The sequence below is a fragment of the Clupea harengus genome, chromosome 1 (assembly GCF_900700415.2).
Source record: "Clupea harengus chromosome 1, Ch_v2.0.2, whole genome shotgun sequence".
NCBI classification, from domain to species: domain Eukaryota; kingdom Metazoa; phylum Chordata; class Actinopteri; order Clupeiformes; family Clupeidae; genus Clupea; species Clupea harengus.
The window spans coordinates 28139449-28283627 of NC_045152.1; the positions used below are offsets into that span (position 1 = coordinate 28139449).

The following is a 144179-nucleotide window of genomic DNA, read 5'->3' on the forward strand; positions in this document are numbered from 1 at the left end:
TCCCTTTTCAGTTAGCCCCCCCAGCGATATTTTCAGATTGAGATTATGAGGGATTCTGAGGATCTCTAATACTGATCAGGGATATTCAGGAACACCCTTTTTCCATATACAAGTCTGGTTAATTAACATTTCATAGCCTACTTAGTTGTATTGTGGTCATACCTGAATATCCATCTAAGGAAACTGCATTTTTTTTTATTACACATCAGATTGGATATGTTGTTGAAGCTATAATTATTCATTACAAATTTGTCTCTATAATCTGTTATCATGCCTGCTAATCGAACTGAAAAAGTGGACACAGGCATATTTATTTTCATTTTACAAATACTAAATCAAATGAATGTGATTCAAATAATACTATACCTTTAGCAAGCCTGCCTTGTTTATTTGGTTGTGAAAGGTCAGGCTGAGCCAGTGGCAAGGCATGCTGGACCAGGAACAAGACAAACAGGCACAACTACTGCTTGTGGCATTAGTCTCGTAAATCCTGTATGATGGGCTGTACAGGTGTCTTTTTGTTTTGTCCATTAATGTGCTATTTATTGGCAATTCAAATACAATAATAAAGCTTATTGCAACATGTGTTGATGTGGTGCGACTCCTGTAGGCAATCTACAGGTATTAAATATATCACTTCGCAGGCACAGGGTAGGAAGACTGTGAGTTGCTGTGGCCCGGGAGTTGGAGGGCCTTGGAGGCATTCGTGCCCAGGGGCCCTTGGTTTCATAAGCCATCCATGCTCATTCCGTCACTTTGTGCTGCAGTCATTTTACACACTGCTATGTGGTATGTCTAGTTCTTAGTCAGCTGTCCAGCAGTCTGAATAACTGTCATTAACAGTCTTTTTAGCCAATCTGGGTTCTCCACCAATATCTCCGCTTACCCAGAAATACTGGTTGCTTTCTTTTATAATGGTTGCAAGTTATAAATATATATTGTTTTTAGAGAGGTCTACTCCGGTCTTTTACGGCAGGCAGCACATTTGCACACTAGGCAACCATTTTGTCCAACCTACTTGTTTTCAGATGTCCATGCTCCAGCATCAGTAGTTTAAAATACAACAATTGAACATGATACCTGTTACTTATTGTGATTAAATGGGGACAATTCCTATGAGATCTATAACAAACCATTAACCAACTTCCTCTGGGACATGCAGGCTCCAATCTATGAATATGTAACTTCATGTGTAAATTATTTTCAGCAGAATTTCTCCAAAAATGCAGATTTCTATAGCTATTTTCATAAAGCAGCCTGGTTGCTTGTTATTGTGCTGTAGCAACCCTCACATACACATACACATACACATACACCCACACATGCCTAATACATTTCACCTCGGTCATTGGGGGGAGACATGCCTAACTGCCAAGGGAGGGAATTAATTATTCGAAATCTACATTTTTGGAGAAGCTCACTGTAGTGCTTTTCCAACATAGAGCAGTTTAGTGTGTGAAGCAGGAGCGGTCACACCCAGACTGACTTATGTTAGACCAAAACACAAAAGTGAAACTAATTCTGATGGGCCAGGGCAGCCACTGCCACACACACCCAAAATGAAATGAGGAATTGGGGCCTTTAAAACAGCTTACTCAGAACACATACACAGAGATGCTTCATGAACCACCTCCATTGCTGGACGGGACGACAGCAATAAGCTTCGGATCTACACATCCATCCTCCTGACTCTTGTTTATAAGTTTGACACTTAGGGCCAGATTTACTAACAGAATTGCGCCCACTTCAGACGTAATTTCTGCGCAAAATGCAGGTAAAAACATGGAACCGTATTTACAAAGGCGGCGCACTTGAGTAAAAACGCAGATTGCTCGCTGCTGGGAGGGTATAAGGGAAAGTGGGTGTTAGCCGCAAAGAGATGGGAGGAGATGCGTAAAGTGCGCCTATCTATGTATTCCGTTGTATTTACTAAAACTGCCTGACGAGAGCGCGTCTCTAATTTGCGTGAGAAATCTCCGCCTCATAAAAGCAGATCTTAACCAGGTCTGTTCCATTTGTAACGAAACAAGAGGTGTTTTAGCATGGCATATCAGCTGCTGAATGAATACTATGTGCGTGCGAGAAAATTAAGGCAATTCATAAAAAAAAATAAAAAAATACGAACATCAGAAATGTTATTTGTTTAAATGTTTATATTCAATGTATCATTTAATATAGGCATATAAAAAAATTGTCTCGCCAGCTGTTCAGCCAGGTCTTACCCAGAATCCGTCCGCTCCATGTAGGGTTTAAACCGTATTCTTTGCCTTTTCCACCCATCATTCAAGCACACCGAGTAAAGTGCTCGCCTTCTGCGTAGGAGTATTGCGTATCTATTCAGGAAAAGTACTTGTACCTGAAGTACACTAACTAAACTAAATTGTAGAGACAGAGCAGCATATTCATTTCACCTTCCATGTTTATTTTGACGTTATAGCCTCTCGAGCGCAAGCTACCCCCAGTGCCATGGCAAGGTCAGCGTATCTGAAAACCTCCGTTACCCCTGACAACGTAGTGTGGACCTCGTGAACCAAAAGCTCTAATTCTTATTCTAATTCTAATTCTAATTTTAACTCATCATCCATGGTGGCAGGAACACGCAGGCCCTTTCTTTCTTTCAGGCCCACTAATAACACTAAAGGGCAGAGTAAGGCGCTGATTACGCGACGAGGTTCTTGTTTGATAAATACTACGCAAAATGCGGAAACACATCATGCGCTGTATGCGGTTTGGCAAAGGCGCTGATTACGCTGCGCTGGCAAAAGTTAGTAAATGAGGCCCTTAGAGTGGTATTACGGAAACCACACTCAGAAAAGCTGAAATTCTACATAATTTACAATTGATGTTGCCTTGTCATAGATCAGATCCTGCATGTCCCAGAGGAAGTTGGGGCTATCAGAAGGTTAATGTTTTGGCATACACCTGATCAGATCCTCCTCAAGTAACTGAATTGAATGATGTTTTAATGAAAATCCAATGGCTAATCCAGGGGTTCTCAGGATACAGCTGTTTCTCCGTCAGGTCCAGCAGGACTCCTTGCCATCCGGTCGAGGCTCTCAGAGGTCGTCCCAGCAGGCACTCTTCTCCTGCCCCTGTTCAAGGCTCTCAGAGGTCGTCCCAGCAGGCACTCTTCTCCTGCCCCTGTCCGAGGCTCTCAGAGGTCGTCCCAGCAGGCACTCTTCTCCAGCCCCTGTTCAAGGCTCTCCCCTCTCTGCTGGGTCTTCACACGCCAGTGCCCACTCCGCTGGGTCTTCACACGCCAGTGCTCGGAGTCGACGCCTAGCCAAGGAAAGTCCATTATACCGTTGGACATTTCTGCAGCTTTACGTTACTTCTCGCCTGTTTCATCCCATTTGTATGTTTTTTGATGCTCAAGTTTGCTTTGGTAATACTGTTTCTTATGGTCATGTCAACAAAGCAAGTTTATTTGAACTTAATTGAACTGAGAGAGAGAGAGAGAGAGAGAGAGAGAGGGAAACCTTCAATTGACAAACTTGGCTGACAGTTTATGGTAGGCTAACCATTGTTGTAAGGGCTATCTAGCTTGGGTTGTCAGTTAAGGTTTTCTTTTGGCATCAACATAATTTGATGCATTGTATACATACACAATGTACATACCCACCCATTAATGATTAACCTTGAGTTTTTTTTTTACCTTGAGCGCTGTGACGGTCCCAATGCGACCGCACATCTACCTGGATCCACAACCGCTAACACACATTGCACTTGCATACAATCGCGCACACACACACACACACACGCACACGGATATACAGACGCAACTATTTCTCCCATTCTCTCTCTTCCTCTCACACACACACATACATGGAAGATACATACGGAAAGGAGGCTAGGACAACAATCGTGGTTTCCTACATTTATTGAGTAGACCGAGAGACTTGTGGAGTGGATTGCCAGCTGTTTGGGTGCTCGTGTTTGATTGTCGGTGCAACGGCTAAGAAGCGCCACCGGAACCAGTGGGAACTTATATACGGTTCCTACCTTAATCAGGGTGGTGATTCCCTGTTGTGGCGGTTGGGACAAGAGAAATGGTTTGGCCAAATCACTTCAGTACAATGTCTTTTTTACAGGCCAGCGATTAGGATGTATTAGATAGATATTATTCTAATTATATATTTAGCACATTGTGAACACTGTGTGGGTGTTTCAGGGTTTATATTGTGCACTGAAACACTAATTGATTATTTTGTATACCCCTCCTTTTTATATGGTGCTGACCACCTTTCTATATATGTGGATTTGTTCTGTCTTGAGGGAGGGTTGGTAAGGTATGTGCATCTCTGGGAACTGCTGATGGCTGTCCTCTAGTCATTTAGAGGCTTAGCAGAATTCTGTTCTTTTTAGGAATTTTGTGAATGTCTTATGGATTTGAAGTGATGAAGTTTGTGAATGACTTATGGATTCCTGAACTTTGAAAAATAATAAACCAAAAAAAAACTGAAAAACTTTACTCTGACTCTGAGCTTTTGGCCATACCCATGGATAGACGGTTACCCAAGGCTTGGTCCGTCACAAGCGCATGTCTTCCAACTGTGCATGCACCGTGTACCTCCTTTGGACGCTGTCAAGTTCCACTCTGTCAGTTGTTTTGCTACAGACATCTCCGTATTGCTAGGGGCCTTTTAGGGTCTCTCAATGGTCAACCCTGCGGATTTGGTGCAGATTTTTAGGGCCCCATGCGGTTATCAAGGCCAGAGAATGAGTAAGAATGAAGGGAAATAAGATATAGTTTTTTCTAAGAAAAAATGTGTTGTCTTCAATGATAACAATTCTGGCAAATTGTTTCTCTCATTCTGAGTGAAAATTAAAGGAACTATAGTTTGTGGATATGGCGGCTGTACACTGATAGGGTGTGAAGCAGTAAGTTACGTTCTGTGGTTTTGCAACCTGTCTAGTGAATATGAGGCATGAGTGTAGATTATAGACATTTATAATAGGACAGGGGTATACACCAGGGGTTTTCAACTGGTTTTGTCCCAGGGACCACCATTCTGACTAGAAAGTAATTTGCGGCCCACTGATGTGCCTGCACGCATGTGCGTGTTTGTAACCGCCGCTGCCACGCCCCCTCCCCCTGCACAGATATTCTGCCTATAACACTTAAATATGCTAAATTATCAGGGTACATCAGGCCACGGACCCCCTGTTGAAAACCCCTGGTATACACTATCATAATAATACGTTTAAATATAGCATGCAGCGACCATCAGGGTCCCAGCAGAATTTCTGTAACCTTTACATCACAAGATGTTAGGGAGTGTAGTGGTAAGTTTTTGCTTTCAACATCATTCACTTGATGGCGCCACTCCACAAATAAGTCGTAATGGGCTAGGATAATGCACCTCCTAGAGACCAACTTGCCATAAAAATGTCAATTTTTGTTTAAATGTTTTTTAAGCTATTGAAATGTTTCAGTTGCTCCTCCTACTGACAAAATGTCACTACATTTGCAGTGTCCAAAGACTGTGGTAGTGGAGCAGCAGGTCAAATTCCGTGAAGTGCTTTGAGCCAAGCCCACTTCATGTAGGAACACAAACCTTGTTTTCATCAGCCATTTGGGGATACAATCATGCCAAGTTTGATGTGAAATCAGTGAAGTCTATGGATGTGATATCATTGACCACAAATAAAAATAAAAATGACTGCAGCAGCATTCATAATTAGTAATATCATCCGAAAAAAAACAGCATGTGCTACACAATAGTTCCTATAATTATTTTATTACAGGCCCAAATTAAGTTATGTTCATGTTACAGGAATTACACATATATTCAGATAGGATACCTGATAACCCACATTTTAAGCAAATCAATCATCAACTACCCAAATATTGCACACCCTTACATGTCACACATTTAAGATGCCCACACCCAATTCCCACAAAATTAGCTACAAATATGTCTATAACACTGCAATATCATATGGCCTTTACTTTGGCAGCGGAAACCTGGTGGAAAATATCTACATTGTCCAGGAAGGTGTTTGACTTGGGCTATACCCATAATATCCATCGAGAGCATATATTTCTGTTGGTCTACAACCAAAGAATATAATCGTCAATTTCCTATAAAAGTTATGGATGTGATGATCTTGACAACATTCCAGAAATTTGAAATGGAGCAGAGGGGCAGTTCATTTTGTCAACTACTTTATACCACAAACTTCTAAAAAAAAAAAAAACATTTTAAACTAACTTTTCAGAAAGAAGAAATAATACATACATTAGGGTTGAAAGAAACCTGCTGATAAGGCTATCCATAGTTTTTGAGAATGAATATGATGATTAATTTGAAAAGGAAAATGTGTCACCGTCATTGAGCTGCAGTACGGATACAGATGGTGCTGGTTTGCTTCACCTTTTCAATGAGTTCCATACCTTTTGTAGTCAATGTTGAGCCTAGTTTTTGACGTGAAACTATACTTGATACTGTAAACCATGAGAAACTACATGAAAGGTTCCAGGAAGTACTTCACAGGGTACTCCTCAGAATCAATGCTCAATATCTGGGAAGCCAAGATGATCTTGCTGATGGCGTCTTCTTTCCTTGTACTGAAGCTTGCAATGCTAAGTGTGGCGACAGGTGCCGTGTCATCCACAACATCAGTGATCATGCTGGATTTCACAAGACCTTTGTCTGTCAAACCCTTCAGAATGACCTCAAATCCTGGTGTCTTCTCCTTGGCACGGTAGTGCTGTTTTATTGGACAAGATATGCAAACAAAGTATCCTCTTGGCTTAGGGGTCCAAACCTGAGGCTGTATGTTGCAGGCAATCATGAAGGCCACTATGTGAATATCAACACCGTACACCTCATTTATCCAAGTAGGGAGGAAGTTCCCCCCAGTGCGTGGATTGATTTCTATGAGTTTGGGCCCGCACTCTGTAAGCTTGAGGTCAACATTGTAGACTCCATTCTCTAGACCACAGTGTAGGCAGCTTTGATAGGCAGCAGCCACCATCTGCGCCTCCTTCTCCTGGCTGATGCCAGAGGGCATGAGGTGGGAGGAGCTGATAAAGTACGGTAAGATAGAGGGACCGCACTGAGACAGGAAGGCCAAGAGCAGCTTTCCCTGGAAGATCGCCAGGTCCACCACATACCTGTCACCGCCAAGATACTCCATTACCATTGGACTGGATGCAAAGCCACCATTAGGATCCAAGGTTTTAAGGGCCATCATTTCTTGGACATATTCTTCACATTGTTGTTCATTCTCCACCAGTTTCACAGAAACAGAACCAGCTCCATACTCTTGCTTCACCACAGCAGGAAATCCAAAGGTTTCAGCAGTGCTCTTCAGACCAGCCAGGTCATCAAAGTGCTCAGAACGGACGGCATACTGCCGAGGGGCAGGTAGGTGACACCAGCCCTGATCAATGGTTGCCAGATGCCTCTGGGTGTGGCTCTTCCTCTTGGCAATGGAAATGGCCTCCACTGTATCCCCTGGCAGGCCCAGTTTGGCCCTCACCAAAGCACAGAGAATTGTGTTTTTGCAGATGAATGTTAAACAACCATCTGCTTGCAGACCCTTCTTTTCCAGCATGGCCACAATTTTCTCAGCATGGACTTCATCTTGTGTGTGATCCTTGTAGTTGTACACAAGGTATTCTGATAAATACTTGGATGCAGGGTGGGCGTCTTTATAACAGACAAGAATACTCTAACAAAGAAATTAAGTTTTAAGTTAAAACATGTTGTTTTGCACATCTTTTACATATCTATTTACAATTAGGTCCATTGCTTGCTGTCCATAGCCAAAACAGTACACACTCTCCTTACAGAACAATACCCTGTCCAGGGGCGTCGTTAGGCCTATTTTAGGGGGGCTGAAGCCCCCCTAAAATGTTCTTCAGCCCCCCCAAATAATTTGGCATTATTGGCTTAAAAAAAAAAAATTAAATAAAAAAATGAAACTATTGTTTCTGACACGGACAAGTTATTTATAACTCTAGCATGCTACTTATGTGCGTGCGTTCTGGTTTGTATGTTTACTCCCCCTTCAACTCATAATCCAATAGCCTTTCATCATACTTTACGATATAAACCCCGGGCACTAGTACCGTCTCTCGTCAACGACAGCCAGTATTATAGACAAGGAGTTCAAAGTAAATGATGCACGGAGTGAAATTGTAAGTACAAGAAGTTACAGAATGTGGCTATCTGTAGTTGTTAACGAGTGTTACCTGCTTTAGGTTTACTTGATATGAGGCCAATGAAAGCGAATATTGTAGTGGGCTATGTTAAAACTAAGCTAGCTTGCTACTTTGTTAGAAACTGTCACCAGTTAGCAAGAGTGTGAACGAGCGAATTCGAAATACAAGAAATAACTATCGACATCTCTCTATTCTTTACATTGATATATCTCTCTAGTATTTCAAAACAATATTATCTGTCCCTATAGAATGTTGTTATTTATAATCAGTTAATGCTAGTGAAAACTAAATGTCATAGTGTCCCTCATAACGCTATTGTACCGGTATATCATCCAATTCATTGACCAGATGGATATAAGAACATTCTTTAGGAGAGGTGGCAGCTCCGCCCAGTCAGATGAGAGAGAGAAGCAGGAGATTGACAGGGCTGAAGGAGCCGGTGTGATGGAGGTTAGTGGTCTACAGGTCTAGAAGGAAATGAGTGGATTTTTTTTTATTTTCTTCTACTGTGGTAGAAATGTATAGGCATTTGTTGTCAGGCCTAGGCTACTCCAAGGGTTAGCCTAAACTAGATTATTACATGATATTTTTATGCCAAGTCATAAAATTGGCTTCTGGATTTCGATCAGTTAATGCAGGGGTTTTCAACCAGGGGTCCGCGGCCCCCTGGTGGTCCGCGACGGCATTGCAGGGGGTCCGCGACATAAGCCTATGTTGATCAGTTCACAATTGAATTTTTTTATTTTTATAAATTCGCTTTGATATTTCAAAACATTTCCAGATTACTCTTGAATATCGTGAAAAATATCTAAAATAACAAAAATATGTCAATCTAAATAGTCTGAATAGCCAAGTCGCATTGCCTGAAATATATCGATTTGAACCCATATTCAGCGAAGAAATTACACTAAAAAGTGCTACAGGCGGAATATGTGTGGGGGGGAGGGGGCGTGGTGGCGGCGGTTAGTGATCTACCCTGATCATTTCACATACTTAAGTGTTATAGGCAGAATATCTGTGCATGGCGTGGTGGCGGCGGTTACAAACACGCACGCGCAGGCACATCAGTGGGCCGCGAATTACTTTCTAGTCAGAATGGTGGTCCCTGGGACAAAACCAGTTGAAAACCCCTGAGTTAATGTTTCAATGTTTGAACTTATCTTAAAGGGTCATGCAGAAGGAGAGGCTGAGGCAGAGAGTCAGAGAGAGGAAGAGACAGACCAAGCAGCTGCAGCAACTAATTATTTAGGTGAAAAAGACACAGGGCCCAGACAGGTTAAGCTGAAGAGCTACCCACAGGACAGGTTTGGTGCTCGGAACAGGTCATTTCACCACAGCTGGTATATTTGTGTTGTCAAATTTCACCATGACCCTGTCATTCTGTCTCTTGTGTTATCATATACTGAATGCAAGCAAAACTACAGAGCAAAATCACACTCTTTCTGATTAAACCAATCTATGAACTGTCTGAAACAATGGATATCCGCGGCCTTAAAAAAAAGAAATTGCTGCGCGCAAACATGCCACTCCCCTTGGGGCTAAGCCCCCCCTTTCTTTGAATCCTAGAAACGCCCCTGACCCTGTCCCTCCCGCTGCACACATAATGCAGGGTGCAGGGTGATTTTCAATGTGGCAGGCAAGAATACTCTAATAAGAATAATGCATCAGTAAAGTTTACACTTGTTGTTTTGCACTCCATTGCTTGCCATCAACATTCGAAAAGTGCACTCTACTTACAAAACAGTACAATACATATTAGTTTCATCTACCTTAATGCCATACTGCTTGGCGTTAACGAAGACTCCAAGCTTTTTTGATCCACCAGCTCCAATAAACAGCAGAGTTTTTCCAGCCATGATGGAGCAGTGTGAGCGCTGGCATATGGTCTGTAGCAGGGGTTCGAGGGATGAGTTTGACTGCTGAGGGTGGAGAAGACCCTTTGGAGTGCTGAACACTCCCTTTGAAACATTCTTTATCCCCAGAAGGAAGGGCTGCAGTTCACCATCAACTTCTCCCAAGGAAAACTCAACTCCTAAGAAGAAATAAGAACATAAATGTATGAGAAATGTGATGTAACATAAGATACAATATAATTGTTACAGAACAGAAAATGAAAGGCTTATCATGTTCTTTTGTGTAAATATGTAATTACTTCATATGTCTCTCTGTATAGAATACAGTACGTTTGACTGTATCTTATAAAGCATGCACCTATCAAATCTGTTCTTGCATGTAGTCCTCCTTTTTCTGTGTCCACCAACTCTGACTCGTGGTCCATAATGGCCTGTAGGGCTGTCTTTGCCCACTTCTCAAGGAGGGAAATGATGTCATCAGGCTGAGACAAGCCCCAATCTCTTAAGGTTTCCTCCAGGTTCTGCAGTTTGCTGGGGTCAGCTCTCCGGTGGGTGTCTCCTCTGTCAACCCAACACAGCATCTTGGAGAGAGGAAGACAGTACAACGAAGAAAGGAGAGGTAGAATCATTTTCCATTTTCAGAGTTACTTCCCACCAGACTCTACAGCTCCAACCACCGTATGCTCCAAATCCATTTCTAGCCCTGGAGTATGTCTGTATGACCAAAAATGATATCCCAGCACTCTCTGTTATTGGGTGCTAAACTCTACGCGCAGGAATGTGCACGTATGTACAGCATATGTCTATTGTAGCTCCACTGTCTCAATCATCTGCTGCCAGACTGTCTTGAACTGCACAGCACTGCTTTATATGCAGTGAAGGACAGTGATTGAAGAATGCAACTACAATAAATGTACCCACTCAATAGTGGTATCTACAGTACTGATTTACTCAACAGTGAGATCTACAGTACTGATTAACTCAATAGTGAGATCTACAGTACTGATTTACTCAACAGTGAGATCTACAGTACTGATTAACTCAATAGTGAGATCTACAGTACTGATTTACTCAACAGTGAGATCTACAGTACTGATTAACTCAATAGTGAGATCTACAGTACTGATTAACTCAATAGTGAGATCTACAGTACTGATTTACTCAACAGTGAGATCTACAGTACTGATTAACTCAACAGTGAGATCTACAGTACTGATTTACTCAACAGTGAGATCTACAGTACTGATTAACTCAACAGTGAGATCTACAGTACTGATTTACTCAACAGTGAGATCTAAAGTACTGATCAACTCAACAGTGAGATCTACAGTACTGATTAACTCAACAGTGAGATCTACAGTACTGATTTACTCAACAGTGAGATCTACAGTACTGATTAACTCAATAGTGAGATCTACAGTACTGATTTACTCAACAGTGAGATCTACAGTACTGATTAACTCAACAGTGAGATCTACAGTACTGATTAACTCAACAGTGAGATCTACAGTACTGATTTACTCAACAGTGAGATCTACAGTACTGATTTACTCAACAGTGAGATCTACAGTACTGATTAACTCAACATTGAGATCTACAGTACTGATTTACTCAACAGTGAGATCTACAGTACTGATTAACTCAATAGTGAGATCTACAGTACTGATTTACTCAACAGTGAGATCTACAGTACTGATTAACTCAACAGTGAGATCTACAGTACTGATTTACTCAACAGTGAGATCTACAGTACTGATTAACTCAACAGTGAGATCTACAGTACTGTTACTGGCAAAATACAGAGGACATCATGGATCACCATTACGTAGGACTACAGCTAAAGACCTACCCAGGGGTTTTTTTGGTTTGTGCTTCGTTACCACATATACAAAAGGGGCCATCTTTGGAATTTGCTTTCTTTGGACTTCTTTACATAGTCAGTAAAATGGATGCAGCAAGAGGCAGAGGCAGAGGCAGAGGAAGAGGAAGAGGAAGAGCAAGATCAGTTGTGTCTGATGAAATCAGAGCAACAGTTATTGATCATGTCATAAATCATGGTGTGTCCATGAGAGCAGCAGGTCTGAGGGTTCAACCTAACTTGCCTAGATCTACAGTGGCATCAATAGTGAGGATTTTCAGGCAAACCAACAGGTACTATCAGGGATGGATTACCGAACCAGGCCAAGGGGCCCATGAGCTCAGGGGGGCCCTAAGCCAGAGCCTCTGCGTGAAGTCGCTGTTATGTATCTCTTATTTGTGGTTGAAAGAGGTATTTTTTGTTAATTTGCTGTTGGCTTTAATTGAGTGTACATGCGTTGTCTTAAAAAATGTGTATGTGCGCTGTAAATTCTGTTGAGGTACAGGTGAATTTAGCTATTGTGCTGTTGAAAAAATGTATTACATTTAAGTATCGTTTTGCGAGCGCACAAGCTTGCGCGCGAAGGGGGGGGGGGGGTCTTTTACATGTGCAGGCCCAGGGGCCCATGGTTTCATAATCTGTCCATGGATACTATACAGTGCTGCAGAAACATCAAAAAGGGATGAAACAGCTGTACACTGTCCCCTTTGAGAGGAACTCTGAGCGTGTCGAAGAAATCAGGTACCAATACGTCCAGGTAAGACTGAACACATTACACACAAGCATTTTGTTTGAGATTTTGCACAAAACTGTAAGCTATGCAATTTGTGTCTTACGGTATCTTGTGTATTCTCTAATTTACTAAAGAGAGCCATGGAACTTGAAGCAAGCGAAAAACGAACATTTGGTCACCTTTGTGGATGAGGTCGGCTTCAACTTGGTAAAAACACGCTGCCGTGGGAGAAATCTGATCGGGAAAAGGGCAACTGTAGATGTCCCAGACCAGAGGGGGGCTAACATCACTATGTGTACAGCAATATCAGTGGATGGACTGCAACTGCATAAGGCTGCATTGGCCCATACAATACAGCCCGCATTATTGCCTTTTTTTAATGGACTTTATAAAAGGCTTGCAGCAGCAAGAGAGCAAGACAGGCAGAATTCCTTTCACCACTCCCGTCAGGTTACAGGGTGGGTTACAGCCAGGGGCGTAGCAAGCTTTTCAAAAGTGAGGGGGATGGATGTGATTTGTTTATTAACAATAGAAACGATGGATACAATGACAGAGGTGTACAACATGTATAAAATACAAGATATGAAAAGCATCCCATTTAAATGAGTGATACTAGAAAAGTATAAAAACACACTCGGAACACACGAAAAATAAGTAAAAACTCTGGTGAAAATACACAACAGTAGACTTGCTAAAGAATCAGAAATACCTTAATAATCCCACACTAAGCCCCAATAAGTTGAGTTTACTTAAAAAATTTGAGGAAAGTGGTTGCCTTAAAATCATCGAGTAATGTCTAATGAAAACTTGAGTACATTTAACTTAAAATCTATTGCAATATCAACTGCTTTGCATAGTGACTACACTTAAAGCATTAAGTTCAATGAACATTAAAATTCCAAGTTGATTCAACTTAAAATCTGTTGCAATACACTAAACCCAGATAAGTTGAGTTTACTTAAAAAAATTGAGGAAAGTGGTTGCCTTAAAAACATCAAGTAATGTGTAATGAAAACTTGAGTACATTTAACTTAAAATCTTTTGCAATATCAACTGCTTTGCATAGTGATTAAACTTAAAGCATTAAGTTCAATGCACTTAATTCCGAAGTTCATTTCACTTAAAATAAAATCGCTAAAAAAATCGCTTTGCATAATTACTACACTTAAGTGTGTAAGTTCAATGCACTTAATTACAAGTTCAAAATGACAAGTTTTTCTTTTCACTTTTATTTCAACACTTTTTAGAAAACCAAAAATACAAAAACGTAAAAAATAAATAGAAAAATAAACATTTTTTTTTATTATTGCAACCAGTTAGCACCTACTCGCAAGCTTGCATCTTGTGGTAGCTTGCATTTCCCCAAATTAAGCATAACCTGAACGCACACAGACATTCCTGATATAAACATGGAAAAGGCTCTGTTCTTGCTTAACTTCCATGTTTTAGTCTATAATGTTTAAATAGCTGTGCTCTCTTTTCACAGCTATGAGGACAGTACTTGCACTTCCAAAACATTGTAAAAAAACAAGAGGAGCGATTCAATTAAACATGCTCCGCATTCAAGTTGTGACCACAGTAGGTTAACCACGGCTGATTTGTAGTTTGTTTTTTTGCCAAATTAATTAAAGACTTAATTTACTTAATGCTTTTCAGCTGTCAAGAGCATTCACATTCCCACAATGCACTCTGGTCATGACTAAAACTCAGTAATTGAAAGCCGCTTAACTTAAGTTAACATTTAGGTTATTCACTCATTCGACTTTATCTACAAAGTAGTAGAATATACTTAGAATTTTTTAGTAATGTCATCACACTTAGTATAATATACTTAACATTTGGTAGTAATGTCATAAACTTAAATTCTTTAAGTGAATAAAACTCAGTAATTGAAAGCCACTTAAGTTAATCCCTTATGTTTACTCATTCGACTATATCAACAAAGTACTTAGAATTTTGTAGTAATGTCATCACACTTAGTAGAATATACTTGACATTTAGTAGTAATGTCATAAACTTAAATTCTTTAAGTGAAAAAAACTCAGTAATTTAAAGCCATTTCACTTAAAGTCATTCACACATTCGACTATATCTACAAATTGGTAGAATATACTTAGAAACTTGTAGTAATGTCATCACACTTAGTAGAATATACTTAACATTTAGTAGTAATGTCATAAAACTTAATTTTTCTAAGTGCACTGTAATTAAATTGTTTACGTACAGTAGATTTGATAAGAAATTGGGGCTAACAGTGCAGGGGGAAATTATTTTTGTTACAAACTACAAATATGCAAACAAAATATATTAAGAACTAGGGATGCACGATACCACTTTTTTACAAACCGATACGAGTACGAGTATTTTTATTTGTGTACTTGCCGATACCGAGTACCGATACTTCTTAGATTTGGTCTCCATGAAAGTGCAATTAATTTGGAGGCAGATTTTATTTTATCCTCTGCAGATTATGTCAAGCCTATAGTACAAAATTAACAGAAGGCTATCCCAAGCCAAAAATAAACAGAGCTTTCTGGTTTTAACACACAAAAAAAGCCTTCAAACAGACAATATCATCACATTAGACAAAATGCCAATATAACCAGATAAAGGCAATTCAATTTGCTGCATAGTTAACAACACAGTCTGCTTAACAAAAAGTGAACAGAACTATTACTGGATTAGCACAAGAGCACATTTCAGTTACAAAAGGATCAGAAGAATCTCCTGCTCAAGTACACAAACAATCACTTAACCTATGTGGCACAGTCTTTCTCTCTACCTCTCTCTTTCTGTGTGTGCGTGCGCGTTTTTTTCTTTTGCAAGACGTCAGTTAAGATTGGTTGCTTCGGTCTTGCGCCACTAGCATCAGTGAACTCTGTGTACTTAGCACCATGGTGTCTTCAGATGTTTAATCAAATTGCTTGTGTTAAACAGAGTACTTTACTGTCCGCCCCTCGACACCGTAGCAGTGCAGATCTTACACTGTGCCTTACTCCTGTCGTCGTCATTTATCTTAAAATGAGCCCAAATCGCCGTTAAGGCAGCACAACGGAATTGCTAATCGCTAACGAGATGCTAGCAGCTAAATTTAGCGAAACCTGTATACTGAAATACTTTGACACTATGACAAACTTTCCTAACACAGTCAAACATCAAGCAAATGCAACACAAGACGGCAAATAAGCTACTTACTAGTCTGGCAGAGAATGGTAGGACAGGTAGGACAATAAATCACATTTTGTGTCAGCATAGCCCGGCCAGTTTGATGCAGTGAAATACTGATGAGTGGTATCGGTGCTTGGTATCGGCAATTCAACAACGAGTACGAGTACGAGTATTTTAACGAAGTATCGGCACCGATACCGATACTGGTATCGGTATCGGTGCATCCCTATTAAGAACCTTCCTGTGCTCTCTCTGAAACTGATGCCTCCAGCAACTTCCTCTCCTAAAGTGGTAATAATGGGCAGTGGTAAAGGAATAGGGCCAAATAGTTACAGCTGTGGCACTAGCAAACCTCACTGAATATTGAAAAGTAATATCATGAAGTAAATGCAAACAATATCTAATGGAAATAGGCTACTGTTGTTTAATGTCAAAAAATGTCAACGTTCAGCTTTCAACAGGATTTCTCTTGAAAAAAGTGTCAATATTCTCCTGCCTCTTTCGTTTCTGCATCTTGATACTGCGTGACAAAAAGACGTTGCTTGTGAAGTTAAAAAGGTGCAGTTACAGTACCTTCCATCCTGTAGTTACAACTGATAAACACACCATTTTCTAAATATCTGCTAACGTTACGCATATAGCTACAGTAACGGCATATAAAAAGATGAAAATGCCACCGGACATTAAACTTTACGAACACAAATGGCAAAAGACAACCTAGCTACTGTAGCTAGCTAACAGCCTAATGTTAAATGATAGGTTCAGTTAGGGTGACCAGATTTGAGTTTGTGAAAAAGGGGACACTTCGTCGCGGGGGGGGGGGGGGGCGCACCATGACCATGTGAATGCATACAAATGTCACAATACAAAAATTACACAAATTACTATATGAACATCTATTTATTGAACTTTAACAAAACTGCAAAGTGCAAATGTAAAACAAATCTTTTTTGTGGCATTTAGTCCAGCGCTTCTTTAATGTGTCTTGTCCATATATTGAAGCAATAATGATAACAAATAAAAAAATCGAAATAATAAATACTTTATATAGCCACATATTAAAATAAGAAAATAAAGACACTTTTCAGTCCTCCTCATATATTAAAGCAATAATAATAACAAATACAAAATTCTAAATAATAAATTCTTTATATGGCCACATATTAAAATAAGAAAATTAAGACACTTTCCAGTCCTCCTCATGTGGTTGGGCATATTTCTCTGAAGACTGAATCTTTCCCATGAGTCGGCGATTACCTATCAAATAGGTATGAAAGTCCTTGCAGGTCATGTGTTTGAAATTGTACTGGGTGCACAGAATCCCCTTCAGCACTTGAGATTGTTTGAGCTGTCACCGAATCTGGGAAAATCTTTCTTAGCAAACCAGATGTGCAGTCCATTGATCTGTAGCTGTTGTGATGCTTTATTGTATGAACAGCAAGGGTACCCTCTGCAGCCGTGACAGAAGTGTCTGTTTTACTCACAAAAAAGTCTGTCACTTTACTCGATGAGCTCTCTCCTCTTGCTGCAGTTTTGTGTTTTGCAGAGTGCACGTGAGCTTCCAAATCGCTGCCACCTTTATTTGCCACCGACACATAAGTGCCTGCTCTGAATGTCATGCACTCAACTTCCGAAGCATCACGGCCGAGGCGAAAACAAGTTTGTCCGTGAACTTACATTTACGTTTCAGCATGGCTGCAGATGTCATGTGCTGTAAACAATGCAACTAGTGGAGGCGGCAAGGTGCTCAGTGTTGCCAGGTTGGAAATGGTGAAGTATCGTACCAAAGGCTCAAAATGGTCGTATTTGAAGGATAATTATCGTGTATCTGGCAACACTGAGATCGGTCGACCAATGACTGTTCTCTCTACAGTCAGAGCTCGCGCAAGAAGGTGGAACGTAAGGGAAGGGAGACACCATTTCCAAAACTTGTAAGGGCGTAATAACTAGTTTGTGAAAGACCCAGAGAAACACAAATATCCCAATAGCAAAATCCCGGACGTTTTTGGAATCCCTGCCGGACGCATTTTTTAGGTCTCGAAAAGAGGACATGTCCGGGGAAAAGAGGACGTCTGGTCACCCTAGTTCAGTTAGCTAACGTTAGCTCAGGTTGTATCTACCTAATTACGATAGCAATATGTACCAGTATTAAAGAGTTAAGCTTTACATTGATGTAACACATTAACGGTGATAACACGTGTACGGCAAACACTAAAGATACTTGCATTACATTTCTTAAAAGTACTGGACTATTGGTTGAATTCTAGTGTAGAATGCGGTCTGTTAAGACCGTTGCGAAGTATAACACACTGTTGCCATGAAAAACAGAGCGTTGCTATGGACGCAGTTCTGTTCACTCAGGCAATATAATCGCTACACACAGCCTACGACGTAGCTACGGCGGCAGTTCGACCGACGCAAGGCGTTTGTGCAAAACTGTGGAAAAACTGCAGAAAAAGTGTGGGTGTTAAAACACCCACATCCCCCACGGGTGCGACGCACCTGGTTACAGCGCATCCCAGGATGATGTCCTTATTCCTGCCACTATACTCTCCTTTCCTCAACCCCATTGAGGTTTATGACCACCGCCCGCCCACATGACCAGATGTCTCTTTTAGATGCAATGGCTGCTGGGTGTATGGACATAGCAGTCGAAGACATCCAGGGCTGGATAAGGCACTCAAAGAGATTTTATCCTCAGTGTATGGCAGGAGACAACATCCGGTGCGATGTTTACCTAAATCTATGGCCGAATGCAGAGGATAGGAGGGATTAGGTGAAGCTAACTTCTGCCCCACTGATAGGCGGACAGTATACAGTATGTGCACATTTTGTGCATGTGCATTTTTTGTTACTGTAAAGTAATTGATTGTAATAAAATGTATTTTTCTGTTCTGTATTACAGTATATTGCAACAAATTGAACAAATATCAACACAGTAAAGCACACTACACAAATACTGTTGTGTTTGTGATTTGTTTCTTTATCATATATTACATTACAAAAAGTGAAAATTGTTATTCTTGGTTTCTAAGAAAACATTTTTTTTTACTGTATTTACAATTGCAGTAAATTTACCACACTCAATTGTGACATCTATTGTGAGAGGCAAACCAACATATGAACACTGTCTTCAGATACTTGGCTTTGATTGACGTATTTCCAAGATGCAATGCAGAGGAGAATGTTACCGTAAATGCGAAGTTCAAACATTGTGAAAGAAATATGCTATATAATTATTATCATGATGTGTTTGTAGTTTGATATTAGTCTCAGAGGTTCCTTTGTTCTGATGAGAGGAATTCTATCTGTGAGAACAGAGATGTTAAACTCAGACCTGTCATTTGATGTTTAGGGTAGGACTGAATTAGGAGACCATGTGTTTATGTGAACTCATTCTGGACTGTTGTGTTAAAGTCTGGGTTTGGGGGTCTTAGGTAAACATTCTTATCTCTTGGAACCAGAGGACAGGATGGTACAAGATGGGAGTGTTTTCCTGTATGAACTGTGAACATCTTCTGTGAATATAAAGTGTGTTACATTTTACCAGAGGAGTCAGTGATGGGTTGAACAGCGTTCTGAAATAACTGCATTCCTTTTGAAGGAGTGTAGGTTGAAGAAGCGGTCTGACGCCATTCACTCCTCTTTGCCAGAGTAAAAGTCAATTATTTATTATATTCTTGGTTGTGTGAGTCTTAATTCTGAGGTTAATACAGTCCTGAAAAGGGTGAAATAAATCCCTAACAGTTTGGTCCTTCGAGCCGGATCTCAAGAAGGACCAGATGGACGGGAGCAGAAATACGAAAGCCGAGAAAGAAGGACAGAGAATGACCCTGCGTGTTGAATTGTTCGTTGGGCCGGTTGACGGATTTCTGCCCCCGCCACACTGCCTTTGACGAGATCCGAATCCAGATGAGACGCACAACAAGAATATTACGTAAGTAGCCTGGGGTTACTTATTAGAAAAAGATCGGGGATCTTTTTAAAGAGATCCGGGATCTCTTGTTAGCGCTAATAAACCTAGTCCGGGACTATGGTTATGTTGTAGGCCTACGTAAATGATGTACATCTGTGTGAATGGAGTAAGTAATTAGGCAAAATTAAAACTTTGGAAAATATCCGGATATTTTTCATAGACTCAAGAGAAGTATTTTGCTTAATTCAAAAAAACTCACCATAATTAATGAATATGAGATGGTTTGAGGAAAGTAAGAAGGCAAGATGGTTTTAAGAAAGAGGGGAATAAGGAAGTCAATGGAAAGTTAAGAAGATTAAAAGAAAGTGAGGTTAAGTGTTATTCTTGTGGAGAAAGAGGGGTAAACTGCAGGCTTGATAAACTATAGCGCTGTTACGGTGGCCACGTATCAGCTCTATACATTTTATCTGCTTTGTTCATTTGCACGCACTTTTTAGTCTTAAGTGCGTGAAGGGGGAGTTACTAGAAATTATGTAAGACATAAATAGAGTTGAGCATTTGTGAATGAGAAATTGGGATACTGGCATAGACAGACACTGCGCACGCGCGCAATCCATGTGTCTCATTGAAATAGCCACCAGTGACTATGGCTGAAAATAAACACAACTGTAAGAGCTGAATGCGAATACTTCCGGAAGGATTATGACCCTTTGTTTCAACGGATAAGTGGCTCATTCAGAACTTACTCATTGTGTTTCATTAACCTTGTTTGCGAGTCAGAACGTGCTTGTTTCAATTGATTGAATCCTACGGGCCTTCAAGACGGTAGGGGTGTGGTTTTTACAACAACCCAAGACAACCGGTGGTTTGAATTAATTAATTAAGCACGTGACAGGCGAAACAAGGCAATAATCAAAACAGAGGGAATAGGTCTTATTGGATATAAAAGACCTTGAATTGTACTAATTTGATTTAACAGCACAGGTGGGGAAGGGACGCATTGGAATTGTGATCATCATTGTGTATCATTTAATTATCATTGTATCATTATATGATAATGATGGCGATACAGCTTAAATAAAATAATACAAGTGCAGATCGATTTGAGGATGAGGAATTTTGGTCTGATCAACTAAGAAAAATCTCTATCCAAATAATCGAATTGCATGAATAGCCGCAGGGGTAGAGGCCCGGAGTTAAGATTATATTAGATTCAACTGTATTGTCATTGCACAGAATACAAGTACTGAGACAACGAAATGCAGTGTAGCATCTATAATGAAGAATAAAGGAGTGGGATTCAGAAGGATCTCAGAGTGCTATAAATATATAGATATTATAGTAATGAATGGAAATAATTCCAGTGTTGCAGGAATTGTATTTGCAAAAACGAGTTCATTTGTTTCATTAAGAGATTGTTTGGTGCTCCGAGGCGAGACTAAACGTAGATTTGAGGGTTTGATGATAGGTTTGCCGTGCTTGACTGTCCTGTAGTGTAATCGCAAATGTCCGTATATTTTTGTTCAGGGTGTGGGCTTGATGGATGAGATGACGAACACGGTTGCGTTGATGTGGGCATTCAGTCATTGGAGCAAGATTATTGATCGGAACTTAAAGGAGCCATCGTATGCCCATTTTTCCACAAGTTGATATGGTTCCTTGGGGTCTCAATGAAATGTTTGTAACATATTTTGGTCAAAATACCACAAGAATCATTTCAAACAGCACCCTTTTTACCCTGTCAAAAACACCTCCCCACAGATTGACCTGTTTTGAGTGCCTGTTCCTTTAAATGCTAATGAGCCAGCTCCCCCCTCCCCCCTCTCCCCTCCCCCCTCCTCCACGAGATGCGCTCGCCTAGCTGCTGCCTGCCCAGCTAGCCATTACCTTTGTAGAAATATGGCTACTGCAGATGAAGATAGCGTCGTGCAACCATATCGTTTTGAACCAGAGTCAGACCCTGAACAAGAGGCTCCCGAACAAGTTCGAGAAGTTAGGGCTCAACAGGACGTTTCTGAATGGTAAGTTAACTTTGTCACTTCTACATTTTTTTTTGTTTGTACATTGGCTAAGGTCTCATATATATAGATATAAATGCTACATGAGTAAAGTTCCATCTGTAAACTAAAGTGTTATCTTACAACAGTAATTGACCAAGCAGGGGTAGGGGTAACGTTTTTACCTCCATTAATTAGCGTTTAAACCTTGTTTACTTATTAAATCGTTGTATTTGATGACTTATGACTTATTTGATGACTTATGTCTGTAATATGAACACAACTTTCAAATAAACTTTACCTGCAAAGTTGTCACTTTTTAAAACTCTGTTTATACAGGTGTATTTGTGGCAAGTGTGATCAAATGCCTACGGAGCCTGAGCATGTATGCTGCAGGGAGATACCACAGGTAGTGTGAATTCATTTTGAATGGCACTGTAAATATGAAGTCATCATCTGTTTTATATTCCATGTCACTTACACTTTCGATATTCAAGGTTACAAGAAGACTACTGCAGCTTCAGAACCCAACTACATGTATGGTCGATCACCCAGGCCTTGAACCTGTGTGTTTGAACGTGTACTCACTACAGAATGCATCAAATGTTTATAGGGCAGATTATGGGCCTTTACGTCTAAGAGGAATAGAGCAGTAAGTTTTTTTTTTTATGCATGAGTTAGTCATTTCTGCAATACAAATATGACTGAGGAAAAAAATACAATAAATGACCCTTCCCTCTGTATTACTTTGCTAACTGCTCATTTTACACGCGTCAAATGTTGACATGTTACTTATCAAACACTAAAGGCACACAAAACTGTTTCTATACACTTTTATTGTCAGAAAGATTGCTAGAAAGAATGCCACAGTGCTTTTTAAACATAGTTATTAAATGTAATAGCTGGTACATATGTAATAAATACAAAAAAAAGTATAATAAAAACATTGATTACAAAATTACACTTTGTGCCATCTGTAGCCATACTGTAAACAAAGGAATACTTTATATATGTGTATCACCTTTTATTCTCTTATACAATGTAAACTTTGCTTAGACGTTACAGGTATTTGGCGTACAGAAGCTTTGTTAGCTGGTGTTGGGGCTATCTGGGCCGGAGAATCAGGGTGGTCCTGCCGTCCTGCGTTGTGCTCCAGATAAGAAGAGTGTTCCCTGATGCTCAAGGAAGGTATACGGGGTTCAGACCTGCCCTCGATTGAACCTTGACACATAGCTGGCTACAACTTCGCGCTTGTCAGGTTTCTCAAACTGGGCAGAGAGATCCGCGGGTATTGGGATCTTCAGCACCTCATTCACATATGGTGCCGGGTCCTGAAAAACCTCGTGAAAGATGAGGTCCAACAGGTTATCCACGTACTCTGTAATACAAAAAAAAAATACAAAACTTTTACATTGTTTTTATTTATTGTTTATATTGTATTTATTATTTTATTTTTATAATTATTTTGCAATTATATTATTCTATTTATTATGAAGACCATTTAAAGACAGCAGTTAATGTATATGTTATTTAAGTTTCACATACTGTTTGTACATTGTTTGACTTGGTGGAATTTCAAATAAAGCCTGTGACTCACGGAAGGTTGGCTCTGCTTTCACCGGCTTTGCAGTGCACTCGCCCTTCTTGTATTTTGGGAAGTTCACTTTAAATAGCGGCTCACCAGCTGAACTTGTTGCTTGGGGACGCCCAGCATTTTCATTGAAATGCAGGACTGCCAGGTAGAGTCTTTGGGGAGAAAATAATACTTATAAGAGCATGTGTGTATGCGTGTATAATAGTTTGTATAATACATAATAGGTATACATTTCTTTGAAAAAATGATCGTACTGTTACCTGCATAACATTCCAAGAAAAGGAAAGACTACGTTTTTGGGCGCAAAACGCAGAATGACGCTGTGGAAAGACTCCAACGACGAGGTCTGGTAGTGAGGGCTCAGCTTCCCCACATCTTTCAGAACCCTCTTGTTGGTCAACACCTTCTCTAATCTGCTGAAGGCTGGTGTCCCTGTAAAAAAAAGGGGGAAAACATAACTATAGATTCAAAATGATTATGGCATTGGTTATTAGGTTTGTTTATATATATGTATTTATACATATATATTGTACATGTATATAAACACAAGCCTTACATTTACAATGCAAATTGGGTGAACATTAGCCTGACGATGTCATACTCATAATTCTAGTCAGAATATGAGTCTGATACCGCTCCGTTGGACTGTGATTATGGGGCGTGTTTCAACCGAACCAGGAAAAAAAATGCCTCTTCGCTCAATTGGATATATCTAGAACCAATCAGAGCGACGTAGTATGACCATAACGTAGACCATGGGGCCAGCTGATACATTAAACTTTTACCGGATCCCGTAGGAAGGACGGCAAAAACATCTTTTCGATCGACAAATGCCTTGATCGCGTTTCTCTGTTCCTCTTTCAAAATGAATGTGCTGTCAATGTCTTCTAAAACAGACTCGAATTTCCACATTTCAGCTCTCCAACGGCAGCCATGTTTGTTGAAAACGAATTCACCCCAAAAGCTCTTTGGTGACGTAGTTGATTACGTTAGGGTTGATCATCTGTCCATCATCGTATAAAGCCCGCCCTGACAATTTGATTGGTCTATCTATCTCCTCACAGATTTTTGTGAGGAGATAATTTCTTCCCAACGGAGCGACACCAGACCGAACTTCCCGACCAAAAAATGTGTGGGCGTGGCTAAGTTCGTCTGGCATCCAGGCTAGGTGAACATACCTGCCGTCAACCATTTGCTCTTGTCCCTTGAAATGCGTAGCGGATGCAAACACTGGGGGAAAACAGGGTCATCATGGGAGTGGATGTCTTGGACATGGTTAAGTAGGGAGGTCCACTTTGCCACTCTCTCTGGCCCTGATGTTGATGTAGCGGCTGTCCAGTAGATGTGTTTTTTTATGCTGGGGAGCCACTTCTTCAGTTTCTCACAATCTTTGTTCTGGGCAATCTTGACAAGTTTCTTCGACAGTCCTAATGATAAAAATAAAATTTTAGTCATGCACGGACACCTTATCATCATCATCATCATTATTATTTATTCAGGGTGAATTGACTGAGCACAGGGCTCTTTTGCAGCAATGCCCTGATCGAGGGTACATAATACAGATGAACAATAAATAAACAAACCATAACAGACAAAATAAATAAACAAAACACATAGAACTCAGAAATTAAGTATAAAAATACATGTTATATATTGAAATATATAATGAATGATCCCCACATAAAGTCTAAATAATGTTCTAAACAGGGCATGTCTTCAATATATTGTATGAGTGAGTGAATTAATTAATTACAAAATTGTCAATTATGAAAACTTTCTGCTCTGATTATAGAATAAGGAAATCACCAGTTTGTGATCATTATTGATGTGCTCCATAACTTTGATAATGAACAAAAGTGGTGTGGGGAGAAAGCATACATAGATTAACCAACATAGAGTTTTCACATGTGAACAGGGACTTTCTTAGCCTGATGAGCCACCTGGTACACAGACACAGGAAATAATACCTTTTTCCATGTGCCAAACATCGTAGTAGTGTGTGATGTTGGCCTCCCTCAGGAATTTCTGGATTTGAGGGTGGCGGTCTGTGACAATGCTATCCAATGTCACACCTCGTGCCTCCAAGAGAGCGAGGCTCCTTTTCAGACCCTCTTTCTCCATGTGGTAACTCCCTCCGACTTCATTGCTCTGATTATGAAGCAATGGTTGACCAGCTTTATTTCTGGACTTTGTTCACATATCGAACAATCTCAGTGAATTTATTTCATTTTCATTATTTCAGTAGTCATGACTATCTTCCTCCTACTGTTTTTAACCATGCCAAGGTTTTTGTGAGCAGCCCAGACTTTCTGTCTGTGGTGTTATTCACACACACCTACCCACCCCCCCCCCCCCCCCCCCCCCCCCCCCTTCCCTTAGTTTAGTTTACGCATTGGAGTTTATGTTACTCACCTGAACCAGCTGAAGATCAATAATTGTGTTGTTCGTCAGGTCCATCACCGTGTAACTGCCAAACTTGGCACAATGTCCTTCAAAAATAGATGTAATTATTTTACTTTATATGTCATTTCACATGTCATTGTATGATATGTTGTTTTCTTAGTAGCCCTTAGTCTAAACAAAGACATTTTCATGGAAAAGTAACTGTCAGTATTACATACCTGGTGAGTCAGCCCTCAAGTCACCACCTAGAATGACTTTCTGTCGCTGGCATAACTGGTCCAACATGCCATCCTGCGCTGTTTTCCAGCTGTGCACAATTGCAGGCTCTATGTACATCCGGGCGTGCCTTCGGAATGTGTCATACTGAAACATCCTCAACTGCATTGCCCGGAATATCTGAGGTCAAAAAAGACACAGGACTCTTTAGTACTGCTTTTGGGATTGTGTGTAGATACAAATGAACACATATATATGTATAATCTCACTCCAGAAAATTCAGATGATAATATTCCATGTTCAATTAATTACTACAAGTGAATTATGTTGTGAATTAAGGTAAAGTCAATTAACAATTACCTTCTCCAGTTTGAAGAAAGATGCACCAGTGGCATACACTGCAGCTGACAGTTGGATGTTCCCAACAGGAGTGCTACCAAGAAGAGGCTGACTATTCCATTTTCTGTAGAACTGACAGTGTGGGCACTTCTGTTCTACAGAGAGGAATGTCCCAACCCTTCTTGTTTGCACATCTGTCACCCGCCGACACACAGGGCACACCTCAAACAGCTCCAGGAGGCAGTTTTCATAGACAATATATGTAGGTGTCTTATGAACAGGGTTGGAAGATTCCATTCTATTAAAAAGACAAAGATTTCACCCAAAAAAATTAACTTCCATGCTGCTACAGCTAAAAATAAGTGTAGGAATGTAATTCATCTGATTATTAAAATGTTTAGATTCAATATTGAGTCACTCACGTCTCATCTGCTGATTCAGTCAAGACTGTGACCGAGTCATCGGGATCATAGCTAGAATCCTGTGGTTCTCCGAAATCCATACTTGAACTTCCCTCAAAAGGGTTGTCCTCTTCCTCCTCCAAGCGAGGTCTCTTACTTGGCCTCTTTACTGGTGTCGACGTTAGGAATGGCTGTGATGCTTTGAAGGCCACAGCTGAGGTTCCAACACCGACATCAGTGCAGGGCACAGTTTTCTGTGTGCCTATGATAAAACAGACATTCAGTATCCTTGGAGTCACAACTAATAAAAAAATGGGATGCAGTTACAACTTTAACACTCTCAACACCAAGGCCTTTTTTGACTCTGTTAGGTAGTCTGCCATGCCTGATATTTTTGTATATTTCACCTAACTAAAAACCATGAGGCAAAAGTGGTATTTATGATTATATTCTAGAACACCTCAGCAATAATAAAATGAGAGTAAAAGGAATGTAGTTAAAAAAGTGTTTTATTCAAATGAAATCTAAAGACACTAAAATTAAATCTAGTTTTAGAGGTGCTCAGACTTTGTACACAAACACATTGTAAATATTTGAACCTTGTAAACATAGGTGTTTGCTCCACATAGGTGAGTTTAGCATTCAGAAAGTGTGTGTGGTTTCTATACTAATTATAAGTAATTTAGAAACTGCCACTCTCCTTCACCTAGACCACTATGCATATTGATGAGAAAGGTGTAAACATTCTGGGACACCTCGGTCAAAGTCAATGGCCATGACGTAATGGCCATGGAATGTCTTTGTGGCTACCCCCTACAGGTTTTCTTGACACATCATGACCCAATAGTGATCACTGAATTACCATCCCCTTATCATATGAATAGTTGTCATTTGCTAATGGGAGGGTCACCTCACTCAGAGGCTGAAATGTGCAAGGGATTCGCTTTATTCTCCTTACAAAGTGATTATTTATATATTAGTTTCAAACTGTACATATTGTAAAAGTAAAGGGACCAAGGTTGCTGTGGGTGTTAGTTGTATGTTTGTAGGACAAAAACATGGGGCAGCTTGGGGCTGGAAGAGTTAACACGGAGACACAATCAATGACATGAAGTAACTGAGGGTAAACAAACCTGTACTTTTGTAGTGAGGTCGCAGTGTTTTCACAGAAAGCTGCGTGCCAACTGTGCACATCTTTGGTCGATCCGTTTGGCAGGCTACATGATGTACCCTAGCACACTGTCCAGATGTGCTTGCCTAAACAATAAGAGCAGCAATGTTATTAGATTAGATTCAACTTTATTGTCATTGCATAGAGTACTGAGGCAACGAAATGCAGTTAGCATCTAACCAGAAGTGCAAAATCAGAAGAGTGCAGAGTATGTGCAAAGTGGTAATATAAAAATGTATAAATAGATTATATACAGTATGGTATAAGATACAAGTGATATGAACAGTAAGCAGCATGTTTTGGTAAATGCAGGTGAGTCTCTTAGCTGCTAATCACGTCGTTCATGAACAAAAAAAGTGCCCATTTAACATGTATGACCCCATCATTGTTGTGTCGAAGGTGTCAACAGGAGGGCTAATTGCCTTGAATCATATTTGCAGGCAGACTATTAACACCTCCACCCCAACACAAGCATTTTCACAAAGGAATGTTTTTTGGATGAGAGAACTATTTTTCATAAAGACATTATATACTTCGACACAAATTCCTCTCCATAGACATCCAAACGAACTATCTACTGTATAAGTAAGCCTAGATTAAAATAGGCTAGCCTAACTGTTCACACACAAATTCGTTGGCCATATCTTTAGCGATTGATATACATCAGCTGGCTCCTACACACTACAAGATGCTAATGTCGCTAAGTTTTACACAAAGCCTATAATTTCACTGCCAGGTTATTTTAGTGTTAACATCTCGAAGTCCTAACAAATAGTTCACAGAAATGTTCTTGCTGTTTGCGGTAGGCACTATATACCCATGCAAACGTAAATTATCACACCAATATTACATCCAAACGAATTGCTGTACAAGGCAGACATGACTAGCCTAATGCATCACATTGCCAACAGAAAAATTCAACACATTGGCCACATTTCTAGCGAACTTCTAACTGCTACAGCTATATACACCAGCTGGCTCCGAGGCAAGGTCTTACACCCTAATGTTAAAAAAGTTATAGTTATTTTTTAACTAAAGGTTATTGTTCGCGAAAATTACACATACTAGTTCCCCAAAACGCAACAATGCTAACATCCCCCATCAAAATTCCTAACGTCCCTAACCACCCACACTAAATGGTCAATGCAAGTACCATAATAATTAAAAAAAAATACTTACATTTCCCTCGTCTGAAATGCGACGGATAGATGGTACTGAACCCGCTTGCAAGGTCAATCTTGTTGCGAGTCCAGCGTTATATTGACCCAGGTTGACAAAACAGTCCAATTCAAAATGGTTTGCGCACACAAACAGAATTTTGCCAATTCTTTCCGGGACATTGCCTTCAAAAATGAAATCAATCCATTTCGCTCTTGTCTCTTCTGAGGCTGGAACATGATGTATAGATCTGTGAGGATCTGTGCAGCCGACCACAGCGCATCTTGAGGACTTTGTTTGCTGCTTCGTTTGCTGCATGCTGCTAGCTAGCTATTCAGAGTATATCTGAGCTTTGCAATAACGGCTTTGATGCCCTCTGGCAAATGTTTTATATGTAACGAGTGTGCGTGTGTGTGTGTGTGGGGGGGGGGGGGGGGGGGGGGGGGCTGGGGATGAGGTGGGGGGTGGGCCAAGGCCATGTAGGGAACCTCCCAATGTCTTGTGACAGGCCAAGACATGGGAATCTCATTCGTAGACTAAATCATGACGTTTCTGACCAAGAGGAACCATAACAAAGATCGCCAATGGTTTTTTTCCAGCGGTTTTGGGTTGGTAGACATGCCAGATATCCAAATTAACGTGGAGAAGCACTAAAAAAGTGGAATTTTCATAATATGGCCCCTTTAACGTTTTAAATTGATATTTAAAACTAAAATAAGCAAGTGACCAGTTGTTGGCATAGTTTACTTGAAGGTATTTTGTGTAACATCTGTGAAGAGAGAGAGCATTTAAATTGCTGAGAGCGCGACGCGCATAAAACGGAAAAGATCAGATTAAACTTTCTCTCGTTACCTTAGATCAGATAATGCGCCGTCAGAGGGCACAAGAGAAAAATGGAAATACGAGATTGTGATGTGTTGTGAGCTATTGTATGTGCCAAAGTACTGAGTGACTAAAATAGCCCGGAATTATTGTAGATTGTTTTTTAAGACGTAACATCGCTAACAGCAACTTCGACTTTTTAAACAAACCTGTGTGATTGGCTGTTCAGACGGACAGAGAAGCACACGGGTGGGGGCTGTTAGGGGGAACAGAGAACTCTGGCCTCTGTGCATTCTCACACACACACACGCTGTATTTTAAAAGGAGAGGAGATGAGAAGAATTGTCAAATTGCACATATTAGTGTGATTTTATATAAATGGGCAGTGATTAAGAGTCATGGTGATACTTATGTATCAACTGGGGGAATGGTTAGCATAGTACATGAGCACTATACAACATATGGATTAAAAACCTATTAAAAAATGTTTTGTCTGAAATGTGAGATATGTATTCGGCATAACTCAATTAAATTTCACAGTAGCAAAAGCACTGTGCAAAACAATAAGACCAACTTTTGGTGTGTCACAAATTATACTACAAACTAGGAAATGTAAAGAACCAAATACTGTTTGAGTTTTTTGTGTCTCCACAGATACAAGGCCAGGTGAAGGTGAAGGTGACTGGGTGTTCATCAAAATCATCAAATGAAAGAGCTGGTCTGACGACAGGTGAGAGGGACGATATCAAGTGTTACTTGCCACCCCAACCGCCGTCAAGATCGCTGAACGCTCCACCTGGATTCACCTGTCACACTGTCACACTGTAAACTTCGTTCATTTTTTTAGGATGCACCACTAGCGTTGAGTAGGGTTTCGTGCCTCCCTGAGGGGGTTGAGAAATATAGCTCTTTTCCATCTTAACGTCACCTAACCTCCCGGGAGCGCCCTGGGGGTTAGAGATTCTGCTCAACATAGTAGAGGTGTATCTGTGTTTTTTGTTTTTCGTGTTTATTTGTGTTTATTGTTTTTCTGTATACATTATATAACTCTGTTATAACAATGTTTAAACTGTAACTATTAATGATTACTTCAGGGGTAATGTTGGGTCTATGGTCCTCTACAAGTGTAATCGAGAGAATCCATAAGAGGTGGATTTCATATGGGGAACATGAGACCATGGGGAACGTTACTCATCTGTATTTTATTAATTCATGGTATAGATATGCATCTTTGCAAGCGAACAGACTTGATAGGACCAATTGCTATGTATGTACCTTAATGCCAACATCCTACTTTCACCCTAGACTTAAATCAAGGCTACTCTCATTCCAAGCAACGATGTGTGTTGGAGAGAAGTGTGCCCCAGACAACTGGGGCTACAGTAAGCCATCTTATGATGCAAACGATACCCAGGTGCAGGATCTGAGTAACAATACCCACCCACTAGCAGAACTAAAAAACATGCCACAACCTAGCTGTCACCTTAAGTGGCAGTCCATTCCATATTCCTAATGTGTTTTTCTATTAGTGGAACAACGAGAGTAGGCTCTCTGAGACGGAAACAGTGTAATGAAATTGTCATCGATACTGCTATACTGTCATCAAACACTGCTTCCTCAGCCAACGTCGTACCCTGTCCATGGGAACATTTCCTTATGTTGAGGTTGGAATGCAGGGCATTGCCACTCTGACAAGGGTACCCCTAAGGTGAGAGAGGTATTGTGGGTGTGTGGTAGTATATGGTACAGTCATCTTCTTCCACACTGGGGTGGCGTATGCGCCCCCGCCCAGGTCATGGACCATTTTTGTGTTGTTAGTGCTATCTCGAGGCAGAGTTATCTCGTAAGAAGAGATTTGCTGTTGAGAAGCATGACAGCGTGTGGGGGACTGACGTGCTGGTGACTAAAAGATTTGGACCACCAGCTCCAAGGTTATTTTGTTTCTGTTTTAGGCCCTATGAGTAAGAAAAGTCATGTTAAGAATGGAAACCCTTAACTGCAGGTTAGGATTTTGTTAATGACAACTTAGTCAGCCTGGACGGCCTTAATGATGAGGTCTCGCAGATTCGGCTGATGGTGCTGCAAAATAGATTAGTGTTAGATTTACTCACTGCTGCTAGTGGGGGAGTTTTGTGTTAAGGTGACTGATATCTGCTGTGTATTTGGATATTGGATTATATTCATAGTGTTTCTGTGACTGAAGCCTTACAGCAAATGAAGGTTGTTATGTGATGCTTTATTACAAGACAAAGTGGTTAATGTTCCGTGGTGAAATCTGGTTGCTTGGTTTACATCTGGTACATGGTGGTAGATGGTGTTGAAAAGTCTGCTCTCTATTGTAGCAATTTGTATACTTTTTGTATTTTATGATGTGTATTTCTACATGTGTCAAAGTTCTCAAGTCTAGTCTTGTATGTACTTCTGTCTCACTGTGAACTGTTGTTTGGAACCATCAAGATGATGATGCTTTAGTTTAATGATGTTTAGACTAGTATTGTTTTCATGATAAACAGGAGGGAAATGTGAAAGAAATATGCTATATAATTATTATCATGATGTGTTTGTAGTTTGATATTAGTCTCAGAGGTTCCTTTGTTCTGATGAGAGGAATTCTATCTGTGAGAACAGAGATGTTAAACTCAGACCTGTCATTTGATGTTTAGGGTAGGACTGAATTAGGAGACCATGTGTTTATGTGAACTCATTCTGGACTGTTGTGTTAAAGTCTGGGTTTGGGGGTCTTAGGTAAACATTCTTATCTCTTGGAACCAGAGGACGGGATGGTACAAGATGGGAGTGTTTTCCTGTATGAACTGTGAACATCTTCTGTGAATATAAAGTGTGTTACATTTTACCAGAGGAGTCAGTGATGGGTTGAACAGCGTTCTGAAAGCACTGCATTCCTTTTGAAGGAGTGTAGGTTGAAGAAGCGGTCTGACGCCATTCACTCCTCTTTGCCAGAGTAAAAGTCAATTATTTATTATATTCTTGGTTGTGTGAGTCTTAATTCTGAGGTAAATACAGTCCTGAAAAGGGTGAAATAAATCCCTAACAAACATGTAAAGGTTTGACACCAAATATAGAGGACCGAATGAATCAGCATTAGGGCTACAGCAGACTTCTAGTGGTATAACAGTACTCTGGTAGACTGTATCTTCTGTTAATGTATGTATTTTACTGCATTGGAAATACTGCAGTAAATACGTAGCATATTCATGCCTTTGTATTGAGCTGTAGTAAACCTATATAGTGCAGTAACACGTGCAATTTTAGCATATGGCTGTAATGAAACATATTGCAGCATTTTAGAATTATTTGTTAAATATTACAATATTTGATCCAAAGAAGTGGTTGTCTGGGTGTGTTCTTTTCTCTTTTTTGCAATGCAACACTACAGTAATCTATGCCAAACTGGAGGATACAGCAACATGTTATATATGCAATTGGCAATGCTTCAAGTTGTTAGAGTTTTTTAGGTCATTGTTCTTTGAGTGACAAAGTAGTCTTCCTGAGAGAGAACATTTGCTAAAGTTACGGCAGCATGAGTCACTTTTGGGTGAAGTATGAAGTGTTTTGGTGGTTGTAGTGCCTGTTGCACCAAAGGTTAACTGATATGCTGAAGTGTGTGTCTGTAAAGTCCACTGTGTGAAGTGTTTTGGAAAAAGTGTTCATGGTATTGTTACAAGAGTGAAAAAGATTGGAAAAAACTGTAAGAAGAAATTTTGTTACTAAATTTCAAAACAAATGTTTCACTTCAACGTCATCACACTTAGCCACCCCCACTGGTCACTGACTGGTCCATCCTTCAGAGTAGCATCTTGCGAATAGGTTTTCCTGACTATAATCTCAGTGAAAATTGAGCTCAGAGCAATAGTGGTTGAAGCCAGGCTAAAACAGGGCAGCTCAAAAGCTCCAAACATTGGCGTCACCCAATGCAACTATATCTGTATGCAGCACTATTACATTACATTACATTACACACTATTACAGGACAAGGTGTTAAAATTAAACACAGTTTATAGGTACTATTTTGATCTTGGGGGTTACGCTACAATTCAGCCAGCTAGGACCTGCATGTAACTTACCCTAAGGTGTATGAAGGTAACGTGAACATGAGAAATGAGAAATGTTGAAAAACGATGAGTCTCGGATAAAACCAAAAAAGTGATGGTTCTAAACCATACATAACGTAAACAAACTAGCCATGATCCTATTGCTTAAAGGAGCAATATGTAGTGCTGACACCAAGTGTTTAAAATCAGTACTGCATTCCAAATTCAAAATATTGGAGAGTGTTGTCTGCCCATGCCCCCTCTTCCCCAGGCTCGAAGCTAACACAGGTTGCCAGGTTGAGGACACTAACCTTCACAAACCAGCTCAAGATAAGCTCAACAAAAAACAACGGCGAGTCCTACACTATAAGTGTATCTCAATCATCTGCAGCCAGACTGTCTTGAACAGCACAGGCATAGAACATGTATGGTAGGAGTTCAGCACACTATGGACACCAGAGTTACTAATACATACCTGAATCACTTGAGGCTGATCATCTGCTGTTCGACACACTGTAGTACTGATATGAAGGAAGAGCTTTTTCTTCAACACGGTGGGTTCTGAATAACAGAAATAAATATTTCAAAACAGTGGAAAACACACCTTATTTTCCCTGATGACCTTAAGGAGGACAAAACATTGCTAGCACCCTAACATGTTCCAGAGACGTGGAAAACAAAAAATCGACCTCATTCTGGAATGCAGTTAAGAAAAAGTTAAGAAGAAATGTCTTCTTAACTCCACTTACGAAGTTCCAGGGACAATTCTGGCATTCATGAAAGTTCTCTCATCTGGGATTCGTTCTTTATTTAGAACAGAATTTAGGAAAGCTAAATAGCAGTCGTAAATTGGCCAGATTGGAGTGCGCCCATGTTCTTAAGGGCAGAATTTGTGAGAATTCGTTGGTGAGTGCGCTCACATCAATTCTACAGACATCCTCGGATTTAAATAATTATAACAATAATAAGAATGATAAGAATAATAATAAATAAGAGAATATTTGTATCATTAACAATTACGTTTCACATTTATAGTCATGATTCTACTAGGCATCGTGATGTCCTAAAATAAATAAAAGCACTACACGAACATTGCAAATGGCAGTTAATAAATAAATAAGCACTAAATCCAATCGTGTGGGTATAGCCATAGTGGAATAGAATGGACACATCTACATTCTGCAACAGTACCTCCACCTCTGCACCGGTGCAGTTAGGTCTGTGTTTACTGGACCGTGTGCTGTTATGTGCAGATTAAGTGAACTGCATTACCCAGAATGCACTAGGAATACGGGCTGCAGACGTGATGGTTACATGTTGAAAGTCGCTCCAGTAAAGTTCGAGCAAAACCCACGCTGACCGTGTGAGAGTAGTATTTTAAAATGCACTACACTGCAAAACAGACCGGTGTTCGCATTCCGCTTTGACATGACTTTGATCAGTCTCAAGTTGCTTTCGAGTTGCCTGTATATTCTGTGTATTCTACACACGTCCCTATAGTTGCATGCCCTTATAAGGAGCTAGCGGGGCGTTTATGTATGCAAATTCAGGTGTACGAGAACGTGCATTCAATTTATTTAAGAAGACATTTAAGAAAATGTTCGAGAATGAGATCCATTGAACCTATATGTATCAATAAATCTGTTCGCGTGCACCAGTCAATAGGTGCAGTGATGTTTGGGCATAAACTGATTTCAAGTGTTTGAGTCTGTGACTGATTGAGAAGTATTCATTTTAGATTTAGACTAGACTGTTAGCCTTACCTCTGAATAGTGTCTTCCTCACCCTACACTTCTGGAGAGGCTGTATGGAGGGGTAGCAGGCTGTCAGCAGAATCGACTCCCCTGATCTGATCTGTGGAACCAAGGCAGCTGCAGCACTCAGCAACCCCTCCCTGTCCTCTCGATTCAAAACAGCACTGCTCTCTTGGGAGCCCCAACCGGAGGTGGAGAGCTGCACCAACACCTGAGATAGATGACAAGGATAAGGAGAAATGCTGGAATACAAATTAAATGCACAATATCTCTGTGAAACAATGTGTGGGCTTTGGTATCTGGCATCATGACAGTGTGGGTTTATATGTTTCTGAAAGTAAACATATGGCCCTGTTTTAAGGAACTTACTTTGTCAGAACATTGTACCTCTGGCTGTTTCAGAAAGGCATTTATGACCTTCTCCATAGTTTCCTGCAGATCCTCTTTTTCCTGTATAGAATGGAACATGAGGGAAGGGTGTGGGGAGACTAACCCCACCGAAGGGCGATAGGCAAGGGCCAGCATGGGAGGGAGAGGAACCCCCTTCCCCCCCAGGAGCTGGTAGTTCAGTAGAACATCCTCAGTGAGGGTGTTGAGTTGGGGAGAACCACAGGTCGGGCAGTCCAGCCCTTCCCCCATAGAGGAGCCCACTGAGCCATCCTCTAGGAGGTAGGTGACACGACAAGGAGAACTGAAGGTGTCCAGGTAAGTGTAGCCACCAGCCTCAAAGGTGACAGCCTTCAGGATAAACAGGGAGAACAGGCCTGGTAGGGTTTTGGAGGGGAGCCTGCTCACCCAGGAGGGGCACAGGCAGAGCATCATTCGACCTGAGAACAAAACCCACTGAAGGTTACAGAATAGAGACGATAAAAATGTACCTCAGCCCATCTAATAGAATCTGCTAGGAAGTTCATGAAATAGGAAATGAGCCATTCACCCTTATGTGGTTAATGTTTCTATACAGGTGTGCAAAGGTAGATTGTCAGTTACCTGGACATCGCTTGCCACCAGCCAGTAGAAGGGGGAGGTATTTATCAGGAGACGCCATGACTACTATCACTACATCACTCCTGCCAATATCTGCAAAAAATGACAGTGGCTAATCCTCTAACTGTGACATGCAAGTAGTCATACCCAACAGGCTAGTGCACAGACATTTTGGGGGGCAGGTAATCAAACCAAAAAAAGGACACCCATCGCCAAAATTATTAATGAAATTAAAAATAATAATAAATAAATAAACACAGTAGGATATTCTCAACTTAAATATTTATTTTTGTTAACAAACTAACTCAAATTATCTCCTGAACATAACTCAGTCCTACACTTTGTCTGTCCTTCCTCATCCATGATGGGCTCCTCTGAACCAGGTAGGGTTACTGATTCTCCCTTATTTGTTTTACTAGTTGATGGCCTGATCCAAGATAAAAGAGAGCTGCTACCCTGAGCTGCTTGCTGCAGTTCCCTGTCCTTCTGCTTTTGGAGTATCTCTTTTCTTGGCATTATTATTTTGTAAATGAGATAAATCAATGTTGTGCATAATGATCCAGAGTGACTTACATTATCTCTGTAAAGCTGACAACACAGTACACAAACATTGTTTTACTGTTTTCTGACTGTTGAAGCATAAGCAGCATTACACTAATAATATACCACAATATACCTCACCAGACTGTCATGTAGCTCAACTTAAGACCTACCTTTCATTTCAATAATTACGATTTTAAATGAAACAAAACTAGTGAATTTGTCTAATTTGTAGAACCGTAAAACTGCCATTAAATTCTCTGCCTGCCTGCCTGTCTGTCTGTCTGCCTGCCTGCCTGGCTATCTCTCTCCCTCTCTCTCTTCATTAAACATGACAAACGTCTATAAAGAGCTGGACAAGGCTTTGAAATCACGGATTTCGTGAGTTTTGTGTTTGTTTATTTTTTTAGGAAACGTCGGACCAGTTGCGACGTAATGTTTTCAGCGGCGCTATAATGTTGTGGTTAATTTATCACCAAACAACGTCGGGGGTTTGCACAAACACCTTCATTACCTGTTTGTCTGATGCTGCGGGTCAGAAAAGAAGTAGGGCCGAAACACACCAAACGCGTTTTTAAAAACGGGACGCTAGCAAATGCATTGTTTCCAATGGTACGGTGCGCCTTGCGTGTGCGCCTTTTCTCCGCCACGGGCTCCGCCTACAGGCTGAAACACACCAAACGCGTTTTTAAAACGGCAGACGCTTCAAAAACCCCTTGGCAAAGTGCGGCGGGCAAAACATTCGCAGGGGCACCAGGCTGTTTTGCCCGGCGCCTAGGAAGCGGAGCTGCGTGCGCAACCTGCCTGGGCCGAGTGTGACATTGATGAGCGGTGCGCCTCCGCGCCTTGCGCTGGAAAGTTGAGAATAGTTCAACTTTTAAGCGCATCTAAAAAACGCTACAAAGACGCAACGCGCACACGCAAGGCGCGCCGTACCATAGGAAACAATGCATTTGCTAGCGTCCCGTTTTTAAAAACGCTTTTAGTGTGTTTCGGCCCGTAGGCTGCAGCCGTTTGGCCGGGCGCTCAGCACTGCTTGAGCACTAAGTGGAGGAGGAGGAGGGAGGGGCGCGTGAGGGTTGTGAGCGCCGCGGAGCATGTCGGGGCGAAATTCTCACAAGAACTCAAATAAATGCCCCGTCATATATCAAAACACATTTGGGGGGAATTGATGACAGAGAGAGTCATTTTTATTCTTAAATATTGATGAATGAAGAAAAAATTTGGCTCCAGCAGAAGGGGCACTTTTCTCATCCAGGGGGCAAAAGGGCAGGTGCTTGAGCACCACTAGGGGTCTATCTGTGCACGTGCCTGACCCAATAACCTAACCAATATAACAACTGCCCAACCATAGATCCTGAGCAGCAGGATACATAAGCAACACACAGCTGTTGACAACATTGTGGTAATTCCACTGATATTTATGATTGTATGTGTCTGTGAGAATTCAAGGCATCAAAAGTCATTACACCTTTCATTACTGAGATTCAAATCTTCTATTTTTCCTGCATTCTACATATCTGTGATTTATTTTCATGAATAAAAACGCTTCAACTCCTCACAAATTACGGTTTGCATATAGATTAGATAAACAGTCATCATAAATTGCTTGGTAAACCTTAATCCCAAATGTGTTCTTACCTTCTCTAGGATTTGTAGTACGGTCTCTGGTCTTGGGAAGTGCCAGTTCCAGTAATATCTGCTGTAAGGCAGAGTAGCTTTGGGGCAAGAAGGCACAGGCTTGCGTTGGTCTGTCCATGATGTGTTGTGTCCTCTGAATATCTGGCTCTATAGTCTAGCGTTGATGTTTTCCACATCAATGACAGTTAGCAAGAGAAACGATAGGACATTATGAGGGGGCAACCAATCAGCGACCCGTGGGTGTGGCGATACAGTTGAAATGAATAGTTTGTTGCAATCCTTCGCTATTGTTCCTTATGTGAATTTCATAAAATGCTCAGATGTAACACAAGAATACAGACCTGCCAAGTCTCCAGTTTTTCCCGGGGTTCTCCCGTATTTCTGACCCACCTCCCGCCCCCCTCCCGATTTGTCATTTCTCCCGGTAATCTCCCGTATTTTACGAGGTCCAAACGTATTTTATTAATAATCAAATCAAAATGTTTGTCCAATGTTATAAAGTTGCCATATCATGTATGAAAGCAATCGTGTCTTACACAATAAATACACTACCATTTTCAATCCATTTGTCAATCTGGTGGCGTTGTTAGTTCCGATCACTCTGGGCTATAACCCAGAATATTTTAAGCCTAACCCCGAAGCTCTAGTGTCCGAAGGAGGGCAGAGAAATCAAAACAAACTAACAAAACAAAACAAAAGACAAGGCAAAGGCAAGATTGACATCGCACCTGATCATTTCAATATCTTGAATATTGGTCTGATCATATAGACATGCATTGCTTTAAATGTATGTTTTGCATCCAATGTGAGGTCCTAAATGTTCTTGAACATCTAGCGCGTGTGTGTCAGTGATAGGGGCACTGCTAAGAATTCTGGGCTCCCTTTTCAGTTAGCCCCCCCAGCGATATTTTCAGATTGAGATTATGAGGGATTCTGAGGATCTCTAATACTGATCAGGGATATTCAGGAACACCCTTTTTCCATCTACAAGTCTGGTTTATTAACATTTTATAGCCTACTTAGTTGTATTGTGGTCATACCTGAATATCCATCTGAGGAAACTGCATTTTTTTTAAATGACACATCAGATTGGATATGTTGTTGAAGCTATAATTATTCATTTCTAGTATGTCTCTATAATCTTTTATCATGCCTGCCAATCGAACTGAAAAAAAATGTGGACACAGACATATTTATTTTCATTCTACAAATACTAAATCAAATGAATGTGATTCAAATAATACTATAGCTTTAGCAAACCTGCCTTGTTTAGTTGGTTGTGAAAGGTCAGGCTGAGCAAGTGGCAAGGCATGCTGGACAAGGAACAAACACAACTACTGCTTGTGGCATTAGTCTCCTAAATCCTGTATGGTGGCCAGTACAGGTGTCTTTTTGTTTTGTCCATTAATGTGCTATTGGCAATTGGCAATTAAAATACAATATTATAGCTTATTGCAACATGTGTTGATGTGGTGCAACTCCTGTGGGCAATCTACAAGTATTAAATATGTCACTTAAGCACAGGGTAGTTACAAATTCAGAGTTTAATATATTTTTTGAGACTGATATATTATATATTGAGACTGATTTGTGGTTGATCTTTATTTTGACCACTGTGGAGGACACTACACTTTGTGTGCCACCCCCCTATGTGTATAACTTAAATGATCTGCTGTTGTGTTGAATGGTTGATGCCTGTCCAATCAGGTGAGATCACCAACATATTGGTGCTGTTGTCAGGATAGTACCAATGTTGTCTTGGTGGATGTTGTGAGGACGATATTACTATTTATGCACAATAGCACCCACATTCATCCGGCGCCTGCTTACAAGGTAGGGAATCTCCATTCTTTGGTGTTCCCGTGTAAGGATGCCATGTGTGAGGATACCAATTGTACCTACAGAACTATACACGTTTCACATTTTCCACAGCCCAAGATTTGTTGCTGCTGGCACCATAAAAATCGACAGCAGAGTCGAGGTGCGCATTTAATTCTGCAGTGAGTTGGGCAGCTGTGGTTTTATGTTAGTACCTGAACATCCCTTTCAGACAGTTTCCTCTTGTGTCGACAGTTACTCCTTTTGGATGTAGTTCGTCTTTCGTGGTGGTATACCGACATTACCTTGGATACCATGGTTGTCTATACACCACAAAAACTTGCTGACCTGGTCACAGATGTGCCAGCGAGATATGCACAAACAATTTGTCCCCCATTATGTTGTGTGGATTGCAATATTTTATGTACAGCTGTGCTTTTGCTCTGCTAATTCACACTCTGCTCTTACTGATGGAATTTGAAATCAGTGATCAGTGATCTTCCTCAATTACACCCCCCCCCCCCCCCGCCCACACACACACACCATGTTTTTTTTCTTTTGTATTCTTTTCTTTTGTTATCTTTTTTTATGTCTTTATTTTAAGCGTCTTTGAGAACTGGGAAAAGCGCTATATGAATGTGATGTATTATTATTATTATTATTATTATTATTATTATTATTATTATTGTCCCACCCCTGTAGCTAGACAAAATGGGGACCAGAACAAGACAGGAGTAGGTTATAGGCAGATGATGTGATGCAAAAGCCATACATTAGGCCTTCAGAAGACATCAACTCCAGAGATATCTTTGGAGCCAACCCTGTTGACAAAAGAAACCAGTAATCTCCTTCAAAGCTGTCTATGATACCCCTTTTCCACCAAAGCCGGGCCGGTGCTGGTTCCGGGCTGGTGCTTAAGCGGTTCGGTACTGGTTCTTATTTAAGAACCAGCTCGATTTTCCACCGACCGAGAGCCAGAGTAGGGCTAGCTACGTCTTTAAATCACGTCATACGCCTCTGTTGTCCTAGCTGAACATTTTGGAATGTTGTGACAGGTTACTAGTTATTCACGAGTGGTTTTATTCCTGGGAGAAGGCAAACAAATTTCGATAAAACTTCTATTATGTTTCATTTTTAATACCATGTAGTACCAAACGAATACCATGTAGTACCAACGAATTTGCTTAGTCAACAGCTAATCTTAGGTGTGACATCACACAACCAAAACAAGATAGATTGAAAGAGTTACTGTATACGATGCAGACAACAGATTTTGATGGATGAAAGCTTTCTTTATTTTTTTTAATTAGTTTGTTACTTGGTCTGTTGTCCTTTTGAACCCTGCCATCTCCAACTCTCCCCCTATTTCCTCATATAGTTTAGCTTTCCTTACTGCCTCCCCAAGTTTGTCTTGCATTTCTCTTGATGACAAAATCGCTATCAATGTTTTTATTTCATCGGTGATCCACTGCTGGATGGATTTTTCATTTATGTTTTCACCGTTTTCACTCATCCTCTTGGTTGACGGTGGAAAAAAAATGGCGGCGAAAATTTCTGTTTCTGGTGTGGTAGCTCCGCCCATAACCTCGGGACGAACCCGACGTCACCGGTTCTTGTTTCTGGCCCACCTAAAAGCTGGTGCTGACTTCGAACCTGTTTTTTGGAACCGGAGCCAGCTTTTTTGTGTGTGGAAAACGGAAGAACTGGTTCCAGAGTTGGAACCAGCCCGGAACCAGCACCGGCCCGGCTTTGGTGGAAAAGGGGTATGAGAGGCTTATCTTGCGATTTTTTTTAAGAACCTTTAGGAGAAAATTATATTGGGTAAGTACATTACACTCAAGAAGATGGGAGGCTGTGCTGTGCTAACAGACTTGTCAGACAAGTTACCTCATCCTTTACATTTGTTGTGTCACTAACCACAATATTTGACTATAAAAAAGCTTTCATGATTCCAGGACGTGTGCCATCATAAGTTGATTAACCTGTTTGTAGGAGTTCTTGCAAAATGTTCCCCACAACCCCCCTTTTCAGTGATATCTGTGGAGCCAACCTTTAATTTCCTTCAAAACTGTCTATGAGTGGCTAGAACCAGCCGGTTTAATAAGGTTGATTTCCAGAGGACACAACACAACATGGAAAGCCAAACGCACTGGTATTACGAAATACCATGCACTGGTATTTCTTTCGGGAAATGCATTTTCTAGTTTTTCTTTAATATTTTAAAAAGCAAAAAGTTTAGAAAAATGAAATACATAGCATAAGTGTCCTTTACAAGACCTACGTGCCAAAGTTTGATCGAAGTTTCTAAGTTAAGCGGTTCGAGCTGAATTAAGCGCAGAAGTTCGGTACAAAGAATAACTAGAAAATGCATTTCCTGAAGGAAATACCAGTGCATGAAATGCAAAAGTTAAGAAAGAAAGAAGAGTGACTAAGAGTGAAAGAAGAAACGAAAGAAGAGTGAACAAGAGGATAAATAAAGTAAAGAGAGAGTGAAGAGGGAAAAATACTGAAAGAAGGACAGAAAATGGAGAGAAGAAGAGAGATGGAGTGTGAGGGAGAATGGAGGACTTTAAAGTCAAAGAAGGCTGACAAAAAAGTAGAAAAAAAGAGGAGGAATTGATGGACAAAGTAATTGAAAGAGGAAATTAAAGAAGAGTGAACGGGAGTGAGAGAATTAATCTGCCTATGAGAGAACTAATCGGACTCTCACAGACTGCTTGCTCTGTGTGATACTGATCCTTCTGCAGAAAATCTTTTTTTGTTATCTAGTTTTCTCTGATGCATATTCACGTCTGTGCTAATATGTAATTTAGCTAACATTACTGTGTAAACATCAAAATGTGTTGCTTATTGTTTGAGAACCCATATGTGTTGCTGGGAGAAGACATGTAGAATGGTGGATGTATAAGTGTAATCTTACTGTGGTATTGTTTGATGTGGTGTTTTAAATGTTTTGTATTTATCTTTCTGTCCCCCGAGTGAGCAACCACTTGCCAGAAACAGTGACAGAGAGGGATACAAATTAACTGAAAAAAAAAAAATACAAAACAAATAAAAAACCAATCCATCATTTTTATTTAGTAGCAGTAACAAGGAATGTGCATAGCTAAAAAACAACAGTGATTGGAAACTAATAGCCTTGAGTCCAGATGATTGCTAGCTCCTCTGGTTCTTGGCCTCAGTGAACAAACATAGGGTGAGAGTTAATCACCACATCTGCAGTGGTCTGTGCCAGGGAGATTGGAGACCTGCGGTTACTACCCAGTGTTCTCCCCCAAACAAACCAGAGATGGACTTGACAGAGGTTTAAGTCCTCCTGTGCTTCCAGTTCCTCTGCACTTGTTTTGAGAATTAATTTTTTTAACTAGAGCCAGGAACATTGTGTTCCAACTGAGCTATTTTTGCGGGAAGGGTTTGCAGTAGGGTGGTTGGAACGTTGGAACTTGTCTGACCAGTCTGACTAGAAGGTTTTGCCAACTGCTTTTTCCATGGGAACTGGTTCCACAGTCAGGCGTGTCGGTTGGTTTGTTTGCCGAAGGGCATTTCATGCACTGTAATAATTGTAGATTGCCCACAGGAGTTGCACCACATCAACACATGTTGCAATTAGCTATAATATTGTAATTGAATTGCAAATAAATAGCACATTAATGGACAAAACAACACCCGTCTTGTTCCTAATCCAGCATGCCTTGCCACTGGCTCAACCTGACCTTTCACAACCAAGGCAGGCTTGCTAAAGGTATAATATTATTTGAAACACATTCATTACAGTGCATGAAATGCCCTGTATTGTTATTCCTTCGTTTCTTTTACTTCTTCTTCTTTTTATTCTTTGTACCGACTTCTGCGCTTAATTCAGCTCGAACCGCTTAACGTAGAAACTTTTGAAATGTGTCGCGTAGGTCTTGTAAAGGACACTTATGCTATGTATTTTTCATTTTTCTAAACTTTATACTTTTTAAAATATTAAAGAAAAACTAATACAATTTCTCCCATTGACTTACATTGGGCCATTATGACATCATAATAGGGTCTTTAAACTGGCTTGCACCTGTGCTTCACTGACACCTGCGCCAATTCCAAGGAACCTCTTCTCTCTGTCCCTCTCCATTCAACTGTAAAACTAGGAACATTAGGAGACGCCTTCCATTCACTCTACTTTTTTCTCTCTCTATCTTTCTCTCTATCCCTCTCACTCTACTTTCTCTCACACTCCATCTCTCTGCTTCACTCCATTTTCTCTCCTTCTTTCAATATTTTCCCTCTTCACTCTCTCTTTACAGTCTTTATCCAGAGCCTTTCTTCTTTCTTTCTTCCACTCTTCTTTTCATTCTTCTTTCCTTCTTCCACTCTTCTTTCCTTATTCCACTCGTCTTTCCTTTCTTCATTCTTCTTTCCTTTCTTTCCTTCTTCCACTCTTCTCTCCTTTCTTCTTTCACTCTTCTTTCCTTCTTCCACTCTTCTTTCTTTTCTTCTTTCCTTTCTTCACTCTTATTTTTTTCTTCTGTCCTTCTTCGACTCTTCTTTCCTTTCTTCTTTCCTTCTTACACTCTTTCTTTTCCTCTTTCCTTCTTCCACTCTTCTTTCCTTCTTCCGCTCTTCTTTCCTTCTTTTACTCTTTTTCCTTTCTTCTTTCCTTCTTTCTTTTCTTCTTCCTTTCTTAACTTTTGCATTTCATGCACTGGTATTTCCTTTAGGAAATGCATTTTCTAGTTTCATTTAGTATTTTTAAAATGAAAATAAATATTTTAAATCTGAAATTTTGTTTTTCAGTTCGATTGGCAGGCATGAAAAAGAGACATACTTGTAATGAATAATTATAGCTTCAACAACATATCCAATCTGATGTGTAATTTAAAAAAAATGCAGTTTCCTTAGATGGATATTCAGGTATGACCACAATACAACTAAGTAGGCTATAAAATGTTAATTAACCAGACTTGTACATTGAAAAAGGGTATTCCTGAATATCCTTGATCAGTATTAGAGATCCTCAGAATATTCAAGATATTGAAATGATCAAGGGCGATGTCAAGCTTGCCTATACCTTGTCTTTTGTTTTGTTTTGTTAGTTTTTTTTTATTTATCTGCCCTCCTTCGGGCACTGCAGCTTCGGGGTTAGGCTTCAAATATTCTGGGTTATAGCCCTGAGTGATCGGAACTAACAACGCCACTGGATCAGACTAGCTAGGCCCTTATCAATCAGGGCTCGGTGCAGGTTTTTTGGGTCCCTATGACCTCTGGTGCATATTTGGCATGAGCCTGGCCAGGACCACCACAGTGAATGCATAGTCCCAAAGTGCAAAAGGTGTTGGCAAGATGTTATTTATAAATGAATGCCTGTGGGTATACAGTGGGGAAAATAAGTATTTGACCCCCTGCCGATTTCGCAAGTTTGGCCACTTGCAAAGAAATGTGTGATCTATAATTGTAATGGTAGGTCTATTTTAACAGTGGTGACCAACTACAAGAAACGTCTGACGTCTGTGCTTGCCAACAAGGGTTATTCCACCAAGTACTAAGTCATGTTTTGCTAGGGGTTCAAATACTTATTTTCTGCGACAAATGCAAATTAATTCATAACTGTTATAAAATGCAGTTTTCTGGATGTTTTTGTTGATATTCTGTCTCTCACTGTTTCACTGTTAAAATAGACCTACCATTACAATTATAGATCACACATGTCTTTGCAAGTGGCCAAATACTTATTTTCCCCACTGTAATACTGGTTGACAAGATGACTCCCAGTCCAAAGCACACATCCAAGAATTTGTAAAGGAAAAAAGTGAGAACTATGACCTAGCCAATGTATGTCGGCTGACTTGAAAGGTGACTAGAATACTGTTGGGTTATTTTATAGAGAGGTTTTATGGAAGGTAGAGCGCCACAACCCTCCAACACAGAGCTGCTGAAAAAATGGTCTCTGAAGAATGGCAGATCATCTTTCCAGAAATGTGTGCAATATTGGTGTCCTCCATGTCGAGGAGGGTTGACTCTCAGTAATGAAAGGTGTACTGACTTTTGCATTGAATTCTCACGCACACAAACAATCATAAATATCAACAGTTGTGTGTTGCTTATGTATCCTGCTGCTCAGGATCTATGGTTGGGCAGTTGTTATATTGGTTAGGTTATTGGGTATGACTACTTGCATGTCACTGTAAGCCACTGTCATTTTTTGCAGATGTTGGCAGGAGTGATGTAGTGATCTGTGTCATGGCGTCTCCTGATAAATACCTCCCCCTTCTACTGGCTGGTGGCAAGCGATGTCCAGGTAACTGACAATCTACCTTTGCACACCTGTAGAGAAAAAATTAACCACATAAGGGTGAATGGCTCATTTCCAATTTTATGGTCTTCCTAGCGGATTTGATCAGATGGGCTGAGGTACATTTTTATCATCTCTATTCTGTAACCCGTGGGTTTTGTTCTCAGGTCGAATGATGCTCTGCCTAAGCCCCTCCTGGGTGGGCAGGCTCCCCTCCAAAACCCTACCAGGCCTGTTCTCCCTGTTTATCCTGAAGGCTGTCACCTTTGAGGCTGGTGGCTACACTTACCTGGACACCTTCAGTTCTCCTTGTCGTGTCACCTACCTCCTAGAGGATGGCTCAGTGGGCTCCTCTATGGGGGAAGGGCTGGACTGCCCGACCTGTGGTTCTCCCCAACTCAACACCCTCACTGAGGATGTTCTACTGAACTACCAGCTCCTGGGGGGGAAGGGGGTTCCTCTCCCTCCCATGCTGGCCCTTGCCTATCGCCCTCCTGTGGGGAAAAAGAGGATCTGCAGGTATCTATGAAGAAGGTCATAAATGCCTTTCTGAAACAGCCAGAGGTACAAGGTTCTGACAAAGTAAGTTCTCTAAAACAGGGCCGTATTTTTACTTTCAGAAACATATAAACCCACGCTGTCATTATGCCAGATACCAAAGCCCACACATGGTTCCACAGAGATATTGTGCATTAAACTTGTATTCCAGCATTTCTCCTTATCCTTGTCATCTATCTCAGGTGTTGGTGCAGCTCTCCACCTCCGGTTGGGGCTCCCAAGAGAGCAGTGCTGTTTTGAATCGAGAGGACAGGGAGGGGTTGCTGAGTGCTGCAGCTGCCTTGGTTCCACAGATCAGATCAGGGGAGTCGATTCTGCTGACAGCCTGCTACCCCTCCATACAGCCTCTGCAGAAGTGTAGGGTGAGGGAGACACTATTCAGAGGTAAGGCTAACAGTCTAGTCTAAATCTAAAATGAATACTTCTCAATCAGTCACAGACTCAAACACTTGAAATCAGTTTATGCCCAAACATCACTGTACCTATTGACTGGTGCACGGAAACAGATTTATTAATGCATATACGGTCAATGTTTTTTCCACGTCTCTGGAACCTGTTGGGGTGCTAGCAATATTTTGTCCTCCTTAAGGTCATCAGGGAAAATAAGGTGTGTTTTCCACTGTTTTGAAATATTTATTTCTGTTATTCAGAACCCACCGTGTTGAAGAAAAAGCTCTTCCTTCATATCAGTACTACAGTGTGTCGACCAGCAGCTGATCAGCCTCAAGTGATTCAGGTATGTATTAGTAACTCTGGTGTCCATAGTGTGCAGAACTCTTACAATGCAAGTTCAGATGTAAATACACACACACACACACACACACTCAAACAAACAAACAAACAACATAAGCAATCCTAAAGTAAACAGATGTGCACACAAATGAATGTATGAGTAGTGTTAAGTTCATGTATGGCTTAAAATGAAATGTAAACATTGATCATAGTTAAATATAAGTAATGTGTTGATATTTATGACTTGGTGTTTACTAATGCATTACACTTTACATTCTGGATCGCCTATTTAACACTAAATTCATAAAATCAACATGAACAGGCAATTCTACTCAGCATCAACAATAATATGAAATGCCTTACCTCATTTAGCATGGACAATAGGTAATGTTATGCGCTGCATTATATAACACTCTATTCACTTATTTAATGGTAAAAAATACATAGTTGGTTATTGATGCTGATGCAATCACACTGTTCTTCTTAAAGCGTAAGTGTGTTTTAATTGTGATGATACACAATGACCATATTCCCATTGTTATAAAAATCAACACACCATCTACTGTTTAAGATAATCCTGAACCTAGAAGGCCGATGCTGACGTAAACTATGACCATTTGGTACATATCCACATCATAAAATGGGTGGCCCACCTCCCCCTGCCCCTGCCTGTGAGTGTGAGTCTCATTTGCATTTGCTGATCGAGACTCACACTCACAAAGTTTATGCCCCCCTTCTCGCTTTAACGGTGCTACAGACAACTGAAGGAAACGGAGAAGACAGGAACATGCTAATAAAATGACATATGACAGTAGTCGAGATCCAACTAGCAACGTTTAGCCTAGTGTAACGAACCCAGCTCACGGGCACGAAACATAAAGGGGAGGCCACGCAGAATTTATGATATAATAATAATAATAAGTTATTTATTAAGGGTTACCAGTATATATTTTTTTAGTAATTATAGGAAAACGTGTGGTGAATGTCAGTGTTGTGGAGAGAAACAAAAGAGGTAATGTATAGTCAGCTAAATGGTAATATAAACAAACGACGACGATAATCCAGAACCGACGATAATCCAGAACCGACGATAATCCAGAACCAGCGACACTCCAAAACCAACGACACTCCAAAACCAATCTCTATTCAAACACCAACGACCAATCCAACGCTCTCCCGACTGCCATCGGATCAAGGCTTTTGTAGCCATCCAATCATGGGGTACACCTGTTGTACACCTGCTCCCCATTTCCTGCTGAGGAGACAGAGACAGAACAGGCATGCAAATATCATGGGGCGGGGCCTAGACCCGCCAGGGTCGTAACATCCCCCCCCATAAGACAGAAGCCCACCTAAGTGGGATTCTGCACCATCCAAAACCCCCATTTACCTAAACCATCCTATTCACGTATTCACCTATTCACTCACACGCTCACCATCCATCCAGCTCACCAGTCACACAACCTATTTTCCCGTCAGCAATTCCAGTGGGCCTGGAAAAGCAGTTTAAGAGGGACAGGGGAGGAGACAGGAGAGGAGATAAATTAATTAAGCAGGCAAGCACAATCACCGCATAACCTATCCCCACATCTGTAGTGTGGGACAACACAAATGCCAAAGTTCCTTTTCCTTTGTGAGGTGTAAACCCACTGTGGAACAGTTTAGTCCGGCCATTCTCACATAGATACTGGGCCTCGCCCTCCAGAATCTTCTTTCTCTGGGTCCGTAGCTGCGTTTTCAGACCCTTAATCCGAGTGTCTTTTTCTGCTACCTTGTTGTTGAGCTCTTTAACCAGACGCTCATTTTCTGTCAACTCCATGTCCATGAGAGAGCTCTGATTAGCATCCCTGTGACGCTGCTTGAGCTCCCGTGCAGTCTGCTGGAGATGCTGCTCTGGTTTGTGTAGCTGACCCTGGAGTTCCTCCATCTGCCTGACCTCATTCTGCAGAGTGTCCAGTCCAACCATCAGGTCCTCTCTCTCTGAGGCACACTGCTCATGCTGCTGGGTGTCAGTCTGCAGACGTTTGGTCAACTCTCTCATTGGTCTCTCCTTCTCCTCAAGCTTCTCTCCTTCTTCAATCAATTGCTCAGTCTGCCCATCATAATCCTTCCTGAGGTTCTCATAGTCTGCAGCCCTGTGGATAATGTCCTTCATTGAGACTGAAACAATGTCTCGCTCTGTTTTTAAAGCCCCCACCTCTTTGGTCAAAGCAACAACCTCCTTTCTGCTATTATCCAACTCTTTCTTGGCCTTCACAGCGACAGCTTTAATTTTGTTCATCCTTTCCCCTCTGTCTTTGCTTTCTTTTTCCAGTGTGGCAATTTTCTCAATATACTCTTTTCTCTGCACCTCCATCTCCTTGTGCAGCTTACCAGCGACCTCCTGCTCTGACTGATACTTGGAGAGGGCTTCCTTTGCCTTCTCCTCAGCTCCAGCTAATGCCCTGTTCAGCTTGCTGGTGACTGTTTCATGATCACTCTGCAGTTGTTGGAACATTTCAGAGACACTTGCTTTCTCGTTCTGTCTTGCCTTAATCCTCTCTTGTTGTTCCACCATTTCCGCTTTTTGTGCGTCAATCTGTGCCGTCAAATAATTATTCAACCTGAATGCCTCGTTGAGCTGAAGTTGCAAACTATTCTCACGCCTGTTTGCTTCATGTTCCCTGGCTGACAACTCCTCAGATGCTTCTGCAATTCGAGCAAGCAGCTCTCGGTTTTCCACCGTTACTTTCTCATTCACAGTTTTTATTTCAGACCGATCCCTCGGTAAGGCCTTTACATCAGACACACACTCATCACGATTTCCCTTAACCAATCTCTCCCCACGAATGAGATCGTCCTCCGTCACCTTGCATTGGGCAACTAATCTTACCTGCTCTTTTTGCACCAGATAATCCTGTTCACCCATTCCTTGCCTAAATCTCCATTTTACGATTTCAAATAGACGTTCTTTTTCTCTCACCACTGCGTCCCACTCCGCTTTCATATTTCTTTTCAGCTGCATCCCGTTCTCCAATTCCGCCTGCATTTTCAGAAGCTTGCTACGCTGCTCACAATCTGACATACTCATCCACCCCATTTTGAACTGGGCCAAATTTTCCGATCGTCAGAATTAATTCAAATGCCCTGACGCGATTGTGCACCCCAGTAATCACGCACAGGTGTATAACCACCCACTCACAAAAACCCACTAGACTAGAGCTTTCCCGATCTATCTCCAAAACACAGTCCTCGCTATTTCCAAACCTATAATCTTCAGTGTGTCCACCTGCAATTGAGCTGCTAAGCAACCCCAGCGCGTCCGACACACCCACGAAAACAACAAACTCTTATAAGCACGGCAAAAACAACAAACAGCGGTAAGCGCTCTTAACCTGCGCAGGGGTTTGCGTTTGCTCAGTAGGTACTCACCTACTATCACCACCCAGTTACAAACACCTGTACCCAATTTAACCAGTATGCACAGCCCGTCTCTCTCCCAACGAGAGCCCACAGCTGTCGTCACTTTCAAAAGTGACTTCCCTCCTCCACGGCAACCCAACGAAAACAACAAAAGTTTAACACTTACAATTTCCGCGTGTCTCCCCCAATTTGCAATACCCTTCCTGCTGCACCGGCAGTTTTGTGCCTGTCAGCAACAAAGGCTAATATCCCGATCTAAAAATTTAAATGCAGCTTTACCACCACTATTTCCCAATGAGTGGCTGAAAAGTGACCTTACCTGATTCCGAAAACAATCTCGGCGAGCCCCCACATGTAACGAACCCAGCTCACGGGCACGAAACATAAAGGGGAGGCCACGCAGAATTTATGATATAATAATAAGTTATTTATTAAGGGTTACCAGTATATATTTTTTTAATAATTATAGGAAAACGTGTGGTGAATGTCAGTGTTGTGGAGAGAAACAAAAGAGGTAATGTATAGTCAGCTAAATGGTAATATAAACAAACGACGACGATAATCCAGAACCGACGATAATCCAGAACCAACGACACTCCAAAACCAACGACACTCCAAAACCAACGACACTCCAAAACCAATCTCTATTCAAACACCAACGACCAATCCAACGCTCTCCCGACTGCCATCGGATCAAGGCTTTTGTAGCCATCCAATCATGGGGTACACCTGTTGTACACCTGCTCCCCATTTCCTGCTGAGGAGACAGAGACAGAACAGGCATGCAAATATCATGGGGCGGGGCCTAGACCCGCCAGGGTCGTAACACTAGCCGCATAGCCTACATTTAATCTGCACAGTAACACATTATGGTGGTTAATAAAATCAGTGGTCAGGGCAGACTGTAGGTTAAGCGAAACATAATTATATTTTGTATTGATAATAAAGAGTTTAGAACAGTGCAACAAAGCAATGTGCAACATGACATGTCTGAGTTGTTTAAATGCATGTACTTTATGGAGATGCTGAGCTTGAGCACCAGAGACCACAATGCAAGTGGTGTGGATCCTGGATTTTTCATGGTTTGCAATTGCTTCCAATTTCATGGTTTTATTACTAACAACAAATGTAGGCTATTGTTGAGGGCTTTGTCCTTCACATACTGTACCTCTGAAGTAACGTTAACGCTAGCTAGTAGCTATTGCTATCTGACAGGACTAGAGCTAACGTAACATTCATCTTTATTACAGACCATTTTGAAACTTCCGTCTATAATACAAATCTTTTCACGTCAGATTTGCTCATATAGGCTATTGCTGATACTTTTAAAAAACGGTTTTGTAAAATGGTCTGATGCAAAAAGATTAAAGTGTGGCTTGTTAATGTCATCCCTTTCCTAACAACATCGATTTTAGATAGATAGATAGATAGATAAACTTGTATTAATCCCGTTAGGGAAATTCACGTGTAATAGCAGCAAGGTAATAGGAAGATTTTTTAAGCTGGAGAGCTGCTATAACAGGCTGCCACACTCGCTGCGCCATGGCAACCCATTCAGTTATTAAATAATGCCGGTCGTGTCCGTTGTTCTGGCTGGTCTCAAAGCCACGTCATACATTTAGTTTATGTTGTTGCTGTTATGAAGTGAAGCGGTGGGGTTAATACGGGTTCAGCCTGAGGTTGCGAGGCGATTACGTGGGGCAATGACATCATCAGATTAGAAAGGGTTGCGGATAGGCGTGCACACGAACACCAACCCGCGGACAGATTCCAATCTACTCACTTTGGACCCCCGAGTCGAAGGAGTGCGGATACAGTGTGCGGATTCAGTAGGTTTGTGTGCACGATAGGTCGATCTGGAGACATTTCTCTCCGGATTCAGGCAAACTAGACTCCGTGTGCACGGGGCCTGAATCTCAGTCAGTGGTTATTGACTTGAAGTATTAAAGTAAATTTAACGTGTTCTGTGAAGCTTAGAATATAGTCGAGGCTGGCGATTCAGACAGAGGGCCGGTTGGTGATGGAGAGGGGCCGGTATTGGACCAGCCCAACCCCGTCGGCCTACCGGGGATTTCCCCGCTATCCCCTATGGCCAGTCCGCCCCTGCCAACACATACCTAGCTAACTTATTGCAAGGAACGCTTATCATGTTATGCTAGCCCACAGTTGGCTTTTAAACCGGCTACTTATTTAAACAATTGAAGCTGTAATATTACCTTGCTATGATATCTACAGCACTCGTGGATCTAATGTCAACATATTTCAAAATGAGCTGCTTTGAGCTGCTGGCTTAAATGAACACAATATGTGTGGATATTTCATCACCATCAAGTTCAGATTGGATGATCATTACTACGATATCTAACGGCAAGCTTGTGCTGTTCAAGACAGTCTGGCTGCAGATGATTGAGGCAGTGGAGCTACGCCCTAGACCAGAAACGTGTCACTTCCACTCTCTGACTGGAAACTTCTGAGGACCGTGATTTGTCCTTATGGTAAAACCCAAGCACACTTTGCACTTTATGACGACAGTGCATTCAGTTTGTAATTGGTTGCCTTTATCATTTACCCTTGCAAATATCACACTATTATTGCAAAGGAGCTTACACCATCCTAGAAAACAATCCTATGGGATTCAAACACAATGTTCTATCCTGCATTTAAGTAAAACATACTTGCACATTCCTGCGCGTAGAGTTTAGCACCCAAGAACAGAGAGTGCTCCACGGCTAGAAATGGATTTGGAGCATAAGGTGGTTGGAGCTGTAGAGTCTGGTGGGAAGTAACTCTGAAAATGGAAAATAATTCTACCTCTCCTTTCTTCGTTGTACTGCCTTCCTCTCTCCAAGATGCTGTGTTGGGTTGACAGAGGAGACACCCACCCGAGAGCTGACCCCAGCAAACTGCAGAACCTGGAGGAAACTTTAAGAGATTGGGGCTTGTCTCAGCCTGATGACATCATTTCCCTCCTTGAGAAGTGGGCAAAGACAGCCCTACAGGCCATTATGGACCACGAGTCAGAGTTGGTGGACACAGAAAAAGGAGGACTACATGCAAGAACAGATTTGATAGGTGTGTACTTTATAAGATACAGTCAAACGTATTCTATACAGAGAGACATATGAAGTAATTACATATTTACACAAAAGAACATGATAAGCCTTTAATTTTCTGTTTCATTTTTCAACCACAACAATGATCGTTGTGTTTATGGACCTGCAAAAGCATACAGTTGCATCTTTCCCATATGGAAAATGTCTGTGTCTAATGTTCATTTGGATGTAATATATAATATAAGAGTGTGTTAACACACATAATAACGGTTTTATATATGACTTACCTTGCATGTTGAAGGGCATTATGCCATTTTAGTAAGAAATGTATATGCTGGCTCTTTAGCACAGATGTATTGTGCATGCATTGTACATGACAATTGTGATTCATGTCACCATTGTAACTAATTGTACATTTTTAACAATTATAGTATTTTATGTTGTATTACATTTCTCATACATTTATGTTCTTATTTCTTCTTAGGAGTTGAGTTTTCCCTGGGGGAAATGGATGGTGAACTGCAGCCCTTCCTTCTGGGAATAAAGAATGTTTCAAAGGGAGTGTTCAGCACTCCAAAGGGTCTTCTCCACCCTCAGCAGTCAAACTCATCCCTCGAACCCCTGCTACAGACCATATGCCAGCGCTCACACTGCTCCATCATGGCTGGAAAAACTCTGCTGTTTATTGGAGCTGGTGGATCAAAAAAGCTTGGAGTCTTCGTTAACGCCAAGCAGTATGGCATTAAGGTAGATGAAACTAATATGTATTGTACTGTTTTGTAAGTAGAGTGCACTTTTCGAATGTTGATGGCAAGCAATGGATTCATTCATTTCTTTTAGAGTATTCTTGTCTGCTATCAAGATACCCATCCTGCATACAAGTATGTATCAGAATACTTTGTGTACAACTACATGGATCACACACAAGATGAAGTCCATGCTGAGAAAATTGTGGCCATGCTGGAAAAGAAGGGTCTGCAAGCAGATGGTTGTTTAACCTTCCTCTGCGAAAACACAATTCTCTGTGCTTTGGTGAGGGCCAAACTGGGCCTGCCAGGGGATACAGTGGAGGCCATTTCCATTGCCAAGAGGAAGAGCCACACCCAGAGGCATCTGGCAACCATTGATCAGGGCTGGTGTCACCTTCCTGCCCCCCGGCAGTATGCCGTCCGTTCTGAGCACTTTGAGGACCTGGCTGGTCTGAAGAGCACTGCTGAAACCTTTGGGTTTCCTGCTGTGGTGAAGCAAGACTATGGATCTGGTTCTACGTCTGTGAAACTGGTGGAGAATGCACAACAATGTGAAGAATATGTCCAAGAAATGATGGCCCTTAAAGCCTTGGATCCTAATTTCGGCTTTGCATCCAGTCCGATGGTAATGGAGTATCTTGGAGGTGACATTTATGCGGTGGACCTGGCGATCTTCCAGGGAAGGCTGCTTTTGGCCTTCCTGTCTCAGTGCAGTCCTTCTGTCATCTTACCGTACTTTATCAGCTCCTCCCACCTCATGCCCCCTGGCATCAGCCAGGAGAAGGAGGCGCAGATGGTGGCTGCTGCCTATCAAAGCTGCCTACACTGTGGTCTAGAGAATGGAGTCTACAATGTTGAACTCAAGCTTACAGAGTGCGGGCCCAAACTCATAGAAATCAATCCACGCACTGGGGGAGACTTCCTGCCTACTTGGATAAATGAGGTGTACGGTGTTGATATATACATAGTGGCCTTCATGATTGCCTGCAACATACAGCCTCAGGTTTGGACACCGAAGCCAAGAGGATACATCTTGTCCAATAAAACAGCACTACCGGGCCAAGGAGAAGACACCAGGATTTGAGGTCATTCTGAAGGGTTTGACAGACAAAGGTCTTGTGAAATCCGGCATGATCACTGATGTTGTGGATGACACGGCACCTGTCGCCACACTTAGCATTGCAAGCTTCAGTACAAGGAAAGAAGACGCCATCAGCAAGATCATCTTGGCTTCCCAGATGTTGAGCATTGATTCTGACGAGTACCCTGTGAAGTACTTCCTGGAACCTTTTATGTAGTTTTTCATGGTTTACAGTATGAAGTATAGGGCGTATTCACGTGACGTCAGCATCTCGCGTGGCGCCATCTTGGGATCACATTTCCTTGATTCACTTTCTAACCTTTTCACTTTCTTGACAACATCACGCTGGAGATGTTCTTCACGATGTTTTCTGCGCCGAGCTGTTCGTTCGGCTCGTTCGGCTCTTCCGGCTCTCCCGGCCTCTTCTATCTTGCTGTGCCCGAGGTTGAGACTAGGTATTCAGTCGACATTAAACTGGTCCCATTGTTTGCTAGGCTGTCCAGACACGAAGTGTTTACCACACACACGTTCATTCTCCAACTTCTCCGCTGTCAGATCCGCTCTACTTATGGCAGAAATCCATTGTCTGCGCCGAGTAGATGTTAGTCCCTCCACATGTTCCCCCTGGTTAGTTATCACACGCGGGACGCGAAACAACCTAACCTTTTCGCGGTGTGTGTGCGCTTTACCCGTCCTAGTCCAACATCCGACAATGAGGCACAGTACCATAATTACAAGACACTGAAATTGTGTCTCCTTTAGAATATGATGGTCAGAGCGGCATAAAACACAGCAAAACAATGCCGTACATGGACCCCAAGATGGCCGCCAAAGCTTGTTGTTATGGATAGGGGTCACGTGAGTGAATACGCCCTATAGTTTCACGTCAAAAACTGTGTCAAAATCTAGGCTCAACATTGACTACAAAAAGTATAGACATTTACTGCAGCTAAATGATGGTGACACATTTTCCTTTTCAAATTAATCAACATATTTATTCTCAATTACTATGGATAGCCTTATCAGCAGGTTTTCTCAACCCTAATGTATGTGTTTTTTTTTCTTCTGAAAGATGAGTTTAAAATGTTTGTGGTATAAAGTAGTTGACAAACTGAACTGCCCCTCTGCTCCATTTCAAATTTCTGTAATGTTGTCAAGATCATTACATCCAAAACTTTTACTTTTATAGGAAATTGACGATTATTTTCCTTGGTTGTAGACATCTTGAAGAAATATACTGTCATGCTCTCAATGGATATTATGGGTATAACCCGAGTCAAACACCTTCCTGGACAATGTAGATTTTTTCCACCTGGTTTCTGCTGCCAAAGTAAGGGCCATATGATATTGCAGTGAGTGTTATAGACATATTTGTAGCTAATGTTGTGGAAGAATTGGGTGTGGGCATCTTAAATGTGTGACATGTAAGGGAGTGCAATATTTGGGTAGTTGATGATTGATTTACTTAAAATGTATGTTATCAGGTATCCTATCTGATTATATGTGTAATTTCTGTAACATGAACATAACTTAATTTGGGCCTGTAATAAAATAATTATAGGAACTATGTGTAGCCCATTCAGTCTTTTATTGGATGATATTACTAATAATGAATGCTGCTGCAGTCTTTTTTATTTGTATTTTTGGTCAACGATATCACATCCTTAGACTTCACTGATTTCACATCAAACTTGGCATGATTGTAAGGGGGTCAGGCTCTGGGCTCTGTAAAGCGCCTAGAGACAATTGTATTGTTATGGTGCTATATAAATAAAATTGAATTGAATTGAATTGAATTGAATTGAATCCCCACATGGCTGATGAAAATAAGATTTGTGTTCCTACATAAGGTGGGGTTGGCTTAAAATAAGGTTTGAGTTCATACATGAAGTGGGCTTGGCTCAAAGCACCTCACGGAATTTGACCTGCTGCTCCACTACCACAGTCTTTGGACACTGCAAATGTAGTGACATTTTGTCAGTAGGAGGAGCAACTGAAACATTTCAATAGCTTAAAAAACATTTAAACAAAAATTGACATTTTTATGGCAAGTTGGTCTCTAGAAGGCGCATTATCCTAGCCCATTATGACTCATTTGTGGAGTGGCGCCATCAAGTGAATGATGTTCAAAGCAAACACCTACCACTCCACTCCCTAATATCTAAAGAAATTCTGCTGGGACCTTGATGGTCGCTGCGTGCTATATTTAAAAGTATTATTATGATAGTGTATACCCCTGTCCTATTATAAATGTCTATAATCTACACTCATGCCTCATATTCACTAGACAGGTGGCAAAACCACAGAACGTTACTCACAGGTACTGCTTCACACCCTATCAGTCTACAGGCGCCATATCCACAAACTAAAGTTCCTCTCATTTTCACTCAGAAGGAGACAAACAATTTGCCAGAATTGTTATCATTGAAAATAACAAATTTTTCCTGCAACAGAATATTTCTCCCTTCATTCTTGCTCATTCTCTGGCCTGGATTACCGCATTGGCCTATTGGGCACAGGCCCTAAAAGTCTGCACCAAGTAAACCCACGCTGCTACAGGGTTGACCACTGAGAGACCCTAAAAGGCCAAGAGCAATACAGAGATGTTAATAGCAACACAACTGACAGACAGTGGAACTTGACAGCGTCCAAAGGAAGTACACGGTGCATGCACAGTTGGAAGACATGCGCTCAAGGTAAAAAAAACTCAAGGTAAATCATTAATGGGTGGGTATGTACATTGGGTAACATACAAATAGGCTATATAGGGATGAAACAGGCGTGAAGTAACGTAAAGCTGCATAAATTTGCATTGGTATAATGGACTTTCCTTGGCTAGGCGTCGACTCCGAGCACTGGCGTGTGAAGACCCAGCAGAGAGGGGAGAGCCTTGAACAGGGGCAGGAGAAGAGTGCCTGCTGGGACGACCTCTGAGAGCCTCGACCGGATGGAGAGGAGTCCTGCTGGACCCGACGGAAAAGCAGCTGTATCTGTATCACTGACTCTTTATGCCAACCTCTCTTACTCACACAGACACAAATATACACTGACTCAAGCACACACACACACACACACACACACACACACACACACACACACACACACACACACACACACACACACACACACACACACACACACACACACACACACACACACACACACACACACACTACTACTGGCCATTGTTTTAAATTATAATGCATATCCTAAGACCTGTGCAAGGCTTACATCAACTGTTTCTGTGATGTTCATATGAATGATTTTGTCGTAATAAAAAAGTCATGAATAAATAATACGTTATTGTAATAGTTAGTTGTTTTAATAATAAATAAGTGATTGTGAATACATTCATTGTGAATACATACATAATAATAAAGAAATAAATTTGTTTTTGTTGATAAATACAGTTATTTTGTATTTATTTATATACTGAAGACTACATAATACATAATAAATACGTTGTCTATAAATACTTATATGCACAACATCCCTCCAAACCAACATTTGCCCGCCTCTGCCATCCATGCCCCACCCACCGCCACCGCTGCCGAAATCTCCCGGATTTTGCTACTCAAATGTTGGCAGGTATGGTGCTGAACTCTCCAGAGTGCTGAGAACAAAAGGGAAGAAAGTCTGTGTACAGTTCAGGGGGGCACGGTTAGAGTGATATCAGGTTACAGTTTTGGGGGAGAGGCCGACTGTTTACGTTTCTAAACAAACACAAAGGACGAATTCCAGGTGTACCAATAGTTGTCTGATGAGTCCACCTTCATGGTCCTTCCTACATCCGGGAGGGTTACAGTGTGGAGAAGCCCCAAAGAGGCTTACCACCTACAGTCTAAGTCTTAGACTGTTGCGTGCCCAGAGTGAAGCATGGGGGTGAATTAGTGATGGTTTGGGCTGCAATATCATTGACTTCCCTAGGCCCACTACTTGTTCTAGATGGCCATGTGCATCCAATGGTTCAAACATTGTACCCTGAAGATGATGCCGTGTATCAGGATGATAATGCACCAATACACACAGCAAGACTGGTGACAGTGGCTTGATGAACATGAAAGTGAAGTTGGACATCTCCCATGGCCTGCAGTCACAAGATCTGAATATTATTGAGCCACTTTGGGGGACTGAGTCATGTAACGTTTTCCTTCACCAGCATCATGTAGTGACCTGGCCACTGATCTGCAAGAGGAATGGCTCACAATCCCTCTGGCCACCGTGCAGGACTTGTATCTGTCAGTCCCAAGACAAATTGATGCTGTATTGGCGTCATCCTGGTCACATGCAAAGGTCTGAAATACGGTATAGCACACAGGGTAGTTATCACTACAAAGAGCTCAGCTTCAATTCCACTTCTTAGCTTCTGGTAGTGTTCTGGTAATTCCACTCTTGTTAGAGGTATCGTGAGGCTGACTCACACTGAGGCTTAAAGCATCATAAGTTTAGTTTATTACCCCTCTGCAGAAGGCAGATCAAAGTCTTACCTCTGGTCAGGTAATGAGCAGTGATAAAGATGAACAGCCCTACATCATCTGTTATACCCCAAAACAGGAAGAAACACACAAATACATTGAGTTTACATTTTCTTTAACATCTCCATTATAATGGTTACATCAGTTACATAGCCAATCTGGTTAAGAGGGTTGGAGTTGCCAAAAACCTCCTTTTACTGGAAATCTCAGCTTCAAATACTGCGGACTATGAATCTTGCCACCACCAAAAGGAATTAGATAGAATAGAAGGATGTTAAGTATTGTTAAGAACATGAGTAATGTCGACTTATTTGTATACTGAGTGCATCATTATATTAAACCACATCCATGGATTTACTACAATTAGAAACAGGTTTCATGTTTTGAAGCACAGTATAATGTCATATAAATACAGGCATTGTGAATGTGACGTCTGCCACTTTGTATGTGGGCAAGAAAGGGAAAAGGTACACAAAACATTTTGCATCATTGCATAATTTACATCCTTCTACATTTAAACCGACTATATTCTTTATATCACAATCAATTATGTCTGATCAAGTACAACCACACATTTTTTAAACTAACGCACATTTTGACTATTACTCCTTACTTGTAATTTTAAATATATTCACCAGATGGCAGTCTTGATCTTCATGCTGGGAAATATCCGCTATGACGTACTGCTTTAAGCACTTGGAAACCGAAAAATCTTCTGCTTAACGAGACTGCTTTTACCTAAAACGGTCTTGCCCCTTCGTCGTTAGATACGTTTTTCTGGTGCTTGCTCATTACTTAACGTCAAGAATTTGAGGTTATATTAAATCATGTAAAAAGTTCAGCCCTGCAGCGGAAATAAATGACTTCACCTTATCAATCTTCAGTAATTTAGTAACACGTAAAACACTGTGAGGTACAAACAACCAATACTTCACTTTACTTTTACAAATACTTTACTTTCCCTCTTTCCATGACATCAGAATAGAATCTGTATCTCTGACTGGAAAATATTAAAATGTCCCCATGAGTGCAGTAAGGGTTGGAGCATCAACCACATTTAGTGTCTTAATGAGAAATTAAAGGATTCTGTTCTGACTCTAAATTAATGAATTGTACCACAATTAATTTAAGAGGAAATAAGACAAAAATGTGTACACATACAGGGCATGAACTGGGCCTGTTGTGCTGTGCACTAACATAACGCTTATGCACCGGCAGATCTGCACTGAAAAACGTTCATCTTATAGCCTATTGCATAGGCGGAGATCCCGGGGGGGACGGGGGGGACGTGTCCCCCCCTACCATAAAGTTGTCCCCCCCAAACAATCATTGAATTTTTTTTTTTAAAAATTTGATTTTTTTTTTTTGATTTTTTTTTTTTAAATAAAAATACGACGGCACAAGCGGTGCTAATTATAGATGTAAAACAATGTGTTTTTTAAGTGTTGAAAAATCATGTTCCCCCTATTCCTCAAAGTGGTTTGGTTCACATGCTGTTTCCAACGGGCAGGGCTACCGGCAGCTCCGTGTTTCAGTTAATCAGCCCAGTAACCTACACGGTCAGATTGTCAGACTGGTTCCTCCTCTGTCCCCTGTCGCTGCCGCTATGATACACGATATGTAAAGAGATTTACCTCATTCTCGAACGCAGTAAGAACATGTAAAGAAGAAGTTTTTTTCTAAACTCCATTTACGAAGTTCCAATCGATATGCACAAGTATACATAAGTGTATTAATGGTTTGGCATGACAACGTGAACGTTTGCCGATAACACACGCATGCCGGTAATTAACACAGTTAAGATAGCTAGCTAGACAGTCTAGGACACTGTCCTGTCAGGGGCAGGTTCATGCTAGTTAATAAACGTAGGTCTACATCTCAGTGCCTCCAGATTTGTTAAATTATCTGAAGTTAAATGAATGTCATCTTTTTCTAAGGTCCATCAACTATGCTGGTATTGTAATATGGAGTGACGGTGGCGCAGGAGGTAGAGAAGTCGTATTATGATCAAAAGGTTGCTAGTTCGATTCCCTGTTGAGCTGTTTTATAACTTATTTTGAGCATCAAGTTCTCTTGAACTTTGGACATTATTTGTCTGAATAGATATTTCGTGTTAGTACATTTAATGCTGTTTAGATAATTCTAAAATGACTTATTTAGCAGTTTATGCTAGCTCTCGTGAAAGCAATTTTTTCATGTCCCCCCCCGGAATTACACTCTGAAATTTGACCATGTATTGTCCCCCCCTACAATGAAATGGGATCTCCGCCCCTGGCCTATTGTCAATGCAAGCATTCAAGAACAAATATCTGTCTTCCGTTAAATGGGGACTTATTGCACATGTGTGACGGCCGTAGCCACCTAAAATGAAATTCTGTAGACCAAGAATAGGTAGACTATGAATTGACAGCAGCCTACAATTAAGCTGTACAGTAAGCGTATCCAGGTTTTGGCAAAGTGACGCTCAACTAAACGGAAAACGGAAATCCTCCCCTGCGGTTTCTAAATAACTTACGATTTCAATAATTTGAATACCCCCTGCATCTTATTTGATGGGCTCGTCATTGTTTCACTTTTTATTCAAATCCCTGTATAAAAACTTAACACATGGGGATACTGAACTGGCATACTAGCTGATTCGACATCGACTGTAGGCTAGCAGGTAGGCTGAATATAAGGCGTATGAAACATTTTAATATTATTTTTCACCCAAACATTACTGTAAAATCTAATTCAATTTTGACAGTTTAAATTCAGGTTCAACGTCGCTTACTTAAAGACAGAATGGCACCTCAGAGTTTGCCTGGTTCAGCGTCATCTTCTGCATTGCACGCGTCCAAGCAGTAGCCTACCCGTTACCTGCGGACTGCAAAGAACACTGGTGGAGAAATCCCTAGTCTTCTGTAGAGCATGGTAAAAATGAATACATGGACCTAAGGTTAATTACATCAAGATTTTGAATTCTTACTCTTACCTCTACTACTAACACAGGGCGGTCGTTTTCCTTAGGAGTGTCTTCAGCATGATGTGTGAGGAGAGCAAATGCGTGAGTCAAACACCTTTTACAAACACCATAATTTACCATTTTAATTCGTTGTATTGATACCAGGTTTGACTGCTTGCTTTTATTCCACATGTACAGATTATAAGCAAATCTGGAGCGTCGCAGGATGATTTTCTCTTCAGAGAGTCGGAGCTGAAAACATACTTCGCTCAAGTGGCAACCCTAAAAGAAAAAGTGAAAAGCTTATTCAAGACTTCCTCTTTACATAACTCATAGTGTTCATGGCGGTTGCAACATGGTTAATCGTCTTTCATTTTTTTCAGGCCTCTCTAATACTGATCAGGGATATTCAGGAATACCCTTTTTCCATATACAAGTCTGGTTAATTAACATTTGATAGCCTACTTAGTTGTATTGTGGTCATACCTGAATATCCATCTAAGGAAACTGCATTTTTTTTTAAATTACACATCAGATTGGATATTTTGTTGAAGCTATAATTATTCATTACAAGTATGTCTCTATAATCTTTTATCATGCCTGCCAATTGAACTGAAAAAATATGTGGACACAGGCATATTTATTTTCATTTAAAAAATACTAAATCAAATGAATGTGTTTCAAATAATACTATACCTTTAGCAGGGGCGTGTCCAGACATTTTTGATAGGGGTGGCACCAGTGGGGCACTGACGTATGCAGGGGTGGCATGAAGTGTGAGCAGGAGCGCCTGCGCAGACATATACACTCACGTATGCCCAGGGGTGCAAACTCATCAGGGATGAAAAAGGTGACAACGATGCGAACCCCCTAGGAGGGTCTGGGCCCGGGCATGCTCCCCGGGGGAATATATTTTATATATAAGAACATTTTGCACATTTTAAAGTTCAGTGCATCAATCTGGTGCACTTTGACAACAAAATTATGAGGCTAGATTTATGAATAACTTTGTTGTAAACAATTTTGTGCTCTGGTAACAGTTTCATCATAAACATTCCTGTGTTGAATGTTGCACGGGCACAGGCCAACCCAACCACCCACCCCAATACCCTCCCGACCACCCACTCCAGTCCACTTCACCAAAGCACATTACGTCACAGATCTCCATCAGGTATTAAGCAAAAAAAAAGGGCCAACTATAGGAACAGAAAATCAACAGAGGCTGCATCAGGCATGGCCTAGCTTCTCCGTGTTCTTGAAAAACTGTGACACAGTGGGAACACATATTCTTTTCCCTTTAAATTACTCTTTGAGTCTAGCTTGTCAGGACAAGGCCCATTTGCACCTGACTCAACAAATAATGATAAAATCAATATTAATATGTATCTACTGATCTTTACTTAAATTCATTTTTTTGTATGATTCCGATCATTTTTATAATCAAAATCGCTGAATTCGACCATGTGCTTTTCAAACAGAGAGGCAGCGACGGTGAGGCAGCGACGAGCTGCGCCTCATCTCAGATTGTGCAATCCCTCACACACTGGGTTGAGCGCATGACTTTTGCTTTCTCATTGTTTGTCATCACTGAAATATTTGTAGACACTTTTATTATATGTCGTTTGTATCCATATAATAGGTAATGTAATGTAATGTATTTCACGTATGTGAAGAAGCTATTTAGTCTTGCTGATATGTCAGAAAAAGCACATAGGGGAGGCAAACCTAACCTCTGCCTCAATGAAGGGGGCGTGCGATCGCCTGGAAAATGGACTTCCAATCCGGTGAAGTTATAGATAAATACATAATGGGAGACCAATGCCAGAGCTAAAAGGTTTGCTTCAAACGACAGGACAGAAGATAACTTTAGCAGCTAAACTCCGGACCAAACTCGGCTGACGGCTATGTCTTTTAAGTAAATTTAAATTTTTCGGCGTTTTCACGCTTAGATTTTTCAAAAGTTACCGAGAAAAAGACACTGTACTATCCGATAACACCGTTATTGTAACCAGCAAAAATAGTTGATGTGATTTGCGAGGCGTCTGTCAGCCAACTGTCTGACATTAGCACATTAGCCTACTTTAAATAGTATAACGTTCTTGCAGCGTACCAACGTCACACGTTACCGTAAATGACTGGGCATATAGCCAATCATATTTTAAGATATTGGGGTGGCACTTGGGGTGGCCAATCAGATTTCAGGGGTGGCCCGTGCCACCCTAGGCCACTCCCTGAACACGCCAGTGACCTTTAGCAAGCCTCCCTTGTTTACAGTTTTTCACAGTTGTTAACAAACAAAAAGCGAAAATTCGGCACAATTTGCCCAACCTTCACTTCATGTACTTATCGCTCGACCCAATTTGGCACTTATCTGCATTAGATTCTGATTTTCCTTGTTTAGACTCTGATGTCAATTACACATCACCTTGTTGTCAAAACACTACACACAATGTTCAGTTGTTGCACACATTTCTCAAGTAAAATCTCAAAGCATCAACCTACAACACACAAATAGTCAAATCTCTAAACATTCAGGTCGGTTGAGCAATTTGCAATGAGGACTGCAGCATAAAAGTGCCTTGAGCCTCTGTTTTGTTTGGTAAACAATGGAGAACTTTGAAGAGATCAACAACCAGAGAAGGAGAAGGGTACGAGTGAGAGGAGGAGGAAGAGGAGGACAAGAAGGATGGGGACAAGGGGGAGGAGGAGGACAAGGAGGAGGAAGAACATGAGAAGGACCAGGAGAAGAAGGAGGAGAAGGAGGAGAAAGAAGAAGGAGAATGGTCATCTCTAATGAGATTTGGGCCGCTGTGGTAGACCATGAGCTCAACCATGGTTTGAGCATGAGGCAGGCTGGCCAGAGTGTCCAACCAAATCTCAGCCGCTTCACAGTTGCTGCCATCATTAGAACCTTCAGGATGGAAAACAGGTACGAAATCTATTTGCCTTGTGTACTGTAATACTGCATATCAATAGAATACAGTGTGCTCACAGTATTTGTATTTTGCAGGACTGAAAGAGAACCACACTGTGGAGGAAGAACACACACTTTCACCGCCGAACAGGAGACTGATATTGTAAATATGGTTTGTGAGAACAATGCTATCACACGGTTTACAGTACTGTACTGTTCTCTGTGTGTACCGAAATAAAACTTTTTTTGCTGCATATTATTTATGTTTGACTATGAAAAAAGTAGGCCTACACTGAGACATTTTACAAAAGGAGAAATGGCTCATTTTCCAGAGTCATTGTCATCCATATGGTGTGTACCATTTCAATTATTGTGTTTTTAATTTTGCACTTCAGTGTGCTGTAAATGCTTGGTAGTGTGCAGCAAATGCTTAGTTGTGTGTACTCAATGAATGTATGCGTGTGTCTTTTGAAAATATGGCTGTGTGTACCAAATGAAAACACGAGTTCCATTTTGTGAACAGTTAAGAGATTTGATGGCAAATAGTCATCTTGCAAAGTGTCAGGTTTAGCATTTTGTGTATGAGGTTTTCAGTTGTTTGTGTGCAGTTTTGAGAAAGCCGTTATTGTTTTGAAAAACGTGTGTTAACAATTGTGAAAAACTGTAATTGGTTGTGAAAGGTCAGGCTGAGGCAGTGGCAAGGCATGCTGGACTAGGAACAAGACAAACAGGCACAACTACTGCTTGTGGCATTAGTCTCGTGAATCCTGTATGATGGGCTGTACAGGTGTCTTTTTGTTTTGTCCATTAATGTGCTATTTATTGGCAATTCAAATACAATGTTATAGCTTATTGCAACATGCGTTGATGTGGTGCAACTTCTGTAGGCAATCTACAGGTATTAAATATGTCACTTAAGCACAGGGTAGGAAGACTGAGTTGCTATGGCCCGGGAGTTGGATGGCCTTGGAGGCATTCGTGCCCAGGGGCCCTTGGTTTCATAAGCCATCCATGCTCATTCTCTCACTTTGTGCTGCAGGCATGTTACACACTGCTATGTGGTATGTCTAGTTCTTAGTCAGCTGTCCTCTGTCTGAATAACTGTCATTAACAGTCTTTTTAGCCAATCTGGGTTCTCCACCAATATCTCCGCTTACCCAGAAATACTGGTTGGTTTCTTTGATAATGGTAGCAAACCGTTTGAGGTATTGTTTTTAGAAAGGTCTGCTCCGCTTCTACGGCAGGCAGCCATTTTGACACTAGCCAACCATTTTGTCCAACCAACTTGTTTTCAGATGTCCATGTTCCAGCATCAGTAGTATAAAATACAACAATTGAACATGATACCTGTTACTTATTGGAATTAAATTCAGTTACTGGGGACAAATCCTTTAAGATCTATGACAAAACATTAACATTCTGATAGCCCCTCCGGGACATGCAGGCTCCAATCTACGAATATGTAACATCAGGTGTAAATTATTTTCAGCAGAATTTCTCCAAAAATGCAGATTTCTATAGCTATTTTTATAAAGCAGCCTGGTTGCTTGTTATTGTGCTGTAGCAACCCTCACATACACAAACTGTACACCCACACATGCATTAACCTCATACATTTCACCACGTTCATTGGGGGGAGACAGGCCTAACTGCTAAGCGAGGGAACAAGACGAGAGGATTGATTAATCCAGATAGATAGAGCTTTTCCTCCTTAGGTTGTTCTTTTTGTTTTAGGCATCTCTCCCAGCCCAGGGATTTTTGTAAGCCATGTGTCCCCTGTCGTCCATCATTAAAAAGACTGGGATAAGAGTTGGTCTATGATGCTACAGCAGGCCAAAGCAATTGTTTGGTTCACCAGACTCCAGTTACAGTTTTTTTTTTACACACATTTTTTGAAAGCATGCCTCATTTTCTCAAAACTCTAAACACAAATCCCTAAACCACTCACACAAAATGCAAAACCCTTTATATCTCCTGCAAAATGCTACCTTGCTTTCAAAACAGTGTGATGTCACCTCAAAAGGGAATTTTGTTTTCAAATGACAAACACAGATCATTATATGAGTAGACATTCTAAGCATTGATTGAACACTAATGTGCTCAATGGAAAACACTACTGTGAAATGGGAAGACACCAGTATGAAGGCCTTATCAGGAGCATTATGCCTTTTCATGTCCAGTGTTACGCTTTCTCCTGTTGTAAAATATTGTAACTGTATAATGTTTTTACTCAAATATAAAACAACTGACAAATATACAGTAACAACTAAAATATTTCTTTATTTTTTCCAAAAGTGATGTAGCCTATACATCACAGCAAACACAACTGAATGTGTAAATGATTTGCACAGAACAAACAATAGGATATAGGCCAGTACAGTCAACAAAAAAAGAAAGAAAATGTAAAATAAAAAAGGACAAAAAACTACTGCATCCTGTTCTAGCTCAAGACAATATTGACAATGTTGTATCAGAAATAGACCTACACAGTGTTGTGAAACACTTGAAAATAACATTGGGTAATGGATTACAATACAGTACAGTAATGTGTCAGTGTGGATAGGACACAATCAGTTGTGGAAATTTATATGACTTACTTGCACATAGTCATAGCATAATTGTTTGACTCTGTCAGAGTTTCTGACAAAAGGCACCCTGTACACCTGCTTCATTCTCAAGGTGGTCCACCTTAGAACACAGTCCACTGTGGCTAGGCTCACTGTATTGATGTTTAGGAATATGTCTTGGTCATCAATGGTTGCACTTTGTATTTGTTTACGTAATTTAACAAATACAGTACAATGGAAAATACTCTAAATACAAGAATACTATGCTCCTGATAAGGCATTCAAACTAGTGTTTTCCTGTCATAGTAGTGTTTCTTACCTATTCCCTCTTCTGAATGTCCGGAGAATGGATGCAACTGAGAAGCGGCTTATGTTTGGTTGAACCCTCTAGCCAGCTTCCTGCATGGTCAAACCATGGTTGACCACATGGTTGACCACAGTGGCCCGAATCTCATCAGAGATAATGGCTCTCCTTCTTGTTCTTTCTCCTAATCCTCTTCCTCATCCTCCTCCTCCTCCTCCTCTTACTCTCACTCCTCTGCCTTTCTGATCACCTCTCACTTCAATGTTGCCATCAATTGTTCTCCAAACCAGGAGCTAACCTGTGGCCATCGCCATTGCTAAAAATTCTATCACTTTGATTTCAAATTGCACAACAGCCTTGGAAATGGAAGTTTTGCCATTTGAATAGCAGTGTGTTCTGTCTGAAAACAAGGAGGTTTTGGCATTGATGAAGTGTGCAAAGTAGAGAGGATGGTGTTTAGTGTTTTGAAGAAAGTGTGGTTAACAATTGAAATCTGTGTTTACAGTTTTTCTTGAATGCTTACACACATGCCTCACAACGGTGGCGGAGAGAAGGACCCTGAGTAGGTTGCTGACTATCTTGGACAATGTCCACCACCCACTACACAGTACTGTCAACAGACAGAAGAGCATAATCAGTGGCAGACTCCGGTCACTGTCATGCTCATCGGACAGGCTGAGGAAGTCCTTTGTCCCCAGGGCCATTCAGCTTTTTAACGCCACGCAGAAGGGGAGGGGGAGGGAGATGGACCTCTGCATGAGTCTACCTCAGTCTGCCCTCCCCTGCTCATCTCATCTCATCTCAGCCCCATGCACAGACTTTACCACTTACATATTCTGCACTATCACTTTGCTCTTTGCACTTTCCAAACACACACACAAGCACAAGTTCACTATCTTGCACTACCCATCCTCACAAGCACAAGAACATTATATTTTTTTGCACTATCCACACCAGCAGCACAAGATCACTTTTCACTTTCCTCCTGGACACCGACACTGTCAAAATCATTGCACTCTGTACAATAGGGTCAGACCCTTTCTTGTATCTGGAAACACTCTGTGTGAATATGTTCTCCCTATGTGTATGTATATGTGATTTATGTATGTATGTATGTCGGTGAGGTGTATAAGTGTGTATGTGTATGTGTATAAGCTACTGGATGACCTAAATTTCCCTCGGGATTAATAAAGTATCCATCTATCTATCTATCTATAATTTAGCGAATCATGGGTCAACTTACAGTTTTTCACGATTGCTAAAACACATTTCTTGAAACAGTCACCCATTTTCTCGAAACTGTAAACACAAAACCTCATCTTCAAGCACTATTTACAAAACCTCTGAATCCTCTTGCAAAATGAAACTTTAGCCTCAAAACTGTTTTACCTGTGCTCAAAATCAAACACTGCTCTCAAATCATAAACAAAGTGATCAAAATGATATACACTTTCAAGCAGTCAGTAAACAATACACCAAAAAATAGAAAACACATTGTTCAAAACATATAGTTCTCAGGGAGAAGTACATTTTTAATCATATGTGTCAGAAAAATGTCATATGTATCCGTCATTGTCTTTTGATGAACGAAAACATGTTCTCTCATAATAGCTAAAAATGTATCAGAAATTACTACTCCGCTTTGCTCAAATTTTTTGTTGGTTCTTTCTCCTCCTTGTACCCCTATAGTACTGTACCCTGCATCTCACTACTCACACTCACTCTTGTTCTTTGTTGATATGAACCTACAACCAGTCAAAATATATTGAGCAGTCAGTACTGTTACTGTAACAAATAGAAAGCACAATGTTCAGGCCCATACAACTTGTTTAGTATACAATATACAGCCTACAATGCACTGTAGGCCTACTACAGTATACACTACTACAGTAAAAGGGACAAAAATCAAAGGAGTCAACATGTCATCAATGTGCTTCTTCTTGTCTTTGGGTTGGGTCAGGCCAGAGCACTTTGTCGACATCACAAGCAATATTTTCTCTCCTGAGGCAACGGGGGAAGAAGCCTCTAATTTCATCAGATATTTCCACTCTTTGTCTTCCTTATCCTCTTTGTCCTCCTCTTCCGCTTTGTCTTCCTCTTCCTCATCCTCTTTCTTGCCCTCTTCCTCCTCATCGCCCACCTCGCATACGCATACGCACTCGTCCTCGTCCTCTCACATTGTTTCTTCTATCCATTCCCAGACTTTCTCCTTCCCACCTTCAACAACCTGTTTGCTCTCTAAACTGGCTTATATTGGTTGTCACATCATTTGATACAAGTGAAATACATTTTGAGTGGTTGTGTTTAATCAATGACATGTTTTCTCTATTTGTATTTGATTGTTGCCACGTGTGTTTACCAGTATGGATGACATGTGCATTAGAGTGCAGAATGTGTTTTGAGACTGAGAATGTAGAGTTTTGCTGAAAAGTCTAAGTGAGATCTGCAAATTGTGTTTTATCATGTGAAATAGTTTAAGGTATTGACAACAGACTCCACAATTAGCTACATGAGTTCAGGCAACTGAGAAATTTGTTCAGCCAATGGGTTTTAGTGTTTTAGCAATTGAGAAAAACTGTAATCTAATGCTCACATCTTCTTTGCACAGCAAGAGTCTTCTCTGGCGAATGAGTTACAGTTTTTTACGACTGGATAAACACTAAAATCAAAAGTATTACACAATTATCAAAACCTTCACTCAAGGAGCAAAACAACGGCTCAGATTTGCACCACTATAAGCACATGTCAACATCACACTTTTTGCGAAACAATACACACAAGTGATTTGCAAAACACTAAACACACTTTTATGCTTTAGACACAGACGTATATCAAGATGTCACTTCCTTGCAATTCCAAAGCACTGCAAGTCAAATTACCACACTTTGTGCTTTCTCTGTGTACTTCACTTACACTACTCTAATCACTGAGAAGTAGAATTGCTAAAAGTGTTTTAGGTTTATAACAGCAGTGTGTAAGTGGTACAAACAGAATTCCGTCATATGCAACGTGTGTGTTTCATATGGTAACAAAATATGGTTTTGTTAAATTAGTGTATAGTTTTTACAAGAGTGTTTAATTTTGCAATGGATCTGAGGTGTTTTGCTCATTGGGTGTGTGGTTGTGCTAATTGTGTGAGTGAAATGAAAAACAAAACAAAGCAGTCAAAATTGTGTTTAAGCAATCGAGAAAAACTGTAATTATTTCTCATTGCTTTCACACAAATTTCTTTGAGTTTTAACACACTTTTAAATACAGTTAACACACTTCTCAGAGAAAGACACGAAACCTAATTGAATAACCATGTCAACACATTGCAGACACCTAGTAGCAGCCTACTGAAACTGCTCTCTATATTCTAAATATCGTCAGCACCTGTGTGAACTCTCTGTGCACAACTAATCAAGTAGTTCTCAACCTCTAAAAGAGGTCAATAGATTGAAGTTGATACCAAGCATGGATCAAGGAGGCCGCCACCAACAACCTCAGCAAGGACTAGGACGGGGACAAGGGAGAGGCCGGTAGAGGGGCCCCTATCAGGGGACATGGCATTTGTGTAAGATGCTCTAATGAAATTAGGGCAACAGTCATTGATCACGTAGTCAATCATGACCTCTCCATGAGAGAGGCTGGCCAAAAGGTTCAGCCAAACCTGAGCCGTCATACTGTGGCATCAATTGTTTGTACGTTCGGCAACGACAATGACTCTTTGCTGGCCTTTACAGTCAATTTACTGTACTGTGTTTCACTGTATTTGCACTCTTGGCAACAACCGTTTCTATACTTTTGTAAAGTGTGTTGCCACAATACAATGTAGTATTGTAGTTTCACTAAAGTAATTTACAACATATAGGGTAGAATTCTGATTACTGTATTTTTACAGTATTTACAGCCTATTGCACTATTTTTACAGAATCAACACACTGGCCCACACTGGTGGCAGGGGGAGAATGTTCACTGCAGAACAGATTTGACCTTTTTACTGTATATTGAAACCTGTCATTTTGACTTCTTACAGTATATGCATGTAATGTGGAAAAATGACTGCAATAAATATTCTTGTGTCAGAATCTTTGCCATTTTGTACACAGTAAAACAAATGTAAATCAATGGTGTTGACAAGACCTTGTTTAGAATATACTTTATAGTATTTAGCAATACAAAAACAGAACTACAATATTTTACTGTATACACATTTTCAGATTTCAAATACTTTCTGACAGTATATTTCCTAAGTAGGAGTGCTCAGTACAAAACCCAAATTGTAGTATGTTGTCAGTGGTAAAATAGTCAATACTGTGAGGGTGTTGCACAAAAGTTGAAGTGATGGTTTCAGAGGTTGATATTGATAGCTGTAGTTTTAATTTTGTTATCCATTGTTAAATAAATGAGAAAACATACATTTTCAATTGAGCACAAATTGTAGGTTTTGATGGAAATGTTTGGTTTTGATGGGTATGTGATAAGTTAAGGTGGTGTCATTCTGCAAACATCATATAGTGTTTTGGTCATTTCATCTTCTGTTAAGGGCTGTGTGTGAGCTGTTTTGAAAAAGTAAACAGTGAATGGAAAAATGTGCCAAAGCAATCGAGAAAAACTGTAAAGCAGATAATTGTGTGTTGTGTTTTGAAGAAAGTGTGGCTAACAATTGAAATATGTGTCTAAAGCAGATCATTGTGCTTATAGTTTAGCAGAATTGGTTTAGGGAGTTGGCACATGAGTTACAGGTTGTGGTCATTGTGTTATAAGTTCCAGTTTTTGTGTGTAATCAATCGAGAAAAACTGTAAGAGAATAACATCAAGTCAGTTAATTATTCGAAATCTACATTTTTGGAGAAGCTCACTGTAGTGTTTTTTATCTGTAAACATGGAGCAGTTCAGTGTGTGAAGCAGGAGCGGTCACACCCAGAAAGACTCATGTTAGACCAAAATACAAAAGTGGTACTAATTCTGATTGGGCAGGGTAGCCACTGCCAGTCACACCCAAAATGATAGGAGTAGGGGCCTTTAAAAGAGCTTACTCAGAACACATACACAGAGATGCTTCATGAACCACCTCCATTGCTGGACGGGACGACAGCAATAAACTTCAGATCTACACATCCATCCTCCTGACTCTTGTTTATAAGACTTAGAGACTTAGAGTGGTATTTTGGACAAAACATTCACAAAAGCTGAAATTCCAAATAATTTACACTTCATGTTGCCTCGTCATAGATCTGAGCCTGCATGTCCCAGAGGAAGTTGGGGCTATCAGAAGGTTCATGTTTTGGCATACACCTGATCAGATCCTCCTCAAGTAACTGAATTTAGTGATGTTTTAATGAAAAGCAGTTCATAAATCCCAGCCTGGTCTCAATCAGCCGTCGTACATATGTATACGAACATTTTGAACATACAAATTCGTAACAATACTTACTAAATACAGTGAAATTTTGAACATGCAAATTCGTAGTGATACATCCGAAACAAATACAGACTGGCGGTCCCATGCAGGATACCTTTATAGGATCGATTTTATAGAAGAAGTTGGAAAGAATTAGATATCCTAATAGTTTGACCTACAAAGTAGACCTAGCCTAGGGAACGATTCACGATTAGCCTACATCCAATAGCACCATAGATAGCACGTTGAAACGTGTATATCTGTGGTGATTACAGACTACAAAATAGGATAGGCTAATAACCTTAGAATATATTGCTATAGCTTTCCTGGCATAAATACCGCAATCTGCTGATTAATGCAAATGCATATCACAACTGTAGTAAATACTTGTCATCATTGAACTCCTGCCATATCTAAATGACTTACTATTTCAACTGATAACTTTATCTCCACGTTAAGTTGGCCTCCCCTGTTTCTGTTAACTGTGGCTTTTTCATTTAACAAATGCACACATCTAATGTTGCAATTTTTTATCCTCGAGGTATGCAAATATAAATAAATAAATACAAATACTGCAAGGCCTTTTAACTTTTAATTGACATAAAAGAGTCAGAGGGTGGCGCTGTCTACGCAAGAAGACGTGCCATATACTATGAAGAAGTTTGAAAGAATTATATATCCTAATTGTTTGAACCAGTTTTGTTACTCCATCCAACAGCACCCTAGCCTGGATGCCAGAAGAACTTAGCCACGCCCACACAAATTTAGGTCGGGAAGTTCGGTCTGGTGTCGCTCCGTTGGGGAGAAACTATCTCCTCACAAAAATCTGTGAGGAGATAGATAGACCAATCTAATTGTCAGGGCGGGCTTTATACGATGATGGACAGATGATCAACCCTAACGTAATCAACCACGTCACCAAAGAGCTTTTGGGGTGAATTCGTTTTCAACAAACATGGCTGCCATTGGAGAGCTGAAATGTGGAAATTTGAGTCTGTTTTAGAAGACATTGACAGCACATTCATTTTGAAAGAGGAAAAGAGAAACACGATCAAGGCATTTGTCGATCGAAAATATGTTTTTGCCGTCCTTCCTACGGGATCCGGTAAAAGTTTAATGTATCAGCTGGCCCCATGGTCTACGTTATGGTCATACTACGTTGCTCTGATTGGTTCTAGATATATCCAATTGAGCGAAGAGGCATTTTTTTTCCTGGTTCGGTTGAAACACGCCCCATAATCACAGCCCAACGGAGCGGTATCAGACTCATATTCTGACTAGAATTATGAGTATGACATCGTCAGGCTAACAGCACCCCAGATAGCACGTTGAAACGTGTAAATCCGTAATGATTACAGACTACAGAATAGGATGAGCTAATAACCTTAGAATAGCTTTCCTTTTTTATATGGCAATGACAGTACGAGCGTTCTGATTGGCTAATGCGTAGTGATGCCACCCGCGTATTGTCCTCCTCATAATATACGATCATCTCAAAATATGATAAAAAAGCGATCAGTCTAAGGTTTACTATCCAGATGAAAATGAAAACATCATCAGCCAGGAGGAAATTCAAAAGGCCATTGAACCCCAGCCTTATCTAAATTACTTTTTTTTTAACTAATTGTAACAGGGTTAAAAAAATACATATATGTTTATTTCCATAATGTATGAATTTGCCTGTTGTGTGTTTATTGTTTCCATTACTGCTGTTTATTGTTGTAATGTGCAGTGGATACGTTTCTTTCAAACTCCAACCAGTACATCGTGATTTCAATGAGTTGATTGGTTGGTCTTAATTGATTTAAGGCCGGTTTGGTAGAGACGAGAAAAACACTGGAATCCTGAGAGAGGAGACTCGAAGATGACGCGGAGGACAAGGAAGGCAACACGCTTTCTCCAGAGGACTTCGCGTTCGTTGTGTGGACTGTACGGCTTGTTGGCTAAACAATCTATGACGGGACACTGAGGGTAAACGGAGAGATTCAACAAACATACTGACCGGAGTGAACTGCATACTGGTCAGGGAAGATTCATGTTGTTCTCTTTTGCTGCTCAGGAGAGTGAAGCGGCCAGTACGTTTTGGGCCACAACGTACCCTAGCCACGAGATCCAGGCCTGCTACGTTTGGGGGTTAGGAGGAGGGTTTACCGACTACGGTAACGTTGTGGACATTGTGTGTTTTAAATGTGTTGGTATTGTAAATTGTATTTGATAATAATAACTCGCTAGATAAAGCAATTGTTTTGGTTTTTATTTATATTCACAGAAGGGAACAGGGACCCAAGATAATATTAAGTAGATAAACGAACTTTAAAGCTATTCTCCCTTCGCTATTCACATAGAGTAGTGAAGGGAGCGCTACATAAATGAAGGCTCCAGTGAGAACTTATTTTGGGTTTCTAGTAGTTTTTTTTTCCCTTAAATTTTTTGTGAATAATTGAGTAAAATGACTGACCGGGCCAAGTTAAGGAGAGAACTGAAGGGATGGTGCCGTGGCATGGGCATTAGTGACGCACAGGCTTTACTTGTTGTAGTCCCTGAAGGCATTGAGACTGAGAAGATAGAAGAAACTTTGGAGTCAGTTAAATGCTTGGGACGGGTGCGTGTCAGAGCGAGAACATTCAATTCTGAACTTAAAAGCTTGATTGTATTATGTGAATGCAAGGAGCCTATACTTCAAGAACGTGTTCCCTCAGAGGTGATCCCTAGTGATGAGACTGAGCCATGGCCAATCATACTGTCAGACTTATAGGGCAAATTAGAACATTTGCTTGAGCTGAAGGCAAGACTGTAGAAGACTTGCCGTCTTTGTTTTCTCTTGCAAGTCCTGCCTCAGGCTCAACAGAGTCTGTCTTGAGAGCAGTTGGAGAGTTGTTTGAGAAGGCCAGAAAGCCCTCAGGGGAGGGTGGTAGCTATCGGCGTCTGCGCCTCTTTTCTGGCCTGGCGCCCACACCAGCAGGTGAAGAACCTTTTGAACAATGGAAGGATCAAGCACACCTCATGATTGAGGAGTCCGATTGTTCCCGTAGAGAAAAAAGAAAACGACTCATGGAAAGTATTAGGGGTCCAGCCCTCGAAATAGTTAAAGCAGCACGTGCAGCATTTTGAGCATGCTTTGCTGAGAGTGGTTGAGAAAGATGGGCTGCTTAACGCTTGTGTTGACAAAGCACGAGTGGATCAGCTATTGAGGGGAGCAGTAGCTTCTGACCTTATGCTAGTTAATCTCCGTTTGAGAGAAAGAAAAAGCAACCCGCCAACCTTTTTGCAACTCTTAAAGGAGATCCGCATGGAGGAAGAATATGAAGCTTCAAGGACAAAACTAGTGTCGTCTGTTAACTGTGTGCAGGCCCAGCCGGCCATGGGGTTGGGACTGTTAGATATTCAGAGCTTGAAGTTAGAAATTAAAGAACTGAAATCCTGAGTAGCTGCTTTGGCTTAAAACAAACGGAAGTGATCAGAGTAAAAGTTTTTTTTAATGGTCTGATGAGGACACATACATTATACCAGAGGGAGAGTGTAACAGGGTTAAAAAAATACATATATGTTTATTTCCATAATGTATGAATTTGCCTGTTGTGTGTTTATTGTTTCCATTACTGCTGTTTATTGTTGTAATGTGCAGTGGATACGTTTCTTTCAAACTCCAACTAGTACATCTTGATGTCAATGAGTTGATTGGTTGGTCTTAATTGATTTAAGGCCGGTTTGGTAGAGACGAGAAAAAGACTGGAATCCTGAGAGAGGAGACTCGAAGATGACGCGGAGGACAAGGAAGGCAACACGCTTTCTCCAGAGGACTTCGCGTTCGTTGTGTGGACTGTACGGCTTGTTGGCTAAACAATCTATGACGGGACACTGAGGGTAAACGGAGAGATTCAACAAACATACTGACCGGAGTGAACTGCATACTGGTCAGGGAAGATTCATGTTGTTTTCTTTTGCTGCTCAGGAGAGTGAAGCGGCCAGTACGCCACAACGTACCCTAGCCACGAGATTCAGGCCTGCTACATTTGGGGGTTAGGAGGAGGGTTTACCGGCTACGGTAACGTTGTGGACATTGTGTGTTTTAAATGTGTTGGTATTGTAAATTGTATTTGATAACAATAACTCGCTAGATAAAGCAATTGTTTTGGTTTTTATTTATATTCACAGAAGGGAATAGGGACCCAAGATAATATTAAGTAGACAAACGAACTTTAAAGCTATTCTCCCTTCGCTATTCACATAGAGTAGTGAAGGGAGCGCTACATAATTATGCGTATTCTTGTTCCATGACAATGTGATACAACACTTACCTACTAGATCACACACGATCTGAGCAAAGATTTGTCTGGAAAATTATCGTCTGCACTCAGTTTGTAACCCTATCGCGAATACAAAATCTAAGTTTCAGCGAACTACAAATTCCGGCGCCATTTCTTTGAACACCGTTCGAATAAACACTATACATCATGGGAAATTAAGTCAATGGAAACTCAATGGGAAATTAAGTCAATGGAAACAGCTCCGACGTACTTAAGTATGAAGTTCTAGTGAGTTGAAGTGTATTTAAATCTTGCAGAAATGCAATCTTTCTGCCAAAAAACAGTGCACCTACTTTTTACAATTCTCCTATTCAGAGACCCCTTCATGAATACTTTGTCGTCTGCGGCAGGGCGTGACATGACACTGACTGCTTGCCTGACAACACAGCACACCCAGGGTCACAGACATGACCCCACTAGGCCCTGACTGCTTGCCCTGACTACCCAGCACACTCTGGGCCTCAGCAGTGACCTCCCTTGGGCCCTGACTGCTTGCCTTGACAACACAGCACACTCAGGGTCACAGGCATGACCCCACAAGGCCCAGTAACATAGACCTTTATACTGTAAGTCTTTGCTACTTCCTGCTATCACCCTTTGTCCTCTGTTCTCACCCCCTGCCCCCACAACAGCTAAAAGGACTAACAGGACTAGGATAGAGTCTAGCTACCATGGCTCTGAGCCCAGACGCATGTGGAGTGGACTAAGAGCCATCACAGACTACAAAGGGAGGGGTTGCAGTGAGACCCAGTCCTCTGTCCTACTACCTGACGAGCTGAACGCCTTCTACGCTCGCTTTGAGAAGTGACCCCTCCTGTAGTGGAGTTACCTGATGGCCTAGCCAGTGGTGTGCCTACATTAGCTGTAGCCGAGCATTGCCGACATTCAGGGGCGTGTCCAGACATTTTTGATAGGGGTGGCACCAGTGGGGCACTGACGTATGCAGGGGTGGCATGAAGTGTGAGCAGGAGCGCCTGCGCAGACATATACACTCACGTATGCCCAGGGGTGCAAACTCATCAGGGATGAAAAAGGTGACAACGATGCGAACCCCCTAGGAGGGTCTGGGCCCGGGCATGCTCCCCGGGGGAATATATTTTATATATAAGAACATTTTGCACATTTTAAAGTTCAGTGCATCAATCTGGTGCACTTTGACAACAAAATTATGAGGCTAGATTTATGAATAACTTTGTTGTAAACAATTTTGTGCTCTGGTAACAGTTTCATCATAAACATTCCTGTGTTGAATGTTGCACGGGCACAGGCCAACCCAACCACCCACCCCAATACCCTCCCGACCACCCACTCCAGTCCACTTCACCAAAGCACATTACGTCACAGATCTCCATCAGGTATTAAGCAAAAAAAAAGGGCCAACTATAGGAACAGAAAATCAACAGAGGATGCATCAGGCATGGCCTAGCTTCTCCGTGTTCTTGAAAAACTGTGACAGTGGGAACACATATTCTTTTCCCTTTACATTACTCTTTGAGCCTAGCTTGTCAGGACAAGGCCCATTTGCACCTGACTCCTAGTTGAGCCACAGTAATGGCATCCTCCTAAAATTCTCTCATTCTAAAAACCAAACTGAAATAGGAGAGTGGTAAGTTTGTTCAGTTGCAGTGAAGCGCCCGGCAGTAGAAAACAGGTCATACACATACCTCATGAAAAGTAAAAAACAAATAATGATAAAATCAATATTAATATGTATCTACTGATCTTTACTTAAATTAACTTTTTTGTATGATTCCGATCATTTTTATAATCAAAATCGCTGAATTCGACCATGTGCTTTTCAAACAGAGAGGCGACGAGCTGCGCCTCATCTCAGATTGTGCAATCCCTCACACACTGGGTTGAGCGCATGACTTTTGCTTTCTCATTGTTTGTCATCACTGAAATATTTGTAGACACTTTTATTATATGTCGTTTGTATCCATATAATAGGTAATGTAATGTAATGTATTTCACATATGTGAAGAAGCTATTTAGTCTTGCTGATCTGTCATAAAAACCACAGTGAAAAAGCACATAGGGGAGGCAAACCTAACCTCTGCCTCAATGAAGGGGGCGTGCGATCGCCTGGAAAATGGACTTCCAATCCAGTGAAGTTATAGATAAATACATAATGGGAGACCAATGCCAGAGCTAAAAGGTTTGCTTCAATTGACAGGACAGAAGATAACTTTAGCAGCTAAACTCCGGACCAAACTCGGCTGACGGCTATGTCTTTTAAGTAAATTTAAATTTTTCGGCGTTTTCACGCTTAGATTTTTCAAAAGTTACCGAGAAAAAGACACTGTACTATCCGATAACACCGTTATTGTAACCAGCAAAAATAGTTGATGTGATTTGCGAGGCGTCTGTCAGCCAACTGTCTGACATTAGCACGTTAGCCTACGTTAAATAGTATAACGTTCTTGCAGCGTACCAACGTCACACGTTACCGTAAATGACTGGGCATATAGCCAATCATATTTTAAGATATTGGGGTGGCACTTGGGGTGGCCAATCAGATTTCAGGGGTGGCCCGTGCCACCCTAGGCCACTCCCTGAACACGCCAGTGCCGACATTGCTTCAAAAAGACCAACCCTCACAAGGCCCAGATGACATTTCAGGTAGGGCCCTCAGGGGTTGTGCTGACCAGCTAGCAGGGGTCTTCACTGACATCTTCAACCTCTCCCTCAGCCTGTCTGTACTTCCCACCTGCTTCAAGAGGAACACCATCGTCCCTGTGCCTTAGAACACTAAGGTCACCTGCATGAATGACTATCGCCCGGTAGCACTGACCTCTGTCATAATGAAGTGCTTCGAGCGGCTAGTCAAATAAGTAATTTGCTCCTCACTGCCCCTCACCCTGGACCCTATGCAGTTTGCATACCGGTCTTCAGATGATGCCATCTCCCTGACTGTGCACACCGTGCTCTCCCACCTGGACAAAGGGAATACGTATGTGAGGATGCTGTTTATTGACTACAGTTCAGCATTCGGCACCATCATCCCCTCCAGACTCGTCTCCAAGCTCGTGGACCTGGGACTAAACTGTGACGTTTTGTGGACGGAAAATCCCGCGAAAAAGCTCAGAAAAGCTTTCACAACACGACATCCATGCCAATGGGCGCAACATACCCCATGCGGAACATCAGAGATTACATGACTCTCCAAATATTTGGGCCAATAGTTAAAAGGGTTAGGGATAGGCAAGACGCATGTTCGGTTTTTAAACTGCTCAGATGATATTGCTGCAGACTTATGAACTATATAGGCATAGCCCATCTTAGGTTCATTTTAACGATGGAATAAGACTGGACGTGGAGTAGGCAAACAACTTGCATCATAAGGTTGACTAAAGTTATGCCGGTACATTACATAATTGCTGTGTTACAGGGGAGGACAATATAGCTAATAACTAGTTCATATCTTTTCTCTTTCTGATAGTAGAGATTTAATGTTTATTTTGGCCAACTCCTGATGTAACTTCGGAAATAAGAACAGGAAATCGAAACAAGTGGGCAAGGTTCCCCGAAGCCTTCTCTAAATGAATTAGCTGTCCATTCTCAATCCCTTGCGAATACAAATCTAGCCTACAGTCGTCCTTATTGGTTAACCTTTATTAATTATGAATGAATGATTTCTAATTTATTTTCTTTCCAATAATGATCAGCTGAGCTCCAATCTGAGTCATGCCCAGCTACTCATCCCAGCATGCTCAACCTACGGGAATGCCAGAAATATGGGTTCAGCCTCTTTTAAGGTAGGCTACAGGAACATCAGTAGTAGGCCTAATATGTAATATGACCTAATAAAATGTTTCATCATTTTAAATCATTAACTTTATTTGTGGGTGTGTCAGGAATAGGCCCACTCGAGATTTAGTATATTAGATGTGCAGATGTTTTTCGCCGTTAAAACGATTAGCCTATCTTATGACGTTCAAAATGCAGCTGTGAGCCTTCTGATATCACCAAATGGACAACGTCCGTGAGTGCTTGCTTGGAATACGCCTGTATTAACGAATGTTCATAAAATCACTTACAGAACACTCGAAACAGCTCAGATGCATTGTTATCGGGAAATTCGACAGAACACCGGCCCGAGGCACACCACCCATGCCATGGTGCATTAATGCTATTTATTACACGGCTCTTCTTAATGCTGTAGAATGCTCCATTCACTTGAATGGGGTTTCCCAACGTTCTGTGGTCAACTATTTTCCATATTTGACCGTTGCTATGCATAATTGACCGCTGTCAAGGGAAGTGGCCTTTTTGCATCGGATTCACGTCTTTCGTAGCACTCCGCAAGTAGTCCGGTAATTTATCAACCTCTGTGTATTCCGTTGCTTAGCGACGTCAGCTGATCTGATCTTGAGTTTCAGCTGACAGTTGAGCAGCTGTGTTCTAAAGAATGTTCAACGTCTTTGAAGTTCAACGTCTTTGGCGAACTATTTCTCTGCTTTTTAACACCACGAATGGTAACAAATAAATTGTAATTAAAATGAAAATGAGACACACTGTGTTAAGTTATTTTTTCGTTTTGGCAAGTAGCCGTGTAGTAAGCGGGATAATGTATAGAACGCCGGTCATTATCGGGAAAATAAGCCCCTTCAGGGCGAAGCAACACCCCTCCGCTTCGCGTCGGGGTGCGGTTCGCCCAGTCGGGGCTTATTTTCCCGATAATGACCGGCGTTCTATACATTATCCCTTACTTATTAATGCTATCGCTTGGTCGATAGCCTACGTTACAGCCTGTCTGATATTTCCCGGCATGACCTCAGTCTCGGTTAGCAAGTAGTTATTATTATTATTATTATTTGTACATTTCATGTAATCAGCATCAAATGTTTGGACTGTTTGGTCCACAGGGACCAAGAACCAACCCATACTCATTCCCGTTTCTGTCAAATTGGAGCCTGTCTGTAAATTGAAAAATGTAGCATATAAAGCACTTTTTTATTTTAAATATATTCATTTATTTGCATTTCGACAACCAAGAATCACAGGGCTATATAAATATTCATAAATAGATAATACGTTTTTAAGAAAATAAGATTTGAAAATAAATAAGTGCATTTGTCAAGTACAAAATACTTTCAGATGTAAACATGGAGCTAGAACATACAATTCAATATAAATAAGGCAGAAGTGGCATTTCTTTCTCTAGATTAAGTTGTTTTGAAGTATAAACTTGAAGGTGTACAAGAGCTCTTTTCGAACCACTTCCCAACCGCAAACACCACAGTGTGGAGAATAAATCCTCGGGCCAAATCAAGTTACCATTAATTTGCTCATCAACCGCAGACAGGGAAAGGGAAATAACCCCGGAGTTTGGAATATAGAACACTTCGACCCTGAAGCAGTAAACAAAAGTCTCCCCTGTAATCTCTGACTTTGACTAGCAGGAATGGTTAACAACAGGCTAATTAATACAATACAATAATTAATAGGCTTAGTCATATAATATGTATGTGTTTGACTGTGGTTGTTTACTGCAATGGGGGTGTATGATCGTTATTGTCTATAAAGGAAGGCATTGCAACGGGAAATCTCCCGTTCATCGCGTCAATTCGCGCCCACTTGTCACGTCTCTGGCGCTCCACACTTTGAGAAAGGCGTGTTTTCTTATATCTAAATGGTAGGCTATAGTGTATTAGGCCTAGGCCTATAGTTTATTTGGCAAGACAAGAGAGAGCACAAAGTGCTGTTGTTCAAACTAGTTATATTCGCTATTCGTATTTATTGTGTAAGACATGATTGGTTTCATAGGCTAGCCTACATGATCTGGCAACTTTAAAACATTGGACAAACATTTTGATTTGATTATTAATAAAATAAATTTGGACCTCGTAAAATACGGGAGATTACCGGGAGAAATGACAAATCGGGAGATGGGTCAGAAATAGCTACGGGAGACACCCGGGAAAAACTGGAGACTTGGCAGGCATTTTATGAAATTCACATAAGGAACAATAGCGAATGGTTGCAACAAACTCTTCATTTCGACTTTAACGCCACACCCACGGGTCGCTGATTGGTTGCCCCCTCAGAATGTCCTATCGTTTCTCTTGCTAACTGTCATTGATGTGGAAAACATCAACGCTAGACTATAGTGCCAGATCTTCAGAGGACACAACACATCATGGACAGACCAACGCAAGCCTGTGCCTTCTTGCCCCAAAGCTACTCTGCCTTACAGCAGATATTACTGGAACTGGCACTTCCCAAGACCAGAGACCGTACTACAAACCCTGGAAAAGGTAAGAACACATTTGGGCTTAAGTTTTACCAAGCAATTTATGATGAATGTTTATCTAATCTTATCTAACCGCGATTTGTGGGGGGTTGAAACGTTTTTATTCATGAAAATAAATCACAGATTGTTAACCAGGTAGCTCTCTAGACTGCAACTTGAATAAATCAAGGTTACAGCAGATTTGGTTACTGAATATGTCAGAAATTCCAACCATTAACTTTCAAAAATTGGTGCAGTTACACAGGAATCTTCCCCATTATTCACAGTAATATGCTAAAACGCCTCTTTTATCGTTTCACTTGTAATTTGCCAACTTGTTCCTGACATGTTTGAGTCAGCCTGGGAGTTGCCCTCCATCCTAAGATTCTACCTGTGTGAAGTTGGCCCCCCGTCTCGTTCAAAATATTAAAATAGCACTGCTGTTCGTTTGTGCTAGGTTTGTGCTGGTTTGTGCAGTACAAAATATCGTTTGTGCTGTAAAGGGTTTTGAGTAATTACAAATTACATTTTCTGGCCTGTGACGTCCCTCCGCACCCGTACACGCTCAAATCTAATCAAAATAGTCCCAATCCTTTGTGCTACGTTTTTGTGCATCATTTTCTTTTCCGAACTGACATGTTGTTACGAATGGTGGGTGTTGTGCAGAACTCAATCGCACGACTCAGCACAGGGGTAGATTCAGAAGAATAAACGTTTACTAGCAGGGTTCGGTACACAGGTAAGCAGTCCAAAAGTAGGCAAACAAATCCAAACAGGGAATAGGCAGGAGAATAGTTGTAGGGCAGGCAGAGGTCAGAAGCACGAGTAATCACTTGAACAAGGCGAAAGCGCTAAACGCTAGGAACACGAGGAGCAGTGGAAAGACAAGGAACATACCATGAAACATACTTTTACGACGACACCACGAGGAACAAGAAAACAAGGACTATATATACACACACAGGCAACAGATAACGAGGGACAGGTGAGAACAATCAAGGCAGGGCAGACAAAGACACAGGTGGACTAAACAAGGGGAACCAACAGGACACAGGTGAAACCAATGATACACCCAACCCGGGAGATTGGGAACAGGTGAGGGGTGGAGACACGGACAACAACAAGAGGGCACATGGCACAGACAAACAAACACAGGGAAAGCACATGGCGGGAACAAGGAAGCACGAGGACTAGACACGGGAACAAACATGCGACCACACAAGGGAGACAAACACAGAAATTAGACACGGACAGAACACAGACCTTACAGTACCCCCCCTCTAAGGGCCGGATTCCAGACGGCCCTAAACACAAACAGAACAAATCCACCTAGGGTGGGTGGAGGGGGTCCAGAGCAAGGCAGGCGGGCAGACCGGACCAGACAGCCCAAAAACACACAAACAGATCAAATCCACCTAGGGTGGGTGGAGGGGGTCCAGAGCAAGGCAGGCGGGCAGGCCGGGCCAGACAGAAGGCTGGAAAGAAGGGTCTGGTGGCTGACCGGGTGGATGGCCAAACAGGGGCAGAGTCTTTGGCGACCGGCCAAACAGACCAACAATAAACACAACAACAACCCTAACAACAAATAGATGCCAGCGATATCGATTGGTGTTTGGGGTTGCAGGGCCAGTGGCTGGGGTAGACGTGGCACCTGGACTCGCTGGTTCATTAGGGCTGGCGGCACCGAACCCTGGGTCTGCTGCAGCTGGGACAGGGAACCCAGGAACACTGGAGACAGGATCCGGGGCGCCTGGAACCGGCGCAAGGACACCTTGGACAGGAACGCCGGAGACGCTCGGGACCGGGACGCCTGAGGCGCTCGGGACCGGGACGCCTGAGGCGCTCGGGACAGGGGAGCCTGGGACGCTCGGGACCGGGGCGCCTGAGACGCTCGGGACAGGGGCGCCTGGGACGCTCGGGACAGGGGAGCCTGGGACGCTCGGGACAGGGGAGCCTGGGACGCTCGGGACAGGGGCGCCTGGGACGCTCGGGACAGGGGCGCCTGGGACGCTCGGGACAGGGGCGCCTGGGACGCTCGGGACAGGGGCGCCTGGGACGCTCGGGACAGGGGCGCCTGGGACACTGGGGACAGGGGCGCCTGGGACGCTCGGGACAGGGGCGCCTGGGACGCTCGGGACAGGGGCGCTCGGGACAGGGGCGCTCGGGACAGGGGCGCTCGGGACAGGGGCGCTCGGGACAGGGGCGCTCGGGACAGCAGAGCCCTCAGCAGCGACGCCATCAGAAGGTGCTGCTGGACCGGTCTCGGCAGAGGGTGCTGCTGGGCCTGCATCGGAAACGGATGCTGGAGGATCTTGGTTGGCAGCTGTGGCAGCAGGGTCCGGGTCAGCTGCGGGGTGCGGGTCGGCAGCGGTGGCTGCGGGATCCGGGTCGGCAGCGCTGGCTGTAGGGTACGCACAAGCTGGGTGAGCGTCGGCTGGGTCTGCTGGGTCAGCGACGGCTGGGTCTGCAGGGTCAGCGACGGCCGGGTCTGCAGGGTCAGTGACGGCCGGGTCTGCAGGGTGAGCGACGGCTCGGTCTGCAGGGAGAGTGGCGGCTTGATCTGCGGCGGCTGGTTCTGCAGGGTCAGCGACGGCCGGGTCTGCAGGGTCAGCGACGGCCGGGTCTGCAGGGTCAGCGACGGCCGGGTCTGCAGGGTGAGCGACGGCTCGGTCTGCAGGGAGAGCGGCGGCTTGATCTGCGGCGGCTGGTTCTGCTGTGGCGTAGGCCTCAGTGGCGTCACCATCAGCAATTTCTTCAGAGACTGCTTCAGGGACAGCAGCGACAGAGGCTGCTTCGGGGTTGCTAGCAACAGAGGCTACGTCGGGGGCGGCAGCGTCAGAGGCTGCTTCGGGGGTGGCAGCATCAGAAGCTGCTTCGGGAGAGGCAGAGGCTGCTTTGGGAGTGGTAGCGACGGAGGCTACATCTGGGGCAGCAGAGACGACCTTGGAGGCGGCAGCGTCAGAGGCTGCTTCTGGGGCGGTAGCAACGGAGGCTACTTCAGGGGCGGCAGCGTCAGAGGCTGCTTCGGGGGAGGCAGAGGCTGCTTTGGGAGTGGTAGCGACGGAGGCTACATCTGGGGCAGCAGCGACGACCTCGGAGGCGGCAGCGTCAGAGGCTGCTTCTGGGGCGGTAGCAACGGAGGCTACTTCAGGGGCGGCAGCGTCAGAGGCTGCTTCTGGGGCGGCAGCGTCAGAGGCTGCTTCGGGGAAGGCAGAGGCTGCTTTGGGAGTGGTAGCGACGGAGGCTACCTCTGGGGCAGCAGAGACGACCTCGGAGGCGGCAGCATCAGAGGCTGCTTCGAGGGTGGCAGAGGCTGCATCGATGGCAATAGAAGCTGCATCGAGCAAGGCAGCGCCAGAGGCTTCTTTGGGTGTGACAGAAAATCTTTCCAATGCTGCATAGGCAGCTTCGAGGGCGGCGGAGATAGCTTCAAGGGTGGAAGCTCCAAAGGCTGCGTTGACGGCGTCAGAGACCGCTTTGATGGTGGCATTGGTAGAGGCTGCTTCGAGGTTGACAGCGTCAGAAGCTCTTCCTAGGGCGACTGCGGCTGTCCTGACGGCGGGAGGCAGGAGACGTGGAGTCGGAGCTGAAGCCAGAGCAGTATTGGTGAGTGAAGCTGAAACCCTGGAGCCGGAATCCAGGCGGCATGGAACCGGAGCTGGAGAGGGAGGTGCAGCGAGGGAATCCCAACGATCCAGGAGCTGCTCGAATTGTCCCAACAGCAGGTTCAGGGACTTCAGGGAACTTCTCCCTTGCTCCTCTATTCCCCTTGTCACGAGGCAGAGAGAGGAGGCTTGTTTGCTCAAACTGAGTCTGAGCACTGAGTCTGAGTCGGCTGAGTCCATCTTTGGTGTCGTCGTACTGTTACGAATGGTGGGTGTTGTGCAGAACTCAATCGCACGACTCAGCACAGGGGTAGATTCAGAAGAATAAACGTTTACTAGCAGGGTTCGGTACACAGGTAAGCAGTCCAAAAGTAGGCAAACAAATCCAAACAGGGAATAGGCAGGAGAATAGTTGTAGGGCAGGCAGAGGTCAGAAGCACGAGTAATCACTTGAACAAGGCGAAAGCGCTAAACGCTAGGAACACGAGGAGCAGTGGAAAGACAAGGAACATACCATGAAACATACTTTTACGACGACACCACGAGGAACAAGAAAACAAGGACTATATATACACACACAGGCAACAGATAACGAGGGACAGGTGAGAACAATCAAGGCAGGGCAGACAAAGACACAGGTGGACTAAACAAGGGGAACCAACAGGACACAGGTGAAACCAATGATACACCCAACCCGGGAGATTGGGAACAGGTGAGGGGTGGAGACACGGACAACAACAAGAGGGCACATGGCACAGACAAACAAACACAGGGAAAGCACATGGCGGGAACAAGGAAGCACGAGGACTAGACACGGGAACAAACATGCGACCACACAAGGGAGACAAACACAGAAATTAGACACGGACAGAACACAGACCTTACACATGTAGCCTATTGGGATATTCAAAAGCAGCAAACTCATAGCCTACACACAGGTCAAAACACAAACACATTATTACACTTTAGTTTTACAAAGGCAGAATATATGCAGACATGAAACATAGGCCACAACAAATGCCCTTGCCTATTTAAATCATCATCTGTCTCTCAAATCTGGCGATTACTTTGTAAATGTCAATCTCGATGTCCCTCTCGATGCACAGCAGCGCTAAGTTTGACAGCCGCTCCTCTCCCATGCGTGATCGCAAGAAACTCTTTATCAATTTCAGACGGCTGAAAGTCCTCTCTGCCTTAGCACTGCTTATCTGAATTGTCAAGTAAATGCGATAAAGAATGCCAAGGTTTGGGAAAGCACGGTCCATGTCGTTGTCAATGAGAAATGGTAGGATGCTGTAGCTATAACTAAACTTTACAGAATCATTCCTCCTCTTCTAACCTTTCTCTTCGTTTGCATGCAGCAGATTTATATGTCCGCTTCATATTTGCACATCATATTTAATATTATTGTCGTTTAACATGGGGTACGGGAGCGACGCTAACCGTTACTGTAAATCATGTTAGTTTACTCAACGTCTATCCTACGTCTACTACGTCATGTAAACAAATTGAAAATGTATATATATTTAGTAAAATTGTCTTTTAAAAAGACATATTTGTGCTACTATAGTTTTTAAGTTATTATTAAAACTTTATTTTTTCCACTTGTTATGTTATGCAAATATTTCTTTTAACAGCACAAACCAGCACAAACATAGCACAAACGATTGAGACTATTTTTGTGAGATTTGAATGTTGACGGGGGCTGAGTGACTTCACGTGTGAAAAATCAAATGGTAATATCTTTAAAACGACCTAGCCAAGTAGCCTATGTCGGCTGACCTGAAAGGTGCCTAGAATTCCGTTGGGTTATTTTATAGAGCACTACAACCCCTCCAACACAGAGCTGCTGAACAAATGGTCTCTTAAGAATGGCAGATCATCTTTACAGAAATGTTTGCAACATTGGTGTCCTCCATGCCAAGGAGGATTGACTCTGTCATCAAATATAAAAGTTGGCATACCAAGTGTTAGGGAAAAATAGAAGATTTGAATCTCAGTAATGAAAGGTGTAATGACTTTTGTTGCCTTGAATTCTCACACACACATACAATCATAAATATCAGTGGAAATACCACAATGTTGTCAACAGTTGTGTGTTGCTAATGTATCCTGCTGCTCAGGATATATGGTTGGGCAGTTGTTATATTGGTTAGGTTATTGAGTATGACTACTTGCATGTCACAGTAAGAGGATTCGCCACTGTCATTTTTTGCAGATGTTGGCAGGAGTGATGTAGTGATCTGTGTCATGGCGTCTCCTGATAAATACCTCCCCCTTCTACTGGCTGCTGGCAAGCGATGTCCAGGTAACTGACAATCTACCTTTGCACACCTGTATAGAAACATTAACCACATAAGGGTGAATGGCTCATTTCCTATTTTATGAACTTCCTACCAGATTTTATCAGATGGGCTGAGGTAAATTTTTATCGTCTCTATTCTGTAACCCGTGGGTTTTGTTCTCAGGTCGAATGATGCTCTGCCTGTGCCCCTCCTGGGTGAGCAGGCTCCCCTCCAAAACCCTACCAGGCCTGTTCTCCCTGTTTATCCTGAAGGCTGTCACCTTTGAGGCTGGTGGCTACACTTACCTGGACACCTTCAGTTCTCCTTGTCGTGTCACCTACCTCCTAGAGGATGGCTCAGTGGGCTCCTCTATGGGGGAGGGGCTGGACTGCCCGACCTGTGGCTCTCCCCAACTCAACACCCTCACTGAGGATGTTCTACTGAACTACCAGCTCCTGGGGGGGAAGGGGGTTCCTCTCCCTCCCATGCTGGCCTTCGCCTATCGCCCTTCTGTGGGGTTAGTCTCCCCACACCCTTCCCTCATGTTCCATTCTATACAGGAAAAGGAGGATCTGCAGGAATCTATGGAGAAGGTCATAAATGCCTTTCTGAAACAGCCAGAGGTACAAGGTTCTGACAAAGTAAGTTCCCTAAAACAGGGCCGTATGTTTACTTTCAGAAACATATAAACCCACGCTGTCATTATGCCAGATACCAAAGCCCACACATTGTTCCACAGAGATATTGTGCATTAAATTTGTATTCCAGCATTTCTCCTTATCCTTGTCATCTATCTCAGGTGTTGTTGCAGCTCTCCATCTCCGGTTGGGGCTCCCAAGAGAGCAGTGCTGTTTTGAATCGAGAGGACAGGGAGGGGTTGCTGAGTGCTGCAGCTGCCTTGGTTCCACAGATCAGATCAGGGGAGTCGATTCTGCTGACAGCCTGCTACCCATCCATTCAGCCTCTGCAGAAGTGTAGGGTGAGGAAGACACTATTCAGAGGTAAGGCTAACAGTCTAGTCTAAATCTAAAATGAATACTTCTCAATCAGTCACAGACTCAAACACTTGAAATCAGTTTATGCCCAAACATCACTGCACCTATTGACTGGTGCACGGAAACAGATTTATTAATGCATATAGGGTCAATGTTTTTTCCACGTCTCTGGAACCTGTTAGGGTGCTAGCAATATTTTGTCCTCCTTAAGGTCATCAGGGAAAATAAGGTGTGTTTTCCACTGTTTTGAAATATTTATTTCTGTTATTCAGAACCCACCGTGTTGAAGAAAAAGCTCTTCCTTCATATCAGTACTACAGTGTGTCGAACAGCAGCTGATCAGCCTCAAGTGATTCAGGTATGTATTAGTAACTCTGGTGTCCATAGTGTGCTGAACTCTTACAATGCATGTTCAGATGTAAATACACGCATACACACATACACACACACAGAGACACACACACACACACACACACACACACACAAATAAACAACATAAGCAATCCTTAAGTAAACAGGTGTGCACACAAATTAATGTATGAGTAGTGTTAAGTTCATGTATGGCTTAAAATGAACTGTAAACAGCATTAACAATAATATGAAACTGCTGTACCTCATTTAGCATGCACATTAGGTAATGTTATGCGCTGCATTATATAACACTCTATTCACTTATTTAATGGTAAATGCCTGTGAGTGTGAGTCTCATTTGCATTTGCTGATCGAGATTCATCATTCACAAAGTGTATGCCCCCCTTCTCAGCCCATTGCCCACCTTTTAAGGCCCCGTCACACCATAACGTTCTGGTCAACGTTTTCTAAACTTGCTAATTCAATTTCGAGCGTTCTAGGGCGATGTAACTAACGAAAGAATAGCGTAGGACTGACACATGACTAGCGTGGGACTCACGCATGAGGAGCATGTAACAGCGACCAAGTTACGTGTCACTATTGCGCGACAAACGTGTGCTGACGTGTCACTGGAGCGTGACAAACGATAAGTCAACCTTAGACGAGCGTGTTGAGCGTGTGAGTAACTTGTGAATAATGACAGAATATCGTTTTGCTGGCGTGTGGGTTTTATGGTCAAACGGGTATAAAATGCTGGAAAATCATTGTGGATTCAGTTGATCTGAACAGTGAACATCATGCCGCCAAGACGACGAAAAGGTGTGAGGGGGGCTTCTGCTACTAGTGCTGCTGCAAGTAAGAAGATGATAAATGCTGCTGAAAGTAAGAAGAATACAAAGCCTCTTTCACTAGCAATGTCTTCGGACGAAGATTTACTGTTATTATTACTGTGATTTACGAAATAACGGGCGTTATTCCTGGGGTTTTATGTTATTAAAATAAATGATTTAAATTTGACACTGAATTTGTGTTTATCAATGTTTATTAATAGAAAACATCAACACATCCACACACATTGTCCATGTCACAAGAGTCTTCATATCATATCCATCTGCCATGGAACAGCACCAGCTATAACAGTGCTCAGCTATGTTCAAGTTCAGTACATCTACGTCATGCTGGGCTCAAGCAAGCATATATATCCTCCACTCCGCTTTTCGCTAGATTATGCAATGACCTTGCATGACATGATAGCATGGAATATGTAGATTTATAGTGCACAGAATAACGTTTGCAATGATGTAAGTTGCGTTTGTTGATCACGTATGGTTAATAACATATGAATTGTAGAAGGGACATGATAAAATCAAGATCTTCCCTTAGTGAAAAAACTTTCGCCGATATCTTCGTACGAGAGATGGGTTAGGTGCTCAAATTTCCCGGGATCAAAGAGGACGTTAGTAGGCATGTCCAAACTAAAAATCACGTCTCAGGATTGCTGCGTACATAAGTTATTTCGGGTGCATCAACTGTACTCAGTCTACCCTACCCAACGACTGACTACGATAGCCAAACGCATGCAACGTTAATAAAACTTTCCATGAAAGTTCTCCAGCGTTTAAATTAAACGTTGAAGAACGCTGGTCTCCATGAGAACTTTTGTGCATGTTAAAAAAAAAAAATTCTCCGCCGAATACTGATGATTACAGCGTTCACCAGCTTTCACACAACGCTCTTCTGGTGCTATACCAGCGACCATGGACGATTACCAACGTTTCCTCTAACGTCATAGAACGTTGACCAGAACGTTATACTGCCTTTAGCAGTTTTATACATTTTGCAGTGAGTTAAGGCAGATTTATGGTCATCCGTTTTCGGAGACACGGAGAGCCCTCTCAGACGTTGCAAACCCTCTCCGAGCACCTCTCTGTGGCCTGACTTCCACCTCGGCAACTGCGTGACCACGGAGTAACGGAGTCGTAGAAGTATATTTCGGCCTTTAGGCTCAGAGCTGGGGTGTATTATACTACTATATACTATACAGTGGGGAAAATAAGTATTTGAACCCCTGCCGATTTCGCAAGTTTGACCACTTGCAAAGAAATGTGTGATCTACAATTGTAATAGTAGTAGTAGTAGTAGTGAGAAACAGTATATCAACAAAAAAATCCAGAAAACTGCATTTTATAACATTTATGACTTAATTTGCATTTGATGCAGAAAATAAGTATTTGAACCCCTAGCAAAACATGACTTAGTACTTGGTGGAATAACCCTTGTTGGCAAGCACAGACATCAGACTTTTCTTGTAGTTGATCACCAGGTTTACACACATCTCAGGAGGGATTTTGGTCCACTCCTCTTTGCAGATCTTCTCCAAATCCTTAAGGTTGCGTTTTCAATGGGAGGGAATGAGGGAATGAGGTTCAAGCCCAATATTCCACGTTACATGGCCCCATCCATAGTCCCCTCGATGCAGTGGAGTCGTCCTGTACCCTTGGCAGAGAAACAGCCCCAAAGCATAATGTTTCCACCTCCATGCTTGACGGTGGGGATAGTGTCATATTCAGCATTCTTCCCCCTCCAAATGCGGCAAGTCGAGTTGATGCCAAAGAGCTTGATTTTGGTCTCATCTGACCACATCCTGTCTCCCAATCCTCCTTAGAATCATTTAAGTGTTCATTGGCAAACTTTAGACGGCCCTGTACATGTGCTTCCTTGAGCAGGGGGACCTTGCGAGTGCTGCAGTTCTTCAAACCATTACGGCGTAGTGTGTTGCCAATGGTTTTCTTGGTGACTGCGGTCCCAGCTGCCTTGAGATCATTCATAAGCTCCCCCTGTGTAGTTCTGGGGTTATTCTGCACCTTTCGGATGATCACCGATACCGCACGAGGGGATATCTTGCATGGAGCCCCAGACCTAGAGCGATTGACAGTTGTTTGGTGTTGCTTCCATTAACGAATAATCGCACCAATAGTTGTCTGCTTCTCACCAAGCTGCTTGCCGATGGTTTTGTAACCCATTCCAGCCTTGTGCAGGTCTACAATCTTATCGCTGACGTCCTTGGTCAACTCTTTGGTCTTGCCCATGGTGGTGAGGTTGAAGGTGTGAAGTATGATTCTTTGGACAGGTTTCTTTTATACACGCCACCAGTTGAGATCAGGTGTACCTTGTTAGGCCTAATGAGGACTAATCTGTGTGTTTCTTGGGCACATAACTGGTCATTGGGAGCCAGAATTCTTGCTGTTTGCTTGGGGGTTCAAATACTTATTTTCTCCATCAAATACAAATAAAGTCATAAATGTTATAAAATGCCGTTTTCTGGATTTGTTTGTTGATATTCTATTTCTCACTGTTAAAATACACCTACCATTACAATTATAGATCACACATTTCTTTGCAAGTGGCCAAACTTGCAAAATCGGCAGGGGTTCAAATACTTATTTTCCCCACTGTAAGTCCACTTGATTTATTAATTCCACACGTTTGTTGGAACCGCTTCTACTCCTAGTGCTTTTGAGATATCAACACCAGTCTATCTCTGACACATCCGTCCCAATCCTGTGCAGTGCTTGTGTAAAAATGTTGCATGCTGGGTGTGCGATTGTGTGTGTGTAGGAGTGTTGAAGGTGTCTACGAGCGAGTGACGCAAGTGTTGAATAGGCTAGAGTGATTGACATTTAATAACACCTAAAACAAAGTTAGATTGACGGAAGCGATTAGATGAGTAAAGACTTGAGGTATTAGAGTAAATTTGACGTATTCTGTGAAGCTTAGAAAATGCTTAGCATGCTTATGCTAGCCCGTAGTGTCCTTTTAAACCGGCTACTTATTTAAACAATTGAAGCTGTAATATTACCTTGCTATGATATCTACAGCACTCGTGGATCTAATGTCAACATATTTCAAAATGAGCTGCTTTGAGCTGCTGGCTCAAATGAATACAATATGTATGGATATTTCATCACCATCAAGTTCAGATTGGATGATCATTACAGTTTTTCTCCATTGCTTTGGCTCATTTCACGAAACAGAAATGACATTCTCAAAACAACACGTGCAAACCTCCAAACCACTGTGCACTTGTTCACAACAGATTGGAATTTCTCATTCCTTTAATCAAATTGCAATTGTATTAGCACATTCTTGTAAATGACAAGTACAATTGCCTACAGTGTGCACAAATTTCAAATGATTTAGCACATCTTTGCAAATGGTTAGGTTCAATTGCCTTCAGTTAGCCCAATTACCAATTGAATATATCTTGCTGGTCTAAACTGACTGTTGCTTCTCAGTCAAGTCGTTGTTCTCCGCAAAACATGTTGGCATAATTTCATCACCTGCACAATAGTTCACTCCACTGTCAAAATCCTTCAGGCACATAATCCTGTATATACTGTAATATGGATCTCTTGGATCATCGGCTTAATTTTCAGGTGCAACTAGAACTTTACTAATCAAGGGGGAGATTCACACATCCGATCACCAATCACACAGGAAGTTTAGTTAGCTGACAGGTCCTATCCAGGAGTATAAATTCTTCCATCAAATATCTAGAGCTTGACCAAGTTCAGTACAATTTATGAACATGGAAGCACCTGGCCAGGGAAACAACCCTTACTCCCCATTCCTCAATCCTATCGAGGAGTTTTTTTTTGGATGGAGGTGAAGGGTCTATGAGCATCGGGCTCTAAACCAGAGGTCCCTTCTCCAGGCAATGGATGCTGCTTGCGTCGATGTCACAGCAGATCAGTGTAGGGGATGGTTGTGGCATGCACACCGATTCTTCCCCCGTTGCATAGCAAGTGAGAACATCAGATGTGATGTTGATGAAAATCTGTGGCCAGACAGACATGAGCGCGAGGATGAGCAGGAGAGTGAGTCAGCTTTGCTTTACTTTCCTACTGTATGTGTTGTTACAGTAGTGTAGGCTATACATCATTTTAGTTTTGATGTGCTTATTGTTTGACAGTATATTGTGCTGTACACATTTTTTGTTTCTGTTTGGCAATTACTGTAACAATTTCCATGGCAGTATGAGTGCAATACAGTATGTGATGTGAAACCTTGTTGGCTCCTCTTGAATTACGTAATCTTTTTTCTGTTTGATACACATAGTATTCTTGAAAGAAAATATCTACTACAGTAACCATTCAGTGTCAAAGGACTAAGCCAAGATTGAAATGTGCACATGAGGGATATTTCTATGGTCCACTGCCATACTGACAAAACATCTAAACGTTTTGACCTGCAGTGTTTAAACAATGCCAAAGGGACTTTTCATTTTGGGGGCACTGACTATTTGTATGAGAAAAGGAATTAGTTTTGACTGATGAGTTGTCTGTTTTGGGAGAGATATGACCTTTTTCAGGTGTGCCATAGTGTTTTGCTAAACCATCTAGGTTATTTTGGCAAATGTATTTAAAGCTTTGAGAATGTCCTTTTTTTTTCGAGAGATGAGCCACAGCAATTGAGAAGAAAATTTTCATTTTGGGGGCACTGACTATTTATATGAGAAAATTATTTGGTTTTGAAGCTTGAATTAACTGTTTTGGGTGAGATATGACCTTTTGAAGGTGATCTATGTAGTTGTGCTGAACCATATAGGCTATTTTGCCCAATGCACTTTGAGAATGTCATTTCTGTTTCAAGAATTGAGCCAAAGCAATGGAGAAAAACTGTAAAGCAAATGTATTGCAAGGAACAAAAAGCATGTTATTCTAGCCCACAGTGTGCTTTGAACATAGGGTACTTATTTAACTGAAGCTGTAACATTAGCTTACTACGATATCTAACAGCAAGCTTGTGCTGTTCAAGACAGTCTGGCTGCAAATGATTGAGACAGTGGAGCTACGCCCTAGACCAGAAACGTGTCACTTCCACTCTCAGACTGGAAACTTCTGAGGACCGTGATTTGTCCTTATGGTAAAACTAGGGTGACCAGACATCCTCTTTTACCCGGACATGTCCTCTTTTCGAGACCTGAAAAATGCGTCCGGCAGGGATTCCAAAATTGTCCGGGATTTTGCCTCGTCGGATATTTGTGTTTCTCTGGGTCTTTCACAAACTAGTTATTACGTCCTTACAAGTTTTGGAAAGGGTATGTCCCTTACGTTCCAACTTCTTGCGCAAGCACTGACTGTAGAGAGAACTGTCATTGGTCGACCGCCTTCCCATTGTTGCCAGATGTATGATAATTATCCTCCAAATACGATCATTTTGAGCCTTTGGTATGATACTTCCCCATTTCCAATCTGGCAACACGGAGCACCTTGCTCAAACTTCGTCAGGGGGGAGGGGGCGGGGTCATCTGCATGTGAAAAATATGTCAAAATTCCGTCGCGGGGGATGGGCGGGGTCCCGCGACGAAGTGTCCTCTTTTTCACAAACTCAAATCTGGTCACCCTAGGTAAAACCCAACCACACTTCGCATTTTCTGACGATAGTGCATCCAGTTTGTAATTGGTTGCCTCTATCATTTACCCTTGCAAATATCACACTATTGTTGCAGAGGAGCTTACACCATCCCAGAAAACAATCCTATGGGATTCAAACACAATGTTTTATCCTGCATTTAAGTAAAAAGTAACAACATTACATACTTGCACATTCCTGCGCATAGAGTTTAGCACCCAAGAACAGAGAGTGCTCCACGGCTAGAAATGGATTTGGAGCATAAGGTGGTTGGAGCTGTAGAGTCTGGTGGGAAGTAACTCTGAAAATGGAAAATAATTCTACCTCTCCTTTCTTCGTACTGCCTTCCTCTCTCCAAGATGCTGTGTAGGGTTGACAGAGGAGACACCCACCCGAGAGCTGACCCCAGCAAACTGCAGAACCTGGAGGAAACTTTAAGAGATTGGGGCTTGTCTCAGCCTGATGACATCATTTCCCTCCTTGAGAAGTGGGCAAAGACAGCCCTGCAGGCCATTATGGACCACGAGTCAGAGTTGGTGGACACAGAAAAAGGAGGACTTCATGCAAGAACAGATTTGATAGGTGTGTACTTTATAAGATACAGTCAGACTTATTCTATACAGAGATATATATGAAATCATTTACATAAAAGAACATGATAAGCCTTTAATTTTCTGTTTCATTTGTCAACCACAACCATGATCGTTGTGTTTATGGACCTGCAAAAGCATACAGTTGCATCTTTCCCATATGGAAAATGTCTGTGTCTAATGTTCATTTGGATGTAATATATAATATAAGAGTGTGTTAACACACATAATAACGGTTTTATATATGACTTACCTTGCATGTTGAAGGGCATTATGCCATTTTAGTAAGAAATGTATATGCTGGCTCTTTAGCACAGATTTATTGTGCATGCATTGTACATGACAATTGTGATTCATGTCACCATTGTAACTAATTGTACATTTTTAACAATTATATTGTATTTTAAGTTGCATTACATTTCCCCTATGTTTATGTTCTTATTTCTTTGTAGGAGTTGAGTTTTCCTTGGGGGAAGTGGATGGTGAACTGCAGCCTTTCCTTCTGGGGATAAAGAATGTTTCAAAGGGAGTGTTCAGCACTCCAAAGGGTCTTCTCCACCCTCAGCAGTCAAACTCATCCCTCGAACCCCTGCTACAGACCATATGCCAGCGCTCACACTGCTCCATCATGGCTGGAAAAACTCTGCTGTTTATTGGAGCTGGTGAATCAAAAAAGCTTGGAGTCTTCGTTAACGCCAAGCAGTATGGCATTAAGGTAGATGAAACTAATATGTATTGTACTGTTTTGTAAGTAGAGTGCACTTTTCGAATGTTGATGGCCAGCAATGCAGTGCAAAACAACAAACTTTACTGATGCATTTTTCTTATTAGAGCATTCTTGTCTGCCACATTGAGCATCTCCCTGCACTCTGCACATGGTATTGTTCTGTAAGGAGAGTGTGTACTGTTTTGGCTATGGACAGCAAGCAATAGACCTTGTAAATAGATATGTAAAAGATATGCAAAACAATATGTTTAAACTTAAAACTTCATTTCTTTGTTAGAGTATTCTTGTCTGCCATCAAGACCCCCACCCTGCATACAAGTATGTATCAGAATACTTTGTGTACAACTACATGGATCACACACAAGATGAAGTCCATGCTGAGAAAATTGTGGCCATGCTGGAAAAGAAGGGTCTGCAAGCAGATGGTTGTTTAACCTTCCTCTGCGGAAACACAATTCTCTGTGCTTTGGTGAGGGCCAAACTGGGCCTGCCAGGGGATACAGTGGAGGCCATTTCCATTGCCAAGAGGAAGAGCCACACCCAGAGGCATCTGGCAACCATTGATCAGGGCTGGTGTCACCTACCTGCCCCTCGGCAGTATGCCGTCCGTTCTGAGCACTTTGAGGACCTGGCTGGTCTGAAGAGCACTGCTGAAACCTTTGGGTTTCCTGCTGTGGTGAAGCAAGAGTATGGAGATTGTTCTAGTTCTGTAAAACTGGTGGAGAGTGCACAACAATGTGAAGAATATGTCCAAGAAATGATGGCCCTTAAAGCCATGGATCCTAATGGTGGCTTTGCATCCAGTCCAATGGTAATGGAGTATCTTGGCGGTGACAAGTATGTGGTGGACCTGGCGATCTTCCAGGGAAAGCTGCTCTTGGCCTTCCTGTCTCAGTGCGGTCCCTCTATCTTACCGTACTTTATCAGCTCCTCCCACCTCATGCCCTCTGGCATCAGCCAGGAGAAGGAGGCGCAGATGGTGGCTGCTGCCTATCAAAGCTGCCTACACTGTGGTCTAGAGAATGGAGTCTACAATGTTGACCTCAAGCTTACTGAGTGCGGGCCCAAACTCATAGAAATCAATCCACGCACTGGGGGGAACTTCCTCCCTACTTGGATAAATGAGATGTACGGTGTTGATATTTACATAGTGGCCTTCATGATTGCCTGCAACATGCAGCCTCAGGTTTGGACACCGAAGCCAAGAGGATACTTTGTTGGCATATCTTGTCCAATAAAACAGCACTACCGTGCCAAGGAGAAGACACCAGGATTTGAGGTCATTCTGAAGGGTTTGACAGACAAAGGTCTTGTGAAATCCAGCATGATCACTGATGTTGTGGATGACACGGCACCTGTCGCCACACTTAGCATTGCAAGCTTCAGTACAAGGAAAGAAGACGCCATCAGCAAGATCATCTTGGCTTCCCAGATGTTGAGCATTGATTCTGAGGAGTACCCTGTGAAGTACTTCCTGGAACCTTTCATGTAGTTTTTCATGGTTTACAGTATCAAGAATAGTTTCACGTCAAAAACTGTGTCAAAATCTAGACTACAAAAAGTATAGACATTTGCTGCAGCTCAATGATGGTGACACATTTTCCTTTTCCATTTAATCATTATATTCATTCTCAAAAACTATGGATAGCCTTATCAGCAGGTTTTCTCAACCCTAATGTATGTTTTTTTTTTCTTTCTGAAAAATTAGTTTTAAATGTTTGTGGTATAAAGTAGTTGACAAAATGAACTGCCCTTCTGCTCCATTTCAAATTTCTGGAATGTTGTCAAGATCGTCACATCCATAACTTTTATAGGAAATTGACGATTATTTTCTTTGGTTGTAGACTTCTTGAGGAAGAAATATACTGTCATGCTCTCAATGGATATTATGGGTATAGCCGAGTCAAACACCTTCCTGGACAATGTAGATTTTTTCCACCTGGTTTCTGCTGCCAAAGTAAGGGCCATATGATATTGCAGTGAGTGTTATAGACATATTTGTAGCTAATGTTGTGGAAGAATTGGGTGTGGGCATCTTAAATGTGTGACATGTAAGGGAGTGCAATATTTGGGTAGTTGATGATTGATTTACTTAAAATGTGGGTTATCAGGTATCCTATCTGATTATATGTGTAATTCCTGCAACATGAACATAACTTAATTTGGGCCTGTAATAAAATTATTATAGGAACTATGTGTAGCCCATTCAGTCTTTTATTGGATGATTTTACTAATAATGAATGCTGCTGCAGTCTTTTTTATTTGTATTTTTGGTCAACGATATCACATCCTTAGACTTCACTGATTTCACATCAAACTTGGCATGATTGTAAGGGGGTCAGGCTCTGGGCTCTGTAAAGCGCCTAGAGACAATTGTATTGTTATGGTGCTATATAAATAAAATTGAATTGAATTGAATTGAATTGAATTGAATCCCCATATGGCTGATGAAAATAAGATTTGTGTTCCTACATAAGGTGGGGTTGGCTCAAAATAAGGTTTGAGTTCATACATGAAGTGGGCTTGGCTCAAAGCACTTCACGGAATTTGACCTGCTGCTCCACTACCACAGTCTATGGACACTGCAAATGTAGTGACATTTTGTCAGTAGGAGGAGCAACTGAAACATTTCAATAGCTTAAAAAACATTTAAACAAAAATTTACATTTTTATGGCAAGTTGGTCTCTAGAAGGCGCATTATCCTAGCCCATTATGACTCATTTGTGGAGTGGCGCCATCAAGTGAATGATGTTCAAAGCAAACACCTACCACTCCACTCCCTAATATCTAAATAAATTAGGCTGGGACCTTGATGGTCGCTGCGTGCTATATTTAAAAGTATTATTATGATAGTGTATACCCCTGTCATATTATAAATGTCTATAATCTACACTCATGCCTCATATTCACTAGACAGGTTGCAAAACCACAGAACGTTACTCACAGGTACTGCTTCACACCCTATCAGTCTACAGGCGCAATATCCACAAACTAAAGTTCCTCTCATTTTCACTCAGAAGGAGACAAACAATTTGCCAGAATTGTTATCATTGAAGATAACAAATTTTTCTTGGAACAGAATATTTCTCCCTTCATTCTTGCTCATTCTCTGGCCTGGATTACCGCATTGGCCTATTGGGCACAGGCCCTAAAAGTCTGCACCAAGTAAACCCACGCTGCTACAGGGTTGACCACTGAGAGACCCTAAAAGGCCAAGAGCAATACAGAGATGTTAATAGCAAAACAACTGACAGACAGTGGAACTTGACAGCGTCCAAAGGAGGTACACGGTGCATGCACAGTGCATGCACAGTTGGAAGACATGCGCTCAAGGTAAAAAAAACTCAAGGTAAATCATTAATGGGTGGGTATGTACATTGGGTAACATACAAATAGGCTATATAGGGATGAAACCGGCGTGAAGTAACGTAAAGCTGCAGAAATGTGCATTGGTATAATGGACTTTCCTTGGCTAGGCGTCGACTCCGAGCACTGGCGTGAGAAGACCCAGCAGAGAGGGGAGAGCCTTGAACAGGGGCTGGAGAAGAGTGCCTGCTGGGACGACCTCTGAGAGCCTCGACCGGATGGAGAGGAGTCCTGCTGGACCCGACGGAAAAGCAGCTGTATCTGTATCACTGACTCTTTATGCCAACCTCTCTTACTCACACAAATATACACTGACTCAAGCACACACACACACACACACACACACTACTGGCCATTGTTTTTAATTATAATGCATATCCTAAGACCTGTGCAAGGCTTACGTCAACTGTTTCTGTGATGTTCATATGAATGATTTTGTCGTAATAAAAAAGTCATGAATAAATAATACGTTATTGTAATAGTTAGTTGTTTTAATAATAAATAAGTGATTGTGAATACATACATAATAATAAAGAAATAAATTCGTTTTTGTTGATAAATACAGTTATTTTGTATTTATTTATATACTGAAGACTACATAATACATAATAAATACGTTGTCTATAAATACTTATATGCACAACATCCCTCCAAACCAACATTTGCCCGCCTCTGCCATCCATGCCCCACCCACTGCCACCGCTGCCGAAATCTCCCGGATTTTGCTACTCAAATGTTGGCAGGTATGATGCTGAACTCTCCAGAGTGCTGAGAACAAAAGGGAAGAAAGTGTGTGTACAGTTCAGGGGGGCACGGTTAGAGTGATATCAGGTTACAGTTTTGGGGGAGAGGCCGACTGTTTACGTTTATAAACAAACACAAAGGACGAATTCCAGGGGTACGTTCGTCGTAGGATTGAAGCTAAGTTAATCAATTGGCCTTTTAGCCCGTTAAGATTAGCGAGCTGATTGAGAACAGCAAATATCGGTTCGTTAACGGCTGACCCGCATCCTAATCATGTGGTTAATTTCAAGCAGGCTAAAGTTATCATGGCATTTGCGCGTGCACGTCCTACTTCAAAAGGCAGGAAAGGTCGATCACCAAAACCATGATTTTCTAACGGCATAATGGTTCTAAACTCAAAGAAAAGGGCTCTTTTTTTCTCCGCTGGCGAGTAGGAGATGAACATGAACGCTTATGAAGAATACAAGACCATAATCATGGCAAAATTCAACACCACCACCGCTGTGAGAGCAAGGTGTGTTGGGGTGTTTATAGGGTAATATCTATCTATGAATCCCTGACGGCAAATGTCAGCTGGTACAGAGGTTTCGTCTACCGGTTAGAATCTGCATGGTTGCTAGTTCAAATCCCCTCACCTCCTTCTTCGATGTAGTTTTACATTTCCTTGGAAGTCGCTTTGAATAAAAGCGTCTGTTAAATGACTAAATGTATTAATAACAAATGCAATAAATTGAAGCAGCGAAAATAAATTGGCTGTATTTCTCTCTATTCTTATCATGAGTCCACCGTAATCATTTTCTACAATAATGATATGCTATGGTGTACTAATAACACTCATATAATTATGAGTGCTTTGTTCTCCGCATCACCGACACTACAAAAATGTACCACTCGCAAAAAAGCGCAAGACAGTCAATGTTCGACTGTGGTGTTTGCAATAAATGACTCGAGAAGGTCTTGTAAATTAATGATTCCTTGTCGGCTGAATCGGTAGCGCTCATACAAGAATAATGGATCTTGGCGATCGCAAAGAACTCTCTCCCTCCGCTAATCTAACTCTAATATCAGTCCTTGGTCAATGGGATCCCTCCTTTTTCCGGGGGTGTGGCAAGTTTATCCAGCTACACTTAAGTTAGCCTGCCCTGGAGCAGGTTAGTGCTAATCGATATGTAACTATGGTGATTTATCAAAAGTTGCTTCCACGAACCAAAAAGAGGGGCGTTTTTTATCTTAGCCTGAAAATTAGCTCGCTAAACCGGTATTAAGTCGATGTTCTTCCCTTTAACAGAACCTTGGGGCAGAAACAGCGGTTTATAAAACTCTGAAATGTATTGACACCCTGTTTGAGAAAGGCTATACGCCAACCAGCTGGAACAGGGGGTACCTGGAGAATTTCCAGAATATACTTTACTGTCAGATTGAGGAGAGCAAATGCGTGAGTCAAACACCTTTTACAAACACCACAATTTACCATTTGAATTCGTTGTATTACCAGGTTTTGACTGCTTGCATTTATTCCACATGTACAGATTATAAGAAAATCCGGAGCGTCGCAGGATGATTTTCTCTTCAGAGAGTCGGAGCTGAAAACATACTTCGCTCAAGTGGCAACCCTAAAAGAAAAAGTGAGAAGCTTATTCAAAACTTCCTCTTTACATAACTCATAGTGTTCATGGCGGTCGCAACATGGTTAATCGTCTTTCATTTTTTTCAGGCCTCTGGTGTTTGCGGTTGGGAAGTGGTTCGAAAAGAGCTCTTGTACACCTTTGAAGTTTATACTTCAAAACAACTCCGGCAACTTCATCTAGAGAAAGAAATACCACTGCCTTATTTATAAATTAAATTTTCAAACAATTTGTAAGGAAGATGTAAACATGGAGCTAGAACATACAATTCAATATATTTAAGAGATGGAAGGACCCTCTGGGGAAGAGCTACACGATAAGTAGGCTAGTCTGTCAAACCAGTTATTTAATTCCTGTGCATCAAATGATCGGAATTGATGATCCACAGGGAAAATAAATTAATTCTGACCACTTACAGAAGGTCATTCTGTATACAAATAAAATAACTTGGCTTTAACCGGTTCAGTATCTATTCTACAAAAGGTTATTTTTCTCTAGTATTCCTTTTTGTTCCTAACGTGGAAAGTGCGTGAAACACATTGTCTGTTATAAAAGTTTATTTGAATGTATCATCATAAATATAAAATGTTTTTGGGAAACATTTATGATGGTCATATTTAAACATGCAGAGAAATAAATAAATAAATGCACAATTACTCAGTTGGCTCTTTTTTTGGTTTCATTATTTCGTTCTGCTCTCCAGGAAAGCATGACATTGAACGAGGGTGTAGTGGACTTCATCCCTCACGATCTCCCATGCACACGAGCTAAGCTCCTGCAAGACAAAATGTCAAACAAACGTCAGCTGAGGCCGGACACCTCGAATGGTCGTACGAGCTGACAAGTCGAATTGGTAAAAGCATAATTTTAGCAATTGGTCAACGGCAGTTAGAGCTGACTAGTCAGAGTTGGTTTTGAAACAAGGGGCACAAAAGGCACAGTGGATGCTGGTGTGCTGGTGTTGTCACACGTTGGTCTATGGCCTTACATTTGAATTACTGGCCTAAGCGCTTTAGCAGTTAAATTAAACAAAAAATACGCATTTTCACATTAAGATCATATCTATACGGTCTTCTGTTACTAAAATGTGTTTTCCACTTTAATAAGGACTTAAAAATCTGAAACATTCGTTGCACTCACTTTTAATATATTACCACCACTACTACTACTACTACTACTATACTACTTTTCTATCAAATTCAGCTTTGAGTTAGGTAACAGAATTGTCATAAAAAGGTAAACAATGCGTTAAAGATATAATTATATTGTACTCACTGGATTTATTAGTATTGTCGGCCCAAAAAGCACACAATAATGTTTTATTGCATTTTCATTTTGTCTAAATATTATGTTAACCAGCTGTCATGACGCACACAGTTTTGTGAATGGTGGTTTCAGAAAAAGAAAATCGCGGGCGCACTGCCACTTTCCATTTTGCACCTCAACCAAATTGTATTCGACTTGAATGAATGAATCTTGCACGGAAATGGCCCTTGACACCAGACTTCTCTGTAAGTTCCTGATGTAATAGTCTACATTGATGGCAAATCAATGAGAAGGTGGATTGAGATTTGTTTCAATGTTTTTTTATATTAAATATTATAGTTATGTAGTTTGTTGAAGGTGGTTCCCAATTCTGGATTGCTCATCACATCCACGGTGGCTAAACTGTTTGTCCTGCAACTTTCCCTTTAGTATTTGTCAGTCAAGTTGAGTTGGGCAAGTCCCTTTTTATTTTATGTGGAGGTTTGCCCACTTTCTACAGCCTGCTGGGAGTGACAAGGTAATGACGACATCAACTGTTCAACTCTGTAGACTTCTTCAGAAAATCAAGATGCTTGCCATCGTGAAATGACATTGGAAATAAATCTTGGTGTGCCCAGGTGTGGATCCCCCAACTCACTCCCAACAAATAAACCCATACCGCATGAGGAATGGTTAATTTTAAATTTGATTGAGAAGTGAAAGTGGGAACAGAGCAACGACTGTAAAAAGCACTGCGGAGTGAAGAAGGCAGTGAGGGGAGAAAACGTTAATGTTACAATGTAACTTCTTTGATGACCGCCATCAGATGGTATCACCTTTGTCCCAGTGCATCCCAGTGTTTATTATCATTATGTGTTGCTGTGTTTGGTTGGTCAATTGAAAAATGTGCAGAGCAAGCTGGTTACAGTTGGGTTAAGCTAGGCCTATGTCTAAAACCGTGAAATTAGAGGCTGCTGTGCTCAGGGCTTTGGACTCACTTTGGGCGTCATAAGTGGACATAAACTTGTCAAATTATGCACAGTTGATGCTCGCCATGTGATTTTAAATGTACACAGTTTCGCACCGGCCTCGAATAACACACACCCTTGGACATCAGTGGGGGTGGGGCTGCTAATAATTAGCCTACGCTAAAACCCCTGGATTTGTCACCTGTTGCTATCATGCCTCTCAAAGTTTCGGGGAATGAGGTTTCTCACATCGGAGTTCTGTATTCCACCAGTTTAACACACGATAATCCCTGTAGGTTAACCTATGGAATTTGGTGAATTTGTAGTCCGTGCATTTATGCGGTCCTTTTAATCGCCAAACGCATGAAAAGTGCAAGTTCAAACAATAATGCTAAAAACTTTCTTGAGGGTGACACCCCCACAAGCTCAAATAATTTTCCGCTGCAAAACAAACAACAAAAACAGCCAATACAAAAACACAATTATAGGCTCAACTGTAACACCTCGATCGTTGCTTACAGTGCATAACATTTTCCTCGTGACACGATATCGACAAAAACTTCAAAACTGTTTTCACGTCTAAAGTTCCTGAGCAGAACAATTTGATTTTTTTTTATTTGAATAATTTTGTTTCAATCACGACTGTGTCACTACATCATCATTGATTCTGCAATTCTGGTTATAATTACAAAAAAAGTTAACAATTTTGTGCCTGTTTCCACCTTGATGTTCTTATTGAATTCATATGGCGATGATTTGAGTTTATTGTAGCCTACTGATTGCGTCAAGTGTTTTTCCCAAAGCAACATATAGGTGCAATGAATGATTAATTTGTGTGTTGGATTGAACAGAAAAAGTGTAAAATTCTGTGAATAGTGTGTACAGTGGGGAAAAGTGCATATTTCTTGAGAACTTAGGTAAGACTATGGGTTTTCTTGCTGAGGGAACTGGTTATAGTGTGTTAGCATCAAGGAAAAATTGTAATAAGATTTAATCCTTGAGCATTTTTTTATTTGTTTAATACATTTAGTCGTCAGCCACAATTCATTGTTACATGTATATGATATCTTACAATAACATTATGAGCCGGTCGGTAGCGACAGTGCCCCTTGTAGCCGGCACAGTGAGTGGACCATGTAGGCCTACATACAGCGCTTAATGCTCATCAAAGTGAAGCTCTGTGGTGACATTCCGTCTGTAGGTCCGCGATGCGAAAACTGCAACAGACCTCTTTAAATCACCTTTGCACTGATTAATTAAAACAAGCATTCATTCTTTCACGATTAAGCTATTATTGTTGCGATTATTAACGGTGGTGCCTCCTGACCGGTTTTCAGTAGGCCTACCCAGTGGTAACTGTAGTCGGGTTTGCGGTTGTGTATGCCCGGTAGACCCATGTTCTGAATTTAAACCTCCTGGATGAATGGCTGTATGAAAAGTGAAATGAAACTTCACAAGGAGCCTTCAGCGTGAATGAAACGGTCTGGAAAGTTTGAGAAACCACAGGAGAAGCTTTCCGATCTTCAGTGATCACTGTTCCGCTTTTGAGGCCGCTGACGACTGCGGCTTGAGGACAGTGGTATCCTGTACACCTGCATAACCTTTGCGGGTCTGTTGTCTGTATGCACGGAGAGAATATTTACATGAGCTTTCATAAGCCAATTTTATCATGCAGCATTTGATAAAAAGAACCCCCTGACAACTGTGGGTGAATCTATTCTAATAATCTATTAATTTTCTAACAGCGAGTGGCACAGGTAACATTGTATGAATAAAGGGAAGAATGTATTCCACTAAACATCAGTAACTTCAGGATGCAATTTCATGGGGTCAGTCAAAAGACGGAAGCCTAAAACACATCTACTGGACAATGATTCAAAGCATGCCTCAAATTGCACCATGAAGTACCACATTCAAAGCAAACTTTCGTGTTTGGCGTTTGCAGTCCCAAATCTTAAACAGGATTGATAATCTATGGGTAACTTCTAAACATAGAAGTCCACTAAACATGGCATCTGCAAGGAGTGGGTGCAAATTCATAAATAAGCCTTTTCTGTTTAAAGGGAGGGTTTAGAGTGCATAATTTCAAACATAAAATATGAAACGAAAATATGAAAAATGATTCAACTTCTCTATCACAATCTAAGTCTATTCCTCATGTGCAAATAATTAGGAATTATTTTGAGAGCAACTGTATGTAGAGTGATAAGGTGTAAGATTAGCCATGTCAGACGTCTATTCTGAGCAGTGTAGATCCGGCCTGTTGTCCAGACAGGATACTTTTTTGAACAGCTACGACATACAGTAACATTTTCTGGTAGTAGTAGGCTGTTCGAAAACGGAAAATACTCGACATCCGTCTCTTGTGGTTAACGAAAACTTCCCAAATTTAATTCACTTCAAATAAGATATTATTTTTTTATCAACGGTCTCATCCCTCTTTCACTTTTTATTCGAATCCCTATAAAACCACACAAGTGGAGATGGAAGACAAACCATATAAGATCTACTGGATCTACAACTACACCATAAGAAGGTATGGTCATGCTTGGAAAAAACGAAATTAATTTAAAACATAATTTTAGCTTTATTAACATTCCAGTGTAATGGTTTGGTGGTCCTCCTTTCCAGTTCAGCAAATCTACGAACATAATGGTACTTCAGAGCTTCACCTGGGTGACCATCATCCTCTGCTTTGTGCATGTGAGCACAGTACCCATTACATGCGGACTCCAGAGAAGATTGGTTGAAAAATCTCACAGCCTGCTAGAGAGCATGGTGAGTTACAAAACGTATGGGCAACGCAGGTTTTAGTCATGCAATAACGATGTTACTCCGTCTTATCTCACAGAGTGGTCTCTTTCCTGTGGAGTGCCTTGAGCATAATCTTCCGATTGCATTCCCGTCCTCTGCCTTTATGACCTCTGAGGCAGCAGAAGTAAGTGGAATTCTTGAAAAGCAGTGGTTGTTGGTTTACTGGGTTACAGAATATCAATGACGGATTGGGGGGAGGGGTGTTAAAACAACTTCGTTCTTTTATAGGGATGAATGTATCGTCTCCTGTTTTACAGAGTGCTGGAGCAGAGAAGGTGGCTTATGAAACTCTCAAATTGATCGACACTCTTTTTGCGAATGACTCTATGCCGACCAGCTGGAACAATCTGGAGGATTTCCAGGAGATTATTTACCGTCAGATTGAGGAGAGCGAATGCGTGAGTCAAACAGCTAGTGATTACAAAGACAACTCATTTTAACAGTATTTTTTTTAAATCTAATTTTACATTTCCCTCAAAACCAGATTATGAGCAAAACCCAATCACCCAAGGATGATTTCCCTACAAGAAATGCGGCGCTGAAAACGTACTTCGACAAAATAGCAACAATTTTGAAAGAAAAGGTGATGAACACATGGGCTCAGCAATATTCTCTATGTAGTTTTTGTCACATTTAATCATTACTAATAATTCGTATGTCCCTTTCCAGGAATCCAGTGATTGTGCGTGGGAGGTGGTTCGAAAGGAGATATTATACACACTCAAATTTATTCTCCAGAGCTCCAACTACCTTATTTAGTCAAGAAGCAATGTAAAAAATAGATGAATGTAAAATATATCTATCTATTTATATATCTATCTATCTATTTATTTATCAAGATGTCTATTTTGTACTAGATCTAAATGTAGGCTACTGAGCAATTTTGAAATGTATTTTTGCACTGCAGACATGTAACTTTAATGATTTTCATCATTGCTTTATTTTTATTTATTTTTGTATCACTTGTCTATGTATTCCTATATGTATGTATGTTTTTTATTTAAAACATCTTTGCAAACAAAAAATAAACTTTTACTTTTTATGATGGCGATCCAGTTCCCTCTTTTGTGACATTACACTCTAAGAAATGGAATAGCCATGTTGTTCACATTAAGTAACTTTGTTATGGTAAAATTACTACAATTATTAGGTTTTTATAGAAAAAATAAGAAGGTTTCACTGGAATAACGTAATAGTTTGAGATTTCAAGGCTAGATACAAAACACAGCATACTCAAACTAAGGTAACCTTCAAATCATATAAGCATATATATATATCACATATCAACATGGTAACACTCTAGACTTAGTAATAACAACAGGGTAATGTATTGTCCGGAGGTCATTATCCAAAAATAAATCCCGACGGGGCGAACAGCACCCCGACGCGCAGCGGAGGATGAGCAATCATTTCTTAAAGTTCAACGAGGACAAAACTGAGATCCTACTAGTCGGCCCTAAAACAAAAAGAGAAATGCTGTTTAATAATCTGGGGAAATTAACTCCCTTGATTAAATCGGAGGTTACAAGTCTTGGTGTTATTTTAGATTCAGATTTAAGCTTCAAGTCTCACATTAACAAGGTGACGAAAACATATTTTTTTTAAATGGAAGAGAGATGTTGAGGCAGGGAAGAAGAAAAAGATCAAAGATTTAGATAAAAGAAGTCAAAAGTTGACGCGAAAGAGATGGAGAACGGCAAAAAAATTGCAAAAGGAAAGAGAAAACGCTATTCAAAGTATTGCCACCCCTCCACAAAGTCCCGATAGAGACACATCACATGAGTCCTCAAGGTTAGGAAAAGATTTCTCATGTAGAATCAGTTACCAGGTGTATTGTGAATGTGTGTAGGTTTGCACACAAACCTATAATGTATATGTGTGTGAGAGAGAGACAATATAAGTGTGCATACATAGGATTTCTGCTAGCTTTTGTGTAAACTTTTATTTGAACAACTGCTTAATGAAATATTTACATACATGTATTCACATGGCAATAATATTCATAAGACTGATTTACCTCCACTGAGTCGCTTATGATTCTGTTGTATATGTTTAAACTTTGAAATGCTGTAGTTTAAGTGTAGTTTGATCAATGTTCTGAAAAGTTATAGCAGTAGTACACCCTGGCACCGAATCTGTAGAATGACTCTTGTATATGTTTGTTTTAGACAATCTGAGCAAGGGAAGAAAAAAACAAGAAAGACAAGAGACAAGATGAAAAAGCAGATTGCAGATCTACAGAAATCACTGGATCAGGAGAGGAGATCAAAAGAAAAATACACAAAAAGGCTCCAACGTTTAGGCAAAAAGAATTTGTCAAGCTCCACAGATGAAGCTAGCCATGTAACAAGTAATGTCAGGAAGACTCTATTACATCACAAATTACTCACTGCTCAAATAAAGGACACTTACAAAAAGGCAAAAACTGAAAGAGAGAGGCAAACAATATCAAAAGTAACAGTGGGTAACATAATTAGGAAGTACAGGTTGCAAACATTTTCGGAGGGGGCATTGGGTTTTTCAAAGAAACGCCGGAGTCTTACAAAATCCCGCAGTGTATCCACCTTTCAAAGGAAGGAAATCTCAAACTTTGTGGGTGTCAAGAAGAAGGTGAGGGATTTCTTTGTACGGGATGATGTGAGCAGAATGACGACTGGCAAAAAGCAAACCATAACAAAAGATAAAAAGAAGATGCAGAAGAGGTTCCTTCTTGACACCATGAAAACTCTGCATAGGAAGTATCTTGCAGAGAACCCAGCCGAGTTATGCTACTCCATGTTTTGCCGCCTCCGACCTTTCTGGGTGGTTCACCCTTCCCTTGCCGATTGGGAAACATGCATGTGCAAGCTGCACGAAAACCTTACGTTTGTGGCGGTGAGACTCAAGCAACAAAAGCAATCTGGGCACACCTCAACCCTGTGCTTGAGGAGTTGCAAAGAACCCACCCCAACATCACAACTGTGCATTTCTTCAGTGATGGTCCCTGTACCCAGTACAGGCAAAAGGGCAATTTCTTTTTGTTCAGCACAGAACTGGCCAAGAGAGGCTTCAGGGTAGGGTCTTGGAACTTTTTTGAGGCGGGTAATGGGAAGGGAGCACCAGATGGGGTTGGTGCCACCCTTAAAAGAACCGCAGACCGGCTGATAAGTCAAGGCATTGACATCCCGAATGCTCATACACTATACAGAGCCTTAGAGGAGAGCAACACTGCCATCAAGTTGCACTTCATTGAAGAGGAGGCAGTTGAGAAGGCCCTTCGGAGGATGCCAGCCAATTTGCCAGTGGTTCCATCCACAATGCGTATTCATCAAGTCGTTTGTGTGGCTGCAGGGCAAATTGCTTACCGTGATGTGAGCTGCATGTGCATAGTCTACAAGCAACTGGAATGCCAGTGTTTCTACACACAACATTTCAAATTTGACCCCAAAGATACATCTACTTGGACACAGAGGGTGTTTGACTGGCAAAATCCAAACACATGCGGAGGATGGTGTGTCATCAAGTATGACGATGATTTCTATCCAGGGGTTATTCTAGCCACAGATGAATCCCTTGCACAGGTCAAATGCATGAGCTGTGCTGGACCAAACAGGTTCTTCTGGCCACTTTTGGAAGATATCCTGTGGTATCCATTCGAGGACGTCTTGGAACCAATTGACCCTCCCAATCCAGTGACTTCTCGGCACATGGAAATACAGAAGGAAGTGTGGGCGAGGCTTCATCAGTTAAAATGACAAATTTCAACAAATTCCTCTCTCAGTTGTGAAACAGGCAGACATTCCTGCAGTTAATAATAATAATAAATAATAATAATAATAATAAATAGTATTAGTATAAATAATATTAATAAATAGATGTTTTTTTTCCCCACGCAGATCATTTTTATCGCGGTTTTCTTGACATCAATCTTAATTAGTAAATAACGTGGGAGCTCTCCGGGCGCCACCATCTTCTCTGTTCTCGCTCTCCATCTCCATCTCATCCTCATCTGCCTGAATGAAACGAGGAAGAGAAGACGGTTAAACCCGTACATGGAGCGGCTGTTCTGGGTGAGACCTGGCCGAACAGCTAGCTGGTGGGACAATTTTGAAAACCAAATTGTATTGCCCGAGGAGTGGAGAGATAATTTTAGGATGTCGAGAGGGAGCCTAATAAGATCATCTTACGCCCTCATATCGAAGGACTGACAATGCAAATGAGAGACGTGGACGTACTGAAGAAGGTGGCCTGTACGTTGTACTACCTGAGCGACGAAGGCAGGATGCGCAAAACGGCAAACTCGTTTGGCTTTGCCCGTCAAACGGTCTCGAAAATTGTCAGGGAGGTATGCACAGCGATCACGTATCACCTGGGTCTAGAGTACATCACCCTGCCACTTACCGAGCCTGCAGTAGCGGACCTAACAAGTCGTTTTTTTCCTTAACTACGGGATACCTCAGTGCATAGGAGCTGTCGATGGCACCAGGGGCGTTTTTTCCTACAGGCGGTCGCCTAGGGCGCCACTCAGAGGGGGGCGGGGAAAAAAAACAAGAATTGTTTTTGTTTTGCTGGAAAGAGTTTTTTGCGCCCCCTTCTATATCTCCAACCAATATTTTGACATAAAAAAAAAATCTAACATTAGGGTAAAATCAGCCAAAAATCGAAAACGGAAGGGGTACATACGTCCTTGGTGTTGTCAGAACATGCTAGCACAGTGATGCGTTTGGTTAGAGTGTGTGTGTGTTCAAGAAACTTTTAAGAACGAAATAATGAAGAGGCAAAAGCCATCCGGGGCGCAATTTAAGAAGAAAAGAAAGGAAGAAGAAGAGAAACGTGCCAAGGAGAAAGGTAAATCCTTAAATCCTCTTTTAGCCTAGAATGAATTTCAGATAAGAAAACTTTCACGAATGCATGAATTGCCCCAGGCACTTTAGTGGAGTTAAGGTTTCAGTGATCTTTTCTTCTTATCACTGAAAGTTTTCCTACTCCCCGTCACATAGTTCTTTAAGGATTTTAGAGGCGGGTATATAAAAAATGATATGTCCATTTATTCTACATTATACAAAAAAAGACATGATTAAAATAGGGGCGCACATATAAAGCCAATAGCCAGTGCAACAACACTACACATATCTTACTCGTTGCATAGCACACCCATTAAGGAAGCCAAACACGCCAACTTGTCAACAAATGAGGAATACTGGTAAAAATTCAAGTGTATTGTTGTATTGTCAACGCGAATGGATTGTATGTAATCTTGCTAGTTAGCTAACGCTAGCTAGCCAGTGACTTGTGACGTTCCTTGTTATTGCCATTCAGTCAAAACATCAGTTCAAGTTCAGCTGTACCGCAATTTGCGTCATTTTCGATGTGTCATGAAATACAAATTTGAGTAATCATAACAACGTTAGTTTTGGTGGAGCGAGCTAGCCAGTTTAATTAGACATGATTCAACTAATCAAGAGCTATGCATCTTGGAATAAAAAAATGTCAGGCTGTCCAAATACACCAAAATGCTATACATAATAGCTACATTGAACAAATAATGATAATACATACTTTTGTTATATCATTTTAGATTCACTTTTAGAAGATTAAGAAAACATTATTGACAGGCGATTGGGAAGATGACGTGGAGGTGTGTGTGTGAACAGGGGGCGTGGCCGGAGCGTAGTCCAGCACAGGCGTGACATTTTCTCAGTGATTTGTTCTTGAATTAATGTTTGTTCATCGTTGCGATCGTTGATGTGTTTATGTGAAAGAAATGCAGTCTTACGGTGGAAACCCATGACACCGTTACGAGCGACGCGATATTCTAATCCCATGCATTTCAACGGGAGCCAATCCATTGTGACGTAGACCACCTTTTTGGGCGACGCGACCGATTAAAGGTGGAAAATGTTGAATCCTATGCAAATGAGGAGCAATTTTTTTTCCGCAGCGGCCAATCAGAATGTTTGGTGTCGTCTCTGACAGTTTGAAAATGCTATTTCCACACGCTACAACACGCCCACTCAAAGTGATGGAAGCGTATCGCGTCGCTGTCATGGGTTTGCACCATTACAGGGCGGAATAGCGTTTGAAAGTTGCAATTCTGTTTTCGTGGGGGAAAAAAGGAGTGAAGTTCGCCTAGAGCGCCAAATGTGCTAGGGCCGCCCCTGGATGGCACACACATAGACATTCAACAACCACGTTCAAATTCTTCTGATTTTATAAATAGAAAACACAGATACTCACTGAATGTCCAAGCTGTGTGTGATTACAAGTACCAATTTATTGATGTGGTGGTGAAATGGCCCGGCCGTGTCCACGACGCTCACCTGTTTGCGAACTCCAACATCATCAAGCACCTGAGAGATGGCACCATTCCTCCATGTCCAAAGGCTGTTGTGGAGGGCGGCTCTTTGGTGTGGCGGTCAGAGAGCATGTTTGGCACCCTGTAGACCCGGGTTCGAGTCCGGGTGGGGTGACCACGCTCTCCCTTCGCTACAGTTGCACATACAGCACACAAATGTATGCTCGCGAGAAAAGAGCGGGAGCCGCAGCACATAGATGCGCAACAAATGTAAACGCGTTTTTGTATTTACCCGGGCTAGTGTGGACGCACCCTAAGCACTTGCTAACCGAAGCGCGGCATTGAAGACTAGCTAGCTACAGTAGCTAGCTAGCTAGACTGTTTGCTTTATGCAGGGCCAGCAGCAAGATAACATCGACTAGATCACATTATCTTAAAATTGGTTTGAAACATACATTTGTTCATTTAAAGGACACACGTTCAAAATGAAATGGTAATGGCAAAATATTAGGCTATAATACATTCCTTCGTAACCATTAATGCTAGCTAGCTGGTTGCAAGGACTGGTTAGCCAAGTACATTGCTAGCTCGTGTTAATGCATTTTCACCTAGTTAAGCCTGGTAATGCTTGAACATTGGCTGTTGAGGGCAGTTTTAATCGTATGAGGGCATGTAGAAAAAGAAATAGAAAAGAATGCAGTGTTTTTATTCTGGCTCATAAGGCAGACGTGGTGGTTAAGTTAGCTAGCTAAGCTACTCATGATCATGAGCATGCGAGCGTGCACCATGCCTTCATTTGGCTCAATCACCACAATTGAAAGCCCAATTCCTAATGAATAATTACATTTAGCAATAACATTACATTAATGATGGATAATGAATTGATAACTGAATAATGTAATTAAATAATTTTAACAATAATTTATTGAGAACACATAGCCTCATAAATTGAAGTATTGTATGTAACGGTAGCATAAGCCCATTGATATGAATTTGCCTGCAAGAACCCATGTGGCTCTTTATGACAATCCATTGATTAAAAATCGTATTGTTTTTCAATAGACTAGACTGTATTGAAGTGCAGAAAAATGCATTGGCCACTAGGTGATCTCAATGCTTGTAATGGTCTTTTAATGTTTTAATTGAAATGAGGTGTATGATTCTCTATTTAATTAAATTCTGGTATTTGTTGCACTTTAAAGTATGCTAACACTAATTTCTTTTCTCCAGAAATATATGATTGTACTGGGTCGAGTAGACTGGCTGATTCATGTTCAGGGAAAAAGCAGAAAAAACAGTCTTGAAGTGGAGAGAAGTACTTTAGAGTGTGAGATGAAGAAAAGGACTTAAGGACAGCATGTTTTCTTTGAGGCGAAATGAAGTGATCGAGGACGAGCCTTTGGTTAAAGATGTGAAGAGCAGATGGCCTGCTTTGTTTACAGCGAAACAGGTTAGTATCCTTTCTTGAAGCGGGGGTTACTTTCTAAAAAATAGAATTGCATTGTAACATAAATGATAAAGATATTTGATCCACTTACTCTAGTCTCAAAACATAACATCTGACCATGTGTTTCTGTTCCATTGTGTGCCTGGCATTTGATTAGATTGCAGCAGAATTCAGACGTATAATATCCGTAGACCTCAAGAAGACCTTTTTTGATCGACGTGACGAGTATGTGCCAAGATTCTTGGCATTGAAGAGCTCAAGAGCCTTGTCCAATCTCTTGATGATGTGAGTATTTGTTTTTCTCTAGTTGAAATCAAAATTTCCTTCACAGTGTTTCATGTCTGTTAGAAATCATATTCTCATGCAACACGTATGCGACTAGATGATCAGAGACTCTGTTCAGAATATTCAGTGTGTTCAGAATGAGACTGACATAGCTTCCGAGGTTCTTGTGTTTATGGTGGTTGGGCTTCAAGATTATTGGACCAAGTCCCTCACACCAGAATCACAGAAAGTGTGAGCAGAACATGCATTAGAAGAGCTGCATCATCGTCAGATAAGGGTGGTATGCATGACAATGGATGGTCATGCATCAAATGTCAGTATGTGCTCCCAACTTGGGTGCGATCTAAAAGCAGAGCCCTGTGAGCCCTTGAAGACCCATTTCCCACATCCAGTAACCCATGACATTGTTTTTGTTATGATGGACGCTTGCCACATGCTGAAGCTGACACGCAATATGTTGCAGGTACATGCTCATTATTGCCTATCTGCTCTGGTTGACTGTTCTGCTTTTTATACATGTTGATTGTATTTACATAATTGTGCAGACTATGGTGCTTTACAGTTGATGTGTGCAGTGGGCGGAAAAAAAAAATCTGATTCTGCAGGCATACAGCCTTTTAGAAGCATAACTGGCAGTTTCAATTGGAAGTACATAGTTCAGCTGAACCATGTCCAAAAGAAAAGTGGACTACATGCTGCCAACCGATAAGCATGTGAACTTTACTAATCAGAAGATGAAGGTATGTTTGCATGATGATTTATGTATAGAGGGCCGCAATAGAAATGGGCTCTAGGGCTTTATTGTGTTTTTATACTTTTTGATGATGTTTGTATCTTGTAGCGCTAATGTGCTCTTAATTTCGCCTTATAAACTCAATCAAGGTCTCCCTGGCTGCTCAGACGTTGAGTAACTCTGCAGGGCGTGGGCTATGCAGCGTTCAAAGATTGTGAGGCTACTTCAGAATTAATTAAGGTAATGCAGCTAGGGATTTGCATCATTGACCAAAAACATTTCCCAACATTCTACTGTTCTTACCAACATTTGAGTGATTAATTGCTTTACCCCTTTTACACCCACCCTCTCTTTGTAGTTGATCTGTTGGTCAGCTACCCCAAAACGAGGGTGGTTGTTAAATGTGAATGACACCAGGATTAACCCTTATCTTTTTTTTTTTCATTTTTGGCATCAGGAACGATTAAATAATTATGACCTTCCTCAAATTCAACAATATGCAAGAACTTGGTTAAAACTGTTTATACCTACCACATACTTTCCTCAAAAGCACCCTTATTGTCACATCTCATATTTACAGGTTTAAAGCAATGCAGCAATTTTATTTTAAAAAGCATAGCCACAGAGGAAATGGAGAGAAATCAAACTATGCCTCATACTTGGGTGTTCACTCACTCTGATACCTGTTGACACTAAGGCCGCTTGCACACGGAGTCTAAGTTGCCTGAACCCGGATTCATTTTTCACACGGATCCACTTTTTAATTGCGTGCACACGGAGCAGGGTGAAGAGACATTCGCGTGCACATGAACCAAGCGGATCGGATTAAATCCGCTGTGGTACATCCCCCACGCCTGTTGGTGGCGCGTTAACGGTGCTACAGACAACTGAAGAAAACGGAGAAGACAGGAGCATGCTAATAAAGTCGAGATCCACAAAATTGCACGCTGAGCTATCCTAGCTAGCGGTAGCAAACGCCAGCAAGTTGCCAGGAGCTTAACATACTGAATCAATGTTGAACAAAACGTCCCAAAAGGCCATTACGAACTTTAAAAAAAAAATTGAATAAAATGTGTAGCCTTTTGTGAAGGGGCAACCTACTCCTGAGTATCACAAGGTATGCATAAGGCACAACCCGAGAGCAAAAACTTGGCGATCTGATACAAAGCCATAGCATTACATCAGGATCGTCATTTTACAAGCAAGTGTGGGATATTTTTATGTTAAGATGAACATGGATTAGCTTATCAGTATGAGAGTCTCACTTTAGGAAGAGTAGACTTAACAGGAAGCAGACATAGACCATTACACAGGCGCCAATTAGCAATTAACAATTAACTGAGGGCCTCAGGATATCCGCACCAGATGGGGAAGGGGTCAGACGTTCTCAGAGGAGCCTTAGGCACACACAGGGGTCACAGAGGATGTCAGGGGGTCTCAGGAGATCCAGACACACACATTGACACATAAGCACACACACACACAAGGGTACTCAGGGGAGTTACAGAAGAGGGAGTAGTTAATTCTGATTGGTTTTGGCAAACAGCCAGATAGGACACATCCCACAGGCCTTAAAATGGCATGCAAAACGTTCATACAATGAGATCGAGCTAATCCATGGACCATCTCCTTATTGTAGCTTATTGATTACAATAATAAACCTCCAGATTTCTACATCCAGTCTCCGGTCTTCTGATTGAAAGAAAAGGTGTAGTGAGATCCCATTCTCGCCACAACACAAGTTATCGCTACATTGACTGTGAAATACTTTCAGCAACATGCACACACATCCCTTGAACAATAAAGTTACTTGCAGCTATCTTGCTCCACACTGCTACGTTACTGTACTGTACTCTAGATTGTCACTATCCTAGCTAGCTAGATACCTCTCCAGAGTCTCTCGCCAGACAAAACAAGCAAAATTCAGTGCACTGAAAGTACCCGGATGGCGCACTGCAAACGGGCAAAAAATGCAGTGTGAAACGATGGACACTACTGGCCCTAAACGGGCGCCATCTTGGCTACGTAGCGGAAGAGCCCTCTCGCCAGCTTTTCATTTTATTTCTAAAACAATGGCGGACGAGATGGCTACGGTAGCACAAGAGGTAGACCACGAACCTACAGACCGTAAATGTAAGTATCAGCGGTAATTAAACATTGTACTGATATTAAAATGTACTACTAACATGCCATTCTCAGATTAAAGCCAGCGACATGAGTATTTGGTGGAGTTAACGATGTATATGATGTATACCGACTGTTAGCATACCTAGCTAGCTAGGTAGCATTAGATGCCATTGGATCTGCATGGCAGTTATGATAAGCTAGCTGGCTAATCCACCACCCGGTCCTCTTTGCCAGTCCGACGAAGGTGCACTTTTATCGGACACTTTTAGCTTGACGAGAGGGGGCAGGTGGCGGGCTCCAGGCGCTTGTCAGTCATCGGACAGTGTTAAACAACGGCTGTTCTGTTAAACAATCGAAATAGCAATTTTAATAATGGATATGCTCAGTTTAATAACGGGTTAACATGACAACGCGAACGTTTGCCCACACGCCGCCCGATAATTAATACCGTTACGATAGCTATCGTTACGAGATGGCTACGGTAGCACAAGCGGTAGACCATGAAGCTACAGACCGTAAATGTAAGTATCAGCGGTAATTAAACATTGTACTGATATTAAAATGTACTACTAACATGCCATTCTCAGATTAAAGCCAGCGACATGAGTATTTGGTGGCGTTAACGATGTATATGATGTAACGATGTATACCGACTGTTAGCATACCTAGCTAGCTAGATGCCATTGGATCTGCATGGCAGTTATGATAAGCTAGCTGGCTAATCCACCACCCGGTCCTCTTTGACAGTCCGGCGAAGGTGCACTTTTATCGGACACTTTTAGCTTGACGAGCGGGAAATAATTGTAGCTTTCAATCATCGTTGTGTGTTTTTTATTTTAATGTCGTGGTATTTCACATGTCTAGGGACAGACGAGGACACGAGAGCCTTAATCCCGTGGCGGTCGGATAACAAATCCCTCTTCACGGGGAAGAGGAACGCCTCCGTGACTGGATTTGAGTAAGTAAAATGACTCATATGGTAGCTAATAGGACTTTACTCTAAATGGTTGCCTTAGTTGCTAACCTTGCAATGATCAATATGGTCATTACTGTGTCAGGGATGTGGTTGAGGCAAGATGTTAAAGCAGCATATATTTCCACCAGGGTCTTCATGAAGGAGAGAGGGCTTGGGAGCTTGGATCCCAAGTTTGTGAAAAAGAGGTGGGAAAACCTCGTTCACAAATATAAGGTCAGATTAAGCCTAGTGTCCAACAAAGCCTAGTCCAATAAAGTATCTTTCTTGATCATAACTTTGCCCCTGTAGAGTAACACACTTGCACAATGTAGAGATGGCATGGCTAGTGAGTATTTACATGCAGTGTACATGTACATGGATGCAATATATTATGATTAAGGTGATTGTTGTTACTCTTGTTCTTATCTATGTATTGTGCTCAAAGTAATGTAAAGTAATCGTATGGTCAGCCTTCAGTTCAATAACCAATTACCAGACCAGTTGAAGGCGCAATGATGTGCAACTCCAGTTTGGCTGTCTTTTCATCCGCAGGAGCTCAAGAAACCCCGGACGGGTGTGAGCACAGAGCGGGGTGGGGTCACTGCTGCTTCTTGGAAGTGGTATGCCCTTATGGATGAGGCACTAGGGGCCAGGCCATCTGTGACCCCTCCAGTCCTCTTTGCCTCATCCAGCCGGGAAGTGGCAGGGACCCCCCTCCCCCTGCTGTGGTCACACCCCTCCCTGTGGTCAGGAATGCAAGTGGAGCTTCCTCCACAGTGTCAACCCCGAAAAGACGGAGGGTAGACACTGTGGAGGTTGCCGAGCTCATTAAAGAAAATGACAGGAAGATCTCCGAGGCATGGACGGAGATGGAGGAGAAGCAAAGGAGAGCGGAGGAGGCCAGGGTGAGCGAGGCAAGGGAGGCTGCTGAGAGAGAGGAGCGGCGACATAGGGAGGCCCTGGAGAGGGAAGAATGTCGCCACAGGGAGACGGTTGCCATAGAGGAGAGAAGATTTAATTTTCTCAGAAAGAGTGAGGAGAGGAGAGAGGCAGCCGCCAGAGAGAGGGAGACAGCAGCAGAGAGGAGGGAGACAGCAGCCAGAGAGGAGCGGCGAGAGAGGGAGACAGCCGCCAGAATGAGCGAGGCAGCCGCCAGAGAGGAGCGCCTCCTCACCCTTTTGGAAAAGATTTCAGCTCAGAAATAATAATAAAGCCTGGTTACTTCAGATTTATGTACATGTCTGTTTACTAACACTTAACCCGTAGGGGGCTGAGGCCTGTTTTACTTTTCTAGGAAGTCAATAGTGATCACTGAATTACCATACCCTTTGTAGGTGAAATTGGTACCAGCCTCACATGGGAGTACCAGACTATGTAGGTAACTTACCCTGTGAGCAGGAGCCGGGTGAATGTGGGTGCAATTGTGTGTAAATTGTGATACCGTCTTTGCGAGGGCCACCAAGACACACTGGTGCTGTCCTTGCAACAGCAACAATATGTTGGTAGTCTCACCCGATTGGACAGGCATCAACCATTCAACACAAAGGCAGATCAATTAAGTTCGACACCTAGGGGGCGCCACACAAAGTGTAGTGTCCTCCACGTGGTCAAAATAATGATAATCCACAAATCAGTCTCGTTAAATATATCAGTCTCATAAAATATATTATACTATCAATTTGGAACTCTGATTAATAATTAAATTAATAACTACAACCAAAGTTACCTTACTAATAGTATGGTTGAAGGTCATTAGAATTCTGAATAGAAGAGGTTGGCAACGTCCATTCTTGTGTAACATTAAATAAACCAGCGTATATAAATCAAAGTATTTATTCACACAATGATAAGAAATAACACACAATCTGTAATCTAGCTAAATGTAACTAACCAATGAATTGAAGGAATGTGGGGATGTGTGTGTGAGCTGGTGAGCTCGGGGTTGCGCTGTTAGGAGCGCGCCAGAAAGAATGTGTGTGTGTGTTCCTTTGTCTGATCACCGTAGTTCCGCGTGCATGTGTGTGCACGTACGCGAACATACATGTGATGTGGAAAAAGGACGAGCCTATATGCAGCGCGAAGTTCGAGTATTCTCTTCGCGTGTGAGGCTATGTGAAGGCCAATGTATGTGTAATCGTGCGCGATTAAGATGCCATGTTAGGAAAGAGGGAAATGGTTAGTGATGCATGCAAGACTCGATGTGTCTGAGAAGCAATCCTAACGATAACCCTTAGATGGTGTGGCGAAGCCAACTACCAGCTAACAATGAACATATATATCACAGTTACGTTCAGTAAACAAAACATATGAAACACATGAACAATGGCATGTAAACAGTCTTATGCTTAGCCAGGTTGTGAATAGCTAGGATAGCTAAATGCCCAGTTAATGTCAGTTACCAGTCCTTTGGGAAAAGTGTTGGGCTGGTCCGACGTGGATAAGGCAGAGAAGAGATGATGCCGTCCGTAAATGGAGAAAGTTGTCCTTGCTGTGATGTGTGTCCCTGCAGTTTAGATCGGAGGATTTGATCGCTCAGAACGTTGCAGTCTGCCTTTTGTTCCCGTTGTGTGGAGTTAGCTAGCAGGTCTATCGTTAGCTGCTTTCGCTAAACTTACTGCGTCTCACTGAGCAGTTAGTTGACTGAGAGATCTTAGGCGTGTGTCGGCCGTAAGACGTGAGAGCAAAGAGAGTGGTTCTTCACCGTGTGTAGGCGATGCCTGAGGTGAGAGGAGGTCAAAGAGGCTTTCTCCTCGGTCGAGGCCGGGAGGGAGAGCTGAAGAGGTCCTGGCCAGGTGGGCGCCGACAGAGAGAGAGTCACATCTGGGGAGATGCGGCTATTATCCACGCTCAGGTGGGCGTGGTTAAGAAAAGCATCAGGTTACATTTTTATGACAGGTAAAACCTGACGTAGTTTCCGGGGGAACCCAGACAAGTTACTGATTAAAGTCAACCACAATGGACGAATTCCAGTGTACCTACACCTTATCATATGAGTAGCTGTCATTTGCTAATGGGCGGGCTGTTAGGAGCTCAAACTGAAATATGCAAGAGATTAGTTATATTCTTCTTATAAAATGCTTATTCATATTTTAGTTTTAACTCTTTGGTGACTGCCCCAAAATTGACCATTTTTAGTGACTTTTTGTAAATCTGGGATATCTCTGCAAATATTGCCTATAACACCATATATTATGATTCATTTTAAAGGGTGATGAATGTAGAATCAATGTAGAATAGATGGAAAAAATATTATCACTCAATTAAAATTATTAAAAAATAATTTATGCAGCGATATTTCTGAAATAAAACACAAAATGTAGGTGTAATCTGCTGTGGTTGCCTTTATGTTTTAATGACTGCAATTGTGCAAAAGCAAAGTTTTAGTATATACTGTAAGGAATCTTCCTGCCAAATTTGGAGTCAATTTGACAAAATCTTCTGCCTTGTTATCTTTCCATTGGATAGCAAGACAGCAACCATCTCTCTTCCACCTCATGCTTCCCCTAGCCTTTTTCCGTGCCCATTGCTTTCCATTTTTCATAGACAAGGGAAATCCTCGTCTGTTCTCACATGTTGTACCACAGGCAGGTGTTCCCAGTCCAAATAAATCTTTTATCAGTAAAACTGACGTATAAAAGTTATCAAAAAATAGATGATACCCTTGATTTAGAAGTGGGTTGATTAGTCTCATTACCACATCATACCCCAGGCCATTTGGTCCAATAACCTGACCACCATTTTTGCCAACATATGTATCGAAATCGCAAGTGTACCCATTGCAGCTATCAGCAAGAACCCAAAGCTTGATGCCAAATTTAGTCGGTTCGTTTTTTATGTACTGCCTAATTCCTGATCTATGTTTTGATTTCACCATCCTCTCATCAATTGAGATGTTTTGTGTGGGCTGATATAAGGACTGGCACTTTGCTTTGAATTTTGCAACAAAATCTGCCACTTTGCGCAATTTATCTCCATCCCTCTCTTGTCCAGGGTCAACAATGTGTATAGATGCTATAAGGGCTTTGAATCTATCCCTTGACATGATTTGACGCGCCCAGAGGCCATGGTAAAGTGACTTAGTACTCCAATACCTGTGAAAGGAGCTAACCTTTACAAAACCCATGTAAATTAAGAGAGCGATAAGCTTGCCTAGCTCTGCAGGGTTGGTCTCGCGCCAGGCTCCTTGCTTATTGCCATAATAGGGCTTGCCTACCACCAAATTCCAGCCATAATCGTTGGTATATGTACATATGTCATTCATAATCTCAACGGTGAAGAAGAGCCTGAAAAAGTCCAAAGCTGTGGTCATTGTCCCTCGCAGGGTATGATTAGGAAAATGGGTCTGGGTCATCGTAGCTTTTATTTACATCAACAGGACCAGGTGCTACACATTTACCTCTGGCCCTATCACTTCTGCTGATACCCCTTCCTCTACCCCTAGCCCTTCTTCCACGTGGCTGTCCTTTGCCATGTGGTTGTCCTCTGCCACGTTTTGGAGAGGTGACCCAAGATGATTTTCAGAATCACCCCCTGAACTTGACTTGTCTTGTGGTGGTTGATATTCGACTTGAACACTGCAATGAAAATTAGCAACATAAAACATGAATGTTGATATATATCAAAGTTGCAATTACTTTGTCTCTTTACTGATCTATGATTTGCCATGCAATGATCAAGGTGAATATCATTCACCACAAGATAGATATAAGAAGAATGTTTAGGATGAAATATCATAATAAATAGCAAACTACAAAGTTATATACGAGAAATAACAACACAAATGCAAGTATAGAAATATATAATCATTTATTTTGGTTGATCAAGATAAACAAAATAACTATGAGACAGAAGTGATAGCATTGTATGAAAAATAATGTGTATCGCGATCTAAATGCGGGACATATGACACGAACGAATCCATGAATGAAACGTCATTCCACGTGGACACAAAACACTGGAAACACATAGGTTATCAAGAAAAAGTCTAATAACTTCCAATAACCAATTCCAAATAATAATGTAATGTTATAACGTTTAGTGTAAAAAGATGTATATATTGATGGCGCAAAAGATCGGAAATTGTAATGTAAGGATAAACAGCGTGTCGTTTAGGAGTGAACATAGACGCATCTAACCTCAATTCTTGATCATTATCACAATCATTCATTAACAGATGATCAAGTTCTTCCTCTTCTCCACTGCTCATCCCACCAGTGGAACTATCTGCATCGTTGTCCTCTTCATTGTCCGTTTGTAAACATAGATGAACCGCTTGATCGAGCGTGTAGACTTTGCTTGCAAACGCCATGTTGAAAATGAAGCGACGTCAAAAATATTTTTCTATAAAACATCTCTAAACCAATGGTATTTGAGACTGGGTATTCAAATCAAATACTCCCTTGTGATTGGACAACTGTAAACAACATTTTCAGTACCATGGGAACGAAGATTGAGTGAAATAGAAGAAGAATGCAACAAAATACGTGACCAGTCATGAGTGACCGAAATTTAAAGGGACCTTCACCAAAGAGTTAAACTGCATACATTTGAAAAGTAAAGGGTTAAAGGTTGCTGTGGGTAGTCTCTTGTGGAATTATTGACAAAATAATTTGCTTAACAAGTGAAATGGTGATAGTGAAATATTACAAACTCATAAGTTGTTTGCCAATTATAGGGGAATTCTGGTGTTCAGAACCCCCTATAAATATTTAATGTATTAATTTAAATGTAATCGTGGTCTGGGACATAGCCGTTTCCTGGAGGTGCTGGCAGGTCCTCTGCTGTCCTCCCGACATCTGCATCTGGCTTCAGCAGGTCACCGTTGGTGAGGCAGATGTTGTGCACAAACCTCACATCCACCTCCAGAGCCTTTAAGAAGATGGACCGCCATCGCGTCTTCAGTATCCCGAAGGACCTCTCCACAACACACCTCGCCTTTGACAGGCAGCAGTTGTAGCGTGCTTGGAGGTGGTTGCCGACAGGCTGCCTGAAGGGGGTCATGAGGCAGATGAGTTGGGACAGGCAGTGGTAGCCACCATCCCCAAGGATACAGTATCCTGGTGGAGGGTATGACTGCTCATAGAAGATGGGGCTGTTTTTCAGGACCCTGGCATCATGCACTGAGCCTGGGTAGCCCACACACACATCTATGAATTTGCACTTATCATCACAGATGGCCTGCAGCTGGATGGAATGAAAAAGCTTCCTGTTGAAATAGCAGGCAGCATCCTCCGCTGGGGGCTTCACTCGGATGTGGCAGCCATCAATAGCCCCCACCACTCTGCTGAAGGCTGCCGACCCAGCTAGACGGGCGAAGAGGGCACCTAGGCGTGGGAGTTCCTCTCCTTTAGGGTGCCGGACAACGGTGTACAGGAGCGCAGCGATCTGCCCACTCATCCTGTGCACCAGCCGGTGAACGGTGGCCCGGGGCATGTCGAAGGCCCTGGCCACCACCCGATAGGAGGTGGCGCTGGCAAGCCAAAAAATAAAAACTAGACAGGAGCTCTCGGGGCCCCAACCGTGGTCACAGTCAGTGCCCACCACAGCCATGAGGGCGTTGAATGACTCTCGGGTGAGCCTGAAGTCCACCCTCATGTCACTGTGGCATTGCAACATTGATACGGCAGCGCCGCCTGGGACTGGGTGGCTGCTGTAGAGTGTGTGGGGAGGGGAAGGGAAGATTATATTAATATGTAAGTCATTTTATCAATAAATGTATCAATTAAATTAAATGTATCAATCAATGTCATTGAGGTTTTGTAGTCTTTTATTGCATTTTCTGATTTATATTAGAATTGATGCATGTTTGTAACAATAATTAATATGCCTGTGTGTTCAATTGCTAATTGATTCCTGTATCAGGGTAAACTTAACTACAACAGAGATGTGTATAAAAGTACAGTCAGTCAAAGTAGGCCTATTACTGTGTGAATTCAAGCAGATGATGCCTATCATTTCAGTGGATAATTCTTAAAACTAATTGGAATCTAGGGACAAACATATACAGATTTGTCATGTTTTATTTCCATATGGTGTGTATGTGGATTGCAAAGAAGAAGGCTACTTCTGACAAAGATAATTGAGAATTTAGCATACCTAGCTAGGAGAATTTAATTGCAACTACTACATGAAGCTATGCTGTTACATACCATCTCGACTGCAGCCAGAAGGCGGAGGCTCCTGCCGCGATTGTGGAGGTATCGCAGTTTCCACATGGGGTGGAGAAAGGGGTAAACAAGGGACAAAAAGAGGGCAAGAAGTGCATTCATTTTGTCAGTTTTAGTTTCGCGGGTATCGCAAGCAGATTTGCGTATGTCACTCCCTGGTTAATTTCGCGGGTGCCGTGAACAGATTTGCGTCCGTCACTTCCGCCAAGTGGTTAACGTAAGTGTTCCATTTGATACAGCACTTATCAGCGACGGAGTGCACTACAGATGTCAGTGCACTGTATTGCAGTGTACTTCGTAAAGTGTCCGGTAGTAGACACGCTCACGGTGTGTGTGGTCGCGAGTCTGGCAATTGAATGTCTTTGTATTTGGGTATAAGGTAATAGTGTTAAGGTTGACTTGCAGTTTATTGCATCTATTCTATCATGTTTTGCTGTTATTAAGACACAGTGTATTCTGATATATGGAAGTGAATGTTGGTATGAGGCTTATGACATCCTGTGTTATTGCTATTGTAACCCACCTAAATAAGTGGATCAAATAGTCGCGTGAAAATCTTTCACGCGACCGTCTCCAAGGAGATCTTTTGTTTTCTTTTATTAATACTCTCCTTGATTCCTTTGATGCACCCCGTTTGATTTATGCTCCTCTATGAAACCCTCTTTTTACTTTTAAATCGATTTTCCCTTTGATTAATATTTCTTCTTTTAAATTACTTTACTTAGTATCTTAGTAAAGTACTCGTTTTACTTGACTGACGTAAACCGTTTGATCTTTCATTCGGATCTCCGGTGAGTAATTAAACTGACCGTTTGATTTAGCCAATTTAGATAATTAAAACCAATCGGAGAATTTCTTTTAATGTTTGTGTTTGTACTATTGTTATATGTAGAATGATATTTGTGTATGATAAGTGTTAATATCGAATCGGGAGTTAAATCGTTTGGGATAGCTGAATCGGGGAAATTATAGTTGTTATAGTTGAATCAAGAATGATATGTGTATGTTAAAGAAAATACAAGTGTAAGTATAGAATCGGGAGTTATATGTCTTTGTATAGGGGAATTGGGGAATGTATAAAGGTTATTTTATTGAATTGGGAATTAACTTATTATTAGGCTAATGTACTGTATATATAACGGACTCTCGGAAACGGGAGACGTTGGAGTGGAATGTTCCGAGGCTCGCGCACAATAGTCTGTGCGTGTCTGAGATCGGAACCTTTGAATGTTTAAATATTAGATTTTTGATGATTGATTGTTCTGTTGAACTGCTATACGCAGATTGGTTTTTTGAACACATTGGAATGTTGGATGGCGAGCTAACCCAGATTGACCTGAGGATCCGGACTGGAACCAGCTAAGAAACACATACACTGATTTCACTCACTACACAGACTATTTGTTTTGTTTTGAACTGTTTAATTGTATTTTATTTGATAATTAATAGAGCTCTCTTTTCTTTTGTATCATTGTCTTTTTGTTATTATCATTATTCTTATTATCATTATTCTTATTATTATATCATTATATTTATTAAACTATTGTATTTACCATAAATTGTATATGATTTTATTATTGTCAGTTTTCTCCCCCCTCCAATGCCGAGCCTAGAACTAGCCTAAACATACTAACTACGAGAACCCGAAGCACCTCTATCCTAGCGATAGAGGTCATATGCAATAGACTGTTCCGCTCCCAGTTGAGTACAGGGGCGCTACACTATGTTTTAGGTTTCTCTGAGTGGGAAATTATTACTTTGGTTAAAGTGCCCCTTTTTCAGTTAGTTAAAGAACACACTGGTGAGTAGGACAGGTGTCTCAATTAAGAGCAGTCGTTCTCAAAGTGTGGTCCGCAACTCTATTCTTAATCTATTAAGAAGGTCATGGATCGGTGGCTTAAGACAAGGACAATGAAAAGAAAATTAAATGAGAATGCCTCTGACACAGACAAGGAGAAGGGTCACTCCCGCCGCGGAGCTGCATTCAAGCAGCGTTTTTTTCTCCCGCTGCAGAGACAGCAAGATGATAACTGTATTCTGTGTTGTGTGACGTTGGATAATGACAACTCATAATTAAGAATAGTTGACTACTAGGATGGCTATATTAATGCCAGTCGGCTAGCCTGCGGTTGGTAGTGAATTACTGCGGTCGCGTGGTCGGTATGCGCATCGTAGTGTTTATTTGTGTTTAGTGATACATTGGCGTGTCTGAGTGTGTGATGGGAGTATGAGGCTGTGAGCGAACTATAGTTTGTAACTTAACCAAGTCAGGCATGGGACAGGGTTCCAGATGCTTTGACTAGCGCATTGTCATATCTATAACTAGCCTACCGATAAAACCGAGTGCCCACCCGCGAAAATAACGTGCCGCTAACAATTGTCTGGTGCCAGGTCTGGGTAGGAGGCCTGTTGTTCCGGGGATATACTATTTAGTTAGATGGTCCGCGAGTTTTTTTTTATTGGCTAAGTGGTCCTTGGCCTGAAAAAGTTTGAGAAACACTGGTTAAGAGTAACGCTCATGAGCAATGAAAAGAATTAAATTAAATGTAACTTTTTCTCAATCCAGTACTATGGTTAGTTCCACCTGTTACACTGGTATGGCAACGGCACAGAAGCGATTCTCCATATTAAAAGTCATTGTAGCGCCCCAATTTTTTTTAAGCTGTTATTTCAAGGTAAAACTGCTTATCCTAACCCTAACCCTGAAGTACAATTACTGCATAATGCCACTTTAAAATAGTGACTGTTCAATTAGTGATGCATTTGTAGTCGCCAATACCCAGCACAAATGCTTAATTATAATTCAATTATCAGAACGAGACTGCTGATTTAGAAAATAAGGGTTTATTTGATTCTTTGTTGGATGTATACAAGTAGTCAATTTACAAATCATTAAATTATCTAAGGTAAAACTCTACCGGTTTCAGTGCATCCCTCAAGTCCATGATATAAGTTTAACAGATGCTCTGTTCTCTTATTTATCTACTATCTTCTGCATCGAGTTCATAAGATGCTCTGTCCTGTAAAATGTTCTGTCCTGTCTGCATCAAGTTCATGAGATGCTCTTTTCTGTCTGCGTCAAGTTCATAAAGTGGTACGTATTATATATTATTCATATATCCAATGTGTTTGCTGTCTGCAAATTTGTCTGTGTTCCAATTCTCTTGTATTCAGTTTTTTTCTCCCCAGATGCCAGTGTCATAATGGTATGTATTGCATGGTCTGCATGTTATGTTGTGAATTGATTCAAGAAGGTTTAGTGTCCTAAAAGTAATTTTAAGGATCCTAAACCTCACACTGATTATACTTTAAGGTCAGGGATGCAAACTAGTCAGCTTTAACCCCCCCCCCCCCCCCAATGTGGCAATGAAGTGAATTGTTTGAAATGTGGATTTGTGTCTGCCCTGAAGTGCGGTAAAATGTGTTTTCTGAAGACATACACATTACCTGGAAGTGTCACAAACTATTTTGAATTTTTAGAAAAATGTCTGTGTGTTTGACTATCTGTTTGCAGAATGTATCACCACTGATACAGTCTGAATTGTTTGATAATGTCATTCAACTTAATGTATGTGGAAAGATCATTCTGGGGTGGCTAGTTCTGATTTGTCTTTATTTTTTTAGCATAAAACATTTTAAAGCATGCATTGAATATCTGTGTAATATACTCGTATATCTTGTGTTTTTTTTAAGGAGGCTGGAATAACAACCCTAATGCCAGCCAGTTCAAGTACATCTTTAGAAAGCTGATGGCCCGGTGTGGAGTTGTTAAACCATGCAGAGACAATGTGACAGCACAGGATGAGACAGTCCCTAGCAGCGGTCATCGACACCTCTACAAGCCTATCAGCTGTAGCTATGTCCTCTGCAGCAGGAGGAGAAGATCTTCCATCCCCTTTTGCTGACATTCCTGCCTTAGTACATGACCACAGCTACCTTCCCGTCCGCTTCGATGGTCTTGTGGACAACGCTCTCGTGTACATTTCAGGTAAAGGCTGACAAAGTCGATTTTTGCCTATAACCGAAAGAGCCAATAGTCAAATCTGTGGGAAAATAATCTGACGATAGTCCAAAAAGAGAAATGTCCCCTTCATTTCCCCATGCTTATTAATTATTATTATTATAAGTTATGATATTATTATACTAACTCAAATTTCAGGATTTGTTGTGCGACAGGCTCTGAAGAAGCTGCCTTGTGATGTCTGCCGTGCCAGCCTGGTGACAGACGCTGCATCTGCCATCAAGGACCAGAGCTACCACCTGCTGTCTCTAAAAGACAATGGATACCTGGTGATTCCATCAGAGGGCACAGTGAGGGTCGTCAGGGCAGCAGAGTGGGTCATTCGCCAGGCATCATCAAGTTTCAGACGATCACAGCCCATCAAACTGCTAGAGGTCATCTACATTGTACGGAAGAGGATCGGGTCAGAGGATGTGTTTGTGCTCGGGGAGCACATCGGCGACACGCAGTATGGCAGAGACAGCCACCACCATACGCTGCGTATATTAGTTGTGTCCCTGTTTTTTAAGCTAAGGCTACACCACATCGCTAAATGACTACACTTAGTTTACAGAGCAACAACATGCGACAGAAGCTCAATAAAACTTTTTCAAAGGGCATTAGCCCAATGTTACGACCCTGGTGGGTCTCTGTGGGCCCGCCCATTTTTGCTGCATCTCTCTCTCTCTGTGTGCAGGGCGGGAGTTCTCAGGTGCGCGCAATTGGAGGTTGATTGACGGGCCTAGAAAAGGCCTGCCTAGTCTGTGCTCGAGGCTGCTTCTCTCCCCTCAGTGTTTTGACTTATTGTTTGGTTTTACAGGACTGATCTTTGCACCACACTTACTGATTTACACCACACTCCCGTTACTTTATATTCTTATTTATTGTTAATTTTTAGTTTAATATATATTATTTATTTTTATTGATTTCACAGTTTTTTTTTCTTATCTCTGTCCTCCATGTATATACCTCCACAGTAGTCTAGTTCTCTCTAGAGAGTAGGGATTTTCAACATGCAGCATTTCTTGATGTATATTTGTAAAGGGAATTTTACTGCAAATAAATGTCACTTTTATAAAAAGGATATTACTAATATAATACAATAATTTGAATTATTACTTGTTTAAACTAAAACATGTAATAATTCAAATTATTTTATTATTTACTAATTGCAGGAGTTCAGAGAACTGGAAAGGGCAGGCAACAGACCTAAGCTCCGTTATCTTGCCAGGGCCTGGAATGTCCCAAAATCCACCCTTCATAGACGGGTTAAAGGTGTAATAGAAGGACATAAGCATGTAGCAGGAAGAAAGCCAGTTCTATCAGAGCAGGAGGAGGCTAATTTAGCAGAGATTATCGAAAACCTAGCAAAACGAGGTTTTCCCATGAGGAAGCCAGAAATCCAGAAGCTTGCATTACAGTTTGCACAGGCAAATGGACTCGGGCTTCTCTGAGGAGCAAAGGTCAGGCAGGCCACTATTGGTTCAAGGCCTTCATGAAGAGGCATTGCCGTCTTGGCCTGAGGAAGCCAGAGGCCCTCTCTGCAGCTCGGGCTGCTTGTTTCAACCCGGTAGTTGTTGGCCAATGGTTTAAGACCTATGAGGATATCATCACTGACCTTGGCATTCAAGATGTTCCTTCTCATCTGTGGAACTGTGATGAGACTGGTTTACAGGATCATTTTGTGTCCTCGAGGGTGGTGTCGCCAGTAGGCTCGCCCTGCTTTGAGGTCACTGCGAATGAGCGAGGGGAGACCACCACCCTACTAGCAAGTCTCAACGCAGCTGGAGAATACGGTCCACTTATGGTGATCTTCAAAGCAAAGCGTTTGCGCTCTGAGTGGTGCTACGGGGCTCCCACCAACACTCTGGTCAAAGCAACTGAGACTGGGGGAAGCAACACAGAGGTGTTTCTCGACTGGGGGAAGCAATTTATTGCTTCTCTCCCAAAAGATGACCCCCTTCCACATGTAAGGGGAAACGGGGTCCTTCCCTCCCCCATTGCTCACACTGCCTGCAGCCCCTGGATGTGTCTGTCTACGGTCCGTTGAAGTAAACACCGCCTCCAGTGCCTGGATGCTGAACAACCCCGGGAAAACCATGACGACATATGACATCCCCAAAGTGGTGGGTACAGCCTTCCCTCTTGCAGTTACCCCGGGCAACATTCAAGCAGGATTCCGGGCAAGTGGAATATATCCCTTCAACCGAGAGGTATTCACGGAGATAGCATTTGCGCCTGCTTCAACGACAGGCCGAGCAGAGCCCAGTGCATAGCAGTGGATAAGAATGATAATAATGAACTCAACAAATGCATCAACACGTTCCCCTACAAATGGTCAGAAAAGACTAATGCTCCACAGCAGGTCCCTCTGAATTTTGCAGCAAGGAAAAGTGTCGGAGGGAATGCCCATGAAAACTGGTCCTTGCTGCAATTCCTGCCCCTCATAATTGGATCAAAAATCCCTGAGGGTGAACCAGCATGGGAAGTACTTCTAGTACATAGTTGAGCTTATTGTAAGTCATGTTCACACAGAGGAGACTATTTGTTACCTAGACTGTAAGATCTCTGAACAAAGACACAGGTTTTCCCACAGGAAAAACTAATCCCCAAACATCATTACCTGGAACATTATCCGCAGCTGATCAGGGCCTATGGTCCACTAGTGGACTATGCGGTTTGAAGCCAAACACAGCTTTTTTAAGCGCGTTGTCAGGCACACTCACAGCTTTCGAAATATTCTGCTATATATCAGCTGATGGTTGCATACAACCAGCATGATCCCAGTGTTGTGAAACCTGTCTTACAGACCACACAACTGTCTACTGTAGATGTTACTGTGCTAAGAGAAGATATCCAGGAGGCACTGCAAGCTAAATTCCCTGGTGAGACAAGTATCCAGATAGCCAACAATCTTTGTTACAGTGGCAAAAGTATGCAATTGGAATGATTTTGCCTAATGGCTCGACAGGTGGTCTGACAGGAGAGTTGATCCAAATAGTTGTTGTGAAGGGCACTCATGTATTCATTGTGAAATGCTTAAGTGCTTGGTCAGTTGAGCATCTCAGGAGCTATGTCCTTGAGAAAACACACACTGTGGAAGTGCTAGAGCCTGCAGAGCTGTCCTACATGTTCCCTTTAACACCTTACATGTTTGGTGGAAAAAGCATTGTAACCCTGAAATGTTAGATTTCTGTTCCATAGATTGCCAACATATCCTTGACTTGTCAAATTCGGAAGTCATGGCTAGAACAAAAAGGCAGTTGCCCAGTTTATTGGGAAGCACTAACAGGGTTCTCTAATAACCAACATATCACTTTTTCACGATGAGGTTTAGGCCTATCAGCCTAAAGTTACGTTAAGATGTACATACAAGACACAAATACAGTGCAGGAACAGAGTTATTTGTTATGTGGCCTTCATGTTTTCATTTAAAAGAATAAATAAACAAAAAAAAATGGAACAAATGGAGTTTGGTGTGTTGGCCTGGCACTGTGCGAAGCCTGTACAACTCTGGGGGAAACACTATATTGTAATTTCACTGACTTTTGTAGTTATGGTACTTACTGATACATTTCAATCATTTTGTGTATTACAGATAGATTAATGTCGCAACCAGCCCATCTCCGAGTGATACTTTCAGACCATGTTGTCCAGAAACTGACATTGCCATCTGGAATCCCTGGAACAGTTGCAGAACTTCATTCGGTAGTTCGAGATACATTTAGGATTTCTGGGGATTTCTGTTTGCATTACAAGGATGCTGATTTTGGTAATGACTTTTTCTCCTTGCTTTTGACAACTGACATCACAGATAAGGACACTATCAAGGTTGTGTATATCCAGGAACCCCCTACAGTAACTTTGACCTTAACAGACTTAAGCCCGAATTATAGATCTGCGTCGGTGTCCGTCCGGACACATAGCCACGCCTTGGCAACACCCTTCCCCGTGGTGGAACGCCCATCCGAGCCCTTCGGAGAGCTGGACGGACACCGACGTGCACCTCTCGATTTTTGTAACTTTTTCGGATACGAACGGATAGCGACGGATACCCCCTTGGCTGTGATTGGTCCGCTAACGAAATCATTTCCTAACGACATCATTTCCGGAATCTCACATTTCCTGTTTCATTCCCTATCTGTTCCTATTCTGTTATAGAGTGTGGATCAGCCGAATATTTCTGTCCGAGCCCGGCCTGCGTCCGACAGAGTAGTGCCCGAGCCAGACAGCCATTCAAATATATTGTCGGAATCCAACCAGACATAGTCAATGTCTCAACTGTCCATACTAATGACACATTTACGTATGTTTTTTATGAATAGCCTGTAGACCGTCTCACAAGCTTCTTCTAGTTGATTATGAACAAACATAACAGAAGAGGTCTGAAGATATTTCTGAAACACTTATAAGGACGCTCAAATGACCGCGAATTCATAGGAGAGAATACTATCCCATTCTCACAGGAGACATCACAGCAATCGGAGCATATTTGTCAAACGCGATAAAAGATAGCCCTGCTCTGAAATATTCCCATTCCATACTGAATATTCTGTTTAGATCAAAGGTTTGTTTTTCGACACCGTGATATTTCAGATGATGGAACAGTTGAAATGAATGCTCATATACAAAAGCTAACCTTAACGTGAAGTGGAGTTAACTTGCAGCCAACACCATTGCATTACAAACCCTAACACACACACATAATGAGAAAGTAGGCTTATTACACCTGGCGATTATCTCGCCTTTTATCTACCATCTTTGAATAATGTAACTTATAAACACGTCGTTTTAAAGCGCTGTGGCCGTCCTGAAAAGATGTGTCAATAAATGAATTTAATCCATAGAATCCACGTTGACTTCACTACTTATTAAGATATTGTAACAAATCACGGAAGTGTGGAATATTTGTTATGGCTTTTAATTAAACACTAAACACAATACAATGTCAAAATGGCACGGGCTTTATGCCCTGCTACAAGTTATCACGAACAGACTGTGCTACCGTCACACACCTGTATAAACTCCGTCCCAACACAGAACAACGACATGCAATTAGAACAGTAAGGAACATTGTTAAAGAACATCGTTGGGCGCTGCATCATAGACATGTATATATGTCTATGCGCTGCATCACATCGAGAAAAGTATGTGCCCGCCGCACGGCATTATGGGGCGACTATGCCAAGTTAAATATGGAATGTTCAATGCCTTATCGCGCTGACTTGTCCCAGCCCTACCCCAGCCCGACAGCAAGTAAAATATTTAGTCCGAACCCCAATGAGTCAATGTCTCAACTGTTCATACTACTGACACATTTACATACGTTTCTTAAGAATAGCCTGCCTTTATTAAACTCCAGCATCAACAGATGAATGATAAATGCACTGGCTGACACAAACAAGCCCCGTTAAACGCACAAGCGCGCACAAAAGGGATATAAGCATATTGAAATGAATTATTCACATTGCAAGAACGGAATGAAATGGCCTACACATTACACACGCTATGCATCTGATATGCCTAAATAAAACTCACGTTATATGCTACACCAGAAGAGGCGCGAATAAAACAAGTCTTACCATTGAAGATTATCCTTTTTCTTGACACATTCCTTATAAAAGTATCTACATAGTCCAACCATCGATGTTTAATCCATGTTGTGGAGAAAGAGGATGGCATCAATCATATTTCATTAAAGCTTCACACTTCTTACATTGGACATATCAAACAGCCTCATTAGAATCCGCATAGAATATGATGCCATCCGACAGAAATATCTCCATAGGCCTACAGTAAATTTCCCCTCGAGTGTCGTTTTAAACTCTCCAGATGACAGTTTCTTTTTTTAAAAAACTTTAAGTGCACAAAGTTCGTTATAAAACGATCTACATAGTCCAACAATCGAGGTCTAATCCATTTACATTTAGTCATTTAGCCGACGCTTTTGTACAGGGGAGAAGCATGTGAAGCAAACACGTTTACTTGACTACTTAAGATATTTAAATATGGAATGTTCAATGCCTTGACTACTAAGCAGAAATATCTCCATACAGTAGATTCCCCCTCGTTTTGTATTCTTTTAAACTCTCCAGATGACAGTTTATTTTTAACTTCTTCCCTGATACCAGTTTGCCTCCTGTAATCACATTGTCACAGATATTTATTTGCCCAGTCAGCTTGTTGGTCTTGACGTTCAGATGTTGCGCCTAAACTATCATATCGTCTCGTCACATGATCAAATAGAGACTTGACATTGGACAACAGCATACATATTACCCAGCAATCATCATTACAAATCTGAATATGACAAAAAATACCAAAGAAAATGAGATAGTATTAATTTCATTGAATCGTTTTTAATAGTTTCTATAGTGTATGTAAGATAAGCATATCATTTTGTTATAGATTGCTACTATTTTTCACACAAATAATACCTACCATGATGGAGATAAGTTTGCCTTTTCAAGTGAATATATAGCGTTAGACAGACTATTCATTATAATGTAGTGTGTCTCAAAGACCCATGTGACTACACCTGTTGCTCTTGATGACATGACGGCTGGGAGGAGTGAGATAAACAATCAACGAATTCTATCACTCAAAGAGGTTGCGTAGTAGCTCGTCTGTGACCAAAAAACCGCTGCTCCACCCACCGTTCTGGCGGTGAATTGTTTTCAACACCCACAGCCGTCGAAGAAGTATAAATCAAAAACAGTACGTCCGAATCCGTCCGAATCTGTTTCCCCGCCCATCCGTAAAACGGACGGACACCGACGCAGATCTATAATTCGGGCTGTAGACGGCTCCTGCTCGAGCATTATTGATGGTTATCTTCAGCCTTCTGATGATGCCTGCTCATCTGTGTCCTCCCATGACACATTGCCTGTTTCTCCAGGACTGAGGGTTGGCCCTCGGAATTTGCAATCCCCCGTTTCTCTTCCAGTACAGAGATTCTGCTTCAGTCAGGCAATGAAAACTTCAGTTGTTCAAGGACTCTTTTCGGTACCAAAGATCTCATCGCACTACTTCCAGATATTCTTGGAAGATTAGCTGAGATAATTTATGAGTACACTGCTTATCCATCAAGTGCACAACTAAGTCAAGTAGCAGAGGCCCTGATCAAAAAACATCCCTGCCTCAAAGAACCAGGATCTTTCAATGGATGTTATGGATGGCTCCAGCGACTCAAATATAAAATGAACAACTTCAGATCCAAACTTCAAGGTATTGGCTGTCCAAAAATCGTGGTGAACTCACTCAAGAAGAAACCAGCACATGAGTAGGCTCTTCTGTTGATTGATGGGTCAAAGAAGAGGGGCAAAGACATTTTCACTAAGACAAGAAGTGGTGTGCCATTGCCCACCAGTAGCAGAGGTGAAAGAGATGGCCAGCCTTGTTCAGCTTTTCCCAGCGGTGTACATGAGTTTCTTCATATAGAAGAATAGTGGCACTGATGTTCTCCTAAATTATTTTCCCAGTTTACTTGACTCTAGTATTTCTAAGTGCTCTTGTTGTTATTGTGTCTCTAAGGCGCAAGATGAGTTTAAAGGATTACTGCTTTACATTTACAGTCAAAATTCATGTTGCTCCTTGACAAGTACACGCCACGACTGCTGTCCATATTTAACAAAACGGGAGGTGAAGGCTTTGCACCATTTTGGACAAACATCAGGTACGCCAGGGAGGAATCAGAACGCATAGATAAGTGTCCTCTTGGACACGTTGCAAGTAAACATTCACTTTGAAGTAATTTAAACAAATCACGCCTATATCTTTTCAGGCAGGTCATGCATCTGTTGAGAAAAACAGAGAGGTTACCTTGCGATGTTTTTTCCTCCATAAGTATCAGTGTTCAAGGTGAGTTTGTTTTAGGGTATTTTGAATGCCTGCTGTTATGTATGTCAAACAAATGGCCATTTAATTTTTGGAGGTTGGCATGTGGCTCTAGTGGGATTGACTGCCATGCCAATAAAATGATAGGGAAAACACTATATCGTTATTTATAGAGCATTCATTGTGTGTTCATGTATGCCCATTGGCATATCCGTGTATTCAAATAAATAGGGATTGAAACAAGGCTTATATTTAGTATAACCTAGTTTATTTTATTATGTGTCTTTTTATTTTGTGTTTGTGTAATGTGCCACTGGCATGGTAAAGATAATGTAATTTATTTGTTTTGGTTAACAGTGTTCGTTTAATAAACATGTGCTTAATCTGTTATTCTGTTGTCTGAATGCCACTGAACTGATTTCTGCAATTCTAAAATGATTGCTCATTTCACGTAAGTTTTTCAAGTTAAAACCAATTTTAAAAAGATCCATGCAGCATGTTGCCTTCATTTTTTAAAGCTGTTTCAATGCTTATGTAGCGCCCCCTAGCTGTCCTAAATATGGTAGTGGAGTGCGCTGCCCGAATACTTAAACTGTTTCTTTAATATATATAATTAATACTAGGTTGAAGTTTAAAGCACCCTGCTAACACTATTATTTAAGCTCGCCATAAATACAACTAAATAGCCCAATACCAAATATAGCAATTACCTATCTATCTCTGACACTCCTACTAGGTTAACCTAAGTATGCATCACTTTAAGACCTAACCTAGTAAGCTACTACTATCAATTTACAAACCAGTTAGTTACTGACCAAGTACACAAGGGAATACATTTAACCATTTACTTGTAATAGGATTTAGAAAAGATTATATATGTACAAAAACACAGAATATAACACACAAACAACTAACTTCCGCTTGACTGCGTCCAGTCACTTACCTTAGATCTAGCATTTAACATTTAGCACACACATAAACCAAGCATAGCAAATCTTAGCATGCTATTAGCCCCACACCAGTATAACATATCGTAGCATGCTATTAGCACGACACAATCATAGCATCCGATTAGCATACACAGATTACACACACACAATAACACTGTTAAACCTATAATATCTAAGCCGGCATGTAAATAACTAATATATACAGTAATGGTGGGTACCCAACCAGTTGTCCGATGAGCGGTGCAAGTCCGTTTTGAAGCTGGAGAGCGGTGGAGCCTTAAACAAAATGGCTACTTCGCGCCAAACAAAAGAATCACTCACTCGTTGTCCTCCTCACTGTGTTGGCGAGGCAGGAGGGAAGAAATCGTCACGCCAGTCCACAGTCTAGTCGGGCACTGACGATACGGGAACCCGTGTGTTAATGACTGCCCGGGTTGGCCAGTCTCTCCAACAGGTCTTCCCAACTTGAAGCTACTCTTTAGCTGAGCTAGCTGTTGCTGTATCTTCCTTTACTCTTCCAGAACTCTGTCTGAGTTCCGTCAAACAAAACGCAGCACAACACTTCAAGATATATATATGTTAATAATGAGTCACTAACCGTTCCTCTATTGGATTAACTCTATATAAATATCTCGTCAGTATGTTAATAATGAGTCACTAGCCGTTCCTCTATTGAATTAACTATACAATATCGTCACACTCTTCTTTATCATCTCACTCTCAAAGCTCCGTTCCCAACTCTCTCGTTCACTCCCCCAACACTCCTTTTTCTCCCCTGCCCTGACCTCTCACCATGACTCCTGATTGGCTTAAAAAACATTTTAACAAATACAATTTTTAACCTTGAAAACATTAGTTACACCCTTTTAACTACCGTAATTTCCGGACTATAAGCCGCTACTTTTTTCCTACGCTATGAACCTCGCGGCTTAAACAACGACGCGGCTAATTTATGGATTATGATACCTGTGACTGTATACGGTGGCTTTGTGGAGCTAGGATGCTAGCTTGGATGCAGCCGCATTGATGCTTAGCTCCACGCGATTTCTCAGTATCTCTCAATAACTTAACTAATGTCAAAATAACCACAGTCTACCGGCGTAG

At 41.7% G+C, this 144179-nt stretch overlaps 5 protein-coding genes across 5 annotated transcripts; 2 read left to right on the top strand and 3 right to left on the bottom strand.

Moving 5' to 3' along the window:
* Window positions 1-5646: 5646 nt before the first annotated feature.
* LOC116224087 (carnosine synthase 1-like) lies at window positions 5647-7909 on the bottom strand. The gene has a single exon (XM_031582829.2). The coding sequence runs from the start codon at window positions 7561-7563 to the stop codon at window positions 6466-6468; it is 1098 nt and encodes a 365-aa protein (XP_031438689.2). The 5' UTR covers window positions 7564-7909; the 3' UTR covers window positions 5647-6465.
* A 14781-nt stretch (window positions 7910-22690) lies between these two features.
* LOC116222069 lies at window positions 22691-29371 on the bottom strand. Its single transcript, XM_031574800.2, has 9 exons — window positions 29002-29371; window positions 27785-27908; window positions 26673-26913; window positions 26272-26548; window positions 25260-25440; window positions 24471-24719; window positions 23553-23724; window positions 23296-23444; window positions 22691-23076 (listed from the first exon to the last, which is right to left on the bottom strand). Exons 1-9 carry the CDS (start codon window positions 29296-29298, stop codon window positions 22898-22900), a joined length of 1869 nt encoding a protein of 622 aa, XP_031430660.1. The 5' UTR covers window positions 29299-29371; the 3' UTR covers window positions 22691-22897.
* Window positions 29372-35929: 6558 nt separating this feature from the next.
* Window positions 35930-36656, bottom strand: LOC122133226 (carnosine synthase 1-like). The gene is made up of 2 exons (XM_042708942.1): window positions 36599-36656; window positions 35930-36435 (listed from the first exon to the last, which is right to left on the bottom strand). Exons 1-2 carry the CDS (start codon window positions 36654-36656, stop codon window positions 35930-35932), a joined length of 564 nt encoding a protein of 187 aa, XP_042564876.1.
* Window positions 36657-46764: 10108 nt separating this feature from the next.
* Window positions 46765-102031, top strand: LOC105912822 (carnosine synthase 1). Its single transcript, XM_031571161.2, has 7 exons — window positions 46765-46871; window positions 91646-92103; window positions 92262-92463; window positions 92730-92815; window positions 99582-99804; window positions 100265-100527; window positions 100817-102031. The coding sequence occupies exons 1-7, from the start codon at window positions 46814-46816 to the stop codon at window positions 102029-102031; spliced, it is 2505 nt and encodes an 834-aa protein (XP_031427021.1). The 5' UTR covers window positions 46765-46813.
* A 9109-nt stretch (window positions 102032-111140) lies between these two features.
* Window positions 111141-112061, top strand: LOC105912823 (interferon alpha-13-like). Its single transcript, XM_012841826.1, has 5 exons — window positions 111141-111266; window positions 111340-111426; window positions 111560-111700; window positions 111787-111885; window positions 111972-112061. The coding sequence occupies exons 1-5, from the start codon at window positions 111141-111143 to the stop codon at window positions 112059-112061; spliced, it is 543 nt and encodes a 180-aa protein (XP_012697280.1).
* The last annotated feature ends 32118 nt before the right edge of the window (window positions 112062-144179 follow it).

Coding starts and splice junctions, on each gene's coding strand:
- LOC116224087 (XM_031582829.2), bottom strand. CDS start 7,563: ATGCTGGAAAAGAAGGGTCTGCAAGCAGATGGTTGTTTAACATTCATC.
- LOC116222069 (XM_031574800.2), bottom strand. CDS start 29,298: ATGCAGCAAACGAAGCAGCAAACAAAGTCCTCAAGATGCGCTGTGGTC. Junction 24,720..25,259: donor TGTTTGGCACATGGAAAAAG/GTATTATTTCCT, acceptor TTTTATCATTAG/GACTGTCGAAGAAACTTGTC. Junction 23,725..24,470: donor GAGCAAATGGTTGACGGCAG/GTATGTTCACCT, acceptor TTTTTTTTACAG/GGACACCAGCCTTCAGCAGA.
- LOC122133226 (XM_042708942.1), bottom strand. CDS start 36,656: ATGGCGTCTCCTGATAAATACCTCCCCCTTCTACTGGCTGGTGGCAAG. Junction 36,436..36,598: donor TGGTGGCAAGCGATGTCCAG/GTAACTGACAAT, acceptor TTTTGTTCTCAG/GTCGAATGATGCTCTGCCTG.
- LOC105912822 (XM_031571161.2), top strand. CDS start 46,814: ATGGCGTCTCCTGATAAATACCTCCCCCTTCTACTGGCTGGTGGCAAG. Junction 92,816..99,581: donor ATCAGCCTCAAGTGATTCAG/GTATGTATTAGT, acceptor CCTCTCTCCAAG/ATGCTGTGTAGGGTTGACAG. Junction 100,528..100,816: donor CCAAGCAGTATGGCATTAAG/GTAGATGAAACT, acceptor TTTCTTTGTTAG/AGTATTCTTGTCTGCCATCA.
- LOC105912823 (XM_012841826.1), top strand. CDS start 111,141: ATGGTACTTCAGAGCTTCACCTGGGTGACCATCATCCTCTGCTTTGTG. Junction 111,427..111,559: donor TGACCTCTGAGGCAGCAGAA/GTAAGTGGAATT, acceptor CCTGTTTTACAG/AGTGCTGGAGCAGAGAAGGT. Junction 111,701..111,786: donor AGATTGAGGAGAGCGAATGC/GTGAGTCAAACA, acceptor CCTCAAAACCAG/ATTATGAGCAAAACCCAATC.